The sequence below is a fragment of the Pleurodeles waltl genome, chromosome 8 (assembly GCF_031143425.1).
Source record: "Pleurodeles waltl isolate 20211129_DDA chromosome 8, aPleWal1.hap1.20221129, whole genome shotgun sequence".
In the NCBI taxonomy this organism is placed as follows: domain Eukaryota; kingdom Metazoa; phylum Chordata; class Amphibia; order Caudata; family Salamandridae; genus Pleurodeles; species Pleurodeles waltl.
In genome coordinates this window covers 168,463,768-168,607,946 of record NC_090447.1, presented here as the reverse complement: position 1 = coordinate 168,607,946, position 144,179 = coordinate 168,463,768, and positions in this window count along the sequence as shown.

Sequence of the window (144,179 nt, the reverse complement as noted above, 5' to 3'; positions counted from 1 at the left end):
GAAGCATGAGAAGTTGGCCAGTGCCCTGCGGGAGAGAGGGAAGACTCCAGCCACCAAAGCCGCTCCCAGGGGTCCCAGTGGGAGTGTGGAGTCAGCTGTGACACCTTCCAAGGTGGGGAAGGGCCACAAGAAACCTGGCGAGTCTGGGAAGAGCAGCACGGCGGAGAAGACAGCCATCATCCCCGCTGCCCAGGAGGCCACTGCCAGCACCAGCCCAGCTGCCCAGGAAGCCACCGCCAGCACCAGCCCAGCTGCCCAGGAGGCCTCCGCCAGCACCAGCCCAGCTGCCCAGGAGGCCACCGCCAGCACCAGCCCAGCTGCCCAGGAGGCCACCGCCAGCACCAGCCCAGCTGCCCAGGAGGCCACCGCCAGCACCAGCCCAGCTGCCCAGGAGGCCACCACCAGCACCAGCCCAGCTGCCCAGGAGGCCACCGCCAGCACCAGCCCAGCTGCCCAGGAGGCCACCGCCAGCACCAGCCCAGCTGCCCAGGAGGCCACCGCCAGCAAAATCCCTGTTGGGCCATGAAGGACCACCAGCAAAAGCCCCGTTGGGCCATGGAGGACCGCCAGCAGCTGAGACTCTGCAATGGAGACCGCTATTTCAAGCACCGCTGCACAGGGCACCGCCGTCTCAAGCACCACTGCACAGGGCACCACCATCTCAAGCACCGCTGAACAGGGCACCGCCGTCTCAAGCACTGCTGCACAGGGCACCGCCGTCTCAAGCACCGCTGCACAGGACATTGCCGTCTCAAGCACCGCTGAACAGGGCACCGCCATCTCAAGCACCGCTGGCCCATGAGCAGCAAGGGCACTGACGCAACTGAGTCCGTCACAGGGTGAATGATGCACTCGGGGCACCATGCCCCCTCCAGAACCAGTGGAGAGATACATCCACAACCTCTGTCATTAGCAGGATGACGCACTCTGGGCACCATGCCCCCTCCAGAACCAGTGGAGAGAAGCCCCCTCCAGAACCAGTGGAGAGATACATCCACGACCTCTGTCCTTAGCAGGATGAAGCACTCTGGGCACCATGCCCCCTCCAGAACCAGTGGAGAGATACATCCACGACCTCTGTCCTTAGCAGGATGAAGCACTCCTGGCACCATGCCCCCTCCAGAACCAGTGGAGAGAAGCCCCCTCCAGAACCAGTGGAGAGATACATCCACGACCTCTGTCCTTAGCAGGATGAAGCACTCTGGGCACCATGCCCCCTCCAGAACCAGTGGAGAGATACATCCACGACCTCTGTCCTTAGCAGGATGAAGCACTCTGGGCACCATGCCCCCTCCACAACCAGTGGAGAGATACATCCACGACCTCTGTCCTTAGCAGGATGAAGCACTCTGAGCACCATGCCCCCTCCAGAACCAGTGGAGAAGGCATCCACTTGAGAGACTGTGGCTTTGCACTCCCCAGGATTGAACAGTGGGCAAACCACCCACTGTAGAGACTTGAGAGACTGTGGCTTTGCACTCCCCTGAATGGAACAGTGGGCAGCCCACCCACTGTAGAGACTTGAGAGACTGTGGCTTTGCACTTCCCAGGATTGAACAGTGGGCAACCCACCCACTGTAGAGACTTGAGAGACTGTGGCTTTGCACTCCCCAGGATTGAACAGTGGGCAGCCCACCCACTGTAGAGACTTGAGAGACTGTGGCTTTGCACTCCCCAGGATTGAACAGTGGGCATGTGGCCCCCTCGTGGATTTTTCATTGTGCACTCAAGCGGCTGAGGTGCCCTCCTTTCCCTCCCCCTGAGGTGCCTGTTTAGTTGCTGTCTGATGCCCCTGCAGTGTTCTCTCCGTCATGGTCGGGGATCTTGTGTGGGCCTCGCCCATACCGTGTGGTCCCGGTGTTCCACGGACTTTCTTAGAACACTACCTGGACTACTATGCTTGGTATATATTATGTACATGGTGTATATATCTATTTCTGCCTACATGCTTTTAATATATTACAATGGTTACACTAATTTTCTATTATCTTTGCATTCTTCCGGGGGGTTTGGGGGGTGTAACTGTGATGTATTGATACGCATTAGTGTGTGTGTTGTAGTGGGTGAGGGTGTGGGTGGGGGTGTTGTGTGTGTGTGTCCCTGTTTTTTGCCTCCCCACTCCCCTGTATCGTAGGTGCAGTACTCACCGTGGTCTTCGCCGCCGGCGTTCGTGCTCCTGGTAGAGGAGCAGGAAGACTATCGCAGGGAGAATTTGGAATTCCAGTTCCATGGTGTCCTCGTTCCTCGTGGGGTGTGTAGAGGTGAGCGTTTTCCCTTCGAAATTCCTGTTTCCGCCGTGTTTTTATCCACGGTGAATCCACCCCGGAAAAGGTGGCAGATTGGCCTGTCATAATAGTGTGGGCTGTCCATTGTCTCCCGCCTGTCTGTTGGCGGTGACCGCCGCGCTGTTTGTTTGTACCGCCGTGGCGGTCGGAGTGTTAAAATGCCTGTCTTTGTTGGCAGTTTCCACCACGGACGTAATTGCAATTTTTTTACCGCCGGCCTGCTGGCGGTTTTACCGCCGCTTTAACACCGTCCGCCAGGGTTGTAATGACCACCTATGTCCCTTGTAGCAGTGCACTCCTCAAATGCATTTAATGATAAATAAACTAATTATGTTCATTGGAGCTGTCAGGTACAGCACCGTGACTGAACGCTGCAGACAGGTCATGGAGTCGTGGCAGAGGTGTACTAAGGAGAGTTTCCAACGGCAAAGAACATCTTTTTACATCGAGGTGTTGGGATTAGTGATAGTCAGAGCAGAACAAGGTATGAGAATGGCAGACCAAAAGAGAACGAGGGGGAGAAACCGAGGGGGCTCTAACGATGTAGAAGAAATAGACAGGCTACATTAAAGATTGTATTTGAAAGGTTCACCTGTCACTTAATTTCAAAGAAAATCCTAATTTGTGTGCAAAAGGAGTCTGCACACAAACAGGAATTTTGGGCTGTGCGTTATTCATTGAACATGGTAATTACCACACTCCCGCAGTTTTCCACAGCAACGTGTCACCTGAGTGACACTGTCCACGAAAATCGCTGATCATGTAATTATGGTTGTGTTAATTACTAAAGGAGCATGGTATGTCTCAATCAAGGCCCTTATGATTCAAGTACTGTGCATGAGCTGCACATACTGCATAGGTGAAACTACCATATGCAAGTAAGAAGAAAGTGAACTTGAAATACTGAAAACACGTGATGCAACATCCATCAGAGAATTGGCACAGTAGTGAGCACAGCGAACAGACACAGCCTGTGCTGGACCTCAAAAGACAAGATCTCAGCTGCTTTGTGTTACATAGTGTGATAATGAGCAACTCACCAGGTTGATCTTTAAGATGTATTTAGAAGTGTAATAGTAAGAGTGAAGTCTGCAGGATATGGGTGCTATCAGAGGCACCAGATTGTCAGATGTGTGTATAATTCTTCTGCTTTTGTGTTGCCGTTTATATTGCCATTTTTGGCATCTATTCTGTTATAGCCTCATCTGTCCTGAGCCTTTGTGTTTTTCTGCGCTTCATCGTTTAGCGCGTCTCTGCCCCCGTACCCCCGTATATCTTTTGTTTACTGTTCCCCCTGCCGCTGCCTCCCCTGCGGCCCGCACCCTCGCACACCCATTGTCCCTCCCTCCCACCTCCCAGCTGCTCCACCCTCCCACCCCACCCTCTTAATGGCGGCCGCTGTGCGGAACCCCGTGTAATTCCCTGACCGGGTTCTGGCCAGGAGTTCACTTGGCTCCACCAGCCTGCCCCCGTGCCCCTGATACTGATGACTGCTGCCTGGACAGCAGTTTGAGGCCCTCCTCCACCCGCAGACACCCGCCTGTGCCTCATCCCTGGTGCCTAGTGGTAGGCATTCCCTGGTTTTATCGCGTAAGTAATCCTTCTGTGTTTCTGTAATTTGTATCACCGTTTATATTGCCGCTTTTAGCGTCTATTCTGTTATAGCCTCATCTGTCCTGTCCCTTTGTGTTTTGCTGCGCTTCAATCAATCATTCAATCAATCACTGCATTTGTAAAGCGCGCTACATACCCATGAGGGACTCAAGGCGCTGGGGAGGGGGGGTGCCACTGGTCGAAGAGCCAGGTCTTGAGGAGTCTTCTGAAGGCCAGCAGGTCCTGGGTCTGTCGTAGGATGGTGGTGAGAGTGTTCCAGGTCTTGGCGGCGAGGTAGGAGAGGGATCTGCCGCCGGCGGTGGTTTCTCGGATGCGGGGGACTGTGGCGAGGGCGAGGTTGGCTGAGCGGAGGCTTCGGGTGGGGGTGTGGAAGCTGAGTCGGTTTTTGAGGTAGGTGGGTCCGGTGTTGTGCAGTGATTTGTGTGCGTGGATCAGGAGCTTGAAGGTGATCCTTTTGTTGACAGGGAGCAAGTGCAGGCATCTCAGGTGGAGTGTGATGTGGCTGCGGCGGGGGACATCGAGGATGAGTCGGGCCAAGGCGTTCTGGATGCGTTGGAGTCTTCTCAGGAGCTTGTTTGTAGTTCCTGAGAAGAGGGCGTTCCCGTAGTCGAGTCTGTTGGTGATAAGGGTCTGGGTAACGGTTTTTCTCGTGTCGAGGGGGATCCATTTGAAGATCCTGCGGAGCATACGGAGGGTGTTGAAGCAGGACGCGGAGACGGCGTTGACTTGCCTGGTCATGGAGAGAGTGGAGTCGAGGATGACCCCCAGGTTGCGTGCATGGTCCGTGGGTTCCGGGGCTGTGCCTTGTGACGTGGGCCACCAAGAGTCGTCCCAGGCTGATGGGGTGGGTCCGAGAATGAGGACCTCCGTCTTGTCTGAGTTCAGCTTCGGTCTGCTGTCCTTCATCCAGTCGGCTACAGCCTTCATTCCTCGGTGGAGGTTAGCTTTGGCGGTGTGGGGATCTTCGGTGAGGGATATGATCAGCTGGGTGTCGTCGGCGTAGGAGATGATGTTGAGGTTGTGTTGTCGTGCGACGTGGGAGAGGGGGGCCATGTAGATATTGAACAGTGTCTGGCTGAGGGAGGATCCCTGTGGGATGCCGCAGATGATCTCAGTGGTTTTGGAGCGGAAGAGTGGGAGGCGGACGCTCTGGGTTCTGCCGGAGAGGAAGGATGTGATCCAGGCCAGGGCCTTCTCTTGGATACCAGCGTCATGGAGGTGTGTTGATAGGGTGCGGTGGCAGACCGTGTCAAAGGCTGCTGATAGGTCCAGGAGGATGAGGGTGGCTGTTTCTCCTTTGTCCATCAGGGTCCGGATGTCGTCAGTGGCGGCGATGAGGGCGGTCTCGGTGATGTGGTTACTGCGAAAACCGGATTGGGAAGGGTCCAGGATGTTGTTGACTTTGAGGTAGCGGGTCAGCTGTTTGTTGACAATCTTCTCAGTCACTTTTGCCGGGAAAGGGAGCAGGGAGATGGGCCGGAAGTTCTTGAGGTCCTTGGGGTCCGCCTTGGGCTTCTTCAGAAGGGCGTTGATCTCTACTTGCTTCCAGCTTTCTGGGAAGGTTGCTGTTTCGAAGGAACAGTTGATTGTTTTCCGGAGGTGGGGCACGATGGCTGCGCTGGCTTTGTTGAAGACGTGGTGAGGGCAGGCGTCCGATGGGGATCCGGAGTGGATGGAGTTCATGGTTTTGATGGTGTCTTTGTCGCTGACGCTGGACCAGACGGTCAGGCGACTGGTGCATGTGGTAGTTGCAGGGGTGGTGGACTCGGTTTTGGGTGCGGGGGGGTCGGGGTTGAAGCTGTCGTGGATGTCGGTGATCTTGTGGTGGAAGAAGGTGGCCAGGGAGTCGCACAGGTCTTGAGATGGCGGGATATCATTGGTGATGGAGCTGGGGTTGGAGAGTTCTTTCACGATGCTGAAGAGCTCTTTGGTGTTGTGTGCGTTGTTGTCTAGGCGGTCCTTGAAGGCGGTCTTCTTGGCGGTCCTGATGAGTTGGGGTGTCTGCGGGTGGCGCTCTTGAGGGCTGTGTGGTTGTCTGGTGTTCGGTCATGGAGCCATTTCTTCTCCAGCTTCCGACAGGTGTGCTTGGAGATCCGGAGGTCCTCGTTGAACCAAGCGGCTTTCTTGTTGGTGTGGTTGGTTGTAGAGGTCTTGAGAGGGGCGAGGGTGTTGGCGCAGTCGTTGATCCACTGTGTGAGGTTGGTCGCGGCGGTGTCTGGGTCGGTGGGGTCGGTGGGTGGTCTCAGGGCGAGGGCGGTAGTCAGTTGGTCCTCGGTGACCTTGCCCCAGCAGCGGCGTGGTATCTGTTGGGTGCGGTGGTGTGTGGTGGGTTTTCTGAAGGTGAAGTGGACGCATCTGTGGTCGGTCCAGTGTGGTTCGGTGCTGTGGTTGAAGGAGATGTGGGGGCTTGTGGAGAAGATGGGGTCGAGCGTGTGTACAGCGGCGTGAGTAGGTGTCGTTACGAGCTGTTTGAGTCCGAGGTTGGCGAGGTTGTCGATCAGGGCGGTGGAGTTGGCGTCGTTGTTGTTCTCGAGGTGGAAGTTCAGGTCTCCGAGGAGGATGTAGTCCGTCGAAGCGAGGGCGTGGGTGCTGATGAGGTCGGCGATGGTGTCACTGAACTGTGGGCGGGGTCTGGGAGGTCTGTAGAGGATAGTTCCTCTGAGGGTGGTGTTGGGGTCGGTGTGGATCTGGAAGTGCATGTCCTCGGCGTCGGTGAGGATGTCATCGGTGTTCGTTGAGATTTTGATGGAGTCTTTGTGGATGATGGTGATTCCTCCTCCCACTCCGTTGGTGCGGTCTCTGCTGGAGATCTTGTAGCCCTGTGGAATGGCTATGGCGATGTCTGGTGCTGAGGTGGCGTTCAGCCAGGTCTCCGTCAGGAAGGCGACATCGGGGCGGTGGAGTCTAGGAGGTCCCAAAGTTCGATGGCGTGCTTGCGAGCGGAGGGGGTGTTAAGGAGGATGCAGCGGAGGTGGTTGGGTTCTCTGGCTGGTGGTGTGGAGGGTTGGATGCTGGTGAATCTGCAGTTCCGGCAGGTGAAAGGCCCCACGGTGCGTTTCGGGGTGGCCCGATAGCAGGGGTGGTCTCGTCTGGTGTTGAGTGCGTGGAGGGTGCTTGCGTCATAGTGCAGTCTGGCGTTGCGGGGTGCGGGTTCCAGGGGTTCTGGTGCTGGGTGCGATCCAGGCGCTCCATATGAGGGCAGAGGGAGGGAGGAGCAGCTGAGAGGTGGGAGCGAAGAGGCCAATGGGAGTGAAAGGGGCGGGGAAAAACCCGGGGAAAAAACAGCGGGAAAAGACGGCGGGAGAGGGACAACAGAGCACAGGGGTACAGAAAGCAAAACACAGGGGCACAGAATGAAAAAACAAAGTGGCACAGAAGCCAAGCGCAGGGGTACAGAAAAAAATGGAGCAAGTAGTCAAGCGGCAAAGCGGCAACGGAGGTTCAACCCACAGGGGGCTGCGTGGAAGATGGGGGGAGCGACCTGCCTGGTGACAGGGTCAAAGGTCACTCTCTACCACCGCTTCGCGGCCTCCATATGAGGGCAGAGGGAGGGAGGAGAAGCTGGGAGGTGGGAGCGGGCGGCCAATGGGAGTGAAGGGGGTGGGGCAGCAGGGGCTCAGCGGCGAGGGAAAAACCTGAGGAAAAACCCAGGGAAAAAATGGTGGAAAAAGACTGCGGGAGAGGGACAGCGGAGCACAGGGGTACAGAAAGCAAAACACAGGGGCACAGAATGAAAAAAACAAAGTGGCACAGAAGCCAAGCGCAGGGGTACAGAAAAAAAGGGAGCAAGTAGTCAGGCGGCAAAGCGGCAACCGAGGTTCAACCCACAGGGGGCTGCGTGGCGGCAGATGGGGGGAGCGACCCGCCTGGTGACAGGGTCAAAGGTCTCTTCATTGCTTAGCGTGTCTCTGCCCCCGTGCCCCCTCTGTATATCTTTCGTTTTGCCTGTTTTTCACCACCCGTTTTTGCTACCGGCTCCGGCCAGTTACTGTTCCCCCTGCAGCTGCCTCCCCTGCAGCCCCACCCCTGTTGCACACCCATTGGCCCTCCCTCCCAGCTGCTCCACCCTCCCACCCCACCCTCTTAATGGCGGTCGCTGCGCGGCCACTCGACATAATCAACAGCTCTTTTGACACCGCCACCTTCCCAGACTCCTGGAAGCACGCATAATTCACTGCACTCCTGAAATGCCCAAAGCAAACCCTGATGACTTCACCAACTACCGCCCAATTTCGCTCCTCCCCTTCCCCGCCAAGGTCGCTGAAAAAATAGTGAACACCCGCCTGTCTCACTTCCTGGAGGAAAGCAACACACTCAACGCCTCCCAGTCTGGATTCCGCAAGAGCCACAGCACTGAGACCACTCTCATCGCATGTATTGATGACATCAGAACGACAAGGGCAAGACTGTCGCACTCATCCTCCTGGACCTCTCAGTGGCCTTCGACACTATCTGCCACCAAATACTCCGCACACGCCTCCACAATGCAGGTATTCGACACAAGGCCCTAGACTGGCTGACCTCCTTCCTCACCGAAAGAACCCAGAAAGTCCGCCTCCCTCCCTTCCACTCCATAGCCATGAAAATCATCTGCGGATTCCCCCAAGGGTCCTCCCTCACCCCCACCCTTTTCAACATTTACATGGCCCCGCTCGCCAACATCCTCCGACCACACGGAATCACCATCATATCCGACGCATACGACACCCAGCTCATTATCTCCCTCACCCAAAAACCTACCACTGCCAAAACCAACCTCCACGCTGGACTCCTTGCACCACCAAATGGATGACAGCAAACCACCTCAAGCTAAACTCCAACAAAACCGAAATCATCATCTTCGGCCCCAACAAAACTATATGGGACGACTCCTGGTGGCCCACCGCCCTAGGTTCCCCACCAACGCCCTCAAATCACGCATGCAACCTTGACATCATCCTGGACCCTTCCCTCTCCATGACCCAGCAAATCAATGCCATCACCTCCTCCTGTTTCAACACCCTCCGCATACTGCGAAAAACCTTCAAATGGATTCCCATAGAGACAAGAAAGACCGTCACCCATGCACTCATCAGCAGCAGGCTAGACTATGGAAACGGCCTCTACGCCGGCACCACACTCAACCTCAAATGAAAACTCCAGAGTATCCAGAACACAGCCTCCCGCCTCATCCTGGACCTCCCACGCCATGAACACATCTCCTCACACCGCAGATCCCTTCACTGGCTTCTGATTGACAAGAGGATCACCTTCAAAATCCTCATCCACCCACACAAATCCCTCCACAACACTGGACCAACCTACCTCAACGAAAGAGTGAACTTCCACACTTCAACTCGCCACCTCCGCTCTGCCGATCTCGCACTCACCACAGTCCCCCACATCCAACGCGCCACCACCGGAGGCAGATCCTTCTCCTACCTCGCCCCCAAGGCCTGGAATTCCCTCCTCACCAACCTCTGCAAGACTCAGAACCTCCTGCTCTTCAGAAAAAACCTCAAGACGTGGCTTTTCGAACAGTAATCAGCCTCCCCTCCCCTCCCCCTCCTCCCTGCCCCACCCTCCTCCCCCAGTGCCTTGAGACCCTTACGGGTGAGTAGCGCACTCTATACATTTTTTGATTGATTGACCCGAATACCGCTGTAGGGACATACAAATCCAGGGTAGAATGAGGGATAGGCAGTCTGAGTGCTGAACCTGTACATTCTCCGAATAACGAGCGGCAGCTATGCTATCTGAAGTCTAACACTGTAAAATCTGTGTAATGCGAGGGGCAGTTCTGCTGCCTATAACCAAACCCTGAATGGTCTTTAAGAGATAGCTCTATTGTGTGAGGCTTACACCTATAACGCTTTTGAGAGCTGACCACGATAGTATAGTTTCTTCTGTATCAGAGCCTTCATCACATTATAACATGACAAGACTCGCTGACACTCATTTTAGAAATGTAATCAGAAGGTAGAACCACCCATGTTTGAGTTGAAACTGACACTGCCACACGTTCACAGGCGCACAGGTCTGTCCAAATCACATAAAGTTAAACACTTGCCCATTTTGATAGCACGTATTTTATTGACTTCCAAATAACGAAATGTTGAGCCATCGGTCGTTGAGTTCATGTTTGGGGAGGAGATTCTGACAAACTTGGTTAGCAAATTTTGTAAAGACCTACACATCGACCAGAATGTCTTATAAAAACAATAACTTTGCATTTTACTGTATTTTTTTTGTGGCATGGGTACTCTGATTCAAACGCGTCTACTGTCAGACGGGCAGTAATGATTCCACAAGATTGTTAGACTGCAAAGTGAATCAATTATTTTAAGCGCTTCACGTTTTTCATTAAAAGCTATTTTACCTTCCACAGCCGCGGGATGTACATGTCTGTAATGCATTACTGTAGTACTTTCTTCTGCTACGTATTTTAGGTATATTTGTAATTTGTATTACACTAGGCAGCTGAATAAAAAAAAAAACATTATTAGATACCTTTATGGGTTTTGACAACTGACAACTATAGTTATCTGTTGAGTATACTTTGCTTCCAATACATTAGATATAGCTAGAGTGTGTTTTAAGTCAGTCCCTTACTCAAGACTCAATAGTTTATCCCACTTTCATGCTCTTGATTTCTTCCCTTTTGCTCTATTTGTCATGACCATGAGCATTTCAATCTCACAATATTTGAATGGTCAGCATACCATGCCACTGATGACATCAGACCTTTTGCTGCTGTGCATATGAGGGACTTTTTATCTTCCCCTCTCCATGCCCCTCCCACTGTCTTTTTCCAACATCCTACCTTCCATAACTCAAGCCAGTGTCCTCCCCTGATCACTAATTGTTTTCACCACCGTGCTATTCATGGGTGGCCATTTTAAAATGTTTTTAACAATTTCAAGATGACCACCCATGCAGCTGCATGCAGAGATTTTTAATTGGCTTTATTTTTAATTTTTTCAAATCTCTAGGATGACCCTCTGGATCTGCGTGCATCCATTATTTGGTGCATTTTGATTCCTTTTTTAGAAATCCAGTTTGATGATGGCTGTGGCCAAAGCATGAGTATTAGACTGGACAGCCTTTAGGGTGGTCATGCCCCACTTTTTGCCTGTCCTCCTCCACTTTTCTGGCGCTGCTGTTGCTGGTTTCAGGACTCTTCACACTTAGCCACTGCTTTCCAGTGCTAAAGTGCATATGCTCTCTCCCCTAAACATGGTAACATTGGTTCCTATCTCACAGGCATATTTAATTTACCTGTAAATCCCTGGTAAAGTGCATTACCTGTGCTCAGGAGCCTTCAGCACTGATTGTGCCACCCACATAAGTAGCCCCTTAACCATGTCTCAGGCCTGCCATTGCAAGGCCTATGTGAGCAGTTTCACTGCCACTTCTTTAAAACTAGTTTCCAAGCCTTAAACTCCCCTTTTTCTACATATGACACCCCTAAGGTATGCCCTAGGTAACCCATAGGGAAGGGTGCTATGTAGGTAAAAGGCAGGACATGTACTTGTGTGTTTTACATATACTGGTAGTGAAAAACTGATAAATTTGTTTTCCACTGCTGTGAGGCCTGCTCCTCTCATAGACTAGCATTAGAAATGTCCTCATATACTCTTCAGTGGTAGATCCCGATCTGGAAGGAGTAGCCATGTCTTGTTTGATATTGCCAGACTGGTAATAGAAAATCCTGCTTACTGGTGACATTGGATTTAATATAACTATTTTAGAAATGCCACTTTTAGACAGTGGGCATTTCTCTGCATTTACTGCCATCTGTGCCTTACAGCCTGTCTCCAGTCCACGTCTGATCTGTGCTGGTTGACAGCTCCCCTTGTGCATGCCACCCAGACAACCACATACACAGGACACACAGGTGGTCATTTCAACCCTGGTGGACCAAAGACCGCCATGGCTGCGGTGGTGGTCTCACCGCCGACGGGCCGGCGGTAAAGACCGCCACATTACGAGTGTGGCAGTTTGGCCTCTGTCAAAACCGCCACATCCCCACTAGTACCGCAAGCATCTCCGACCCGGCTGTCCACTGAAGACCGCAGCCGGTACTAGGAGTCGCCTGGCCACCAGGGTTTCCGACGCGGTAGCACCTCCATAAAAACCCTGCCGGAAAGGCTGTTGGCAACAGGAAATTACTTTCCTGTTGCTGGCAGATGACTCCCCCAATGCCTCCTTCCAACACAGCACCCCCTCCCCCAGCCCCATCCAACACAGCAACCCTCACCCCACCCTTCTAACACAGCACCCCACTCCCCGACCCCTCCTTCCAACAGCACCATCCTCCACGCATACACGCACACACACACACGCACCCTGCATACATGCATTCACCAACACACATACATACACGCATTCATCAACACGCATACATACATGCATTCATCAACATGCATACATACACGCATTCACCAACACGCATTCACCAATACGCCTACATACACACATTCACTCGCACTAACAGACATGCATTCACTCAAACATACCAACACGCACCCACTTCAAAAATCACACATGCATACACACACATGCATATACACGTACTTTCACACACACATAAACACTCACACACACATACACACTTACATCCACACACGCATACACAACAGCTCTCACCCTCCCACCCCCCTCCCCTGTTGAACGATCATCTTACCTTGTCCGGCGAGGATGTTGTCTGCCAGAGAACAGAAACAGGTGCTTCCACCGCCGGCAGCACCCTCCCATCAGGACACCGCCATGCCGTATTATTGCTCTTAATACCGTGGGCAGAGTCCTTGTGGCGTGGCTATAATGACTGTGGAACCTCCTCTGCGCCGCCAACCGCCAGCACGACTGCTGAAGGATTTCTGCCCAATTTGTGGTGGAAATCCTTCAGTACTTGTAATATGGCGGTCGGAAGACAGCCAGCACTGGCGGACTTCTGAACCCCGCGGCTTTGGTGGTCTGTGTACAAGACCACAGAAGTCAGAATCAGTCACATATGCATACTGAATTGGGTCTTCCTGGACAGGAAGGTTGGAGGGGCTCGCACTTACATTTTAAAAGCCAGTGGATTTCCCTCACACAAAGGACTGATAACCACCCACAGGGATCCTGGTAGACAGGGCTGGGCTGAAAAGGGACTTGTGCACTTTAAAACCACTCTTTGAAGTTTCCCCCACTTCAAATACATTTTTGGGTATATAAACTGGGTCTCTGCCCCCACCAAATCAGACACTTCTGGATCTACACCTGAGCTCTGTCAGAGGAGCTGCCTGGCTGCCCAAAGGACTCATATGGATTGTTTTGCTGAGAAGAACTGCTGCACAGCTTGTTGCCCTGCTGCCCTGCTGGCCTCTGACTTTGCTGGAATGACTCTGTCTTCCCCAAAAGTGCTCTCCAAGGGCTTGGATTGAGCTTGCTTACTGTTTTGAAGTCTCAGGGACAGCAAAGACTTCACCAACTAGCTTTTAGCTAGATATCTGCCTTCAGCGACACCAGGAATAACTTCAGAGATGCCAGGAATGACTTCAGTGACACCAGCACCGATGCAGAGGCCTATTCCCACTCCGTGGACATCGCTGCACACAATGACCTCTGCCTGCAACGGAATTCTGACATTCATGCGACACTGCTGACATCACGCAGGGTCATTGTTACACTGTGAAGTCGATAAATCCTGTCTTGACCACTGGATCCATCGACCTTGCCAGGTCACAAGAAACTGACGCATTGCCACCGATGCCGCAACAGCTCCCCCTACAACCAGACAGAACCAACGCCTCGCCTCCCTCTGCCTCACAGTGCAGAGCTGACACCTCATCTCCCGGACGCTATAAGGGACTAACACCGCACCAGCCCCAATGATACCTCATCTCCATCACTCCGTGCAACATCTTTGTTTCTTCGTTTTCAAAGCATACTGTACCTGGGGGTTTGTGCAACTCCGTGACCGGTGCCTGTGGCATCGGCTTATTGGGAACAACTCCGTCAACAGGGTCGTGATAGCCCTGGCTATTGTGTTTCTAACTGCTTTAGGGTCGTTTATTCTTAAAAATATCATAACTTTTCTTGTGTACATTGGATTTTAATTGTTTTGACATTATTTTATTTAGACAATTATTATCTATTTTTCTAAACCTGTGTGTGGATTTTTGTGGTGTTTTCACTGTGTTACTTTATGATTTCTTGCACAAATACTTTACACATTGCCTTCTAAGTTAATCCTGACTGATCAGTGCCAAGCTACCAGAAGGTGGACACAGCATAATTTGGATAGTGTGGTGACTTACCCTGACAAGGATTGTGGTCTGTATTTGGACAAAGGTGTATACCTCTGCCACCTAGAGACCCCATCTCTAACAGTGAGTATTCACGGTGGCCAGCTAGGATAAGACGAATAGCATTGCAACATCCAACAGGTTCTTAGCTGAGCCCTAATGGCTTTGCCAGTGCTTATTTATTATTATTTAACTTTCATAACTCATACACCTTATATTGTTATGTTTGTCAGCATTTTCTGGACCGCCTAATTAATTTGCAAAACTTTTTTTATGGCTAACACTAGGTAAGATCTCAATTGAATGTTAACATTTTAGAGGAAACTGGTAATGTGGAGCATATATAAAGTAAATGGAGTTTATTGTCCGAACCACAGTACAATAACATCTGATCTGTTCTTTTTCTCTTCTGAATGTTTCTTTTTAATTACATGCCAATGCTACTGAGCACCTGTATCAAATCAATGGCGGTCCTTTATTAGAGCTGGGGCGTTGACCCAGTTTTTGTTTCTTTAGCATGTAATTCGCCTGAACTTTCACTGTTGGAACAGATGCCAAGGGTCTTAAACAACGAGTGAGATTTAATTAAGCGCTGTCATCCGGGCTTTCTTAACAGAGCTCTCTGTGTGCCGAATAATGCACTCGGTGTGAAATGCTAGTTCCAACTGTTCTTATTACCCTTTTACAATTTATGAAAAACAAAGATATTAATCAAGCAGCAGAATCACTATCTGTCTATTTTCTAATAAAAATTGAAGAACCTTGTTGAAACGGTGTCCTTGCTGTATGCGGCTTTGCTTAAAGTGTGTGTGGCTCTACTGATCCCCCGAGTCCATGCACAGGTTTAGTATGTGTCTCTCATTTTGCATAGATGTCTAGGTTTTACGTGTACGTTTTATTTTATCCAGGGAGATGACAGTCTGCAATTTATCTCAAAGGAGAATTGACATCATCCCCTATGTCTGCAGATTTGCACATGCTACACGTGGCACCACTGTAACCTTCTGTTGTGTTTTAGGCCAGAAGTGTAACAAAATTGGTTGCAAATTGCTCGCCGATGACGTATGCACTAATAGGTCACATTTCCAAGTGTCCAGTCGCAGGGGATAGCAGAATTACTTGCCTAATAGGTATAACTCAGGAAGCACGCTATTTGCAATCCCTGTGATGGGCTACAAGCACAGAGGGGGTGACCTGCAAGAAACAGCAGACCAACGTCCCCGGATTTGCATTGTCAAAAGGGCATTTGTTTTTTAGGGTCGAGAACACAAGCACTCTAGCCTGTTGTAATCTCTCTATGGGCTTTTAACCACACCCACTCTTGCTATTCATTCTTTGTTGTGCTTGTCTTAAATGCTTAATTTTTTTTGGTGCATTTTGTGAAATGTCCCTCCTTTGTGTGCTTTGTTCCCTCCCCAGGCGTTTTAACTAAGTGAACATTTCTGCTAGCCATCACACTGCATCACCCGTCCTGTTACAGTGTGTGATGGCCCCTCCTCTGGTTTTGGTTTGCCTTTCATCACAGCCACAATCCTTTCTAGACATTCACGCAGTGAGGCAAGATCTCTCGTGCTCACGCTCACTGCGGCAGTGGTGCCTTGAATCGGCTTGCTTCTGATGACTGTTTTACTTTTCATTTTCAATTTATGTGGCAAGAAAAGTCCAGTTAGGAATTTACAACCCATTGCATTGCAAATGCTTGTTTAAAACAGCTGCGTTCTTGAACAGAGATGGCTTTTCTTAAAAAAATTATGTTTGGGAATAGATTGGGGAGCAGGCAGTGATCCTACTGGGCACTGTCTGCAGCCCCTGAGATTGACTTACATGATTTCCCAAGACGAGTATGGTACAGCTTCACCTTTGAAAATCCGTTACCACCTTCTTTGAGAAGTCAATAATTTTTAAATGGTTTGTGTCCATAATTGCAGTCATATACTGTTGATATGCACCAATCAAGTTCGCAGTTAGGGGGTGATGCCCCTTTCATGCTCTCTTATAGGTGTGAGTCACAGTTGGTCAGTGAACCTATTTTGCTAATCAGAAATGCATTTCTAACATGCAAAGTGGGTTTAGTCCATAGCAACGTAGCAAAAAGCCATATGATTTTGCGAATTGCACAGTGTAAGACTGCATGTATTTGCTTGCATATCTGACTCTTAGTTCCCCAGCAGAATCAAAGGAAATATTAGCCAAGTTGGACTGCTCCACTGATGTGTCTGAGGAAGTTTATTTGCTTCCTCCTTTTTATTATATTCCTAAAAATGTTAATGTGCACATCTGCGGGCAGTAATCTTTCATTCGGCTTACTTAAGGTGGGATTGGTCTGCTGATGTGGCCTTTCTTTCTGGTATATTCATTTACAAATAACATTCATTAAGCTGTCTTCAACTGTGATCAGTCTTTCATCCCTGTACATTTGGTTTTAGGAGCATTTTCATTATTCTTCATTTATTTTTTATTAAAAGTAGGGGTGGGCGGGGCATGTGGAATCGCTTGATGTGCCTTTCCGTGCTACGTTTATCATATTCAAGACCACCATGCATGTTCTTGTGTTGAAAACATAGCATGAAAGGCACCAAGTGGTTTGCATGTGGGCAATCATTTTTTTTTCTCTCTCTCTTTGTGCATCGTGCTGGGCCTAACATTAATCCACCCTTAATCTTTTGAACCCACCCTTTTCTAAATTGTCCACCCCACAGTTTCCTTTATTTCATCAGTGAGTGTCTTTGTGTTTGTGTGTTTTACATTTATGTCATTTTTTTGTGTGTTTTTGTGACTTTTTTTAATACTTAATTTTTTTGCTTCCCTTTGCTTCTTTATTTTATCCTTTTTCCTTCCTTCTGTTCTTCCTCTTTCTTTTTTCTGCCTAGCACCACGGCAGGGATGGCAGAGGGAGTGGTGAAACCTGTGTACTTGCTAGCCTGACCCTTTTTTACAGAGGAGGAGGCAGCAGCAGTTGTGTTCTTTGTGCAGCATCACCTCCCCTCCATGCTGGGAGCAGGTGGCAAGACTGGGAGCAGTTACGCACCTCAGGAGCATTGACTTTTGTGGGAGAGGCTGCACCGGTGTGTGCATTGCAACAGTGGGGTCTAGCACACCCTGCAGCAGTTGACGCATTGTTGGGCGGACATACTGGATCGCGAGCAGCACCTGTTCGACCTACTTGGCATCGAGGTGTTGGGGCTCGGTGAGTAAATAGTTATTTATTTGTTGCGTGTGTTCCACAATGCTAATTCTGACTCTCAGAGGTAAGTGAAGTTTACATTACAATGAATATTATGTGATCCAGTTTGAGCTAGGCAAGAGCTCAGTCAGTGATTCCTAATTGAACTGATTGGCACACGTTTGGGCTGAGATTATTTAAGAAGCCAAAGTGACTGAGACTCCTCCTTTCACTAACAATAAGACAGTGGTAGTAGTAGTAAGTAATATCACTGAGTTAGCATTCTCTTCTCTGTGCCTTTATTTGTGTACTTTATGCAGTCCCTCCTGGCCCATTAAAGGTGGTTGAGAAGCAAAGATCATTTCTTGCAATATGAATGTATGAGTGGTGACTACATGTAGTTTAGGTTTAGGAAATTTGGAGTAGGGTTTAGGTGTAGAAAAATATTAGGTCAACTTGAATCAATACTAGTATTATAGGCGAACTGATTTAGAAAAGTACACTGTTACTGTGTTTGCCTTTGTCTGTCAAAATATTTTTGGGGAGTGCACCACTAATCAATTTTTTATCTTCTTTATTTCTAACCTCAGCACATGAGGGGAAGAAGAGGGAATTATCTCAGGTGGGTCAGATCTGCAGGCCCCAGAAAGTCTTTCTGTTATATTACTTCCCTAACTTTCACCTCTCCTAATTTAGAATATTCTTTCTTCTTTTTTTACTGTAACTGTCTACCTTTTTTTTTAGCAAACGTTTTAGTTCCATTTAAGGTTTGGTAAATTGTTATCCCTTTGGTTTTCTATTTTTCACTTGTACCTGACTCCCACCTGTCTGTAATAATTTGTAACTTTATTCTGCTTTGTTACTAAGCTTAGCTTTCCCTTCTCCCCTAAGATATCTTGCTGGCTGATACTGTTAGACTAAGAGGACAGATTTTTAGGACAGGTACTCTACTGAGAAAATTGAGAACCAAAGTCAGCTTTTCTACGCAGTGTTTGAAGGTTTTCTTTTCCTTGCTCATGCTCAAACAGTAAAACAAATGGGTGGCCATTGTCATGGTGCTCCCTCCCCATTTTGTGTGTATGTATTATTCAACAATGGTATACCATACCAGCACTTTCCAAGAAAGACCTCACCAAATCACCACAGGTCCTCCTAGATTGACCAAATATTTCAGCCCGCTGTTACACTTCAATAGTTAGCTTTGTCCCTCCATTATAAAACTTTTGTGACTGACTTGACTATCTGCGTTTTCTAACATAGTTAACCAACAAAATTCCTAGAGTGAATGATAGAAGATATTGGGGGTCATTACAACATTGGCGGTAAAAGCCGCTTACCGCCGTGCAGAAGACCGCCAATACACCGCCGCGGAATTATGCCACAGCGATTATGACCCACATCTCGGAATCTGCCGAAATTCAGACACCCACACAAGTCCGCCACACCAAAGGTCAGTGATAAACTGGCGAAACAAATCCTCCACGTCACGCCAACAGAAACACGCCCATGCTATTACGACCCACGAATCCACGCGGCGGTCTTTCAACCACGGTATTCCGTTGGCGGTACACACCGCCGCGCTCAAAATACACACACATCTCCAAAACACCGCCACATTAGAGAATTCAAAATACACACACCTGATACACATACAAACACCACTCCCACACACCCAACACAATATAAAACACACACCCACATCACCCACAAACCCCTACGACCAAAAATTATAGACGAAGGCGAGAGAGAGAGCACAGCATCGACAACCCCACCACACAGAGGCACACAACACCATCACCCACACTACATCCACGCACAAAACACCACACACCACTACACATCACCACACTCATCACCACATACACCACCCCACACATCACCTACACCACCCCATGGCACGCCAAAGACACCCCAGGTTTTCGGGGGAGGAGCTCAGGGTCATGGTGGAGGAAATCGTACGGGTAGAGCCACAGCTATTTGGCTCACAGGTGCAGCACACCTCCATTGCTAGGAAGATTGAGCTATGGAGAAGAATAGTCAACAGGGTCAACGCAGTGGGACAGCACCCAAGAAATCGGGAGGACATCAGGAAGAGGTGGAACGACCTACGGGGGAAGGTGCGTTCCGTGGTCTCCAGGCACAACATCGCGGTTCAGCGGACTGGCGGCGGACCCCCACCTCCTCCCCCACAACTAACAACATGGGAGGAGCAGGTCTTCACCATTATGCATCCAGAGGGCTTTGGAGGAGTCGGTGGAGGAATGGACACTGGTAAGTCAAATCTTAACTATCATATCCTCCACCCTACCTGCATGCTATCACACACCCCCACCCTCACCCCCTCCCCTATCACTCCAACTCCTCACTAATGTACTAATAACACAAACCAGCCATCCCAACACCAAGCCCTGCATGACACAACAAAGCATGGACACCCATCACTAAAGCATGCCCACTGCACATACCCATAACACCCCCTAACCATCATCACACAAGCCCCCACACAGGAATGCTAGCACTGGGGTACACGGTCACCCACCCATTGCACACCATGAAACACTCAGATGCACTAATCATGCCTTTCCACCCCTGCAGGACCACTACCTAACGTCACCAGACAGGAGGGTCCAGACATCTCTACCCCACCCACAGAAGAGGCCCATAGTGATGACAGCAGCTCTGGCCAACTGGATCCAGATGACCAGCCGGGACCATCGTGGGCCTCGGGACAGTCGGTTCCCCTCGCACAGGCACAGCCCAACACTGACCTTCCACCCTCTGGAAACACCAGTACAGCACCCACCCAGCGGGCCCATACCTCCGTCCCCAGGACACGTCAATCAGCTGTGTGTCCACCACTACAGGGAACCCAGGATAACCCACCACCCCAACAACAACAGGGACCTGGGGGCAGTGGTAGTGGGCACACGGTCCAGGGGACGGAGGCACAGGAACACAGGGGAACTGGGAGGGCTGCTGTGCGACAGGGGGCAGACAGGCCAATGGAACCAACTCTCCACGAGGCCCTCTCCTCCATCATGGAAGCATACCACCACTCCCAGGAGACGATGGCTACGGTCCTGGCCAAGTTTCAGGAGACCCAGCGCCTGCAGGAGGAACAGTATTTGGGGTTCAGGGAGGAACTCAGAACCATCAGCTCCACCCTGGGCACCATCGTAGGGGTGCTGAAGGACATACAGAACACCATGAGGGACACCATGGCACTCCAAGGGGCCCCTGACACTAGCATGGACGATGAACTGCCCACCACCTCCGCCGGTGCTAGTGGACAGGACGCCCCGCTACAGGACCACCACACCAGCACCCCACCCCCTGCAGATGGAGAACCACCGCAAGCGGTCCCTGAGATCCAGGAACTGGACAGACACGATGGCAACACCCCCGCCAAGAAATGAGACCACCCTGATTGTCATCCCACTGTCCCACTTTGTAACCCTGTCCATATTGGAACTGCCCCAGCTCCACTTCCTATGCCCATATGGGCAATGCACCTGTGAGACTAATAGACTGGACTCTGCCATGGACATTCCTCCACCATCACCCATCACCATTTTACCACCCCCTCCAATAAGTAGCACTTCAATAAACACCCTTGCACAAAAATCTCTGGAGTCAGTCTGTGATTTTGAAAAAGTGTATTAGCTATGACAATGACAAAATCCGTTCGTAAATGTAATGTCAACATACCTATGTCACACATCACAAGTCCATGAAGGATGTAAGCAGATGACACACGTTGGTAACCACACCTGTGAAACCGTAATGGAAATGTACAACTCAGTTACCAAATACTGCTTGAAATTGACAGACAGGATAGAGGTAAAAGTGTGAAAGTAAATGTATTAGTAAAGAAAGTGTTCTCACCTGTGTGTCACTGGAAATATTGCTGTATGACTGAGTCCCTGTTGTCAATGTCTTCTTCCTCTGCTTCCTCCTCATCACTGTCCACAGGCTCCACAGCTGCCACAACACCATCATCTGGACCATCCTCCTGCAGAAAAGGCACCTGGCGTGGCAAAGCAAGATTGTGAAGCATAGAGCAGGCGATGATGATCTGGCACACCTTCCTTTGTGAGTAGAATAGGGAACCACCTGTCATATGGAGGCACCTGAACCTGGCCTTCAGGAGGCCGAAGATGCGTTCGATCACCCTCCTAGTCCACCCATGGGCCTCATTGTAGCGTTCCTCTGCCCTGGTCCTCGGATTCCTCACTGGGGTCAATAGCCATGACACGTTGGGGTAACCAGAGTCCCCTAATAGCCACACCCGGTGCCTCTGGAGTTGACCCATCACATAAGGGATGCTGCTATTCTGCAGGATGTAGGCGTCATGCACTGAGCCAGGGAACATAGCATTTACCTGCGAGATGTACTGGTCTGCCAAACATACCATCTGTACATTCATGGAATGATAACTCTTCCGGTTCCTGTACACCTGTTCACTCCTGTTGGGGGGGGACCAGAGCTACATGGGTCCCATCAATGGCACCTATGATGTTAGGGATATGTCCCAGGGAATAGAAGTCACCTTTAACAGTAGCCAAATCCTCCACCTGAGGGAAAACGATGTAGCTCCTCATGTGTTTCAGCAGGGCAGACAACACTCTGGACAACACGTTGGAAAACATAGGCTGGGACATCCCTGATGCCATGGCCACTGTTGGTTGAAATGACCCACTTGCTAGGAAATGGAGCACTGATAGCACCTGCACTTGAGGGGGGATTCCTGTGGGATGGCGGATTGGAGACATAAGGTCTGGCTCCAACTGGGTACACAGTTCCTGGATTGTGGCACGGTCAAACCTGTAGGTGATGATTAAATGTCGCTCCTCCATTGTCAGTAGGTCCACCAGCGGTCGGTACACTGGAGGATTCTGCCATCTCCTCACATGTCCCAGCTGACGGTGCCTAGGAAGGACAACAGCGACCACAGAGTCAAGCAACTCAGAGGTATGTACCCACAGCTACACAGAACACGAAACAAAATCCAAAAAGTTGTCTGTATGTGTGTTGAGTCCGGGCCTAGGATGAAGCCATGTGGGCCCCTGAAATGGCAGATGCCTGACCTCTAAACTGGGACAATGGGATGTGAGGTAACAGCGCTGGCGTTGTACACCGTCGCAGTAGGTGGTCGAAGACCGCGGCGCAATGCTGCATTGGTTTACATTGGACCCTATGAGTCCCAGGAGCCAATGACGAAATGCGCCAGCGGTGATGATACGCACCGCCACGGAAGTCACCGCCGCGGACGTGACCGCCGTTTTTATATGTGTTCAATCACTCGATACCTGATCTTCGACAGGAGAGGACCTATACTGCAAGTGCTGCTGTGACCTGGGTCTGGAAGAGACAATGGCACGTGCGTCTGGGGAAAGGGCCCCTGCCTTCACTGCACAGGAGTTGGAGAAGCTCGTCGACGGGGTCCTCCTCCAGTACACGCTACTCTACGGTCCTCCAGACCAACAGGTGAGTACATAGGGTGCAAGTTGTATGGGCTATGCCTGGGTTGAGAGGGCTGGATGTAAGAAGGAAGGGGGCAGAGTTCTGCGAGCATGAAGGACTGTGAATGCATGTGCCACATGGCAAGGGTAGGGATGTGGGCCACTCACTTCGACGGTGCAGTTGGTAATGACTTCTCTTCTTCCCCTGTACATGTCATGTAGGTCAGCGCCCACCAGAAGAAGGATATTTGGCGTGCCATCGCCTAGGACGTCCGGACCCTGGGGGTCCACCAGAGACGGAGCACCCACTGCCGTAAAAGATGGGAGGACATTCGCCGCTGGAGCAAGAAGATGGCGGAGACTCAGCCTGGGGATGACCTCCCAACGTGGGAGGGGTGCCCATTGCACCATGACCCCCCTGATGTTCCGGATCCTGGCGGTGGCCTACCCTGAGTTGGATGGGCACATGAGGGCATCACAGCAGACACAAGGGGGTGAGTAAACTCTCATTCTGCTGACTTTGTGCGCAGTGGAGGGTTCTGGGTGGGGGAGGAGGGCTGTGGGTTTCCCTAGGCCAGGGCGAGTTCCGTAGGCAAGGCCCCTCCATAATGCAGGCCATGTGGCACTCCACCCCACCTCTGTAGAGTGCCAAGTACAGGTACACATGCCCCTGTGTCATCTAAGTGTGCAGATGTCCACCATAGCCATGTAGACCATATCCCAGGAACTGCATCTGTAGAGCCCAACAGCACGGCGTAGTGCAGGGGGCTGCTGTGTCTGTATTGTCCGCCAACGGTAGCGGTAAGCCATGCACTCAACCTGTCTTTCTTCTGTTTTCCCCCTTTTTGTGCTCTCCCTGTTCTTTTGTGCATCAGCATCATCAGGCGGAGGTACAGTGGCACCGGAGCACGAGGGGGCTGCATCCCACATGGCCATGGAGGGCCACACCACGGACTCAGAATACACCAGCAGGACGGAGGGCGAGGGGAGCTTCACGGCGGTCACCGGATCAGCAACCAGTGACACAGACTCGTCCTCCGATGGGAGCTCCCTTGTGGTGGTGGCAACATCTGTGCCCCCCACTTCTACAGGTACAGCCGCCACCCCCCCTACCAGCACTGCCCTCCCAGCAGCCCCTCAGCCTTCGCCCCGTGCCCGCTCACCCAGGAAGGTGAGCTTCACCTTCGCCCCAGGCACCTCAGCCCCTGCCCCTGTCACCTCTGCTGCCCTCAGTGAGGAGTCCATTGACCTCCTCAGGTCACTCACTGTTGGGCAGTCTACCATTGTGAATGCCATCCAGGGTGTAGAAAGGGAGTTGCAACACACTAATGCATTCCTGGAGGGCATTCATTCTGGTCAGGCTGCCCTTCATCGAACCCTGCAATCTCTGGCCTCAGCACTGATGGCAGCCATTGTCCCTGTGTCTAGCCTCCCCCCTCCAACTTCCTCCACCCAGACCCAATCCCCTGTGCCTCTGCCTATCCCAAGCACACCATCAGACCAGCCTGCACATGTCAACACACAAGGGCAGCTCAGGTAAACATAGGCACCACACATCCCACAGGCACTCACACAAGCATCACCCACAGACAGACACAGCAACTTCCACTGCCTCCACTGTGTCCCCCTCCTCATCGTCTCCCTCCTCCCTCCCAGTGTCGTCTACACTCTCACCTGCATGCACTACCACTACAGCCACTAGGACTCGCACCAGAACACCCACCACCACACCCCGCTCACCTGCACTCACCACCCCCACTACCATTTACCAGTCCCCTGTGTCCTCTCCCAGTGTGTCTGTGACGCCCCCTCCCAAAGTACACAAACGCGGGCACACATACACCCAACATCCATCCACCTCACGACAGCCTCCAGAACATGCACCTGCACCCAAATCATCAAATGTTACACCTCCTACAACCACCTCCTCTTCCTCCACTCCCAGACCCGCTCCAGCTACCCGTCCCAGTGTTCGCAGAAACTTTTCCTGAGCAACGTTGACCTCTTTCCCACCACCCCCCTCCAATTCATAGGTCCCGTATTAGCACCTCAGCCAAAAAATCTCCGGTACCAGTGGTGCCTGTTGGAGGTATGTGGAGTGCACCGGCCACCAGGGCAGCCAGTGTGACACGAAGCCAAAGCACAGCCAGTCCCCCCCCTGTGAAGCACCAGAAGTTGGACAGTGCCCGACGGGAGAGGGGGAAGACTCCTGCCGGCAAAGCCGCTCACAAGGGTCCCAGGGGGAGTGTCGAGTCAGCTGTGACTCCTCCCAATGTGGGGAAGGGGCAGAAGAAAGTGCCAAAGTCTGGGAAGAACAGCACGGGGGAGAAGGCCGCCATCATCCCCGCTGCCCAGGACGCCACCGCCAGCCCCATCGTCACTGGTCAGGAGACCACCGCCAGAGTCAGTGCCCAGGAGGGCAGCCCAATCGTCACTGGTCAGGAGACCACCGCAAGAGTCAGTGCCCAGGAGGGCAGCCCAATCGTCACTTGTCAGGAGACCACCGCCAGAGTCAGTGCCCAGGAGGGCAGTCCAATCATCACTGGTCAGGAGACCACCGCCAGAGTCAGTGGCCAGGAGGGCCCCGGCAGCCACAGCCCCGCTGGGCAATGAGGGACCACCATGGCAAACACCGCTGAACAGGTCAGAAACTGCTAAGTCAAGCACCGCTGAACAGGGCAAAGACCGCCATGGCATGCACCGCTGAACAGGTCAGAAACTGCTAAGTCAAGCACCGCTGAACAGGGCAAAGACCGCCATGGCAAGCACCACTGAACAGGGCAAGCATCGCAAAATCAAGCACCGGTAGCCCATGTGCGGCAGGGGCAGTGAAGGAACTGGGACCGTCACGGGGAGAGTGATGCACTCTGGGCACCAGTCCCCCTCCAGAACCAGTGGAGAACAGCATCCACTACCTCAGTCCTTAACAGGATGAAGTACTCTGGGCACCAGTCCCCCTCCAGAACCAGTGGAGACTGTTATCCACTTGAGAGACTGTGGCTTTGCACTCCCCAGGATGGTACAGTGGGCAAACCACCCACTGAAAAGACTTGAGAGACTGTGGCTTTGCACTCCCCAGGATGGTACAGTGGGCAAACCACCCACTGCAAAGACTTGTGAGACTGTGGCTTTGCACTCCCCAGGATGGTACAGTGGGCAAACCACCCACTGCAAAGACTTGTGAGACTGTGGCTTTGCACTCCCCAGGATGGTACAGTGGGCAAACCACCTACTGAAAAGACTTGAGAGACTGTGGCTTTGCACTCCCCAGGATGGTGCAGTAGGCAAACCACCCACTGAAAAGACTTGAGAGACTGTGGCTTTGCACTCCCCAGGATAAGGCAATGGGCAAACCACCCACTGAAAAGACTTGTGAGGCTGTGGCTTTGCACTCCCCAGGATGGTACAGTGGGCAAACCACCCACTGAAAAGACTTGAGAGACTGTGGCTTTACACTCCCCAGGATAAGGCAGTGGGCAAACCACCCACTGAAAAGACTTGTGAGACTGTGGCTTTGCACTCCCCAGGATAAAGCAGTGGGCATGGAGCCCCGTCATGGATCTGGCATGGTGCTGTCATCCAGCTAAGGTGCCTCCCTTCCCTTCCCCCTGAGGTGCGTGTTGTATTTCTATCTGATGCCCCAGCAGTATTCTCTCAGTTTCTGGACAGGTATCGTGTGTGGGCCTCGCCCATGCATTTTGGGCCCAGTGGTCCACGGACATTGTATGGTGCATACCTGCACTACTAATCGTGATGTATAATTTTTTGAATGTGTATATACATCTGTATATATTAGCTTACTGTATTTTGATACATTACAATGGTTGAACTCATTTCCTTTTATCTTTGCATTCTTCCGGGGGGGTTGGGGGTTGTTACTGTGATGTTTGAAAATGCATTGGTGTGTGTGTTGTAGTGTGCGAGGGTCGGGGTGGGAGTGGGGGTGGGGGTGTCGCGTGTGTGTCCCTGACTTTTGCCTCCCCCCCCATGTCGTAGGTGCAGTACTCACCGTTGTCTTCGGCGCTGGCGTTGCTGATGATCGTAGAGGAGTGGGAAGACTATCGCAGGGAGTATTTGGAGTTCTGGCTCCATGGTGGCCTCCTTCCTCATGGAGTGTGTTAAGGTGAGCGTTTTCCCATTGAAATGGCTGTTTCTGCCGAGTTTTTATCCACGGTGAATCCGCCCCGGAAAAGGTGGCGGATTGGCCTGTTGTAATACTGTGGGCAGTACTTTGTCTTCCGCCTTTCTGTTGGCGGTGACCGCCGCGCTGTTTGTCTGTGCCGCCGTTGCGGTCGGAGTGTTAAAGTGGCTGTCTTTGTTGTCGGTTTCCGCCACGGTCATAATTCCCTTTTTTCTTTTCGCCGGCCTGTTTGCGGTATTACCGGCGCTTTAACACCGTCCGCCAGGGTTGTAATGACCCCCATAGTGTAGTGTTCTATTGCAGGTATATATTGTAGAATTAGTTCTTAAAAAATAACAAGGGGAGGCATATCTGGCATCTAAAATGTGTTACCTTTTTTTCAAGTCACACCAACCACCACTGTAGGGGCCAGTGGCACCAGTGCACTGGACATGGCAGTGGCTGGAGGGATAGAACCGGTGGCAAAAGGGACGGGCGCTGGTAAGTCATATTGCTTGCTTATTGGGAATTATTAGCATACATACTCACTGCAAGGACATTGCTTGTGAACCCCTTGCTTTAGCAGCTACAGCAGGGGTTGAGTTCTAAATGGCCTCTTCTATCTGCAACTTAGCAGACAAAAGCTCATAATATACACGCATTACAAATGAGGGGTTGATGGAAGAGGGAACAAAGGATGGACGGATAAAAGAAAGGATGGATGAAATGGTATATGAGTGAAAGGATGTTTGGGTGGGTAAACAAAGTTATAGATGGGTGATAGGAGATGCATGGGTGGGTGAAAGGATGGATGAAAGTATATATGGGTGAAAGTATGCCTCAGTGGGTGAAGAGTCAATGGGTAAAAGGATGGCCAGGTGAGTTACAAAATGAATGGATGGTAATGAGCTATGCGTGGGTAAGTGGATGGATGGGTGGAAGGATGGTGGAAAGGGTGGGTACTAGATAGGTGAGTGTTTGAATAGAAAGCTAGATATATGGATGGTCTGGATTGGTGAAAAACTGGATGAGCGAGAATGTAAAGCTTAAATGGTGGATATCAAAGGGTGAATAGAACAATAAAAAGATGAAGGGATAATTGCTGGGATCAAGAAATTAGGAAACTCTTCTGGAGAGGGGCATGTCGGTTCAATTTGCTTGGCTATCAAAGCTTTCGTTCAAAGTTGGGGGTATTTTAATTTTATGTCTATTCCCTTAACTCACTGTAGTTGTTAAGCAAGGCAGATATGTATCCTCCCACCCATCATCATACCTCCCTGCCCATTAGTCACCCATACTAGTGTGACATATCTGTAGAGTGGTTCCATTCAGCAGTACAATAGTGTTGTCTGTGCAATGTGCATATGCTTCAGTTAATGCAGCGTTTACAAAGTTGTCAATGAATTGAAAACAAGGTGTGTTTCCCTTCCCTCTCAATGCCCACTCTGTCACCTCCCAATACTTCAGCCTTTTATTCTTTCCAGAGATCTGCCCTGAATCATAGCCACCCACAAAAAAAAAAAAAAATCCCTTTTTGGCATGTGACACATTTATGTCCAGGTGATTTTGTATGTCATTGCTTCCATAACTGATTCATAACAGTTCACATTTTACCCTTTCAACATTCCTCAACTACAGTGAGGCATGTGTGGGTAAACAAATGGCCCTTTGACTCGTAATCAGCCATGTCAAATTCCAGTGGCCATAGGGGACAAGAAATGTACTGCTACTGTGCCACCCTACTTTATAAACAATTGTTTGCACAGGGCACTTTTTACAATTGGTCATATTCCTTTTTTTTTCTTGCTACTGCTTCTGCTTGTGGACACCTTCCTACACACGAGGAGACAGCAGCCTGGCTGAGGCAGCAGAGGCTGGAGGCCACCCGCACAGAATTCCAGCAGCTGGTGGCTCATCAGAAGGAGAAGAATGAGGCCCAGGCAGCAGCCAACATACCAGCTGATCTGAGCTCCTACAACCAGCTTGCAAAGCCTCTAGCCTCCCAGCAGCAACAATACCATCAGCAGCACTGCCAGCTGCAGCACCCTGTCCACGTCCCACTACTGCTGTACCCCCTTCGTGCCCGGACTGCATATTCCAGCACCACGTCCTCCGACACTTTGCATGCTTGGACCTCTGGGTGGCACAGATAGAGGCAACTCTCAATGATCTCTAGACCCACATGGAGAACACCCTCTTTTAAAAGTTTACTATTTTGTACTGAGTAGTCATACAAAGTTTTTTTTTTCCAATTATTTTTGGGGTGGAATGTGCACGTTGTGGGTGGAGAGGGTGGGAAAGGGAGTTGGGACTGAGGTTTTTCTCTTTGGACATTTTATTTGGACTTTTTTTGGACTTTAGACTTCGTTTTGTTGGACTTTGGGTAGGAATGAGGCAATTTGTTTGGGGTGAGCGATGGACCTGGAATGGGTGGAAAGAGTGGGTTTTATAATTGTAAATAATAAAAGGGGAAACATGTATTTAACTTTATTCATGCCTCAAATATTTATTTTGGTATTTTAGTTTGCACTGCTTTCTTTTAGCGTAGCCTGCTTTTTAAATCTGCTAAAAAATGTGTAGTCTGTTAGTTATATACTTGCTCTACTGCCCTCTGTAACTATATTGACCACTAGGGGGTGATGGCCATTGCCTATTTGGCCTACAAAAAACTAGATACACACAAACTTCAGTAGAAATTAATTAATAACTAAACAAGTTAACTTCACTCATAGTTCTCTTACCTTAATAGATGAAGCAAGGTCTGCTACCTCTCACTGCAGGGTTTTCCCAAGGTGGCATCTTATGGTGGTAGTAGTATCAGGCTAACATGCTAACAGGAAAAATATCACAAGCAAGGTGCCACTCTTACCTATGCAAACTCCAACTGTAGGTTTAATAAAAGGGTTATCAATCACTCTGAACTATATTGAAAGAAAACAGAGAGTTAGTGGGTTATGTTATATCATAAGTTTAGAAAGATCAGACTACCACAATGACAGTGTGGTTGATGACAAACAACAATGAAGACCTGCTATGATTAAAAACTAGCAATATCAACTTCTTCTGAGCAGTGGAGAGCTAGTATTTAATGAAAACTAAACTTAGGAAATGAAATACTAGAGTCAGGAGAAGTTGGCTCAGAGTCAGGAGTGGTGGGTACAAGGTGATGCATTTTTGCACCACACAAGACGAAGCCTGAATGGTGATGTTGAGGAATGGTGCATAGTACATGGGACCAATGTGGGCTATTTCTCAGGTAATAGAAGATCATGCAGTGAGTTGTTGTTGCTTTCACTACATCCACCCCAGCAAGTGTATGACCCATTTATGGTGTAAAACTAAGTCACACTTCAATAAAAAATCACACAGCCCATGGAAGAGGTTTGATAAATGGATGGGAAGGGGAGTTTGGGGAAATGTGTGACAAAGAAAAATGGTGCACAACAGTATTCATCAGGGCACTGATCAGCACACCACCATCAATCTGTTGTAGAATAAAATGAAAGAAAGAATATGACAGTTCAGTTAAATGCATTGCAAACAGTTATTTAGCCCTAGAAGACCAAAGATAGTATATCTCTAAATGTTTTCTCTTCTAGGTTTAAATAATACAAATAATGGAGGAGTGAAGCTCAGATTCAAAAATTGTTATTAGTAAAAGAATAATAATAGTGTATTGCCAAAGTGGGCTGTGCATCTGCATTCTTCTCACAATGTCCATCGCCCATGGTGCCTGGCTGAACCTGTTTGGATTGTAATCTGGAGTGTTGAGCTTTCACCAAGTTTTCTTTTGAGCAGGAGAAGAGAAGGCCTGCATATTGAAAAAAAGAAATTTTATTGTAGAGTCAAGAAGAAGAACAGAAGGAAGCAAGTTAAGCTTCATGAGGTGTCAGAGTGTACTAAGAAGACTCAGAGGCAGAGCAGGAACATAAAGAGGGGTTTCACGTTTGATCCAGCAATGCAGCAAACACACACTCAGCAGCACTTCCTAAATCAACACACCTCTCTCCAGTCTACAGAGCTCAGTGAGTACTAGGCTTCAGAGTATTCATAATCATCATGGTTTCTCTTTGATGGTGATAACTTTCTTCTTCTAGCTGTTGAGGTAGTCCCGTCCTGAGTCCTTCGATCGTCTTCCACCTCCAGATTCCGAGTAACTTGTCCCTCTCCCAATTCAAGCGAGATAGACCTATGTAGTGCATGTCTGTTGAAGAACAAATAGAGAAACAGAATTGGAATATTTTGTGTAGATTTGTGTTTGTTACCTAAAGTGACTGGTCTGGCTTTTGAAGAACCAAAAAAAAGGAATTGGGTTGTTAAGTTTGAATGGCCAATCACCTTCATGGAAAATGATCATGCATCAGTCTCCAAACATGGCAAATCATCATTACAAATTTGTTGAATATCCTCTCTCACTGTCTGCCACCACATACACCATTAATCATCACTCATAATCATTCAATATATCATTATACAATGGTGCAATAGTTAGTAGTTACCTCTTCCAATCGAAGTCCGGTGGAGATACAAAATTGCATCTCCTCTTTGATGGTAGCAACACATTGGAATTTGACACTGGCACTGGCAGTCATTTAATCAATGCTCTTCTGGGGCAGCCCTGCTCGGTGATGCAAAAAAAGGACAGGCAATGGCATGCGAGGAAGGTAGGCATTGTCTTCAAAGTCCTGACTGGAATGTGGAGGCTTCTTTATTGTACACTGCTCCAAATCCACTCCCACCGTATATGTGACAAAAAACATTGTGGAACAGCGCAAATCTGACACAAACATAATGTTCCACTAGATACTTTTTTGTTGCAAAGAAAGAAGTTCAACAAGAAATCATTAAAAAGTTCTGGCAAACTCAGTCTTCAAAGTGGAGTTTGTCATCCAACTCAGGTGGTTCACCCAGAAGTTGGTCAGTTAACACACTTGATTCTGTCCAATCATCCTCCTCCTCCTGTGGTGTTTTAGGAACAGTCAAATCAAGTGGAATGGAATGTTGGTTCTTTTTGGTCATGGTCGATCTCTCCACGTTTTGAGGTGAGAGACTGATCATTCTCACTAAAACAACTGAGCTAGTAACACTGAACACAGGTTCAGTAGACACACTGGGTACAGGACAAGCCAGATTATTGCCAGCCTGCTGGACTCTGACCATTGTTGGATCTTCCCATGCCGATACACCTATGGGTTTTAATCCACATATACCTCTTTTAGGTCATCCAGATAACTCCTGGACTATCCTCTGAATGGTCATTCATGCTGCCACTTGCTCGACCTCTTTTGCCTTTGCCTCTGCACTGGACTTAAGATCTGCCACTTGAAACCAAGTCAGTGCAGAGATTGGGTCCAATGTGAACCAAGTTGTAGAACACTTGCATGGCAAATGGAGTATAATGCAAGGTTCTCCTCCTGTTTGCTAATTGTAAAAAAAGTCACAAACTGGGTAGAAGTGCTTTTTTAATGGACCACCACCAATGCCTGAAGAAGAACCAGCGGTAGGTGGGTGTGGCATTGATTGCCTCTCTGCAGTGCACACTTCTACTGAGGTAGGAGTTGATACAGGTCTCAGCTGGGGATTTACAAATATGGGAGCTAGCAAGACTACTGTCAAACTCCTATCTGTTTGCAGGTGTGAAATTGTGGTGACGATAATATCCTTTCTCCCAAGTAACCAAACCCACTCCAAAACAATAGTTTTTGGCCTGGCTCCTCGGGATGAAGGGATGAACGCTCTGAACACCAGGCTGTCACATGTTACTCCAAACTCGCCGGCTCTTGTGTGCATCTATAAAAATAAATAACAATACAAATATCACCTATATTCTTGTGGAAGACAAAACAAATATGTGAGTATAGTTGATTTACCAAATTCTCTTCTCCCTTTGTTCGGTAAGTAACAAATGTCTTTTGCTGGCTCTTGTCCCTGAATCTCCAAGCGAAACTTATAAGGTGAGTGTATGACTACTCAGTACAAAATAGTAAATTTATGTTGAGAGAGGTGACTTTGCGTACATAATATACTCAGCATGAGGGAACCAACTAATGTTCAGAAATCCAGAGAGCTCTTCCATAATGTTTTTGACTTTAGTTCACTCAAATCAAACAGTATTGGCAATGTGACAAATTCAGTTTGATGTGTACTATATAAACACTGTCCATCAGTTTAGTATTACTTCATACCCTTTTATTATTCTGATAATAGAAGTTCTCATAGTCCATAACACAAATGAATTCAAAAAATCATATACACAAACAACCCCTTTAAGTTCTTCAGTGTTCATAGGTTATGAACTCAAGATAGTTCTATAAATTCATTTAATCAGTTCCAGAAACAAATAAGGACACTGGTGACTCCCAATAAATATGCAACAGTTTCTATCATGGGTAAATAGTCTTTGTTTATGCAAATAGGAGAAAAAATAAATCCACTGACCAACAGCATTTTATATAATCTCAAAGTTCAAATATGGTGCTGTACTCGTGATTCCCAAAGAAGAAATGACAATAAAGGATATCCTAAAGTTCAGATTAAAGCATAGATTTAAGAGAGCCTAGCGCCATTTAGCGACACATTAGCACCATTTTTTTATGCCAATGTTGTGCTGGATGACCAAAAACACTGCACCATATTTACAAAGGGGTGCAATGCTTGCATTGCGCCACTTTGTAACACCTTGCACCACATTATGCCTGCACAGGCATAATGTATGCAAGGGCATTCCCCCGTTAGGAGGGTCGAAAAAATGGCACAAAGAAATCAAAGAAATTACTTTGCTCATTTTTATCTGCCTGTTGTTTTAATGCCTCCTCAGAGCAGGTGTTAAAAGGAGGCTCCCATTTTTTTCATCGGTCCTCTGGGTACTTTGCAGGATTAGCGTCAAACATTTTGACGCTAGCTCCTTAACTACCGCCATGGTGAGCCATATGTTAAATACGGCGCACGCATGGTGGCGCTGGGAGGTGCTAAAGGGGGGAAGAAAAATGGGGCTGCACTTGGTGCAGTGCCACTTTTCATAAATCTGCCCCTAAAACTCCAAAGGCACGTTACCCAAGAGAAAATTGAGTGGTTTCACAACTGCCACAGCCTAGAGGAGCCCAATGTGAGAGCAGCAGGAAAAGCACTCCGTGATGTCAGCCAACAACTCTAGGATCACAGAAGGAATTAATGTGGAATGACGTGTTCACATAGGTAAGTACAGGGTGTGAACTCAGATAATGAGCAGAGCACGTGGTGCAACTCACAGCTTCCTTAAAGTGCTTGCTCCCTGGGAACGCCGCTGACACAGGGCACCCAACAGATACCTCCCTTGGAGCAGGATGAATAGTAATGTCGGACTCCTCTGTGCCAGCTCCCAAAATGACTTGCTCTTCATTGTCATCTTCCTCATCATCCCCTTCCATCAATTTAAGACTTTCAGAAAATGTTCTGTTCCCTTGCCTCTCCTGGCATCTCCCAGACTCTGTCAGGGTCCACTCCATCTCCCTATTATCATCAGAAATGGTGCTTGGAGAAGATGGTAAAGTAGTACTCTTCCTTTTCCTTCCTGGAGATTTGGAAGCCAATCATTCTAAAAGAGGGGGTTCTTGCGCGACGGGAAGCTCGATCTCCTGTTCTGCTGCAACTTCGGGAAGATCTACTATTACTAGCTGCAGCTGCTGTCCACTTTGCTCTGTTTCCTGAAATGATTGGGTACTAGTTTGCGAAAGGTACAAATCCAAAATTAACATCACAGCTCATCGGCGTTGCCATGATTGCACTGACTGCCTCACGTACAGACATGGTCTTGGGCTTAGGTTGGGGTGGTGCTGTTGATGTGGGAGTGCTGCTCCCAGGTTCCTCTCCGGATGGTGGTATGGCAGGCTCAGGTCTCCCGAAAAAGGTTACGGTTGGCATACCACTGGTGGAAAGCTGCTTCTTCTCAATGACTACTTTCTTGGAAGCAAATTTCTTTGGAACCATCTTAAAGCTTTCAGTTGGCAGTGGCACTAAACTGCACAAGCAGAAGAGATTGGAGGACCAAAGTCACTGTACATGCCTTCTGTTTGGTAGTACTGTGAGTGATGTCTGTTCTTCTCTTGTGTACCTAAAAGCAACCGGGTAGTTAGTGAAATGTGGCATAGTTGCAGGTTCACATAGTACAGACACATGAAACATTAGCGTGATAGGTTGCTTATGTAATAAATAACAATCTTTCCAAACACTGAGTGAAATCGCATGACCACACAATAAAATTTCATTTCAAATCAGGCAACACAACATACAGATATAGCACTTTTCTTTATCTTCTTCTATTCTAAAGGAAACACCTGTGGTAAGTCCATGGGTAAATGGAATAATGGTTAAAAACCTGTGACAGGCAAGGTGGCCTAGGGGAAATGAAATAATCACTAAAAGCATGAATGACGCTTCTTGAGTGTCTACACTGCACCTCAGCCAGGGTGTTAAGGAGGAAATGGAATCATACTTAAAAAAAACTGAATGCTCTAGCGCAGCTCTACACCTATGGTGGATGAAAGGAAGTTAAAAACATTTTTAAAAAGTTTTTTAAAAAACGAAAATAAAACTATAAAAAATAAATAAATAAAATAAAGAAATGATATAACAAAATAGAATAATGATTTGAAAATCAAATTTTTTAAAGATTGATCAATAACTACCAATGTTTTTATGGGAGGATGAAAAGAAAGATTCTTAATTGTAAGACAAAGAGGTGCAAAATTCAAAATTCAAAAAAGCATGTAATAATATAACTACTGTTCATCAAAATCATATTCTTACTTAGTATACATATATTACAATGATCCCCAAGCTAATTATCAAACTGGTATCACATCCATCCATGCAAGCCTATGGCAAAGGCACACTGGCTGGATTAACAAAATGGCTGACAGCCACAATGTCAAACAACAACAGCAGGCAAGGGGGCTTGGGGAAAATAGAACACATGCAAGCCTATAGCAAAGGCACACTGGCTGGCTGCACAAAAAAGAAACTGTGTGTTTTTAGCAATCTAGCCGAATTGATGGAACATACACTTAAAAGACCAATACTTTAAATTAATTGCGGCTAACTTTTGTAGTCAACGACCTGCTGGGGTGTGGTCTGATGTCTCAATGTTCCTTAAAATTAGGACCTCTTAGCCACTTTTCGTGGTCGCCCCTACCCCACCTAATGACACCATGGTGGCGCTGTTTTTTCAATACAGCGCCCCATGGCGGTCTTTAGGAGAATAGGTTCAACATTTTTGATGCTTTTGTAGCGCTTTGCTGAACTAGCATTAAAAATGTTGACGCTATTGCAGCAAAGCAAAGAGAGGCCCATTGATTAAAATGGGTGTGTCATTAACACCTGCTCTGAGCAGGTGTTAAAAATGACAGAAAAATATGGTACTGTGAAATATTGTAAATTTCACTGCACCATTTTTTTTGGGCCTCCCTGTGTTGGAACATCCCCATTGTATACATTATGCCTGGCGCAGGCATATTGTGGTGCAAGGGTTTACAAAGTGGCATTGTGCCACTTTGTAAATATGGCGTTGGAAAAAGGCCTCCTTAACAGCGCCTTAGTGTAAATAAAAAAATGTTAGGGCAGCACAAGGTAGCGCAAGGTAGTGCTACGGGCTTGCAGATATGCCCCTTAATGTAGGTCATCATGCCACTATTTTTGTATATATCAATGCAGCTGTACCAAGTCCCATTTACTCATCTGGTGACACTTCTAGATTTCTCTATTCTGCACAATATATTACCAACCTAATTGTTACACACCTATTACATAAACATGTCTATTAAATTTCCAAGTTCTGTCTCTTCCTGATCTTGCTGGCATACCCAACTCCCTCAAATCCGCTTCTTATGAAGAAGATGTCTTACTATCATCCTTCATCAAAGCTCTCTCAAGGATTGCTCTCTTACCCCTACTTACAATTGTCAATGACTCCCACCCTCAAGGCTTGTAACCCGGAGGCTCTCAAGGCAAACCAGATCCTCCTGCTCCTAAAAAAACAGACACTAAGCCCTGATGACCTCGCTAACTACTAACCCATCACTCATCTATGGTTCAAAGTCAAGATCATCTCCAAATTCACATCAATGCTAACCATCTCCTGCATGACTACCAATCTTGCGTGAGCTTATACTGCAGCATGGAGATCATAACCTTACACATTGTAGACAATGCCATCTTCACCACAGATGAACATGACCCCTGACTCCATTTATTTCTAGACCTCTAAGATTCCATTGACACATTTGACCATCCCACCCTAATATGAACCCTGGAGATTTGAATGGGATTTACCGACAATGTTCTATATTGGTTTTCCTCTTAGCTTTCCAACCAACACTAGTTTCTTCATATGGGCACCTTCAGGTCACTAAAGATCCCTATCTCATGTAGATTACACCAGGACTTCATACTGTCTCCTGTCATCTTCAATCTTTTTATAAAACCATTTGGTGTTCTTCTCACAGATACATGAATCAAGGTTCTCCTACAGGCAAAAAATACACATCTCCACTTGAACCTTTCCTCTAATTCACACACTGAATGCCTCAAACACTGTGTGCACATCTTCCAGACATGGATGTCCTGCACCTCCTTGAATCTCAACCAACCCAGGATAGAATTCCTGTTATCAGCTAAGACCAACAAGACACAGTACAATCCTGGCCCAATGACATGAACTTTGACAGCATCGAACCCCCAACTTTTGCTGAATGTCGGGTCACTTGGATTCACTTTGGACACCAACCTCACCGTCAAGGAACACATTGCCAAAAAAACAAAGTCAGTTTGGTACTAGCTCTCTCTTCAAAAGAAAGTCAAACCCTTTTTTTCATGCAGCAGCTTCACAATTACTGTTCAAGCCCTGGTACTCTCTCATCTGGATGGTAGGGATGCCAATCAGACTCCACATTGGCACCCCTAAGGCACATTCTACAGGCCACAGCATGCCTCACTCAGGGATAAATGAAATATGATCACAACAACTCCGTCCTGATAGAACAACATTGGCTCTGCTATTACTTGTTGAATTTATACTTGTCATTGCCCATGTACAGTTCTCTGCATCCTTTAAGCTAGGTTTTCTCTATACACATACCAGATAGACAATATATAGATCAAATGTATCTACAAGTCTCCTATTTTAGCACTAATAATTGCTTGCAAATCATCACTAGTTTTTAAAAAAAAAATCATTCCACTAAGATCGTGGGCATCTTGATTTCTTTTTTGTGTTAACAAATTCCATTCAGAGAAGGCCACCACAACCAAGACCATGAATGTGTTGAAAATAAAAAAAATGGGAACCTGGCAGAAATGTTGATGCTTGGCCCCCTGCCATTTACTTTGGTCAATTGAGAGTTGTTTTTGACATGTCTGGAGTCTATGTTTTATTTGTCTGACGTAACAATTTCAAACTCACAACTATTTGTTATCTTTAGCTATGCCTCAGCTGAGTGGTCAAGTGTATGGATTGATTGCTGATGCACTGAAGGGTATGTAATAAAGTTCTTCCATCTTTCTAGAGAAAAGTGTGGACCACTATTTAAGCTATAATGTGTAAGTGCATCACTGTGCAGTATATCATATTGTATAGGGTTAAGAGAAGGACAACCATGGGAGCCATCAGTACAGTTGCTTTTCAAGGAGTTTGCTGATACACTACTGTTTTAGTGTTCTTCATGGAGAAAGCAGACACACCTGCCAACATCCTGGAAGAATTAAATATCAAGGGCAATGAATGGCAATCCTGGAAAATCCAGGATCTCAGCACTCGACATGTTGCCACTGATAATGGCAGCAGGATTGTCAGAGCCATGGCAGATGGTGGAAACATTAAAGTGCTGTGTTTAGCACACTACACCAATCTGTTTACTCTGGAAAGATAGAAGTCCGCAACAAACTGGCTATCCTTCAAGGATATGCACCCATTTTACCCATTCCCACTGAGCCTGTAAACATCCTCATGCAGAAGGTTGTGACTCCTTGGAACTCCATCTCATACATACTGAAACATCTGTATGAGCAGTACAAATCTATTATTGATTATGTGCTACTAAGGAGAGGTCCTGCATCTGCCACAGTCATGTTGCCAGCAAATGGGGGCTACCAGAGTGTCTGACCAAAGTGCTTTACCCCTTTATGTTTTTGACTGGGAAAGTTAGTAATGAAGATGATACATGAGCCAATCCGTTTCGTTATTTATTTAAAATGAGGTTCTATTTATGTTGCAGCAGTTGATACATAGATCTTCACATTGTCTTTGAGCATCATATTAAATCCTTCGTTCACAAAGGCAGGATCTACTCTCAAATAGTCCTAATTTCTTTATCTATTACAAAGCTTATAAATGTAAAAAAAACAACGACAACAATTCAGGTTATGTTTCTGTCTGATATTATGAGTTGTATATTTCTTTTTATTGTAGGAATCAAAAAAGCTTGTTACTTTTTTTCTTAGGTATATTAGAGTGTATATTAGGCGGCAGTTGTCTAGTGTCTTATTTTTCTGTTAGGGATAGGGTATTACGAATCTGAGACAGGTATTTGTCAACTTTTACCTGTGCTTTTACACGTGCCTAACTGTTTGCTCATTCTAATCTTAACTTAGCTTTATCATTCTATTGGAGATAAATAACTGGGCCCATACTAGAATAGTCTGAAGAATACATCTGTGTCATTATAATTGATCAAGGGTACAAACAAGGGCTTTCCACTTGTATTCCCTATTCAGTGCTGGGCTCATCTATTCATAAGAGCTGGATCACCAAGAAAACATTTGAACTTGGAGATAAAAGACTGCAGCACCTAGGGCAAAGAGTAACTCAAGTGACCTCTTCACCAACTTGTGCAGAGAACAGATGTAGCTCCAGCAGATTTCACACTGGGGCACCTGCCTCAAGTAAAAAAGAACACCTTTCTAAGTCATACCCTGAGCTACACCAGCAACAAAAACAGGAACATTATTTTCAAATTCAAGAGCTGCAATTAATACCTATGCCAACAGACACGATTATACAGAAGTACTAAGATGACATTTCATTCCGAAAAACTATGAGGCTTCACAAGACAAAACAATGGGAGAGGAGGAGAAGGAATTGTCAGATATTGCGATGAACATGCAGAGGAAGCCACTGAATATGAAAATGAACTGTAGATATTTGACTAACAACACAATGGGTCCTATTCACGAAAAATAGTTGCTTCTTCATGTGGATGCAGCTGCAAAACATTTTGGAATACTCCCTTTCTGATTGGAATCAGCATGGAAGTCTGTGCCTGGTACAGGTTTCCATGGGGATCCCATTGCAATTCTTGTGATTCCTAACTTTTGCTTCTATTCCCTGTACAGAGTTCGCTGTGACAGAGAACCTGAACAGGGTGCATGGATTCCCTCATGCCAATGCATTTTTTTTCTATGAGGCATACATTTTCATTTTTTTCGTATAGAAAGCCCTTGCCTCACACCCTCACCAATTGTTCAGGTTATTATTCTCTTTCCCTGTCTAGAAGGCAAGTAACACCAGGCTTGTGCTGGAGTAAGTTTCTGAATATTTCCAGGGTGGGAAGTGATCAGATCATAGTTCAGCTGTTGAGATCTCCACACTTGTTGTGGATATCTCTGTCCCTATTAATAGATTTAAGTGTGCGAGGAATACCTTTGTGAAACTCTTGCAGGAACACAAAAGTTGCATGTTGGGCCTGATTATGAGACCAGCGGTCTTCAGACCGTCAGTCCTGCGGTGACCGTCAGGACTGCCACTGTTGTGGTGGTCCAAGTGCCACGTTTAAGCCTGTCCGCCAAACTCCCGACAGGGTGACAGCCACCCTCGTTGTGACCACTCTGCTGGACTTTTTAGGAGTTTCCCACTAGGTCAGCAGGTGGACTGCCTGCAAGCCTAGTGAGAAACAGGCTACAGCATTGTCTCTGGTTTGTTATCGAGCTGGCGGCAATGCTGTAATCTTCAGGATGCACCAACACCCTCACAATATTCACTGTCTGCAAGGCAGACAGTGAACATTGTGAGGGTGCTGGGCAAGGGGGCCCATGCACTGCCCATGCCAAGTGCATCGACAGTGCAGGAGCCCCCCTGTGGCTTTTCACTGCAATGTTATCATCATGAAAAGGGCAGCGGAGAACGAGGTCGTAATCCGCAGGGTAGCGCTGCATGCATCGCTACCCTGGAGGATTACAATCTCTGCTATCGCGAGGCCGTCGGAATCATGGAGCCTGGAAGTGCCAGCGGAACCCTGGTCTTAATGTGGCGGTCAGACACCACAACAGCGGCGGTCCAGACCACCACAACAGTGGCGGTCCTGATTGCCACCGTAGGGCTGGCGGTCTGAAGACCACCAGCCTTATAATCAGGCCCTGAGATTCTCATTTGAATCCTCAGGGCAAGATATGATGAAGATCAGGTGCACCAGTAGGTTATAGGAATGAAGGTATTACAGAACTTTGTAAGTAAGATTCAGGTCAATGAAGGGGACTTAACAATCTGGGGGAAAGGGAGATAGTGTTCTTATTGCATATCATCTCACGTGATATGGGTGGCACACCTAAATTAGGGGTCTATACAGTATATGCAGCAATTATGTTGATAATGATTTATCTTTAACATCACTGTTTTTCTGTGTTAAGTCCATAGGCAGAAAGCAGAAAGCAACCCAATGAGTGATAGCATATCTTTACAATTTACTCCTAACAGAGTAAGTTAATGGTCATTTAGTTTTGTTATTTTCTGTTTTATATTTCATCTTGTGGTGCACAGTATTAATTGCGTCTAGTATACTCTTTGAATTGTGCACACTTTAAAATACTCGTTATAAGTATCCTGATCTAATTTTGTTACCATCCCCTTTGGAGATTCTGAAAGACTGGAAATTAGGTACTCAGTAAGTGTTGCGAATTCCATAAAGCTTTCCCTGGTACAAAATGAAGTGAGCATTATTTTAGTACGTTTTCTGCTCGAGTCCATATCACATCCATTGTTTTTGCAACGGGAAAACACGGTGTAATTTATGTTTGTGATGATTGCGTAATTAGGAATGGACAAAACCGACCTTTTTCCAGTTGTAGAAGAAGGATGAAGGCACGTCTGAGCCACAAAACATTTTCTGTGTTTCTAAATACAAATGCACAATAAACAACTCACACGCAATCTGCTTCACATGCCCCTTCCTCTATGGAGGAAGGAGCATTATCCTCAGGTGTTGCACAGCTCTGCACAATCACAAAAGGTCTGGTGTTCCTACATGTGGGTAAAAAAACTGGGCCTGTTTCAATGGTTGCAATATCTTGACACCATAATCGTACAGCTTGGACAGGGACTGCAGGCACAAATTCAGCCCATCTCTGACCAACCCCCTCGATTCAATGTTGGGAGCATAGACGTCTCCTCACGTCTGGCTTACAGACTCCCATGGTTCCTGGTACCCTCAATGACCATTAACCCACTCAAACCCCCTCTCCTATTTACCATCTACTCAAAGCAGGTGGCAAGTAGGAGTAGATTATCCCCAGAATGAAGACTCAACATTTAGATTCGGACCTGGTAATTTTGGGTCAGCATTTTGTTCCCCAATTTAGGGGGAAAAGGCTTGCAATAGCTGGATGTAGGAGCAAGGACGTTATCCTGAAACGGGTATTCCTGTACCTACCGAAGACTCACACATAATCATGGCACAAGTATTAAGTAAGGACATTTCCAGGTACTCTTTATTGTTAAAAAAACATAAAGAAGTAAAAAGAAATATAAGCTAAAGAAACGTTGTTCATTTAGTTTTCTCACTCTTTGAAATGGGCCAAAGTGAATTAAAGTGACATTTATCCTGGCAAAATCCATTTACTCCTTTCCCTATTGGGCAGGTGGGCAAAATGGTGCCAAATAACATTTGCTCCATGTACGCATTTGTGCACAGTGTAGGTAAAATGGCTTTTTGTTATGATGTGGTGGACTCCTCACCCCAGCAGGCAACCATCCCTGTGATGGCATCCAATCCTAGTGCATTGCAGTTTACGACCTACCTCATAAATATTCATAAGGTACGTTGAATTGCACCCCATTGTGATAGAGAAGTTTGTGAAATGGTCTATTTGTTCTTAGGTTGACTTGCAACATTCGTTTCCATTTGCAAAAAACGGTGCACAATTTGCATTTAGACATTGTGTACATTATGCCTCTAAAATGTTTACTAACGCATATTTAACAACTTATTCACTGCAACTGGCCTGTGATTTCTTTCCATCAAGTTCATTTCAAGGGAAGTGAATGGTGTAGGACCTTTAACACGGAACGCCAAACCGTTGTGCTAATTTTCGTGCAATCAGGTTCCTGCCAAAGTTGTTCAGCTGTCATTGCCTTATTTCAGCTACTGTGCAGCCTTCTGTGTGCCACAAAACAAGCCGATTACACATACGTCGTGTCTTCAGAACCTTCAGCCTACTTAATCAATAATTACTTCTGCAGAAAGTAATCAGCTTGGGCGATTTACCAGACACCATTAATAATGGCGGACTTGATGTGAACTGCATTGCAATCACTGCTGCTTGAAAGCCATTTCAGCTCTTGCAGAGGTACAAGGGTTTTTGTAGTTGAAGATAAGATTTACAAAGTACTGAATGCTATATCTAAAGCACTAAATCTTTTTTTTTACCCAGAATATTTCTGATTTTTAGCACGATGCCCAATGGAAAACGGACTCTGAAAAATGGGGTGGCATGAGGAAGAGAGTTTAAAGTGTTGATGTAATACATAACTTTGCCATTATATTAACCTTATAGAAGAACCCAAAATGACAAACAGCTTTTTTTAAAGTGTGACCTTTGCATACATTTGACAGCTTGGCTTAGACATTGAGATCGATTTCTGATAATATGCATGATTTGTTGTGTGTGAAAACTAGGACAAATGTAATGAGAAAAAAAGGGAAGACTGTGCAGGAAAAGCAACAATTGCATTCAAAACAAATCTACAGATCACTCCTTTAAAATTAATGGAAAATAGTAAAGGTTTTAAAATGTCTATTTCCTAAAGAGTTTGAAAAAGATAGCTTTGGTGTCTTAATATAATTAGAACACTGGAATGTTGGGGTCTCCATTGCAGACAATGGAGTGCTCTGGGCTTTTACTGGCTGGTAAATGCCCGGTGCCCCAACATTCAAATGTTCTCTTTGTTCACAGCAACAGCTGTGAACAAAGACTAAAACCCCCTCGGGCTCCGTCAGGACTTTGTTTTGTTTATTAGAACATTTTGCCCTCTAGTGGCAGAATGTTCTAATAGCCATAGAGCCTGCTACAGCGGGCTTAGTGGCCTTGTAAAACGCTGGAGCAGGCCTTTAAGCGCCAGTAGAGCCCCTTACGGCGAGCTCTAAGGATAAAGTGTACACAGCTGGTTTTGCGATGCTTAATCCATATATGATCACTGCACATCTAGTGTGAAAAGCCCTAAGCTGGGTCTAGGAATCAAGAGAAGCCAGTGGCGAACACTGGTGGATACCATATTTTCAGAAGTTGGTCCTTTTCAAAGATTTCAGGTCCTGGCTGAGAAAAAATGTAAACAACTCAGAGGGAAGATGTTAAAGGATGTGTCAAATGAGGACACAAGAAAGTGTATAGGACTGATGGACAAATCAATAGGCACACTACAGTCAGAGAGAGACTTTGAGGTCACTCAACAAAGTTGGGCCTGCATGTTGTTAATTGAGTCACTAAAGCTACTTGAAGCCACAAATGTCCATATTGTGTGCCACACAACTGCAAATTAAGTTTTACATAGCCAGTGTCGATCTAAGCACTTCCTGATGTTTCTTTTGGGATAATTCCAAATTAATCACTCGTTTTGGAAATTTTCATAGATGCCCCCCCACATTTGGTGCAGAAGCAAAGACAACTGGAGATTTTTATCATGTTGACAGCAAGCAGAGACCAGTGGACTGACTATGATGTCTTAAAGGTACAATCTAGGTTTGGTACTGATAATTAACCTTATCTAACTCCTACGTAAATTCCCACAGTCCAGACACCTTTTCAAAGGTATAATTTATTTTGTGCCCAGAGAAAGCGACATATGGCATGGGAAAATAGTAAGGAGCCTTTCCGTGATAAGTATTGAGCACCAAATCTAATGTGCCTGATTGCTGAGATAGGTCATTTCTAAGTATACTAAGAAGCTCTACATTATGGTGTTTTATGTTATTCCACACGTCCCTAATTTGTATGACTCATCTGACCCAGCCAACCTGAACTAGTCTGCTCATATTTATGAATCTGCAAGAACCCAAATGGAATCAAACATTCACAAGTTAGTTCATCTTCATAAGGTTTGGAAAAATGCAAAAGATGAGTTGAAGAACATCGTTCTAGTAATAAATATGAATAGATGATAGTTCAAAGCATAACCTCCCCTGGTACGTAAGGCAGATGCTATTAATGTTCACCATGTATATTCATTGGGGTCCTGGCTCCCGCCTGTCCTAAGAATGAAACAATCAGCCAGTCCATCACCAAATGTTTAGCAATTTCTTTGCCAGATCACTTGTAACTAGGACAAGAGTGGCCCATATTTCAGATGAGAGCAAACCGGTCTATCCAAGAGCTCTCTTCTGTTGATCCTGGAACATCTCACGGTTAAGTACCAAGATCAAGGTACAAATCTTCTAAGTGGAGCCCCTTAACACAGATGTCCACCAAATTACTAATCACAATTCAACAACTACCAGCGATGGGTGTAAATATTATCCAGCAGACTGACCACTGTATACCCAACATAGGAAGTCTCAGATTGAATATGTATGCTTTCTTGAATATAATGCTACTGGGGAGTTAAATATATACTCATCAAGGGAAACAATAATTTTACTTGAAGTACTGTAAGGCCCTATGTGCATCACGCTCTTCTGGTATGCAGTGATTTTAACTTTTCTCCACTTCAGTAGTCAATAGAAAAAGTAAGCAGTGGTGAAGAGACTGTCTGGGTTATTGCAGACCTTGCAGTGTCCCGAGTCGTAGCTTCAAACATGGAAGACACTTTTCGTTACTAACTTTAAATTTTGGCCTGCAATTTCTAACTGGTCTAATATCTTCAGAAACTCTAGATAACAAAACCTTTAGGCTTGGGAATATGGTCAACCTAAATGTCTAGATATGTTTTAATGAGGATGTTAGAAATTGGGTTTTTCGTTTGGCAGTCAGGTTACCCTCTGTCCAAGCAAGAGCCCTCACTCTAGTCAGGGTAAGTCACACACAATCCAAAATTATCCTGTGCCCACCCTCTGGTAGCTTGGCACGAGCAGTCAGGCTTAACTTAGAAGGCAATGTGTAAAGTATTTGTGCAATAAATCATACAATAACGCCATATAGCACCACAAAAATACACCACACAGTGTTTGGAAAAATATAGAATATTTATCTGGATAATTGTAGGTCAAAACGAATGAAGATGCAATGTGAAATTGTAGAGATATCACTGAAAAGTGATATTAAGGTGGTCATTACGACCCTGGCGGATTACTTCCGCCAGGGCCGCGGGACGCGGTGGCACCGCCGACAGGCCGGCGGTGCCCCGCGGGGCATTCTGACCGCGGCGGCTTAGCCGCGGTCAGAGACGGGATTCCGACTCCCCCTCCCGCCATCTAGTTCCTGGCGGTTCTCCCGCCGGGAACCGGATGGCGGGAGGGGGAGTCGTGGGGCCCCTGGGGGCCCCTGCAGTGCCCATGCCAACGGCATGGGCACTGCAGGGGCCCCCGTAAGAGGGCCCCAAAATGTATTTCACTGTCTGCCTTGCAGACAGTGAAATACGCGACGGGTGGAACAGCACCCGTCGCACCTTCCCACTCCGCCGGCTCTATTACGAGCCGGCATCCTCGTGGGAAGGGAGTTTTTCCCTGGGCTGGTGGGCGGTCTTTTGGAGACCGCCCGCCAGCCCAGGGAAAAACTCATAATACCCTCCGCGGTCTTCTGACCGCGGAGCGGTATTATGGAGGGCGGAATTCTGGCGGGCGGCGGAGAATCGTAATCAGGCCCTAAGTGTCTTAAGTCTTTAAAAAGCAAACAAAGTCTCTTTCAAGCACAAAGTACCTGGTGTACAGTGGAAAATCTCTGCAAAGGGCCGCAGAAGAAGAGATACTTGGAAAAATGGTGTGTGCGTCGATTTCTCCCCTGCACACACGGACTTGCGTCGTTATTTTCCACGCGGGGAAGTCGGGCATCGTTTTCCGGTGTGCGGACAGTCTCTTTCTGTGGTTCGCGGGATTACCAGATGTCCTGGGGTCTGTGCGAGGATTCTTCGGCTTGTTTTCCGGCTGCGCGTCGTTCCGGGAGGCTATGCGTGGAATTTTCATTCTCACGGCAGGCGTCATGTCGATTTCCCCTCTGGAAGTCGGGCGGCGTTGTCCTTGCGAGGCCGTGCGTCGAAGTTCCGGTCGCCCCGAAGGCGTTGCGTCGATCCGTGTCGGTATGCGGCGATTTTCACGCCGCGGAGCAAGCAATGCGTCGAAATTTTCGTCGCACGAAGAGTCCAAATGAAAATGAAAAGTCTTTTTGGTCCTGAGACTTCAGGGAACAGGAGGCAAGCTCTATCCAAGCCCTTGGAGAGCACTTTTACAGCCAGACAAGAGTTCAGCAAGGCAGCAGGCCAACAGCAAGGCAGCAGTTCTTTGTAGAAAGCAGACAGGTGAGTCCTTTGAGCTGCCAGGCAGTTCTTCTTGGCAGGATGCAGGTTCTGGTTCAGGTTTCTTCTCCAGCAAGTGTCTGAGGTGGTAGGGCAGAGGCCCTGTTTTATACCCAAATGGGCCTTTGAAGTGGGGGAGACTTCAAAGAGTGGCTTAGAAATGCACCAGGTCCCATTTCAGTTCAATCCTGTCTGCCAGGGTCCAAGTAGGGGGTGTGGCAGTCCTTTGTGTCAGAGCAGGCCCTCCACCCTCCCAGCCCAGGAAGACCCATTCCAAATGCAGATGTATGCAAGTGAGGCTGAGTACCCTGTGTTTGGGGTGTGTCTGAGTGAATGCACAAGGAGCTGTCAACTAAACCTAGCCAGACATGGATTGTAAGGCACAGAAAGATTTAAGTACAGAGAAATGCTCACTTTCTAAAAGTGTCATTTCTAAAATAGTAATATTAAATCCAACTTCACCAGTCAGCAGGATTTTGTATTACCATTCTGGCCATACTAAATATGACCTTCCTACTCCCTTCAGATCAGCAGCTGCTACTTCACCAATGTATGAGGGCAGCCCCAATGTTAGCCTATGAAGGGAGCAGGCCTCTCAGTAGTGTAAAAACGAATTTAGGAGTTTTACACTACCAGGACATGTAAACTACACAGGGACATGTCCTGCCTTTTACCCACACAGCACCCTGCTCTAGGGGTTACCTAGGGCACACATTAGAGATGACTTATGTGTAGAAAAAGGGGAGCTTTAGGCTTGGCAAGTACTTTTAAATGCCAAGTCGAAGTGGCAGTGAAACTGCACACACAGGCCTTGCCATGGCAGGCCTGGGACAAGGTAAGGGGCTACTTGAGTGGGTGGCACAACCAGTGCTGCAGGCCCACTAGTAGCTATTAATGTACAGGCCCTAGGCACATACAGTGCCCATTACTAGGGACTTATAAGTATATTAAATAGTCCAATTGTGTTATGATCCAAAGTGATCATGTTTAAAGGGAGATAGCATATGCACTTTACACTGGTTAGCAGTGGTAAAGTGCGCAGAGTCTAAAAGCCAGCAAAAACAGAGTCCAAAAAGTGGAGGGAGGCAGGCAAAAAGTTAGAGGTGACCACCCTAATGCTTGTCAGGTCTAACAGAGGAAAACTGGCAACTACTAATGGATTTGAATGTTGATGTATGACCAGAATCCCTCAAGGAGCTACATTTGCGTAAGATCTGTCATCTTTACGCTGCACATAAATAGGATGGCCAAGCCACATCTCAGAATCTGCTTTGTCCAGCAATAGAAGAACAGTGAAGTGGAGATTAGAAAATTATGCTAGAATGTCTCTGCTTTCAATGGGTTACTTAGCAGGGGAATTAGCAGGGGATTAGATGGTATACTGGGCTGTGGGACGAAGGACCAGTCTTACGTCATTTTTAGCAAATACTTTATAAGGCATCACACTATCAGGCCCCATTAAAACCCACTAGACGTGAACTTTCCAACAAACACAGTATTAACAATACCTAAACCTGATTTGATGCAGTGTTGACAAAGAAAATGCAAGCATTCTCAAGTGCTAGTGTCACAGCAGTGTTGCACAGCCAATGAAGTAATCTTTAATAAGCTAAGAAATGCTAAATTAAGCTAGTAGGAAGAAACTAGACTTTAACAAAGGGGACATGATGAAACAAAGAAAACTATTAATGATAAATGATGCAAAGACATTTTGGGAAAATGTATCTCACTAATATTATGGCACTAGAAACAATCATGAGTGCCATAAATGGGTTTGCCATTTCAAGCTGCTTTATGGAGACCACAGGGAGCTCTCTTGTGAGACCTTGGTGACCAGGTAAACACCAATAAAGGTAGAATGCAACTCCCTCCTGGAACCTGCTCTATACCCAAATGCGTCTTAGGTGGTGAATTCTTTTTGTGGTTCTCATTCAAATGTAATTTTCAAGCTGTTCCATACACACAGCATGAAAGCTGATGCTCTTAAAGCTTGGAGCAGTTGGACTCACTCCAAACGGTACTCTAAAATATGGGCACAATGGAAAATGCAATCTCTGCATCAGCTTTGCCGAAGCAGTATTCAGGGACAGGCAAAAGAGCAAGCCTTTCATATAAACATCTTCACCTAGAACAACAGAACCTGGCCCGCACCCCTCACTTCTACCATCTACCCCATGGTAGTGAGCTTGAAGGACTGATAAGAAACCCTTTGCTACCAAAATCTTAACTGAGTTTTTAAAGGAAGACAGGCCTCCATCCTTGCTGACTCCATTGCCTTCATCTCCACCATCCAACCACAGGAATCCTGGCAATACACTTATACTGTCTGGAGGAATCTGTCTTCATCCTCCATCTTGTGGCATGCTAACGTAGGAGCATCCAAAATGGATACCATTGGCCCCAGTACTCAGATTCACACAACACACAGAGTCTTAGTACTATTCTTGCAAATATATACACTCAATAAGCACACAGAATGTCAGTACTAGTGTCTGGGTTTCACATAATGGCAAAGCTTTAAACAATAGGAGTCAGTTGGTTTGCCTCTCCTTGAATCAGAGAAAAAGGTCTGATGACATTTATGTTTTGCAAACAAATGGTATGATTCCAGAAGTCCAAACCTCACTATAAGGCACCCTTGATGGGCCCCTCCATGCCCAAGAACAGGCTTGCATTACCAGGGAAAGTTAGAGGCTTGTTTAGTGAGACACCAGGACCAAATAAAAATTATTTTCAAAAGCTGTCAGGTACTTAAAGTAGGAATACACACTCATGTACCATGCAAGGGATATTCCTGCACCATTATGGTTGAATTATGCTGATATAAATCAATGGTTTAATGCTTACACTGGATGAAAAGAGAGATATACTGTTACAGAGTACTGTTACCTGGCACTCTTAATTGGTATATAGCTTACATTGAATATACTGGGATAGCAGACGGAGATAAAGAGAGGATATTGTTACCTTCACCTCATGGTGAGGTGTGGAAGGAACAAACATCTTGTTTCAATTGTTGATTGTTTCAAATGTTGATTCCTCTGAAATTTATGGTGGGCTTATGTTTGGTGGAAAGGCTTTGTGTGGCATTTCTCTGGTCACGTGTTTAAAAGAATCATAGATGCCAGAGGGATGCATTATTCTACATGTGTTTACTTGGTAATTTGCCAGCAAACAGATTGTAACAACCATATAGTACTTGCTTTGAACACCTATTGCTGCATTTCTAAGCAGTTACATCGTTGACCCTTATTGAGAGCAACAGTTTCACAAACTTTAATTTGGATCTCCTTTCATTGTCGGGTCCAGAAGAAGCATAGCTTGGATTTGCAAACTAGAACAGCATTTGTGGGTAATGTGAAGCAAACCAAATTAAAGATCATGTTTTGTTTTCATGTCTTATACTGGAGCTTGCATGAGTTCAACTGTGAACCTCTTTAACCACTGATATATGCAATAATGACAATTACTATGAATTGAATATAAAATATGTTTTGAAAATGTGCCTTGCAATATCAATATATTATAAAATTCTGCGTAGGTTGAAACCTATGTGTTATAAGGGATTTGATGAATTATTGTCATCTACGGGTCTCATACTTTTAGCTAACTACTTGAACATTAATTTTAAAAAGTGCAAACTCTAAAATTCCTTATAAACAATTTATTTATTTATTTAAATACATTCGGTCCAAAAAAGTTTGGACCATTTAGAATTACAAAAAGAAAAAGAACAATCTTACATAATCATATAAAATCCGTTGGAATCGCGATAGCTCATCATAATTCATAGTAACAATCATTCAGAATACTGTGAAAATCTAGTAATCAACTAACATATAAAATATTTCAGTAAAATCCTTACAGCTAAGATTAAAATCAAACTTAAAATACGGCAAATTGCAAGTTTTGACATAAAAAACGTCTCTGAGAGCTTGTGCGATCTCAATTTACTCCTGCAAAGGGCCACGGATTCTTACTAAAATACAGGAAAAAAGTGTCACATACGAAGTAATAGTTTCAAAATAATGACAGGGTATATGGCACGTTTTAAAAATACGAAGAGAAACAAAGGAATATAAATCTTGTTAAAATCTCCCTCTGTAAATAAAAAAGGGCACGGCCTAGAGCTCTAAGGGCCCTTCACAGAAATATGCTTGCGACGGATACACCAAGCCTCCGATAAAAATTTGGTAACTGAGGAAGCTACCAGTGTAGATGTTTCATATTTGCATATTCTGATGGCATTGGCTCTGTCCAACAATAATAAGTTTTTACAAAGGGGGATAATCCACTTTCCTCGAGGACTCTTATATAGAGGACAGAAGAACAGAATATGCTCAGTCGTTTCTTTATAATGAAGGCAAGATATACATCTGTCAGTTGAGGGGTCTCTGGATGACCAGTGGGCCGGATGATTATTAATAGGCAGGGAACCATATCTGAGCTGTAGATAGAGGGCACGAACATAAGGTGGCATAGGGAGGTTCATAAAAGTCTCGGGCCAGGGTTCGTGTTTGAATTGGAGGAATTCTGTTGTTAACCTGCCCATCCCGTTTTGGCGCAGTAGATCTTCAGTGGCTTTTTCCCAGTATCTTCTTTTGACAAATTGTTTCACATTATTGGGAATCAATTCCGGGTGTTCCCAGTAATGGGAGAGACCTATTTTAACCCAGGCAGATTTCATCTCCTGCAACCATTGAATTTTGATGGGGCCTTGAGGAGTGGCTATAAGTTCCCTCACCGCCGCCCTGTATGGTTCAAGTTCGGCAGTTTTCCAGAGTCGGATCCAATATGAAAGCGATCTCAGGGCTGCTATGGTTTTGATGCTGTTTAATCCTAAATCGAGCCTGAGAGGAAACATTGGGGTACCTACCCCTAACCGAGAGACCTGTCTGAGGAAGTTGTTTTGTTTTGTTTGTAAAATATCCAATCTTCTATGTAATCCCCAGAGTTCCGCTCCATACAGGGCCGCCGCACGGATTTGGGCGTTATAGATCTCGGCAATTGTGATCAAAGGGGAACTTGGTGCCTTTCTGGACCTACGTACTAGGGCCCCACCTCTTTGGCTTAAGATAAGTGCACCTTTATCAATGGCTGCCTCCCATTTTCCTGTGGTCGATAATCTAATTTCCAAATAGTCAAACTCTTCCACTTTCTCAAGTGGGACTGAATTCATTTCAATTCTGGCACATGGTTGTTTTCTTGGAGTGCTGTATATCATAAGTTTCGTCTTTTTAACATTAACGTCGAGCCCAAAATCCTTACAGAAAACACAAAATTGGTTAACCAAACTTTGGATCCCCATGGTTGATTTGGCTAGCAAGATTGTATCGTCCGCATACAATAAACAGGGGATTTTTACCCCAGCCAATTTGGGCGAGTCATTTGTGCAATTCTCCAGATAACGGATACAGTTGTTAATATAAAGCAAAAAAAGAGTAGGAGCCAGAACGCACCCCTGCCGGACATCTCTGTTGATAGCCACAGGATCTGTTAGCTCACCCTCCTTGCCACATCTAATTAAAGCATAGGTGTTGTCATGAAGTCGGGTGATAAGGTTCAAAAGACCTGAAGGGACCCCCATATTAGAGAGTGTCGACCATAGCATGTTCCTGGGGATCAGATCAAACGCAGCTCTCAGGTCTATGAAGACCACATACAGATTCCCCCCCACCCCCCAAGTCCACATTCTTCCATTTAATTACCAGGAATCTCAAGACTTGATCAATGGTGCTCACAGCAGGTCTAAACCCTGCTTGTAGATTAGATAAGGCATTAGATTCCAAGATCCATTCGTCGAGGTGGCACAGAAGATGTTTAGCATACATTTTTTTTTAAATGATCCAAGAGACTGATCAGGCGATAGTTAGCTGGAATATTGGGGCTACCTTTTTTGAAGATGGGAACTATCTTAGCCCATTTCCATGAGTAAGGGATAGGGGCTCCTGCTGCGATTGCATTGCAGATTCGATTTAAATAAGGAGCCCATATATTAGGTCTTGTCTTGTATAAGTCGCCCGGAATCTTGTCAGGACCTGGAGCCTTTCCCCAATTTAATGAGTCTATGGCGGTGCTTGTTTCAGCTAAGGTGAATATGATTGGGGTAGCATCTTGGATTATTGGGGTGTCAAGAGGCCTGAAAGATGCCTCAGGTGGACCTGCGTATAATTGGCCAAAATGCTCGACCCAGGTTGTGGAGAGAATTGATGTGCCAGGTACAGAGGCGGGGTCTCCACAGTTTTCTGCTATTAATTTCCAAAACCTGGAGGTATCTTTTGATTTAGCAGATTCCAAAACAGCAGCCCATCTAGCCTCTTCCCAGTTTCTGCGTGCCTTGGTGCATACGATCTTATAATCTTTTCTAGTTGTTCTTATGGATTCAACTTGGCCAGTTTTTAAAGCTTTCAATAAAGTGAGCTGTGCTTCCCTACATGAATTGGTAAACCACTGTGCCCGGCACTTTTTCTTGGGGTTGCTGGTGATCTCTTTTGTAAAAAGATGTTTTAGGGAATCAAACAGTTTGCTGTGGGCTGCTAAAAGCCTATCACCCTCATCGTCTTCTTTATAATGGAGCATGCACTCCATTTGGTTGGCTAGCAGATTGTATATTGAAGAAAGATGCTCGGGGATGTGGTAACAGACTCCCATTTTAAATTGCATCTATTATTTGATAGAGCTAGCTGTTGGGCATAAGCCTTAGAGTGGGGTATCTCAAGTAAAGGGAATAGGCCTCTAGTCAACAGAATCAGTGGATCGTGGTCACTCTCTACATGCTCTTGTACTCTTATATCAGCCATATGGCCCCACAGTCGGATATCGAGGAGTATATAATCAATCTGGCTTCTAGACCCTCCTTGTTTGAAAGTGGGATGCAGATTTATGTCAGAGCAGGAGCGACCATTGCAGGCTCGAAGGCCATATGTTAATGTAATATCAGCCATTAAACGAGCTGTTTTGTTCAGTCTCTGCCTTTTATTAGAGACTAGCTGTGGAATCCCCCAGTAGGCATCCTCTTCTTGATATGTCTTTTGAACCAGGGGGTTGGGCTCAAATGTGACGGTGAAGTCCCCTCCAATCAGAATAAAATGAGATAAATTATTTTTAAGTAAGCTATCCAGTAGAGATATAGCATCGTAATCTACGAGGCTGCCCTCACTCCTGTTGTAAATGTTGATTATTAGTAAGGATCTCTCCTCGGAGATTGTTAACAATAGGGCCTGTAAATCAGGGCAGCCCGTATCTATTGCAACAGCTTTACATCTGAGAGAACTACTTAACCATGTGAGTAGCCCTCCCGAAGGTCTCCCGGAGGGGGACCCTCGAGCTGGAACCCAATAGCTTCTAAAGCCTAATCTGTGTTTGGGACCCATCACCCAAGTTTCTTGGAATAGACATAGTAGATGTTCATCAATAAATTGACCCCATTCCGAATTTTGAAATTTGCTTTCCAGCCCTGCAATATTCCAGCTGAGAACTTTAGCGAGATCATTAGATTTGGTGTATCTAACTTCCTTAGGGAGGTGTTTCATGCTAAGGGCAGTACAGCCGGGGGACATACTATTCCCCGCTGACATATGGTTGCCTATATCTGTGTTGTCCTGTGTGGTGTGCACTTCGCAAAGTGGTGAACCCAATGAATTCAAATCTGGTGGGGTATCTAAGCAATAGAGCCCTGGATCCCTAGAAATGGTTGTAGAAAAAAGAGCCCCCTCCTTATTAGCTGAATGAAAAATGTTTTTAAAAATCCCCGATTATCAGGGTCCGTCAGAGACGATGAGATTGCTAAAATAGGAACATCGAGGACAGTATGATTAGTGTGCTCGGAGACAAGAATGTTGGGATCCTCTCCCCCTGGACCATCACATAGTAAATCTATCTCCGAAAGCGACAGCGCTGGATGTCTGGGGCCAAGGTCAAGGCTAGACCGTATCTCAGTGTCAAAGGAAACTTTACGTAACAATAGAGGTTGCCTGTTCATGGATGGCCGTGCGGGTGGATACAACGCTTGTAGTCTACATAGAGAGACCATGCCTGCTGAAGGATATGGTCTATCTGCATTTAACACAAGCTGCCGTACAAGAACAGGGGAGTTGAAATTGATGACAATACAATCCCCTGTACTGATCTTTTCTAGAGAACCCACCCACCCAACCCTTCTCACCATCAAAATTGAGGATGTCATAGAAAATGCAAACCCCACGTTGGCATGCAGCCAATGGATAACCTTATTTTTGAGCTCAGCGAAGGATTCCGAGGGTTTGGTTTTAAGTACAGGCACATCAGAAATAACCAAAACATATGGGCATGGGGGAAGTTGCAGTGCTCTTATTCCAGTTGGGCCGATGGTCTGGGTCCTCTGCAAGGAGCCAGAGGGAACATGGTCACCAGTGGAATTAGAGGTACCAATACTAGGCACTGAGTTTGGCGGAAAGGATATCCTGTCTAGAGGATGGACTGGAGCCATCAGCGGAGAAATACTTGGAGTATTTGGAGCTCTAGCAGAACTGATTTTATCTTGATTTATAGAGGGAAAGTGGCTCTTACTCATTGGGGCAGGTCGTCTGTTAACACTAACCTGCTCCTGAATAGGATAAGAATGGTACGAATGAGGTATAGTATCTATAGTAGGGGGGAATACTGGCTTCTGTGACTTAATAAAAGCTTCTAATTTCTCCTCTATTATTTGAAGGCGGGTTGAAATTGGAAGAAGCAACTTAGAGATCTCTTCTCTTATGAGAACCCTAAGAGACCCATTTGACTGTTGGTCGATGGTGAGAAGCGGGAAGGATGGACCCATGACCTTGTAATGACAGGCTCCCTGCGTTTCCTCTTGCCCTTGGGATTGGGAACAACGGTGATTGTGGGCTCTCTCTTGGAAGAGCTCCTGGTTGACGGAATCAGGGATGCCGGTGAAATGGGGTCATGTGGCGTTTCACCCTGAGACTCCTGGAGGATGCCTACAGGGGAAAGGGAGAGGGTGGTCGGTAAAGGTAGAGATCCTGTATGCTAGGTGGACTGTATGGGAAGGACGTCGTGGGCTACAATATCTGGAGAAGATGGAACAACTAAACGGCGCTGCACCAGAACAATAAACAATTATATGTATGCAAAGCCATAATTCGCATCAGACAACATCTAAAAATCCTTTAATTCATGATAAAGTAAGAACAAAAATAAGTTCAGGCCCCTACGTATAGGTTAAGCTTAATCACATACAAAAAAATAAGCTACATACACTTCAATGTCTCACACCAAAAACACCCTATACACAGCTAAGACATGCAATAACACATGATCTTGAATAACAAAGTGAAGAAATCAAAGAACCACACTTTTACTATGATGCACACCACAAAACTATATTTCACTCCTACAAAGGTTTGCCCACTAGTTTGCAGTACAGACACACCTTCTGATCTCGGATAGAGAGAACTGACTATTTATAACAACACCACATACAAAATAATCACCAACATTTGTCCACAAGCACAACCGTAAAAGACCCTCTGTGGGCATACCTGCCACCGCATGGACATTCCCCTACACTGAAGTGCTCCGTAAGTGGTGTCCATTTGCTAAATAAAACCCGAGCAACATGACATAACACCAGTTTGCTACTGCCAAAGCAAATAGGTTTGAACTGATGACTGAGTGAGTATATAGATGCACACACACACCCACATGTTCTTTCATCTACAGAGCTCAGTCACCTCTTCATTCATACATCCTATTATATTCTGCATCTACCCACACCACCACACACACAGTAGTGGAGTTCCTCATCTGTTGTAAAAAAAAGAGCTTCTTTTTGAATGGTCACCCTCCAAATTTTTGGGCTATTGCTGATAGTTTCTCGACTCAGAAGTGCAAAGGGCCCTGCTGACCAGGCCCCAGTGCATGAGCTCTGACCCTTCAAAGTGTATACGCAATTGGCTGGCCCTGATTGGCCTATTTCACTTATCTGTACTCCCTAGTATGTGGTACTTTTGGTGGAAGTATGACATCATCCAGGAGGATGGACAGAGGGATATGGCCACAGATGGCCCAGCTGCAAAGTGGGTAATGTCTCTGAGAGTCAAATATAAGTCACATTTTACATTGCCCACTCATTTGTGTTAGAAGACAGGCTGGCATATTTTCCAGAGGAGGACAATGTGTTGCAGAATTAGTTTTCCAGGAGAGGAGGCTATGTAGACTATGTTAATTGTTGTGTGGTTATTTTTAGCTTCATTTTATGGGCACATTATTTTAGCCATAGGCCTGCAGTCTGTGCCCTTTAGCCTAGTAGTGATTCATTTAATTAATTTTATTTTCTGAGCAGAAGCTTCATTCTGTGGTGATGTTTTATTTCTTTTATCTAATAAGCTTTTAGCCCAGAAACTGTTTTCATTCTTTTAGTTTGACACTGTTGATCTGTGCTTGGCTCCTGAAGTGAACACACATGTGGAAACTTCACCTACACCTTATTGCCAGAACCAGGATCTCCCCACTCAGTCCCATCTTTCTTTCTTGCAGTTCCTCTGAGTAAGAGGTAGGGCTATGGGTTGATCCACATCATCAACATGAGGCACGAAGACTTCTATGGTAGGTCCAAATAATCTTTGCCAGGCCACATCGTGGAGCATAATGTAAGTCCACGTTGCTTGACAGAAGGACACCAACATCTTGGATTTGGGCAGAGAGATTCACTGTGGGATTCTTTTGGTTCCAATCCCACAATGATGTAAAGCTGGATAGGATCAATGCACTGGAACAGTAGCCCCATTGGCTAGTGAGTCCTCCCTACAAACGACCTCGAAACTGGCATAAAAGGGGCACCCCTGTCCTGAAGCCTCTGAACATGACTGGACTCAGAAAGAACAGAAGAAGGGGTGCACCTGCTGAATGTGTGGACCTCAGGAAGAAAGGCTGTACCAAAGAAGACTGCACCCGTTGCACCTACTGAGCCAAGACAGGACTTTAGAAGGAGAAGGGTTGTTCCTGATAGTGAACACATGAATAGAGTTCACAAGGGCTGGACCTGCTCTCCCTTATGCCAGGGACCAATGGGTGGACTCCAAGGGCTAGTTGGCTAGCCTCCTGGTAAGCTTTAGGGGCACAAAAACTAAAGGAACCCTGCACTTGCAAATTGCCAAGATGACCATTTTGCCCTGGACTTGTCTGGCACTCTGCTGTTGCAACAGACAGATAAAGTTATAGCACCCCAGAGGTCATTCTCCAAGCCAGGCTTCCATCACAGTCAGCCTTAAAGTTTGACTTTTCCTCAGACTCTCGAGTTCGGGGTTCATTGACTACATCAAAGAGAGAAAAGCAGTGATTTACAAGCTTTATGAAACATTTCCAACTTTTCGAGTGAAAAGCAGTGATTTAAGAAACTCTACAAAATGCACAACTCTGGTTCCCTACCTATGATTTTTGTCATTGTAGGAGAATTTTGTGGATTTATAATTTTGTGCATCATTAACAATGTATGTTATGCATTTTTACGCACAATTCTTCATACATGGACTGAATTAATATGATTGCATATAAAGCTTACTAGTATGTACAAGGATGAAAATCTTACAAAAATCATAACTGTGGTTTCCTTTATCTGATTTTTGTCATTTTGTCTATTTGAAGATGAACTATCCTCTATTTTTATAAATTGGAGTGGTTTTTTTTTTAAGTTGTATTTCTTACAATTGACTGTTTTGGTACTGAAAAATGGTTTATACTTGTTACAACTGTCTGCTCTGTGCCATAGCTACCCAGGATTTGATTGAAAAGAAAACTCACTAGCCATCATACGAAATAGTGACATTATGACATGGGGCCACATGTACGAAGTCTTTTGCATGTCGCAAAAAGTTAATTGGGCTGTTTGCGACGTGCAAAATGCACTTTCCCATGTACCAACCCATTTTTGTGATTCAGTAAACTATTTACTGAAACGCAAAAAGGGATTGCGACTCACAATTAGGGAGGGGTGTTCCCTTCCTAATTGTGACTCGCAGTCCCATGTATGATTGTTTTGTGACCATGAATGCGGTCGCAAAACAATTGCAGTTAGCACCAGTGTCACACTGGTGCTAACCCATTCGTAAACAGGAAGCAGTCCTCATGGGACCCCTTCCCCTTTGTGAATTCAGTGAAAACATTTTTACAGAGCAGGCAGGACCGCCATTCCCAAGGGGGTAGCAAATTGCCACCTACCTCATGAATAATAATGAGGTGGGCATTTGCGATCCCCTTGCGAATCGCTAATAGTGTATTTGACACTATACAACATTCGGTTTTGCGACTCGCAAATTGTGAGTCGCTCTGACTCGAAATTTGCAAGTCGCAAAACCAAATGTTGGTACATGTGGCCCTTTGTGAGGTCTTACAACCAAGTCAGTTTTTCATACATATACATACCGTCTTTTTGGCAGTGTTTCTCACATAAAGTCAAGTCCAGGAGAACACTATACTGGACATTCCTGAATTGTGAACACTGTTGAAGACAGTGGTGCATAAGCATGGCATTGTGTACAGAGCTGGAGCTCCTCTGCTCAAGAAGTGGTGCTGTGTAAAATAGGGACCTGCTGTGAAGGTGCTGAACTCATTTGCATCAGGAGTGACATATACGTTAGGCTCCCATTTGTACATGCATGGATGTTTAGGTGCTTTGGCAAGGTTAATTTACACATTATATATGTTTTATTTAATTTTTGTTCATGTGGAAAATATTTGGCATACTGGAGATTCCACTTCCTCCTTCATCACACATCCAAAAATTTTGGTGGTGCCCCCCATTTCCCATTCTGGATATAGATTTAATCTTACCTTTAAAAAGTTTACATTTCTGACTATATCCAGTTTGAGAAATAGGTCATCTAAACGATTATAAAGGCCCACAATCTCATATATTTGTGGGGTAGCCCATGGGAGCAGATTCACTTTTATGTCAATTACAAGTATAAATTTGCATTCGTAATTCAGGACAACGAAGACCTACATTGGACGTATGTCAAATGTGCAGAAACGGGCTTCTGGGCCCTACGTTGTTATGAGAGGAAGTAAGACATGCATGGAATGAGGATCACATAATGAGAAAGAGGTCCGCATAATGTTAGGAGTACATCTAGCCAGCAGCTGGGGACAGGTACAAAACGTGGTAATTGCTAAGGTGTAAGTCCCACAACAACCAATTACAGGGGATTTTAATCACTAACGATTTCTTAAACCTACTCTTACTTTGCGGTTTGGTAACACGGAACGAGTCTAAAAGTTTTCTCTTGTAAAATGTTTCGGCAGTGTTTCAGTGATGGAGCTAAGGGAACTGAAAACAGTTAAAAATAAAGAATCTATAGAAGTACCAAATACCAAAACTAATATAGTACAAATAAGCGTGTGTTTAGGGACAGCGATTTTTATGGAAAATGGAAAATAGAGACAGTAGAAAAATAGTGCTGAAAGAGATAATACATCTTTATCCTTTTATTAAGCTAAGTATTGGTTACATATAAAAAATGCCAGAGTATCCAGAAAAAAGGAGTTGTTTTGATGAAGACATTTCCAAATAATTTACTTAACCTTCAAATTTAAAATGGAAAAATATGAGCCACGAACATTAACTTTAAATAGGCATCTCCTGCAGAGGACATCAGTATCCCAGCAGGGCAGTTTAAAACGTGTATGCTGGAATTCAGGTATTCTATTGAAGGTCACAAAGTTTGGATCTTCTTTATGGCAGTGATTTACCCATCGACTGTTTCCGGACACTGTCCAGCAGAGATTTTGAATAGTCCTTATCTCCAACAACACAGTCAGCAATTCTGAATTTAAATAGTACCACCTTGTAGCAGAGAGCACAAGCCATCACATCTATCAAGAGCATCATGCTGTTTCCTTAACCTCTTCGGCCTCAAGGCTACGTGGTGAACTTCAGGACTTTAAGATAAGCAAGAAATGTTCTGGTACTCAAGATTCAGTCTAGCTGGTTCTCTGGGCACAGATCACAGGCCTCTCCATCACTTCAGAAGGTAAAGTGTGTTCTATGAAGTGCCATGAAAGTTAGAGGACTCAAGCTTTGTAGCCTGAAAGTTAACCAATTATAAGGTTGCAGCAGGTTGCAGTACCATGCATTAAGCTTAATAAATGAAATTTGCATTCAGTCCACTAAACCCTCCCTTTCTGTTCCTGTGATAACTTGGAGTGACAAGAAGCACTTCTTGTCGTTACCTCTTCATGACACTTCTATAGATTCTCTAAGGATTTCAAGGGTTAAGGGATTCCCTCACACTGTACCAGGGTCCCCTTCCTGAATGCCCCTGAGAAACAAAAGGTTGTCTCATCTGTTTAACCAGCTAAATGGTTATGCCTGGCATGGACATCAAATTCACCAAAATTTCAGTGGCAGCGTACAGGGGAGCGTGACAACATGTGCCCTTTGACCTCCACTTTCATTCACAGACACAAACTTACACATACACACAAATTAACACTTATGCACACACACAATTTCACTCATGAGCAAGCACACAACATACATTTAAATACATTTTTTACTTATCACAGCTGCCATGGAAGGGCATATTTAAGCTAATTATACCACATTTTTATAATACTAATAGTGAATAGTATGTTATAATTCATATGGTATTATTTACTATTAGTTTAATAAAGGTTGTCAGAAAACCAACGGATTTCAAAAAGGACGACCTACCACTGTGTTCCTTGCACTGAATTTGTCATCTCTGAGGGCAGGGGTCGCAAAGACATTGCCAGGGGTCTCAAAGGGCAAGCTAATGGCGTCCATATTGCTAGGTTGTGGGCACCAATCACAATTTAGTATTTACCTTTCTTAGGAAGGACGCGTATTTTATAATTTAGCGGCAACCATACTTCTGTACATAGGGCCAGATGTAGCAAAACGGCAATTTGCGACTTGCAAATTGCGAGTCCCTGCGACTCGCAATTTGCAAGTCGCAAATTGCTATGCAGTACGGTGTCTCAGACACCGACTGCGACTCGCTATGGGGTCGCAATGACCCACCTCATGAATATTCATGAGGTGGGTCGCAAATTGTGGCCCCATAGCGAGTATAGGCACTCGCAAACATGGAGGCCTGCTGTCGTCAGCAGACCTCCATGTTCGTGACTGCTTGAACAATAAAGCAGTTTTTTTTTTTTTAAGTGTAGCCCGTTTTCCTTACAGGAAAACAAGCTGCACTTAAAAAAAAAACGAAACCTTTAGTTTCGGAATTTTTTCAGGGCAGGGAGTGGTCCCTTGGACCACTCCCTGCCCTGAAAAAATATTTGTGGGTCCAGTCACAAACTGGAAGGGGTCCCATGGGGACCCCTTCCAATTTGCGAGTGGGTTACCATCCACTTGAAGTGGATGGTATCTGCGATGCCATTTGCGACCGCGTACGCGGTCGCAAATGGTATTGCATCCCACTGCGAGTCGCAAATAGGAAGGGAACACCCCTTCCTATTTGCGAGTCGGAAATGCATTTTGCGAGTCGGTTCCGACTCGCAAAATGTATTTCTGCATAGGAAACTGCGTTTTGCGACTCGCAAACGGCAAATTTTGCCGTTTGCGAGTCGCAAACAGTTTCCTACATCTGGCCCATAATGCTGTATATTGAAAGGGGGCTGGCTTTATCCGTAGATAACATTTTATCTTCTTACATCAAAATACGATTTAGATCAACACTTTCTAAATTAATGTTGGGTTAATTTTTATAGTGGCATATTGGCTACATTGTGTCAGTTGTGCCACTGATTTGAAGTTGAGAATTAGGGGTTCTAGTTCAAAAAGATTTACTTTATTGTCCGTTTCCTTATTCGTTTATGGCGTAGTTCTGGTAAAAGCAGACTTTTGATAATAGGACACAGCAGAACAGAGAGAAAGTAGGTCAGTCTGATGTAGTGTCTTTTAACACTAATCTTTGTTTTAAAATTACTGGGGACCATTTTCTGATGGCTTTCATTAAAACACACTGATGTTATCAAATTGTAGGCTCATGCAGCAAGTATTTGGAATTCAACACAGAGAAAAGGGGAGCCAGGTGGTGTTAAGGCCTCTGTAGAATTATAAATTTGGGCAAAGAAAAGGCAAAATGCTGGTGATGGGATGAAAGCTGAAACTCAAGGACGGGGAGATGATAGACATAAATAAAGGGGAAAGAGGAACAATGGCAAGGAAAGAAAAAGTAGTTGTACATCCTGGTTCTGTATTAAGGACATGATATAGAGTCCCAGATTGATCAAAAAGTGCAGAATGCAAAGCTGCATGGGAATCTTCAGTGCTTAACATAGAGGATTTAACTATATTTTTGTGTGGTATTGCACAATATCTATCATCAAATGGGATGTACAGCGAACCACCTTCTCTCCACGATTTGGTTCTATCCTCACTTTTTAGAATCCATGTAGATACAAAACTATTGAAATCCTACACTTTTGGTTTCAGCATAAGTTAGAAATGGGGTCTCTGGTTGGCAGTCAGTTCGCACTCTGTCCAAGCAGGGACACTCACTCTAGTCAGGGCAATTGATATACACACTTAAATAACCCCTGCTCGCCACATTGGTAGCTTGGCACAAGCAGTCAGGCTTATCTCAAAGGCAATGTAAAGTATATGTACCAACACACACAGTAATAAAGAGAAAACTCTAGCAAATGGACACCACACCAGTTTAGAAAAATAGGCAAAATGTATCCAAATCAAACAAGACCAGAACAGCAAAGATCCAACATACATAAGTCAAGTTATGACTTTTTTAAAGTAAAAAGAGTCTTAATCCAGAGAAAACAATGGAAACATTGTTTTTACACAAAGCACCTGGTTTCCCCGAAAAAAAGCCTCACGTTCAAGCGTGCATTAGAAAAGTCAGCGATGCCTCGGACCCTTACTCTCAAGTGAGGCCATGCATCCTTTATTCTCTAGTCTGGTACGGGATGCATTGTTTTTCTCTCTAGCAAGAGAGCGATGCATCGATTTCTGGACAGGGCACCTCGGAGATTGCATTGTGTGATGGCAGGCAAAGCCCACTCAGGTGCCCATTCAGGTGTAAGAGACCACTCCTTCCTCCTCTGTAGCCCAGATGTCTCATCAGTATTCGCAGGCTACACCGCACCTCCCTTTGTGTCACTGTCTAGAGGGGATTCACAAACAGCCCAACTGTCAGTCTGACCCAGACAGGGAATACACAGGCAGGCAGCCACAGAATGGTTTAAGCAATCAAATGCCCACTTTCTAAAAGTGGCATTTTAAAACAGACAATTAAAAAAACAACTTTACCAAAAGATGTATCTTTAAATTGTGAGCTCAGAAACCCCAAACTCCACATCTCTATCTGCTCTCAAAAGTAAACTGCACTTTAAAGATGTTCAAAGGCAACCCCCATGTTAGCCTATGAGAGAGCTAGGCGTTGCAACAGTGAAACCCAAATTTGGCAGTATTTAACTGTTAGAACATGTAAAACACATCAGGACACGTCCCACCTTTAACATACACTGCACCCTGCCCATGGGGCTAGTTAGGACCTACCTTTGGGGTGCCATACATGTATAAAAGGGAAGGTTGGGCATGGCAAATGGGTGCTCTTGCCAGGTTGAATTAGGAGGTTAAGGCTGCACACAGACACTGAAGTGGCAGGTCTGAGGCATGTTTACAGGGCTACTTATGTGGTCAGCACAATCAGTGCTGCAGGCCCACTAGTACCATTTGATTTACAGGCCCTGTGGACCTCTAGTGCACTTTACTAGGGACTTACTATTAAATCAAATATGCCAATCATGGAAAAGACAATCACACATATAATTTACACAGGGAACACTTGTACTTTAGCACTGGTCAGCAGTGGTAAAGTGCCCAAAGTACCAAAAACAGCATAATCATAGTCCAGAACATAGGCAAAACATGGGGATCAGAGGCAAAAGAGACAGGGGAGACTATGCCAACGATGCCAAGTCTTCAGAGATGCAGGGGAATATATATCTGGATCCACCTTCTCATGTGGCTTGTTTCTGGACAAAGAGCTAGAGGAGAAACATGCACTCTTTACCATCAATTACTTGAATAAACAGAAACACGTTTTCTGAAAGCTCTCCAGGGGCCGTATTACACAGAGTGCCCCGGGGATGCAATGGCCATTTGCACCTGCTTTGCACACCCCTTAGGCACTTTGGTACTACAGAAGAGGCTGTAGACACCTCTACAATATCAAAGTACCCCAGGGAGCCTTGCGTAGCCCCTTCTGTAATGCAGAGAGTAGTGGTGCACATTTAGTGCCGGCCCTTTCATTTGAGGGTATTCTCTCATTTGTATGGAGGCGCTGCCCCATGAAAATGAGGAAAGTTCTTTGCCTGTGCCTTTAGAAGGCAGCACTCTGGAGGGATGAAAAGGCATCCCATGGACCCTCAAGATTTCCCCTTGGAGGTGGGTGCAGTGTCTCACTGCACACGCCTGCAAGGGGATCTCTAATCCTTCTGCAAAGTGAGAGCAGGTTACCGCCTGCACAGAGAAACACAGCGCAGCTTTTAAACAGCTGCCCCATATTTCTCTTGAGTACATTGCCCTGGTGGCAGCACACATTCGCAGCTGCCAAGAGAGCAGTGCATTCTGTCTAATAGGGTGCACTTTCCCTGTTTGCACCTGGCGCACCTGCTTTAAGGTGTGCTCTGGGACAAACAGGGAAAGGGTGCCCTAAAGCTAATTTGGCCCTGGTCCACGAATAAACTGGGAACATGTCTCCCATCTCTCTAATGTTCAAATAAAATATATAAAATATATAGTTTTGCTATGCATCCAGTAGTCCTTGTGGTGATAGTTTTAACACAGGTTAGTGTCTGAAATCTGTACTTTTGTCACAACTTACTAATAGGGTCAAACATTACAACAGTGTCTATACAAGCAACCATGCAAAAAGAACAGATGCTGGACAGAATTGCGAACAAATCAAACATTCACCCTCAGTCACAGGTCTGGGCCTAAATCCATAGTTCTTTTGCCTGCCACACCATTCCAGTTTTGATCCAGCCCCATGCTAATCAGTGTTGACCTTTCTCCTCATGGGTACAGTCCAGCCAGAACTGCCAGGCCAGGTCCTCCCTGGACTGGAAAAATGCATCCTGGAACCAGTTTCGGAGTATTGACATTCGGTAAAGGATGTTGATTGTGTATTTTTATGTTTTACAAATATAAGTTTTGATACAAAGATCAATTTTGTTAAACATTTTTAGAAATCCTTATATATAATGGGGAACATAGGGTAGATGTATTCTGCCTTGAAGAGATGCACAGTATGCCTCTTTTTTTAACAAAATAAAAACGAGGCTTCACCTGCAAGCTTGTGTTAATTGATTTTCCCCCTCAGTAGATCCATTGGCTACTTTCATTCAAACTGTTGAGACACCAAAGCTTTGACTTTCCATGCCCTCACAAATGGTTGTCTGACCTGCTAGCCACCCAAGCAATTTGGCCATGACTACTTCTCCAAATTTGCTATGTCATAGCACACTCCTAATTTAGAAACCATTAAATAGCTCCTCAAGAATTCCTGTCTCAACTCATTATCTTCTTCTTTCTCACACCTTCCTACACCCAAAAAAACTTTAGAAAAGATAAATTTTCCATGAAAAGTAAGATTACTAAAAATAAACAGACACCTTAGAGGGCTATGATATACCATACTTTAACAATGTAAATAGATTCTACAACAGTGTCTCAATACATGACAAGGAAAGGGGGCCGTGGAGGACTGAATGCACATAACTGCAGGTATAGAAAAGAGCTATTTTTAAAGGTTTCATTGAACTATTTCTCAGATTCTTGGAGAGTATGTATTGTGATTAGAACGTATATATTGCGCAATCTGCGATTAGAATGCAACATCATGCCTTTTGGGAGTCCAAGGTATGACTTAACAATCTTTTCTCTTGACCAGAGTGTGATTCAGTTTTATGGAGGTGTGTGGTCAGTACAGTGAAAATATCATCTCTAATGAGTTATAAATTATTCTTGTGAATCTAGAGGCCTCAACTAAATTGCTTAAATATGTTCTTGGCTGGTCGGGAGCACACTTCCTAGAAAAAAAATACATGTGCTTTAAGTACTTCTAGATTCATTGGTAGCAATTAATTCTATATTTTAGTTATGCCGGGTGAGTATTCAGAGTTCTACCTTAAAGTGTGTATCTGTGCTGTTGTAAGGTGAGATTTTGAGTCTTGTTGGCAAGTGATAAAGTGAGCATGTTGACATCTATGTATATATGACATAGCTCAGGTCTTTTTGATGTATGTACAGAGTGCTATCCAATGTGTTCTAAGTGAGTTTGTATTATTGTTGAGTAAGGTAGTACATCTGCGAAAACTATTTAAGGTATGTCTTGGAGTATGCATGTTTCTGTGTGTGTGTGTGTATGTGTGTGTGTGTGTGTGTGTAAGTGTGCTATGTTCTACTGTTGGACGAAACTGTGGATTATCTCTTGGAAACAGTCAGAGCTAAAATAGGTCAATTAGCAACCTTTACCCTGTTGGTTGGCTCTGAATATTATCAAGGGCACAAAAAACACAACATACACGAAAAAACTTCTGAACAAGGTTGACCGTGACTGCTGCTGCACAAAAAAGGTCCACCGACGTTGTAATCTGTTTTCGATGCATAACACAGATCGTAATCACAGCTCCCTATCAGATTGTCTAATCTGAGATTTCCCACAATGGATGGGATCAAATGAAATTTTAGCTGTAAACATATGATAAAAGCTGAAAATTCAGTGGTTTGTTTCTTCCAGGAATTCTTAAAAAGATTCCTGGCAGGCGTAAATGAATTAAAACCGTTGGTTTCACCACTATGAATGTGAGAAAAGTGAAACAGTAAATTCTACGCAAGAGGTAGTAAGTGGGGGTTGCACGGAATGATTTGCATTGCAAGTTTGTGAATGTGACAAAGCATATATTTGTGGTCATACACACATTCTGATAACACCCCTCAAGAGCATGAAATGGTTGGAAATTTACTCCAAGAGCTGGAATACTATTCCTGCCAGACTGGAAAGAGAATGGATCTCTCAAATTTGATGTGGGTGCGGAAGAAACTCTTTCTCCAACTCCCCATGCTTAACTCTGTGCTAGGTGCATCTTCTCACATGGGGAGTGGCACCCCGTGTAAGATGATCCCCAGTAGCATGCCAGAAAAACTCACATAAGCACAGCTTTTACTGGAAAAGTTTCTGAAGTGTCAAAAATGTAGAAGTACATCTAGGCAGACCTGTAAGACTCTGGATATACTTTGCAGTTTCTATTTTCGTCAGTCAAGCCCAGTGTGTTGCAAGCCCTGCACTTATCAAAACCTCAGCATACTTCTGAACAGTAAGAGCAGGGCAATGAGCCTGTCTCCTCAGACAGAATGAGAATAAAGAGTTCCTGCTGCAATGCAGAAGGCAGCGGTTTCCTTGCTATAATTAGGTGTATATTTAGAGGGTACGAAACCATGATGTATTACTCTAAGAGCATTACAGATCTTTCAAATGCTACTAAATGAAATCTGAAATATAATGAGAGGGAATGTAGAAGCTTTATTGCCTGAAAAGTGAACAATGTCATAATTTGTTTTTGAACAAAACACTAAAGAGCAGCACCCATTCAGGGTTCAGATGAAAGGTGATATTTCGAGCATTGAAAAAATAAGGCTGAATGAGGCTTTTGTAGCAAAACATTTTATGTAGTACAATAAGTCTACTCATAGTGTTATCCATTATGCGGTTTTCTGAAATTCAGACTTTCTTAAGTTTTTTTCAGAGAAGGATGAGATCAGCAAGCATTTTGAAACATTAAATGATTATTTATTAGTGCTTAACCTCTTAGTTGCTGGGCCATCCCCCCGTGCTGAGCCCTTTTTTGGCTCTTTGGGGTAGTTTGTGCTTAGGCCTTCTTAACTTTTTGTCCACATAAGCTATCCATTCCAAATTTGTGTCCTTTTGTATCCAACATCCTAGGGATTCTAAAGGTACCCAGAGTTTGTGGTTTCTCCTGGTGGAAAAATACAGCAAACATTTTGTTTTTTTCAAAACAATTGGAAAAAAGGGCTGCCGATGAAGGCCTGTGGTTTTTTCTCTGAAAATGGCATCAACAAAGGGTTTACGGTGCTAAAATCACGAACTTCACAGCTTTCAGGAACATGCACGCTTGAATCAGAAAACCACATTTTTCAACACAATTTTGGCATTTTACTGAGACATACCCCATTTTTACTATTTTTTGTGCTTTCAGCCTCCTTCCAGTTAGTGACAGAAATGGGTGTGAAACCAATGCTGGATCCCGGAAAGCTAAATATTTTTGAAAAATAAACAAAATTCAGAATTAAGCAAGGGGTCATTTGTGTAGATCCTACAAGGTTTTCCTAAGAAAATAACAGCTGAAATAAAAAAATATTGAAATTGAGCTGAAAACAACAGCCATTTTTCTTCATGTTTTACTCTGTAACTTTTTTCCTGCGATGTCAGATTTTTAAAAACAATATACTGTTACGTCTGCTGGACTCTTTTGGTTGCAGGGATATATAGGGCTTGTAGGTACATCAAGAACCCTAGGTACCCAGGGCAAATAAAGGAGCTGCACCTTGCAATAGGTTTTCATTCTCTACCTGGTATTCAGCAATGAATTTGCTGGAATATAAAGAGTGAAAAATAGGTATCAAGAAAACCTTTGTATTTCCAAAATGGGCACAAGATAAGGTGTTCAACAGAATTGGCTATTTGCACATCTCTGAATAACGACACTGTCTTACATTTGGAAGGAAAAAATGCAGAGAAAGACAAGGAGCAATAACACTTGTTCTTCTATTCTGTGTTCCCCCAAGTCTCCAGATAAAAATTGTACCTCACATGTGTGGGTAGGCCTAATGCCCACGGCAGGAAATGCAACATGGACACATCATATTTTTACATTGAAATCTGACGTGTTTTATGGAAATTGCCTAGCTGAGGATTTTGGCCTCTAGCTCAGCCGGCACCTGGGGAAATGTTAGAAATGGGGTCTTTGGTTGACTTTCAGGTTACCCCCTGTTTAAGCAAGGACCCTCACTCTAGTCAGGTTAAAAGGGAATCACCCTCAGCTAACCCCTGCTTACCCTCTTGGTAGTTTGGCACGAGCAGTAGGCTTAACTTCAGAGTGCTAGGTGCAAAGTATTTGTACCAACACACATAGTAACTTAATGAAAACACTACCAAATTACACAACTCAGGTTTAAACAAATATATATATATTTATCTAGCCAAAACAAGACCAAAACGACAAAAATCCACAATACACAAGTCAATTTATTAATTAAAAAGCAAAAAGAGTCTTTATGTAGTTTAAAACACACACTAACACTGTTAGCGTGAAAATGTACCTTGGGTGCGTCAAAAATAGCCCAGCACGGGTGAGTGTGCGTCAAAAAGGGCTTGCGATGTATCGATTTCACTCACAAGCGAGACCTTGCGTTGCTTCTCCTTTTGTCGGTTCGGGGCGTGTCGTTTCTTCTCTCTGCTGGAGAGCGATGTGTCGATCTGGTCAGCACTCTCGGGACCGGGCAGGCCTTGCATTGTTTTTACACGCCCAGCGGTGCTTGTGTCGGAAATTCAGCCTCACGATGAGCCAAAAACCACGCAGCGTGAGTTTCGATCTCCGAGTCTCTGTCTGCGATGCTGCGCATCATTTCTCCAGCTCCGTGCATCGATTCTTCAGTCGCGTTTCCGACGAGCATCAATTTTCAGCCACGGAGCCGGCGGCGTGTCATTTCTTCAGCTGCAGATGAGAGTTGCATCGATCTTTTCCCCGCACGGTGCTCTGTGCGTGGATTTCCTCCTCTTAGGCTGCCAGCCTCTCCTTTCTTGGTCCCAGGAACTGGATGGGCACCACAGGGCAGAGTAGGAGTCTTTCCAGACACTCCAGGTGCTGGCAGAGAGAAGTCTTTGCTGTCCCTGAGACTTCAAACAACAGGAGGCAAGCTCTAAATCAAGCCTGTGGAGAGTTCTTCTCAAGATGGAAGGCACACAAAGTCCAGTCTTCGCCCTCTTTCTCTGGCAGAAGCAGCAACTGCTGGAAAGCTCCAGAAAGCACAGTCACAGGCAGGGCAGCTTTTCTTCCTCAGCTCTTCAGCTCTTCTCCAGGCAGAGGTTCCTCTTGTTTCCAGAAGTGTTCTAAAGTCTGTAGTTTTGGGTGCCCTTCTTACACCCAATTTCTCCTTTGAAGTGGGCCTACTTCAAAGCAAAGTCTCTTTTGAATGTGAAATTCTGCCTTGCCCAGGCTAGGCCCCAGACCCTCACCTGGGGGTTGGAGACTGCATTGTGTGAGGGCAGGCACAGCCCTTTCAGGTGTGAGTGACCATTCCTCCCCTCTCTCCTAACACAGATGGCACATCGGGATATGCAGCCTACACCCCAGCTCCTTTTGTGTCACTATCTAGTGTGAGGTGCAACCAGCCCAACTGTCAAACTGACCCAGACAGGGAATCCACAAACAGGCAGAGTCACAGAAATGGTATAAGCAAGAAAATGCTCACTTTCTAAAAGTGGCATTTTCAAACACACAATCTTAAAATCAACTCTACTAAAAGATGTATTTTTAAATTGTGAGCTCGGAGACCCCAAACTCCACAAGTCCATCCGCTCCAAAAGGGAATCTACACTTTAATCAGATTTAAAGGTAGCCCCCATGTTAACCTAATAGAGGGACAGGCCTTGCAACAGTGAAAAACGAATTTAGCAATATTTCACTGTTAGGACATATAAAACACATTACTATATGTCCTACCTTAACCATGCACTGCACCCTGCCCTTGGGGCTACCTAGGGCCTACTTTAGGGGTGTCTGACATGTCAGAAAAGGGAAGGTCTAGGCATGGCAAGTGGGTACACTTGCCAAGTCGAATTTACAGTTAAAACTGCACACACAGACACTGCAGTGGCAGGTCTGATACATGATTGCAGAGCTACTTATGTGGGTGGCACAACCAGTGCTGCAGGCCCTCTAGTAGCATTTGATTTACAGGCCCTGGTCACCTACAGTGCACTGTACTAGGGACTTACTAATAAATCAAATATGCCAATCAGGGAAAAAAGCCAATTACATACACATTTTGGAAAGGACCACTTGCACTTTAGCACTGGTTAGCAGTGGTAAAGTGCCCAGAGTAACAAAAACAACAAAATCAGATTCCAGCACACATCAACAACCTGGAAAACAGAGCAAAAAGTTGAGGGAGACCACGCCAAGGATGAAAAGTCTAACAGGAAACCTACCAAACCTGTGCATTTCTGAAAACTAGACACCTAGGTGAATCCAGGTTCTGTTACCCAGAATCCTTTGAAACCTCAAAATTGGGCAAAAAAAACACTTTTTCCTCACATTTCGGTGATAGAAAGTTCTGAAATCTGAGAGTAGCCACTAATTTCCTTCCACCCAGCATTCCCTGTAGTCTCCCAATAGAAATGGTACCTCACTTGTGTGGGTAGGCCTAGTGCCCGAGATGGGGAAATGCCCCAAAATACAACATGGACACATTGCATTTTCCCAAAGAAAACTGACCTGTTTTTTGCTAAGTGTCTAGCTGTGGATTTTGGCCTTAATCAAAAACTTGTGGTCAAATAGTAGGGAAAAATATAATTCTTAGTCTCAAACAATGAAACTATAAATCAATCATTGCAATTTAATTACAAAAATTTTAGTTCCTTATTTAACCCCAACATAAAGATAGACAAAGAACAATATAAAACATATAATACATGTAAATCCACTTATGAACAATACACATGAAAAACATGAGAAAATCTGGTCCTTCATACAGCTCCTTAATTCAAAGCCATGTGGTTATCTTAGCTGTTTACACCATGAGTCCACATCTAAGAGATGATTGCATTGTCTAACACATCTCTGTACACTCCTTATTTACATCCATTATTTCAAAAGAGATGTGTTCCAGTTTCCTTCTAGGACATGTTTTATATTCCTTGGAATCTCTCTTATTAAGCAAAAGGTCGATGTGTTTCGGCCCTTTCGACTACGGGCCTCATCAGGATGCAGAGAGAGAAGCACCTAATAAATACAAACAATGTACATTACTAGACTGAAGCAACTACCCGCAAAGACCCTCCACCGTGAGAAAATCTATTTAAAAATTAAAAAGTTAAAAAACATCTAAAAACCGCTCAATGGTGTCCCTGAGAGCTGACCTTGTTAGTGCCTTTGTGGTTAGCATGCTCAAATAAATGTCCTCATTAAATATAACCTGTAGGAAGTTGGGTCTGTACATACTATCTCAAAGTGAGAGATAGTATGCACAGAGTCCAAGAGTTCCCCTTAGAGGTTGATAGTGGCAATAATACATAATACTAATGCTCTATTTATGGTAGTGTGGTCGAGCAGTAGGCTTATCAGAGGGTAGTGTTAAGCATTTGTTGTACACACACAGGCAATAAATGAGAACACACACTCAAAGACTTAACTCCAGGCCAATAGGTTTTTATATTGAAAAATATTCTTTTCTTAATTTATTTTAGAACAACAAAATTCAGAATTCAAGTAAGTACATAAATTGTAAGGTACTTGGCAAAGGTAAATATGGAACTTTGAATTAAAACAGTAATGTACACAGTTTTGGCAAAAATGGCAATAAGCTATTTTAAAAGTGGACACAGTGCAAAAATCAACAGTTCCTGGGGGAGGTCAGTAATGGTTAGTTTTTCAGGTAAGTAAAGCACTTACATGTTCGGCCTCCGGGGCATAGGCAGCCCACTGTTGGGGGTTCAACACAGGACTGGTCAGGTGCAGAGGTCAAAGTAGGGCCCAAACAGCATAGACGCTTATGGAGACCAGGGGTGCTCCGGTTCCAGTCTGCTAGCAGGTGGGTCACAAACAGGCACACAAAATACACCCTCAGCAGCACAGAGGTGGCAGGGTGCAGTGTGTGAAGTAGGTGTCGGGTTTTGCGTTGAAAGCAATGGAGGGACTCGGGGGTCACTCTGGCGATGCAGGCAGGGCACAGGGAGGCTTCTCGTGCCAGCCACTGACTGGGCAAGGATGAAGGCCACCTGCTGGTCACTCCTGCACTGGTAGTTGGCCTGGAGGCTGCGGGTGCAGTGCTTCTTTCAGGCGTCGGGTTCTTGGTTACCGGGAAGTAACGGTCACGGGGAGCCTCTTGATTCTCTCTGCAGGCGTCACTGTGGGGGTGCAGGGAAGTCGTCTCAGGGTGTCTACATCGTGGGAGTCACATAAGGGGCCACTCTGCAGTGGTGGTTCTTCTTGGACATGAGCTGGACATGAGCTGTGAGGCAGTATGCATGTGGTGAGTGAGGGGTCCTCAGGTGCAGCCCTTAGAGACCTTCCTTGGCCAAAAGGCCCTTGGTACCAGGGGTACCATTTACAAGGGACTTATCTGTGTGCCAGGGTTGTGCCAATTGTGGAGACAAAGGTACAGTTTAGGGAAAGAACATTGGTGCTGGGGCCTGGTTAGCAGGGTCCCAGCACACTTTCAATCATAACTAGCATCAACAAAGGAAAAAAGTTAGGGGGTAACCATGCCATCAGAGGCATTATCCTACACAACCACCCTCTTTTTTATGCTTGACATCTTGTAAAAATATTTAGTATAGAATGGAAACACTAGTTAAACTACTATCCAAGTGTTTGAGAGCCATTTTGTATATCTGTATTCATTGTAACTTGACCAAACCAAACACCAGCCTCTCGTTCCTGGAAGTGAATTAAATAAAATACTAAGTTTAAAGATGGGATTTCTTATGTATAACCTTGTAAATATCCGTCCTATTGGACCGGGGACTTACTTATATTTCTGCCTAAGCACCGCGCTAGTAAACCTTTCAGTTTTGCACACAAGTATCTAGCGCGCGGCCTCTAAGTGTTGCCAAACTGGGTTTCCGTTCTGTTACGTGACTTAGGGCCAAATATACGAACACATTTTCCCATAGACACAATGGCCCAAATGTAAAACCAAAACCCAAAATATTCAAAAGTCCTCTTGCTTGCCATTGGGATAAGATCTTTTAGTGTGCAGGGGGAGAGCTCAAAGACTGTTAATCCCTTCATTTGGGAAGGGGCATAACCATGCCCATACGGGTTGGTAGCTACCACCCCATTATTTTTTATTTTTGTTTAATTCCCTGGCATCAAGTAGGCTTTATGCCCCCCCCCCCCGGGGAGTGGATCGGGGGTAATTTGCCCATCTGCCCACCGGTGGGAAGAACAAATCTTTGCCCATTTATTTAATAAAATAGGCAGACATGCCCCCTTGGGGTCAGAAATGGCCAACAGTAATGTGCCCTAATGGGGAGCGACCCTTGCCCAAGGGACTGCCCCTGCAAATAAAAAGAAACACACCAATTCCTGGTGCCTAAGTGGTTTCTGACACCCCTGGGGGCAGATCAGCCTAATAAAAATAGGCAATTTGCACCCAAGGGGGCAGAAATGACCTAAAATAAATTTGACCCCCAAAGGGAGCAACCCTTGCCTAAGAGGTTGCTCTCCTTCCGTGAAATTGATGCAAAAAACATAAATCCCTGGTGTCTAGTGGTTTCTGGCCCCCTTGGGGTCAGATTGGCCTAAGACCAATAGGCCGATCTTCCCCCCAAGGTGGGCAGAAATGGCCTAAAATAAAATTGCCCTTCAGGGCAGCGACACTTGCCTAAGGGGTCGCTCCTCATCTGTAAAAAATAAAAATCCCTGGTGCCAAGTGGTTTCTGCTCCCCGTAGGGGCAGATCAGCCAAATTAAAATAGGCCGATATGCCCCCGAGGGGGGCAGAAATGGCTTAAAATAAATTGGTCCCCAGAGGACCAGCCGTTGTCTAAAGGATCACTCACCTTTCATGAAATTGTTGCAAACAAAAATCCCTGGTGCCTAGTGGATTCTGCCCCCCTAGGGGCAGGTCAGCCTAATAAAAACAGGCCAATATGCCCCCAAGGGGAGCAGAAATGGCCTAAAATAAATTTGCCCCCTTAGGGGAGCAATCCCTTGCCTAAGGGGTAGTTTCTCTTCCATAAAAAAAAATCCCTGGTGCCTAGTGGTTTCTGCCCCCCTTGGAGGCAGATTGGCCCAATTAAAATAGGCCACTCTGCCCCCAAGGGGAGCAGAAATGGCCTAATATAAATTTGCCCTCCAGGGGAGCGACCCTTGCCTAAGGGGTTGCTCTACTTCTGTGAAATTGGCGCAAAAAGAAAAATCCTTGGTGTCTTGTGGTTTCTGCCCCCAAAGAAAAATAGGCCGACCTGCCCCTAAGGTGGGCAGAAATGGCCTAAAATAAAATTGTCCCTTAGGGCAGCTACCCTTGCCTAAGGGGTCGCTCCTCAAATGTAAAAAATTAAAAATAAAAAATCCCTGGTGCCAAGTGGTTTCTGCCCCCCTGTGGGGGCAGATCGGCCTAATTAAAATAGGCTGATATGCCCCTATGAGGGGCAGAAATGGATTAAAATAAAATTGCCCCCAAGAGGAGCAGGATTTGCACAAAGGATCGCTCACATTTTGTGAAATTGTCGCAAAAAAAAACCCTGGTGCCTACTGGTTTCTGCCCCTCTTGGGGGCAGATCGGCCTAATAAAAATAGGCCAATCTGCCCCCGATTGGTCCTCTGGGGTGTGACCCTTGCCTACTGTCAATATGTCAATAACAAAAAAAACCAAATCCTGGTGTCTAGTGGGCATTCTTGCAGCTCTATCGCTATGCTAAGATTTCAAATAAAGGAATTTGAACATTACACTGTGGCTCACGTCTTGTAATGGATCTTGAAAGGAAAACTGAATTAATCATAGTCCACAGATACATCAGTATTTAACTTTGGGACTATCATGCACGTTCCCTCCATGTGAGTTTATTTATTTGGAAAAGAAGGATTTGTGAGCATTTGAACCAAGTGGGGTTGAGTGCACTTCAACTACTCGGGATTACTACACACCATTTATCTAAGGCCTTCACTGATCAGCTCTGTAGATGTTAGCTCAAGGAACCATAAGTTGTGGCCCAAGGTAGTTATAACTCACTCCTTCACTATGAACTGCTAATTACCCCATATATTACAACACTCATCACATCTTTGATAACATCATTGATAATATCAACGTAACACTTGCAGTAAAATTATTGAAGAGAAAACTGTGCATGGCAGTGGTGCAAGTTATTGTTACCTTAGGGCACGACTTATAGTAACTTGAGTTCACCATACTTATACTACTGAATTTCAATGGTTTTTGTGTGGCTCCCATGCTTGTTTTTAACAAAGCCATCGGTTGGGCCAGGTCCCGGGGGCATGACAATATAAACAAGAATTAAAAGAGGGGGCACATAGGGCCCCCTCCTGTGGCTCTTATGAGCCTTGGGAACCACCATCCCCCTAGGGATATATACTTATAAAGGAAGGGGGTGCACAGGCCCCCCCTACATTGGGCTTTTTGAGCACTGGGGACCACCACCTCCCTGGAACTTTAATTAAAAAAGGAGGGAGCCGTGTGGACCCCCTCCTGGGCTTCAGTGTGCCTTGGGGACCTCCATCTCACCAGGGTCAAACAACAACAAAAAATAGTCAAGCCCATGTAACCCACAGTCTTGGTAAAGAAAACAAAAGGGGGCAGGGTAGAAATACCCTGGAACCTAGCCTTGGTCCTGGGGTCCCAGTGGGTCCCTGCCAGGACAAAAAAGCATATTTTTTTAAATGTTGCCTCAAAAATTGCAGCAGATTTGTGACTCGTATGCAAATTTATTTTTAAGAAACAAGCGCAGACTCCCATGCTTGTTTTCAGTTTTGACCCTAAGTGGGCCATGTCCCGGGGGCATGAGGGTGTTTTAAAAAAGGAGGGGGTAATGGAGGCCCTCTCCTAGGGCTCTTTTGAGCCTGGGGACCACAATCTCCTTGGGGTTTATTAAAAATAAAATAAAAAAAAGAGGGGGCTTCTCGGACCCCCTGCTGGGGTTTAATATTCCCCAATGACCACCACATCCCCTCTATTGATCCTCATTAACTATGATGCAGGGGCCCGTGTGGACCCCTGGGCTCCAGGGACCACACCTCCTATGGGCCAATCCATAATTAAAATTGGGAGGGCCCCCCTTCTGGGACATATACTGCCGCATGGACCATCACCTCCCTAAATCGGCCTGTGCCACTTAAAGGAGGGAAGCTGTGCTGCCCTCCTCCTTGATCAATTAAAGGGCTGGATCCTGCTATCTCCTGAGGTGCCCACGCTCAAGAGATAATTGTTTGCTTTAGCTTGGCGGGAACAGTGATAGCTCCCACCAAGTGAGAGCAAACACCAACTCCACTTCCAGTCAACAGGAACTGTCAAACTGCTCACACTCGCTGGGAGTGGAGTTTTCATCTGTCTCCCACAAATTACAGCACTCATGACATCTTTGATAACATCATTGATAATATCAATGTAATATTTGTAGTAACATTTTTGATGAAAAATTGTGCATGGTGGTGAAAAGGTTTAGGAGGGACCAAAGCACGTTGCGTTGGCATGTTCAAATGTGTTTGAGCTTCTTTTCCATGAGGGGGAAGGCATAGTGCCCAGCCTATCAAGGTGTGCTGCATCATCACAAAATGTGTTAATCAATTCAAAAAATACTAAAACAAAAGAAGGATAAATTATACATTTGCATTGATCATGGTTATTAAATGGGGTTAAAGGAACGTACTGGTCATCTCCACAGCCAAGTGGCTAAATTACTTCATAAGGTCACATGAGGGGGGATTTGTGTGCAATATATATATATATAGATATATATATATTTAATATGTATTCACTTTAAAAAAACAAAGGTTACAGGGACGTTATAGTTATGTTCTGCATTTATGCACACAGAACCATAGAAATTCAGCAGTTATAGCTAGAGTTATTTCAAGTAACCATAACTCATGCCCTAAGGTAACTATAAGTTGTGTCCAGGCCATGCACAGATATCTCATCAATAATTTCACTGCAAATTTGACATTGATATTATCAATGATGTTATAGTAGATGTCATCAGTGATGTGCTATCTGTGGTAATTAGCAGTGCATGGTGAGGGCGTGAGTTATATTTACCTTAGGGCATGAGTTATAGTTAATTTGAATTAATTACCATATACTAATCCAACCACCGCCAGGCACAGCAGTAGGCCTGTCTGGGTGTGAGAATTGGGTCTGTGAGTTGGTGCATGACTGGGTGTTGAGTCACTGAGTGGGTCTGTAATTAGGTACATGAGTGTCTGTGTGTGTCTGTGAATACGTGTGTGAGTGAGTGGGTCTGTGAGTGGGTGTGTGAGTGTCTGAGAGGGTTTGTGAGTGGGTGCATGAGTCACTGAGTGGGTCTGTGAGTGGGTGTGTGAGAGTCTGAGAGTCTTTGTGGTTCTGTGAGTAGGTGCGTGAGTGTCTGAGTGGATCTATGAGTCAATCAGTCAATCAATCAGGAATTTGTAAAGAGCACTACTCCCCCCTGAGGGTCTCAAGGTGCAGAGGTGGGGGAGTGGGGAAGTGCTGCCAGGCCTTGAGAGGTCTCCTGAAGGAAAGGAGGTCTTTGGTATGACACATGTGGGTGGGAAGGGTGTTGCACGTCTTTGCGGCAAGGTGTGAGAATGATCTGGCGCCAGTTGTAGTTCTGCAGATGCGTGGGACGGTAGCGAGGGCGAGGTCGGCGGAGAGGAGATGCCGGGTCAGGGTGTAGAAGGAGAGCCGTCTGCTGAGGTATTCTGGTCCTGTGTTGTGCAGTGCTTTGTGAGCGTGAGTGAGGAGTTTGAAGTTGATTCTCTGGTTGACTGGGAGCCAGTGCAGGTCTCTCAGATGGCCTGTGATGTGGCAGTGGAGGGGGATGTCCAGGATGAGGCATGCGGAGGCGTTCTGGATGCATTGTTGCCTCTTCGGGAGTTTGGCCGTGCTTCCTGCGTAGAGGGCTTTGCCTTAGTCCAATTTGCTGCGTACGAGGGCTTGAGAGACTGTTCTTCTTGTTTCGGTGGGGGTCCATTTGTAGATCTTTTGGAGCATGCAGAGGGTGTTGTATTAGTGTGTGAATGTGTTAGTGTCTGAATGAGTCTGTGAATGTATTTTTTAAAAACTTTTTGATGATATTTGAGAATTCATCACAATGTGACACGTGGGGGGACGCACTGACATTCACGATGAATTTGTGAATATTGTGCATGGACAAAAAACTGTATTGTGAAACATTAAACACATCAGGGAGCCCTCAAAGACCCCTATATTCCAGCCATGGGATCAGAGTACCTCTGCCCTGACCTCTTATAGTACTTGTGATTTTAATTTTGAGCACTGGGGAGTATTTTCCATTATCCAAAATTACAGGCACAATTTTCTGCTCAGGTTGCAACCAGTCAGTCACAGCATTCCTGTTGGCACACGCATTTCCAAATTTTCCAAGTTAATCACAAAAATGTTGCAAAGGAACCGCATGCCAAGTACCCTTCAATCAGCACCAAAAATATAGGCAAGTCTAAAAATGCTTTTCCCATGCAAACATGGTCCTAACTCTAACTACCTACTGGCGGCCACCAGTAGGTAATAAATATATATATCAAGGCTACACCCATAACACGTTGTCACGTAGGCTCTCATTATTCAAATGAGACTACTGGATGTTGAGCTGCAGGATCACCTGCGGTGTGGGAGACTGCGTATGACAGGTGCTCCAACTGGTAGTGCCTCATCTCTACCCAAATGCAGGGATGACTGGGCAGCCGAGTGCATGACATAATTGATTTTTCAGGGAAACCGTGGTCACTCAGGTCTCATCCGTTTCTCTCAGTTACATTAGTCTCACATACACCATGACAAACTGAGCCAATGTAGGTTTCAATAATGCTTTAATAAAGCAACTGCATCTTAGATAGCAAAGCATGGACTGCAATAACCAGGATGACACAGCATGACAAGATTAAAATTGTGGCAAGGAGAGTAATGCATAGAAATAACGCTACCATATTGTCACTAGAGGTAATGGACTAATTCCTACCTAGGCTATAACTGAGCACAGCGTGTTAAGCTATAATTCTGCCCTTCAGGTTCCCCTGGGAAGTCATCATCCTCCATACCTGAGCAAAGGCCTAAAGTCTGCATAAGCAGCTGTAGCGGAGCATTCAGCAAACAGCATACAGTTGTGGTTCTCTGGCTGGAATCTCCCTCTAACGTGTAAGGGAAAAGGAAGTGTTTTTATAATAAAACAGCTTATGTTCTCCCTACGTAAGGGTGTGTGTTTTCTATGAATGTCAGAGACAAAACTTTATACCACGTTCACTGGCAACCTATCTTATTGCAGCCTTGGAAGAAGCACAGTGTGAGCAAGAATGCCTTGTTTGAGAACAGAGTGCTGCCCTAGGCAAAAACAGTTAGATAGAAATAAATAAAACATGACCGTAAAAGTGGCTACTGTAACAATAATAAAGCAAAGCCAAATAAAATATACCAAGGTTAAAGTTCACAGCGGCAGGCCTAGTATGTTAAAATAACGTGCATGGAGTAATAAATAAAATGGCTACACAACAACGTTGGGAGGGAAGCCTTTTCTCCTGAGTAAAATATGTGCAGCAATCCAAAGGTGCCCTGGTCTTCCTTGTATGCCATTGTATGAGAGGAGCTTTGTTTAGTATATATATATATATATACAGAGCTTTTTTTGGTTTGCTAATCAATTTGATCCCATTTGTCAAATCTTCACAAAACTTTCCAAAAGTTCATCCACCTCAGCATCAAAATTTTCAGGGTGATCCTTCAAGCAGAGGCTGACAAAAAAAGGGGTTTCCAAGAAGTACAATCCCCAGGCATTTTCTATAGATTGTTTAGATATGGCTACAAACAAAAACTGCTGAACGAATTTACACAAAATTTTTCAGAATACTAGATTTTGGTCTTCAGATTGTGCTTTTTGTGATTTGGTGTAAATCTGTTCAGTAGTTTTGAGAAATTAAGGGTTAAAAAAATAATTGTATATTTGGACAGTTAGGTGCGCGAGAGTCCCGCAGGCCTCCTGCGAAAGCACTAATTAAAAATTGAGCCCGTTTTTCCCATGAGTTCACGTTCTTGCGGAGCAAGACAGTTTGGTGAGTTTAACAAGAGCGAGCACTCTTATTGGCAGGCTGTTTGAATGTTAGAAATGAATGGTGGCCATTACTGTTTCCTGTGAAAATTTGAGTTGTTGTAGAAATTATTCAAAGAAAGCTATGTAAAGTGGAATCAGAAAGGCATGCTGTCCCCCTAAGCTCAGATATGAGATGTCTAAGAGAAAACTACTGTGAAGAAAATAAATGTATATTGCTTTTAACAGGATTCTTTACAGGACTGTGTAGAGTAGAAAGGGATAAATGGGTTCTGAATGCACTCCATTAGTAGGAATGCATATTGTGGTAATTGTTTTTGAGAGGACTTGTGGAAGAGATAAGTATTGTGATGAGTAGATGGTTAATTCCTATTATCCAAAAAAGCTACATTCTCTCAAGACTCTCTCAGGATCATGAACAGTAGAAAGGAGTTGGTGATCTTTGAATAGACAGTAGTACACACACTTGTTTCTGTGGGAAGGAGTATTAATGGAGATGGTGGTGGTCAAAGTGTACTACTTACACCAATCAGCTTTGTAATAGTTGTGATTAGGCTGTAGTCTCTTCCCACACCCTACTATATACACCAATTATTAAAGAGAGTGGTGTTAGCAGAGAGAAGAGTCCCTTTCCACTCACTATTACTTACATCTGTCATCTGAGAGAGAGGACTCAGTGGAGAGGCCAGTCTATCTCCACACACCCTTATAGCACTCCCATCATCTGATAGAGAGGTGTGAAAGGAGAGGCCAGTCCATGCACACACCTTACTAAGCTTAACTGTCATCCAAGAAAGAGGTCTGACAGGAGAGGCCAGTCAATGTACAGATCCTAATATGCATGCATGTCATCAGAGAGAGAGGTCTGATAGTAGAGACCAGTCTCTACCCACTCACTTCTATGCAAACCCATCATCTGAGAGAGAGATCTGAAAGGGCAAGCATATCATACTCTACACACTACTATGCATAACCATCTCTTGAGGCAAAGGTATGAAAGGAAAGACAAGCCTATCCCTGAGAGAGAGATCTAACAGTAGAGACCAGTCCATGTATATACTCTAATATGCACATCTGTCATCTGAGAGAGAGGTCTGACAGGAAAGGGTAGTCCCTCTCCAATCACTAATATGCACACTTGTCATCTGAGAAAGAGCTCTCAGCAGAGAGGCCAGTTTCTCTCCACACACCCTACTACACACCCAACATCTAAAAGAGAAGTCTGAAATGAGAAGCCAGTCTATGCACGTTCCTTACTATGCTAATCTGTTATCTGAGCGAGAGGTCTGATAGGGGAGGCCAGTCAGTGTACATGCCCTAATATATACACCCATCATCTGAGAGAGAGGTCTGACAAGAGAGGTAGTCAATGTACACACCCTACTCTCCACAGGTGTCGTGTGAGACAGAGGTCTGACAAAAATGGTCAGTGCATGTACACACCCTAATACATACAACTGTCATCTCAGAGAGAAGACTTAGTGGAGAGGCAGCCACTTTCTACACACACTAACATGCACACCTGCCATTTGAGAGAGAAGTCTTGAAGAAGACGGTAGTCCATGTACATACTTTGCTCTGAACATATATCATCTGAGAGAGAGAGGTCTGACAGGTGAGGCCAGTCCATGCACCCACCCTAGTATGCACACCTGTCATCTCAGAGATATGTCTCAGGAGAGAGAGCAGTGTCTCTTAAAACACCTTACTATGTACAACTGTTATCTGAGAGAGAGGTGTGGAAGGAGAGACCACTGCATGTACACACTCTACTACATCTGTGTTTCTATGTTATTAAAGACATTTGTCACTCCAGAGAGACATGTTCGAGCTCATGAGATTCTCACAGGGTACAGAAAAATACATGGTTACCACACTCACAAGAGTCTTGTGGGATGGTAAAAAAAAAAAAGTACTGTGGATAGAGAAAATCCTAGGGTGAGGTTTCAGTGCAGAGTGTTGTGTGTGTTCAGACTATAGTACTGATACGTTATTGTGCACAGCTATTATCCATGAAATATATGTCATATGTTTGAGCTCACGAGCCTCTTGTGAGAGTTAGGAAAATATATGAGTTGGAGAAGGCATTTGGGTGCTCCTGTTCACACAAGACTCTTGTGGGTATCATTATTTCAAAAGAAGAGGGAGTTGTAACATGAAAGTATCCCATTATGTAAGAATAAGGGGGCTCTAAAAAGAGCTGTTATGTTTATAGTGTGGAGTGTTTAGGTACACATAGAAAGGGATGCATTTCCTGATGGTATTGAGGAAGATCCTGTTCCAATCTGCAGTGAAAAGCACTCCATCTCTCTTATAGACACTTGGCCTATCAAACTGCATGTTTTAATATATAAAGCCCATGCCATGGTCATGAATAAATGAAGAAACTATTTTATTGAAACTTCTCAATCTTAGGATAAATCTCTTTTGACTGTTTCCCCTTCTGCTTTTGACATATATTAGAATATACAAAAGTTTGATGAAAGGTCAATTGAGAAAAGGTCTCCATTATTTAGATTTCAAGCAAAACATACCATGCATACAAACCATAGTGCAAGGGTGCCTGCATTGCAGGGAATGAGTGTTTATGTGCAGGAAGGTATTCCTTCCTGCACATAAACAATCAATAATTATGATTTGCTTCTCCTATGTATGCTGCACCATGCAGCACAAATAGGAGTAGCAAATCATCATTATTTAATATAGCACACATTGGAAAAGCAAAAACGAGGAGAAATAAAATAATTTATCCTCATTGTGCCACTCTAGTGCCACCCCTGGGGTGGGGTTAGTGTTTGGCTTGGCTCAGGTATACAAATCCGGGTCAGAGTCAAAATGCAATGGGTGTTGCAGTGGAACACCCACAGAAATACCCATTGCATGCCCCTTTCACGCAAAGTGATGCGTGTAAAGGGGTTATATTTACAAAGTGACGTTAAGCCATTAAGACCCACAAAGTGGCTTAATGCCACTTTGTAAATGTAGGGCGGGACATTGCGCCATCTGAAAGTCTGTAAAAGTGGCATTCAGGTGGCACAATGCCCTTGTAAATGATGGCCTTTTTTCTTCAAGTTGATATGTGAAGGTCAAAGCAATAGTTTAGTTAGTTTAAGTCTGGCATCAACAGGAAAACATGTGTTGAGACTTTTTCCTGAAATTGAGTATCTTGCTCAGTTTGTCCCAGAAAGTACTGAGCTTCTCAAAACAAATATGATGGACATTTATTATCCTAACTGAAGTATTCATGTAGAAAACACATATTTGTTTGAAGTACTGCAGTACTATACATATGGAAACAATGTAGATGAGAACATTGACCAAGGAAAGTTTGCAGTTTCTAGCTGTAAAAGATGTTTAGTGAGAAATGCCAACCATGTTTCATTGACCATTGTAAACTGAGATCACAAACATGAAGATGTTTTCAATGCAGTCACAGAAAGCATCCAATGTGAATTGTTTGTTACATATCAGAAAATGTTACATGATAAAATCAAACAGGAAGAACCAATTGCTATAAAGTTGCAAAGGACAGCTCACAAGACAACTGGAGCTCAGGGCCTAATAGTCAATACTCCCTTGGACAGCTTATCATTGAAAATGAGGCATCCATAGCTATGAATTATTTGGGTCAAGTGAGGAGTGAGAGTATTGATTGAGAAAGTTTGATTGCACAAGTAAATAAAGAACAGCTGAATATTTTCAACAAATAACAAAATCTGTAGAGCATCGACTGCTACATGATGATTCTGAATGTAATTGCAAAACATTAGAGTCTACACTTCTCTACGTTAGTGGTCAGGCAGGTACAGTGAAAAGTTTACTAATTAAAGTGCTCATTGCATTTGTTCAGAAAAAAGTAGCTCTGATCTTATGCTAGCTGCACACAACATTAAGGGAATCACATTGCACAGACTACTTATGTTGCCTGTGTACTATGACAACAAACTAGAAAATATAGGGCCTTATTACGACCTTGACGGAGGGGTTTCCTCCATCACGAATGTGATGGATATCACGTCCGCTGTATTATGATCCCATTCTATTCAATGGAGATCCTAATACTGCAGACGGGATATTGGTCACATTTGTGCTGGAGGAAAGCCCTCCGTCAAGGTCGTAATAAGGACCATAAGGTGTTTGTCTTGTGGTGTCCAGAGTTCTCAACAAATTGAAAGTTCTGATTATTGGTGAAGTTAGCATGCCATCTATCCCTATGCTAGCTTTCATTCATGTGACGATACAAGAGGTCCTCAGAACTGACTCTGATGTTCTGTTCTGAGGTAAACATGTCACATATTCTGGTGACCTTTTAGAATTGACTCCAGTCAAAATCAATCAGTTTTTTTAAAACTTGCACATGAATAAAGTAAAAAGTCATTAGGCGGTATTGGAAATGTTAAATTTCCAGTACACTGAGTTAACAAAAAATATGAGACAGGCATCAGATCTACAGTATTGGAAAATATTAAAAGACATTAGAATTGGTATAATTAGTCAAGAAGCTAAAAAGCTATTGCTTTTCGTAAGGTAATGTCTCTATTCTCACATAAGAAATCACCAGTTTCTACAATGCAACACATGGTGAAAGCTCAGAAATAGATTGTGTGCCTAATGCCAACATTGGATTAGTGTGAGCACAATTTAACTTAGAAATGCTTCATTTGGAGAAAGAAGAAGTAATGACTTTTAATAGTAAAGGCAAAATGGATCATCAAGGATTAAATTTACCAATATATCAATCAGTGGTAAAGAAACTGGAATCTTTAGAGAAATCAGTTTCACAAACCACTGGTTTAGAGAAAGCTCTAAACCGCTGTAAAAATTGCAGAATCATTTTGTAATGAAATGTGAACATGGAGGAGGGATTAGTGAATGGTACAATGGGGAATAGAATAGACTTCATTACATATTGCACCAAAACAAAGTATACATCACCTTAAGGAAGGAAAGAGAATGGATGGTACACTGCCAGATTTCTCCTGGTAAAATATTTCTATGTGAAAAGATAACAGTTTCATCTGTGCTTAGCCTATGATGTCACCATTCACAAATCTCAAGGATTAAGGGCCTAATTATGAGTTTGACTGATGGGATAACCCATGCGCAAACTCCCACCAGTGTGGCTGCTGCCGTAGTGGCGACCACCTTGCCGGACCTATTAGGAGTTACCTGTTAGGCTGACGGGCAGAAACTGAGGTTTCTGCCCATTAGCCTAGCGGGAAACAGGTGGCAGCATTGTCTCTGGCTTGAAATTTAGCCGGCTTCAATGCTGTTGTCCGCAGAGTGCACCAGCTCCCTCACAATGTTCATTGTCTGCAGATCAGATAGTGAACTTTGTGAGTGTGTGGCAGGGGGACACCTGCACTACCCATGCCAAGTGCATGGGCAGTGCAGGAGCCCCCCTGTGGCCCCATGAACCTATTCTCCATCAGCCTTTTCATGGTGGTGAAACCGACATGAAAAGGCTGGCGGAGAATGAGGTTGTAATTTGCAGGGTGGCACTGCATGCAGCGCAACCTTGGCGGATTGTGACCTACACTCGCCACCAACCCATCAGGATCATAGATTCTGGTGGAGATGGCAGAACCCTGGTCATCTGACTGCCATGGTGGTGGTTGGACCACCATAGCAGCAGAAGTCCTGACTGCCACCGCAAGGCCATGGTCTCAAGACCGCCAGCCTTGTAATAAGGCCCTTAGTTTGGATGCAGCAATGATAAATATAGGTTACACTGGCTTTAAAGAATGAATGTCTTCTGTTCCTTCATCATGGGTAAGGACATTGTCAGGTTGTACCATCTTGATTTTGATGAGAGCAGGGTAAATGCTGACTCATTGTGCGTGATAGACTGCAATCGCTTCCGCAAGATCTATGCTTCTCATCTGAGATTCTATCCCATTGATGACAGGCATCCTCCTTACAGAAAGCAAAACACTTCTGAGATTGTAGATTTCACAAATGTTTCAAGAGAAACTGAAGTATCTATAAAGAGTTTAAAAAAAGATAACAACTAATGAAGACAGTAATGTAATGTTTTCCATTTTCTAATAATTCTGAAGTTTCATATCACTGTATTATAGCAGTTAATGTTTTATTCCACCTACAGCTGGTAGCTGAAAACATTCTTGAACAAAAAAAGAAAGCTTTATGTCAAGCTTTGACCACTTTTTTTTTAAATTTACTGCACACTAAAAACACAGATGTAATTCTACTGCATTTACATGGGATATGTTTGAGCGCTATAATGGTGGCACACAGTTCAGTTAAAAACGTACAAGGCACATAAAAATGTCCAATGTCAGTTCTAAATGTTTTAGAAAATAAGGGAATTCTGATTATGATTTTGTTGCAACAAACTATTCATGAAACCATGAATGTGTACTTTGTCACTATTCTGACAGAACGGACATTCTATCTGATTGATTTATGTACCTGATTACAAGTCAGTGTCATTTGAAAAACTGTACAGAACAACTCCTGTCAGGATTGCATAGTAGAACTGTTGTCTACATTGGTTGTCAAGCCCTGTTAAAAATATCTCATTCTTGTGCTACGAAGATGCAGGGCTGATGGTAGCAAAATCAATACTGATATCACGAACTTTGAAGCTGGTCAGGTATCAATTCATAACAAAAGATACACTTCTATGGCTATTGTTTTCCATCATGAGCGCTCAGTCAGCTCTGGTCACTACACAGTCTACTTCAAAAGTTCACCTGGCTTAACTGAATGTGATGGTGCTTCTCTTATAGTAAAGCAGAGATTACTCTGAAAACTTCCAAATTCCTATCCTGTATTTCTACAGCCAAATTTCTAGATCGAACAATATTTACAAACATGTATGTAGATATAAATAGGCAGATAACATAATTAAAGTTTATTTTATTGTTGTTATGTGGCCTACCAAGGATAAAGACTATGGCCCTCATTACAACCCTGGCGGTCAGTGTTAAAGTGGCGGTAAGACCGCCAACAGGCCGGCAGTAAAAAAAAAATGGAATTATGACCGTGGCGGAAACCGCCAACATAGACAGCCACTTTAACACTCCGACCGTCACGGCGGTACAAACAAACAGCATGGTGGTCACTGCCAACAGACAGGCGGAAGACAATGTACCACCCACACCATCATGAGAGGCCAATCCGCCACCTTTTCTGGGGCGGATTCAAAGCGAACAAAAACACGGCAGAATGAGGACTTGGAAGGGAAAATGCTCACCTCTACACATCCCACGAGGAACCAGGACGCCATGGAGCCGGAACTCCAAATTCTACCTGCCATTCTCTTCCTGCTCCTTTACCAGGAGCACGACCGACGGCGGCGACCACCACGGTGAGTACTGCACCTACGACACAGGGGAGGGGAGGGAAAAGAGAGTGACACACACACACAACACGCAACACGCAAACCCCCCACCCCCACCCCCACCCTCACCCACAACAACATACACACAAATAAATGTTGAAACATTACATTTACACCCCCCAACCCTCCCGGAAGAACTCAAGGACAAAAGGAAATGATTTGAACGATTGTAATGAGTAAAAAATTGATTAATCAAAAAAATAAATAAATATATATATACCCTATTAACAAATATGTACACCAAGATTTCAAGTCCATGTACTGCACCTACATAGTCCGTGGACCACTGGGCCCAAAATGCATGGGCGAGGCCCACACAAGATACCCGATCCAAATGGAGAGAACACTGCTGGGGTATCAGATTGAAATAAAACAGGCACCTCAGGGGGAAGGGAAGAGGGGGCACCTCAGCCGGATGAGTGCACAATGCCAGCTCCACGAGGGGGCTCCATGCCCATTGAGGTATCCTGGGGAGTGCAAAGCCACAGTCTCTCAAGTCTCTCCAGTGGGTGGTTTGCCCACTGCTTTATCCTGGAGAGTGCAAAGCCACAGTCTCTCAAGTCTCTCCAGTGGGTGGTTTTCCTACTGCTTTATCCTGGGGAGTGCAAAGCCACAGCCTTTCAAGTCTCTCCAGTGGTGGTTTGCCCACTGCTGCATCCTGGGGAGTGCAAAGCCACAGTCTCTCAAGTCCCTCCAGTGGGTGGTTTTCCCACTGCTTTCTCCTGGGGAGTGCAAAGCCACAGTCTCTCAAGTCTCTCCAGTTGGTGGTTTGCCCACTGCTTTATCCTGGGGAGTGCAAAGCCACAGTCTCTCAAGTATCTCCAGTTGGTGGTTTGCCCACTGCTTTATCCTGGGGAGTGCAAAGCCACAGTCTCTCAAGTCTCTCCAGTGGGTGGTTTGCCCACTGCTTTATCCTGGGGAGTGCAAAGCCACAGTCTCTCAATACCCTCCAGTGGGTGGTTTGCCCACTGCTTTATCCTGGGGAGTGCAAAGCCACAGTCTCTCAAGTCTCTCCAGTGGGTGGTTTGCCCACTGCTTTATCCTGGGGAGTGCAAAGGCACAGTCTCTCAAGTGGATAACAGTCTCCACTGGTTCTGGAGAGGGCTTTGTGCCCAGAGTGCTTCATCCTGCCAAGGACAGAGGTAGTGGATGTCATTCTCCACTGGTTCTGGATGGGGCTTTGTGCCCAGAGTGCTTCATCCTGCCAAGGACAGAGGTAGTGGATGTCATTCTCCACTGACGGTGGGCCAACATGGAAGCTGTCCAGGCCCCTGGAACTGACCACCAGCCACGTGAGATTGGCCACTGGGGATGGCTGCGATGTCTGCGGTGGTGCTACTGGCACAGGATGTGGCATGGCTGCTGGCAGTGCTGGCGGCGGCCTCAGTGGCGGCGGTGCTTGCGGCGCTCATTGGGCAGCGGTGCTGGTGGGTGGCACAGTGAGCGTGTTGCTGGCGGCGGTGTCCTTGGTGACGGTGCTGGTGGGTGTCTCAGTGAGCGTGCTGCTGAGGGCGGTGTCCTGGGCAGCGGTACTGGTGGGTGGCTCAGTGAGCGTGCTGCTGGCGGCGGTGTCCTGGGCAGCAGTGCTGGTGGGTGGCTCAGTGAGCGTGTTGCTGGCGGCGGTGTCCTTGGTGACGGTGCTGGTGGGTGTCTCAGTGAGCGTGCTGCTGAGGGCGGTGTCCTGGGCAGCGGTACTGGTGGGTGGCTCAGTGAGCGTGCTGCTGGCGGCGGTGTCCTGGGCAGCAGTGCTGGTGGGTGGCTCAGTGAGCGTGCTGCTGGAGGCGGTGTCCTGGGCAGCAGTGCCCGTGGCGGCGGTGCATGTGGCGGTGCCGGTGGCGGTCTTGTCCGCCGTGCAGGTTGGCGGCGATTTCCCTTTCTTCCTCTGGCCCTTCCCCACCTTGGATGGTGGTGCAACTGTCTTGCCACTCACAATTGTAGTCCTGGGAGAGCCCTTGGTGGCAGGTGTTTTGGCCTTCTCCCTCCAGGCTGTGGCCAACTCTTTTTTTTTTTGGAGGTGGGGGAATGTCCTTGGCCTGGCTCCTTGGCACACTGGCTGCCCTGCGGCTTGGCACACTCCAGAAGCTGGTTACTGCTGGCACCACTGATCCCGGTGATGTGGTGGCTGAGGTGCTGGATTGAGACCTGGACAGGTGGGCGCTAGGGGACGAAAGGGATGAGGGAGGTGTAGGGAAGAGGTCAAGGTTTGACAGGAAATGTTTTTTAGACACACTGGGACGGGTAGATGGAGGGGGTTTGGGAGTGGAGGAAGAGGTAGTGGTTGTAGGAGGTGTACGTTTGTTGACTTTGGGTGAAGGTGCATGGGCTGGAGGCTGTCGTGAGGTGGATGGCTGTTGGGTGGGTGTGTGACTGCGTTTGTGTAGTTTGGGAGGAGGGCTCACAGACACACTGGGAGAGGACACAGGGGATGTGTGAATGGTAGTGGGGTGGTGACTGCACGTGAGTGGTGTGTGGTGATGGGCGTGCTGGTGATGGCTGAAGATGTAGTGCATGCAGGTGTGAGTGGAGACGTGACAGGGAGGGAAGAGGGAGACGTGGAAGAGGGGGACACAGTGGAGGCAGTGGATGTTGGCATGTGTGCATGGGTATGATGCTTGTGTGAGTGCCTGTGGGATGAGTGGTGCTCATGTTTGCCAGAGCTACCCTTGTGTGTTGAGGTGTGTGCATGCTGGTCTGATGGTGTGCTTGGGATAGGCTGAGATACTGGTGATTGGGTCTGGGTGGAGGAAGTTGGAGGGGGGAGGCTGGACACAGGGACAATGGCTGCTATCAGTGCTGAGGCCAGAGTTTGAAAAGCTCGCTGTTGGGCTGCCTGACCAGAATGAATGCCCTCCAGGTATGCATTTGTCTGTTGCAACTGCCTCTGTACACCCTGGATGGCATTCAGAATGGTAGACTGCCCAACAGTGAGGGATCTGAGGAGGTCAATGGCCTTCTCACTGAGGGCAGCAGGGCTGACAGGGGCAGGGCCTGAGGTGCCTGGGGCGAAGGAGATGCCCACCCTCCTGGGTGAGCGGCCACGGGACACATGCTGAGGGGCTGCTGGGAGGGTGGTGCTGGTAGGGGGGGTGGCAGCTGTACCTGTAGATGCAGTGGGCACAGAGGAGCCATCAGAGGATGAGTCGGTGTCGCTCATCTCAGCTCCTGTTTCCGCCGTGGAGCTCCCATCGCCCTCCGTCCCACTGGTGAATTCGGAGTCCGTAGTCTCGACCTCCGGGGCCATGTGGGATGCAGCTCCCTCCTGCTCCGATGGCACTGCTCCTCCGCCTGATTATGCTAATACACACAAGAACAGGGAGACCACAAAAAGGGGGGAGGGAGAAAGTAGAAAGACATGTTCAGTGCATGCAATATCGCTACCGTTGGCAACACTACAGGCACAGCAGCCCTCTGCACTATGGCATGCACTTAGAGTTCCCTAATTAATCACAGGGCCATGGGGTACAAGGCCTATGCCCGATTGCTGCACACACGGAAGTCACAGGAGCCTGACTAGGGGTAGATGGCTCTTACCACTGGTGGGGATGGGGTGCCACTGAGCCTGCCTCACAAAGGGTCCTTGCCTGCAAAACTCGCCCTGGCCTAGGGTAACCCACTGCCCACCTCCCCCGCCCAGACACCTCCCATGCACGCTGAATCAGCTGAATGAGACTGTACTCACCCCCTTGTGGCTGCTGTGATGCCCTCAAGCGCCCATCCAACTCCGGAGATGCCACCGCCAGGATCCGGAACATCAGGGGGGTCATGGTGGGATGGGCACCCCTCCCACGTTGGGAGGCCATCCCCAGCTGGGACTCCGCAATCTTCTTGCTCCAGCGGCGAATATCCTCCCATCTTTTACGGCAGTGGGTGCTCCGTCTGTGGTGGACCTCCAGGGTCTGGACTTCCTTGGCGATGGCTCGCCAAAATCCTTCTTCTGGTGGGCGCTGACCTAGAGGGTTAGTACAGGGCAAAAGGAGAAAATATAACTGTCTGAACCGTCACAGTCATTGACCCACGTTCCCACCCTTGCCCTGACGCACATACACTCACCGTTGTTTCATGAACGCCTCATTCCCCCCCCATCTCCCATCCACAGCACTCCAAACAGGCATTGCCCATACCGCATGCTCACAGTGTACTCACCTGTTTGTCTGGAGGACCGTAGAGTAGCGTGTACTGGGGGGAGGACCCCATCCACTAGTTTGTCCAACTCCTCCGAAGTGAAGGCAGGGGCCCTTTCCCCATACACTGTAGCCATTGTCGCTTCCAGACTGAGGTCACAGTAGCACTTGCTGTGTAGGTCCTCTCCTGTCGAAGTTCAGGTATCAAGTGAGTTAACAGACAGAAAATGGCGGTCAAGTCCGAGGCGGTGAGAACCGTCACCGCCGGTGTACATCGTCACTGGCTCCTGGGACCCATAGGGTCCAATGTTAACAAATGCAGGATTGCGCTGCGGTCTTCGACCGCCTACCGCGACGGTGTACAAAGCCAGCGCAGTTAACTCATATCCCATTGTCCCACCTTACAGGTCAGACAGCCGCCATTTCAGGGGGCCACATGGCATTAATTTTAAATGCGTCACACATATCTAGGCCTTGCATACACACTAAGACAGGCACATGGTGTATTGACAAATGTGTAGAATAAAGTTGTGTTTTCGTACCTCAGTGTTGGCTGACCCTCTGCTCGCTGTTCTCATCCATAGAGCACGTCCGCTGGGGCAGGTGAGGAGATGGCGGCATCCTACGGTGTACAGACCGCTGGTGGACCTGACGACAATGGAAGAGCGACATGTAATTGTCGCCTACAGACTTGGCCGTGCCACAATCCATGAACTGTGTGCCCAGTTGGAGTCAGACCTGATGTCAGCTATCTGCCATCCCACAGGTATCCCCCCCTCTAGTGCAGGTCCTGTCAGTACTCCATTTCCTGGCAAGTGGGTCTTTTCAAACAACAGTGGCCATAGCATCAGGGATGTCCCAGCCCTTGTTCTCCAACGTGTTGTCCAGAGTGTTGTCTGCCCTGCTGAAACACATGCGCAGCTACATCATTTTCCCTCAGGTGGAGGATTTGCCTACAGTGAAAGGTGACTTCTATGCTTTGGGACATATCCCCAACATCATAGGTGCCATTGATGGGACACATGTGGCCTTGGTCCCCCCCGCAGGAGTGAACAGGTGTACAGAAACCGGAAGAGTTACCATTCTATGAATGTGCAGATGATGTGTTTGGCTGACCAGTACATCTCCCATGTGAATGCCAAGTTTCCTGGCTCAGTGCATGACACTTACATTCTGAGGAATAGCAGCATTCCTTATGTGATGGGGCAACTCCAGAGGCACCGTGTGTGGCTATTAGGTGAGGACAAGGACCCTATACAGTGTGAATATTTGTCTGGGGTTGTCCCTAAGGGTTAGTGTGTGTCTAACAGTTGTCCCTCGACATTTGCAGGTGACTCTGGCTACCCCAACCTGTCATGGCTACTGACCCCAGTGAGGAATCCCAGGACAAGGGCAGAGGAACGCTACAATGAGGCACATGGGCGAACTAGGAGGGTTATAGAGCTGACCTTCGGCCTCCTGAAGGCCAGGTTCAGGTGCCTCCATATGACAGGTGGTTCCCTATTCTACTCACCAAAGAAGGTGTGCCAGATCATCGTGGCCTGCTGTATGCTGCACAACTTGGCTTTGCAACGACAGGTGCCTTTTCTGCAGGAGGATGGTCCTGAAGGAGGTGTTGTGGCAGCTGTGGGGCCTGTGGACAGTGAAGAAGAGGAGGCAGAAGAAGAGGACATAGACAACAGAAACACCGTGATTCACCAATACTTCCAGTGAGACACAGGTAAGAAGACATCACTGCCTCCTACATCTGATACACTTGTTCTACCTCTCATCTGTCTGTCACTTTCACCCAGTGCATGGACCCTGATTTGTCACTTTCCCTTTCGATTTCACAGATGTGGGTCCCAATGTGTGACCTCTGCTATGTTTCCTCATGGACTAGAGCTGTGTGACATAGGTATGTTGACAATACAATGGACATTGCTATATCCCTCAATTATTGCAAATATACAACTGTGAAAGCACAGACTGACTCGAGATTGTTTTGTGATTTAAAGGTGTTTATTTAAGTGCTAAATAGTGGGGGGGTGTTGTAAAGTGGTCAGGGGTGATGGTGGAGGAATGTCCATGGCAGAGTCCAGTCTATTAGTCTCACAAGTGCATTGTCCAAAGGGGCTTAGGAAGTGGAGCTGGGGCAGTATAAGGATGGACAGGGTGACAAAGTGGGACAGAAGGATGGCAATCAGGGTGGTCTCATTTCTTGGTGGGGGTCTTGGCATTGTTCTTTGTCTTTGTCCTGGATCTCAGGGACTGCTTGCAGGGTGGGTCAACATCTGCACGGGGTGGGGTGCTGGTGTCGTGGTCCTGTGGTGGTGCCTCCTGTCCACTTGCGCCGGCGGAGGTGGTGGGCAGTTCATCGTCCAGGCTAGTGTCAGGGGCCCCTTGTTGTGCCACAGTGTCCCTCCTGGTGTTCACGAGTCCCTTCAGTACCCCTACAATGGTACCCAGGGTTCTATTGATGGATTTGAGTTCCTCCCTGAACCCCAAATACTGTTCCTCCTGCAGCCACTGTGTCTCCTGAAACTTGGCCAGTACCGTTGCCATCGTCTCCTGGGAATGATGGTAGGCTCCCGTGATGTTGGAGAGGACCTCGTGGAGAGTGAGTTCCCTGGGCCTGTCCTCCCCCTGTTGCACTGCAGCCCTCCCAGTTCCCCTGTGTTTCTGGGCCTCTGTCCCCTGAACCGTGTGCCCACTACCACTGCCCCCAGGTCCCTGCTGTTCTTGGGTTTGTGGGTTAGCCTGGGTTCCCTGTAGTGGTGGACACACTGTTTCTTGACGTGTCCTGGGACAGAGGTATGGGCCCGCTGGGTGGGTGCTGTGCTGGTGTTTCCTGAGGGGGGAGGCTCTGTGGTGGCTTGTGCCAGTGTGAGGGGAACCGACTGTCCCGAGGCCCCAGATGGGCTGGGCTGGTCATCTAGATCCAGTTGGACAGAGCTGCTGTCATCACTGTGGGCCTCTTCTGTGGGTGGAGTGGACATGTCTGGAACCTTCTGTCCGGTGACGTTGGGTAGGGGTCCTTCAGTGGTGTAAAGGCATGATTATTGCATCAGTGTGTGCCATGGTGTGCAATGGGTGGGTGACCCTGTACCCCAGTGATGGCATTCCTGTGTAGGACCTTGTGTGATAATTATTTAGGGGTCTGTGTGGGTATGTGTAGTGGACATGCATTGATGATGGGTGCCCATGCTTTGTTGTTGCATGCAGGGCTTGGTGTTGGGATGTGTGGTTTGTGATAGTGGGACATATGTGAGGAGTTGGAGTGATGGGGTGAGGGCGAGGGTGGGGGTGTGTGATAGCATGCGGGTAGGGTGGGGAATGTAATAGTTAAGATTTGACTTACCAGAGTCCATTCCTCCAGCTACTCCTGCGAGGCCCTCAGGATTCAGTATAGCCAAGACCTGCTCCTCCCATGTTGTTAGTTGTGGGGGAGGAGGTGGGGGTCTGCTGCCAGTCCTCTGAACCGCAATGTGGTGTCTTGAGACCACGGAACACACCTTCACCCGTCGGTCGTTCCACCTTTTACTGATGTCATCCCGTGTTCTTGGGTGCTGTCCCACTGCGTTGACCCTGTCCACGATTCTGCGCCATAGCTCCATCTTCCTAGCTATGGTGGTGTGCTGCACCTTTGATCCGAATAGCTGTGGCTCTGCCTGGATGATTTCCTCCACCATGACCCTGAGCTCCTCCTCAGAAAACCTGGGGTGTCTTTGCAGTGCCATGTGGTGTTGTGGGTTATGTGTGAGGTGGTGTGTGTTGTGATGAGTGGGGTGATGTTTAGGGGTGTGTGGTGTTTTGTGCGTGGATGTGTATGTATGATGGTGTTGTGTGCCTCTGTATGCTGGTGTTGTCTTTGCTGTGCTGTCTCTCTGGCCTTCATCAACGTTTTTGGTAGTAAGGATTTGTGGGTGATGTGGATGGGTGTTTTATATTGTATTGGGTGTGTGGGAGTGGTGTGTGTATGTGTATAAAGTGTGGGTATTTGGAATTGTCCAATGTGGTAGTGTTTTGTAAGAGTGGGTGTATTTTAAGCGCGGCGGTGGGTACTGCCAATGGTTTACCGCGGTTAAAAGACTGCCAGGTGGATTCGTGGGTCGTGATAGTGTGGGCGTATTCCTGTTGGCGTGACGGTGGAGGGTTTGTTATCACCAGTTTATCACTGACCTTTGGTGTGGCGGACTTGTGTGGGTGTCTAGATTTTGGCGGATCCAAACTGTGGGTCGTAATAGCAGTGGCGGAATTCCGTGGCTGCGGCGGTGTGGTGGCGGTCTTCTGCACGGCGGTAAGTGGGATTCACCGCCAATGTTGTAATGAGGGCCTATATGATTATTTAACTTTTTCTAATATTAATAAAAGGTCTTAAAACAAACAAATAAGTATCAAAGTGTGCTATGTATCGTCTCATGCACATAAACCACACAGTATGTTTTCATAAATCTAAGAGATTCATTTTTCCCTACAGTTATATAATGGATTGCATTTCATTACACTAAACACACTGTTAGTATTCTGGTGTACATATATTAGTCATACTACATCAGGATATATTCAGGCCCATATTTATACTTTTTTAGCACCGCATTTGCGTCGTTTTTTGACGCACAATCGGCGCAAACTTACAAAATACAATTGTATTTTGTAAGTTTGCGCCGTTTTTGCGTCAAAAAACGGCGCAAATGCAGCGCTAAAAAAATATAAATACGGGCCTCAGTGTAAATGCAAATCCCATAATAAAGTGTAAGATCCGCAAGAGGCTCATGAGAGCAAACTAGGAAACACTGCTCCCTTGGACTGCAAGGAATGGCCTCCCTGGCCTCCGTGGCTTTCGCGAGTGCTCGCAATCTTTTGTAAAAGGGTCACAAGAGCTGCTGAATATGGTGGGGTTCTCTTGCTCTAACGAGAGGCTTGTGAGTGACTTTAAAAACAAAAAAAGAAGGGCAACAGGACAAAACAATATTTATGATAAAACCAGAGTGTAGCTCTGGAAAGACATGTTTTAGTTAACAGGTTATAGACTCTCCTATGTGTAATGGCACCTTACAAATAGCTTGCTGGTATCGTGCATCCATATGAGAGCTATAAGAACTGAGCAAATACACAGTTACTATTGAAATATTGAATATTTATCTTTTTCATACACACACAGATTTTACAAACATTTTGCAAATTATAGTCCAAACCCTGTTATGTTACAACAAAAAACCTTCTTTTGCAAAATTCTATGACATCATTTATGACAACACTGAAGAAATCTCAAACAACATTACTGATGGCATCACTGGTGGCATCTCAAATGACATCATTGATCAATTTTGAAGGGCACAGCTTATCTCTAAAGTTAGCCATAGAAACCAGACTACCCAATTCACAATATGATTATGTGTGAATTTACCATGTTTTCAGTGTGCCAATCAGTGATTTTTCCGCTCTCATGTGTGCCCTTTGAGTGACATGTTATCCCAAATTGGATCATTCCCTCAAGCAGAACAAGTGCATCCACATTTATCAGTATTTTCTCAGAAACGTAATCCATGACATGTCTCATAGGAATTGAACTAATAAAAGGATTTGTCCCTAACAAGTCAGGTTGACTGCATGTGGCCTACCAGCAACAATTGCCTAAACATATCTTGCCATGATCATCTACCAAGCTCTCAATCCTCTTCCTTGTAGGCCACTAGACAAAGCATTGTTCTGGTGTCATTGACAAATGTGTCATACATAAAATAATAAATGCTTACATATTTTCATGCTTTAGAGATGTTGCCAGTACGAAAGCACAAACATACGAAACTGACACAATTAAGAAGAATCACATGTTTTTAATATGCCAGAGAAATACTTAATTTAACCTCTTATTGTTCTGTGTCTGATGTGAGTAGTTCATTCTGTTCACATTTATCCATTTTATTCTGTTAATTTTAAAAACGCATCTGTAAGGGGAAAAAACTACAAACACCAAAATACAAAACTACTGATCACAAAGCCAATCTGCTTGTCTGAAAATTTCAGTTAGACGCCCACCAGATCTATTTAATCTGCCCTTGTACAAGGCATTTTTAAATGTGAATTGGTACTGTCTAATCTGAACATCATCATGATCATCATAATAATGATGATCATCATCAGCAATCAGTGTTTATTTTAGAAAATCACTTGTAAAATATAAGTACTTGAAATTGAGATCAAATTGTCATATATTTAAGAATAAGGTGTTCTATCAAAAATAGATGAAAAAATAAAAATAATTACCTAATTGAAAATAATTTTATAATCTACCAACATTCAATTAATTGAGAGCATTATGTTTCTTACACAGATTTCACACAAAATATACACAATTAGAAAATTCAAAACCATCAACTTGAGTGATGAGTTGATTTACATAACTGTAGGGCAATCTTATACAGCCTGACAGCCAAGTTCCTTGACCAGGGTAAGAAATACTTCTTTCTGTAATTCCTATATATGAGGAATAAGAACAAAAAATGACCTACAAACTGCTGGTCTGTTTGCTGGACTGTCTGCCTGGAACCCTTTGTTGAGAGAGGACTCCAATTCCCATAGTGCTGCTCCGCAGAGAGGAGGAGCATTAGCCCGTTAAAGGGCATACACTTGCCCAGTAGCCCGGGAAACAGCTAGACTGCAAGCCTGGAACCCTTCGTTGGCAGAGGACTTCAATCCTCATAGTGTTGTCCTGTAGGGAGGAGGAGCGTGAGCACTTTTATGTACATCGGTCTTGCAGTGTGGGAGTGTGTGTGAACAATATGAATGTTGCCTATATTGATTTAAACTCTCCGCAAGTTAATTTGAGGAATTATATCATCAAATCCTTTGCACAGCTAGAGAAATTGATAAAAGGTTTTCTTATGAAAATGCCAGATAGGGTTAAAGCTTTGGATGCAAAAATTTCACTTCAATCACAAGTTTATCAGCAGTCTGCTCCTCACGCCTGTGTGACTAGGTTGAGAATCCATGGGCTAACATAAGGTGCTGAATTCAAGAGGATTATTTCTAACAACTTTCAGCTTGTTGGAGTAAACAAGTGAGACATTCCTTTTTATTGCAACCTGTGGCCCACTGGGAAAGAATCATATGAAATAATAAATCATTCCCAACTAACCCCTTGTACCGACAGAAGAAACCACACAAGGAATAATTTTCATCTGTAGCTGCCCCTTGATTGTACTCCTTTGTTATTGTGTTAGAAGGCATACGTACTTTAGCCAATGGAAAGAGGAAAGATGGACTTGATTTACAAAAAAGGTGGTTAAACGGTTGAAAAATAACTCTGGGTTCCCTTGTGATTTATTTGGAGACATCCTTTCAGCAAAGCGGATAGGATGGATAGATCATTTTCCCAAACTACCCAAAGGGGACTAAGTGGTTATAAATTTCAATAAACTATTAGTAATAAGAAATATTTTGCAATGAACAACCTACCTAGTGAATTTTCCAGGTAGAGTTTGGGCCTATCACTTAGGTTACATTTATAGGCCATACCCCCAACTCCCTAAATATGTATCGATCCTGCACTGAACCAGTTGAGGAACAGAACTAATCAGACCATACATAGTGATGACACAAGGAGCCAATTTACCTTTCCTAATAACTTAGAAGAGACTGAGTTACTTTCAACTTCAGATCATCCTTGTTGGGGTATCATTGTCACACTGTATCTAAAATAGAACTAAAAGCTCTATATGATGAATTTGTCACTAACTCTAACTTGGAAGAGGCACTTTGGCAGAGAAATCTTAGATTGCTTTCATGGAGTTTCACTGGAGTCCACTTCAAATTATCCAATTGAGATTGGCTGAACGTTCTAAAAGATTACGATCTAATATTATGTCAAGAAATAAGGATGAAATACAATTTTTGTATTGAAGGTGATCATACTTTTTGTAACCCAGCAATTCTATCAGTAGTGGGCAGGGTGAAGGTGGGGAGGGGTATCTTCTTTAGTTTCGGTTAAACATTCACTCATGAAAAGCCAAACTGTAATACCTGGTTTCAGGTTTTATATTTGTCAGTTCCAGGTCATTTTGACATTTTGATTTTAATTTTCCACTAAAATACCTTTGATCAAATGTCAACTGAAGCAATTGTTTGTACTCATAGCATCAATAAAGTAAGACACACACTCAAAATAATAACTCAAGACCAATTAACAAAAAATATTTCAGACTTTTATACAAATTTTAAGACCAAGATCATCAAATCGGGTAAGTACTTTTTAAGTTATGAAATTTTAAATTTTAGAATATTGTCTCAGTTCTGTGCATAGTTACGCACATACGGAATCAAAGGAGAAGTACTTTAATAATGCATATAAAATCAGGCAATGTGTTTACCAATGTCTCCTTTTGCAGAAAGGTCAAGGTCATCAGTGGGGCATGAGGACCAGCTGGATAAGTTTGGGCAGCTCCCGGTTTCAGCAGGAGCAACTGCAGAAAGTTGTTGGAGAGCTGGTACAAGGCCATTGCGAGGAACCACTTGGAAAAGCACTGCACAGGTGGACTTTAAGATGAGTCTTATGGGTTCCTTTGGAGCATTGAGGTCACAAGGGGTAGGGGACCCTTAGAACTCATCTGGATCGTTGGTGTAGGGCACAGGGCAGCTAGGTGCAGAGCAAACTGGTGAGCCAGGAGGTGTGCCCAAAAGTGCTCTTGGAAGCAGGAGGCAAATCAATTTTGAGAGTCACTTGCAGGTCAGCAGGGACACTCTGGTGGGAGGTCCTGGTGTTTTCTGAAGTCCCTCGACTGGGGATCCATCTAGTTCTTTTTCAGTCCAGAGTGGACTGTCCTTCTGGGTGTCTCATGTGTAGTTACCAGTACCTGGGGCTATTGCACGGCTTCGGCTACTGGAGGTCACAGTGCCGCCAATCTTGGCACACTGGTAGGTTTTATCCTCACGGTCTGTCAGGTTAAATCTGTTTTGGCAGTGGCATCTCATTCCTTGGTCTGCAGCTGGTCAGTGAACTGAACTTCACTCGTCCTTTGGTCTTAGTTGCAGGAGAGTGATGCCTTCACTCTGAAGCGAGATCTTCAGTAATTTTCAGAAGTGTGGAAGTACTCTGGGGGTTTGTAGAGTGCATCTGATAGCTCAGCAGCGATTGTTGAGCCCTGGGTGCGGCATGCAGGGTTTGGTGACTTTTCCTTGGTGCAGCAGGACTTCAGTTCTCGAGCCTTGGGTTTTCCTTGTTGCTGGTATTCTTGTGTACTTGGAATCTGAATCTCTGGTCTAGAAGTATCCACTAAAAACTGTATTTAGTGGACATTTGGGGGAGTACCTAGTAATGACCAATGGGTCATCTATCTTAGGGTGGCTAGACCCACTATGTCACCACTTCCTGTGGGGAGAGGTCACTTCCCCACACCTGATTGGCTAGTTTGCTTCCATGCACGATTAAGGAAAATGAAATGGAGGGGTCACCTCACATTCAACACCTTAGGGGTTGTGCAAGCTGGGGCTGATCACTCCTCCTGTCCTTTGTGTGTTCTCCCACTGTTGCTCACACCAAAAATGGGGGTTTGCAACAGAGGCAGCCCTCTGCTGCTATAAGCAGTCTTGGGGGTCGAGTTTCTAGCCCTTTGAAGCTCTCTAGCAGGGCAGTGCACATTCCTGAGGAGGGAGGTGTGACACCTCCACCCAGGTAGGGCTTTGTTCTGGGACCCAGCGAGCAGGAGCTCTTACCCCAGGGTTCTAAAATCTTGTCTGGTGGTTACAGGCTTGTTGTGACCAGTCAGCAATCATGCCAGTGTTAGTTAGCTTTGCAGGAATCACCTCCAAGTTGGCCCCTTGGTATATTTTGCAATAAATCCAATAATGGTGCCAGTTTGTTTTTATCATCCTGAGTTGTTTGATACCAAACAACCCAGGGTTCAGAATGGCCATCATGTAGCTGTGAACTCATACTGACCAGTGTCCAGCATGTGCATATAAAATGGCTGCTCTGTTCAATTACTATGTCCTAGGTTCGGCAAGGACACAGAAAGGACATATTGCTCATGCAACTATGCCCTCACATACAGAATCGTGCACCCTGCCTTAGGGATAGAAGGCCTGCCAGAGGGGTGACATACTTATATTGCATGCAGTGTGCAGTGGACAGGGCACACAGGCTGTGTGCCATGTCGAGTTTGCAGTTCAGGATTGCACCAGGTCACTCAGCCTGCATTGGCAGTGCTGGGTGCATCTGAGTGCCTGGCCCTTGATGGTGGCGCAATCTGTGCTGCTGCCCTTAGGGACCTAAGTACCCTGGGTACCTAAGGACCATTCACTAGGGACTTATAATGGAAGCTAAATGTGTTGCCAATTGTTTCAATGCATCGCAACAGTTTTAGGAAAGAGATCTGGCCCAGGGAACCTGGTTAGCAGGGACCCTGGGCATGAACAACTTTGTACCTACATCAAATACTAGGCAAAAAGTGGGGGCTAACCATGACAAAAAAGGCCTTTTCTCACAGACTGGCATAGTGTTTGTGAATATGTCATTAAAGCTTTGTACGCTTTTATGCCTCAGTGGTACTTGTTTTGACAATACGTTTTGAATTCATACATTTGCTTGTTGGTTGACTGATTTGACACGGTTCGTTGAGGTTAGTGTGGTGTGACAGAAAGGTTTCCCAATGGGAGATTTTTATTTTACTAGAGTCCCCTGAAAGTTATTATGCTGTTGTTAATTATAATTAAGTGTTCTATTATTCAGGAAAATGTATAGAGAATCAATTATTTTTGTAATCGTTTACATTTGAAACTTGTTTTTATATTTTATTTTGACTATATCTTGATTTTATTTTGTTTTACGATGCACTAGGGGTAATACTTGCTTTAATGACTTTTAAAATGCTATATTTTAAAATAATTTTCAATAACTTTGTTTCCTATTGCACTAGACACTTTAAACTGCCCTGTACTTGTTTCTGAGTAAGTTCTCTCTGGTATTGATATTGGGAGGGCGATCTTATCGCATACACAGGCATGATTTGAGTTAGCTGTTAGGGCACTAACAAATTTATATTTGCAATATATAATAGTAATTACAAGAGGAAATAACATGAGAATAGGAGTAGCTGCTGAGTATGAGGTATTCTCTACTGTGCTTTAAAAAACGTGTTTTCAGTTTCGGGTAATGATTGAGACTCATAGTGCCCCCTAATCTCCTCACACAAGAAGGCTGCAATGGTGCTTGTAATTTATACAAAAGGTAGTTCAGGAAGAACCCTTTTGAGCTGACCAACTCAAGCTGTTGCTGGAGTAATCTGCGAGCAGCAAGGGACCCATAGAGAAAGACCACACAAAGCCATGCTCTCCAGTGCCAAAACATTTAATTGAAAGGACTACTTTAACCTCATTACGAATTCAAACTCCAATTGCAGAAAAATGCACGCTTCTTCAAAATGCAGTGGGCTAGTCCAAACATAACCTTTTGGAATCCGGAAAGCTAATGCCTGAAGGGGTCCGTACAAAGTCCATTTGTGTATGTTCTGTGATGTGTGGTAGTCTGACAAACGGTTTTACGAGGTCGCTAAAGCTGGCTTTGTCACAAGACACTTCGAGATACCTGAGGCTGGTTTACGGAGTCATTTAAGGTGTATGTGAACTAGAACTCTTACAGAAATCTTTTGCATACTATTACATGCATTTGTGAATTGAGCTCGAAGCCTCTAAAATGTGTATACAATGGGATTACCCAAGAAATATTCTTATACAAATAGAATAGACTATGCCTTCTTCACTTTTGCTAACTCGGAGTTTGATGTACTGGGCCGATTCACAAATGCATGTAAGAGTGCTTAAAAGAGCACACTTGGAGGTCACGTTCCTCCACAATGCGAATCACCCATGTAGTCTTTAATAATCTGTAGTGAAAATATCCTGCTCACTGATTAATGTTAGGTGAAGGCAGAATAACGTGCTTATTCAATGTATTTATTTTTAAACAAACAAGTTGAATGTTTCCATATAATTGGGTAAGGATGCACACTCAGTCACAGTTGTATTATTTTCTAAGCATACGTTTGGCACCTACTTTTTAATCTGTAATTTTACTTTCTGCTTTAACATTGTAAAATGTTAATTTGTCAAAATCATGTATACTTTGATTTTATCCCTCTGGCATGCTGTGGGCTTTGAAAGTTACAGCTATATGGACAAATAGCACTCAAAACAGCCAATCAATTTGGAGATTTCCCCATTCTATTCTCTGAAGTTCTATAAATGAAAATACATTTTGAATGAATATATTAACACGGTTTAGCTGTCATGTGGTACCCGGTAATGCATGTCAAGCTGTTCCAGTCCTGACTTTTTTAACTATTCTTGTGGTTCTGTATTTCCAGTTATGGGTTTAAGTTTAATTAAATGTTCACATATCCAAAATGATTCTACCTAAAAGGTGATGATGCTCAGGGTGGATGATGGTGTAGACATGGCAGCCACTTGGCAGGAAAGTCTTTTGATGTTGCTCAGTGATTGTCACAGCGGTATCCTAAACTCCTTAATGTGCGCTGATATAATTGTGCCTCTAACGGATGATAGCGCGTCCAGCCCTTATAATTTACTTATACTTGGACACGCTGGAGGTCGGTGAACCTTTAACTGAGTTGGGCTCTCCTTATCCTAGAATAGTCGGGTCAATCAAATCAATAATCGATAACCATTGTAGTCAATACCCAACACTCAATTACTAGATCAAAATAACACATTAGGAATCAATAACAGTTGGTATTTTGACGCACCATGACCTTTCAGTCATGAATAATCACACCAGTTTATAAAAAATTTATGAGTTTATTTCCCTATATTAACAAAGCTAACACAATATATATGAGACTCAAAATCAAATGATATATGTATACGAACATTACTAGCTGTCCATAACGGCGGAAGAAACGGAATCTACGCAAAATCTGGATTATAATGCACTCGGTTATAGCAATGCAAATCACTAATATAAGCAACTGAATTTGACTAATTTCATACATCGGTCAGCATAACAAGTTTTCAATTCAACGTGGTGCATCAAGTGAATACCTCGACTAACCTCTAATTAGCATTGGCATGTGGGGCTTCATGCAAAACGAATTTAGTCAACACAAATTTAGAAAACTTCTAGCTTGGGCCCTATCAAAATAGCAGTTGGTACCTAAAAGGAAAAACACAATGCATAATACAATTATCCTTTCATAATTACCAAATACAATCAGCATTCAAGAAAGTCTTCGTCCTTCAGGTACCGGTTCGGTCAGCATGAGGCAGATTTCAAGGGGGGCAAAGTTAAGGGCATGTTTCCTTGCGGCAGCAAGGAGAATGGGGCAAAGTTACTGCATAGGCAAGACAGGGCAGGTTTAGAGTTAAAGTCTCTAGGGTGAGAATTCTTAAAGTCTCTTTGTCTGGAATAGAGAAAAGGGCATCAAGATGTCGTCTAAGATGGCGTCTGGCATTTGGCTTCAAAATTGGCATCAAGGAAAATGGCTGACTTTTCTTTGTCCGGTGGGTTTAAGTAAGAAACATTCCAAATTCTTCAGGGTCTTCCATTGGAGGGTTCATAGGGTGGCTTCAATTTGACCAATGAATAGTGTCTTTCTCCTAGTTCTCATTTTTGCATACATTGTCCTTGGAGCCTTGGAACACAAGTTGCAACAAAGTTTGCCAATTAATTTTATCTTAGTGCCTTTATTGTCTGCACCTGCAGGAGCTGACCTTGCATCAAAGAGGATAAAACCAGCCTAGCACGAAACCTTGAGATAAGTGTATTAGTCATCTCTACTGGAAAAATACAACCTTAAAGTAAAATAATGTCTTTGTTAATACAAGTGAAAACCACGCAGTTAAATTTGAGACCAGGCAACTAGGCCAAAGCCTCTGCTAAATTTAAGCTAAGCATAAAACCGTTTCAACAAGAAAATCACAGAATACATTTGCAATTATGACGGATTACTACATTTGTCAATTCTTCATGATTAATTAAGCCCATTTATAATGATGGCGAACTACCCCGTGGGCAGAATTTCCCACGTACATTAATTTTCTTTGGTAAAATCACACTACCTTAAACGATTTTGTTACATGATATATGAATATATGTTGGTCCTTCTTTTTCTGCGTCATCAATCCCTCCTCTGATGACTAATTATGTCATCACATCAAATCTTCCACCACAAATTTTATTTCATTAAAATTCTGTTTTAGTAATTTGGCACTTCAGTCAATTCCCTCTTTCTTTTGGTTCCCTTTGATTTTTCTCTGTATATTTCTACTATTTTATTTTCTATTTTCTCTTCTTTTCTCCTTTTGTTTCTTGTTTTCAATATTTTAAAAGCTTTCCATATTCCCCAAGTACCTAATAAACAAATTAATACTATTAATATTCCTTTTACCATTTTCAGTAACAAGCCATTCCAAATGTTGCTAAGCCAATTTCCCACAGAAGCAAATCCTTTTCCAACCTTCTCCCATACTCCTGGTTCTTTCAATTCCTTCAAATCTGTACTTTTGTTAGTTAAATTTGTAAGCATTTTCCTAATTTGCCCGCTGTTGTCCGCAATATAGGAACAACAGTGACGTGCACCAAGCATTTTGCAAACGCCGCCATCCTTTGCTAAAAGAATGTCTAAAGCAAGCCGATTTTGAAGAGTCATAGCTCTTTCGGCAGCAAGTTCAGTATCCATCAGGATTATAGCTCCTGAGAATTTTGTCAACATGTTATCCACGATAGTAGACAACTTTCGTAATTTAATTGAATTCAATATGACTCCTACTGAAGGAATCATCGCTCCAAATATATCTCCTACCACACCAGAAGCTGTCTCCCTTTTCTGAACATGATGTGATTCAGACAGCTTTGGAAAATTCTTTATGTCGTCCAGTTGATAAATCTTTGGAAACACTATTCCCAAACAACATCTCACATACCATCCTTTTGGAAGACGATAATAGGCGTTAAGTCCACAAATATAATATACCCCTGGAATAACTGGGTCTTGTCCATTCAGCATGAACGTCCACTTAGTTTGAACCAAAAACGTATGTTTACATTCACTCGTTCCCACAAAGATTGTGTCATAATATGATTTAGGTCTATGTACACAGAGCCTCCCTACGTGTATTGCATCTAAAGCTAGTTTCCCTTGTGTCTTTATCGAAGCAAAAGCATAGTTATCTACCGATGTCCTTTTGTGTAATTCCCTTTCTAATTTCTCCTTCCCCACTTTCCTCCTATCGTCAGTGTGATCTAAAATCTTTTCTCCATCGGTGAAAGCAAGCATGTAAGGTTTTCTCTGTAAGCGTAAGCTGTGTGAAAAGGTGACAATGGCTCAAAGAAACCCCTAACTAACTTTATATAACAATCTCTTGCTATTTTACTCAGGTACTCAATTATGGGGATGTATGCAAATACAACATCATGATTGGAATAAAAGTAGTGAATATACTCCTGGCCATAAAATCTGGTCATTAATAAACTACATGAAATTCCATACGTAAGAAGCATACTATGATATGTCACTCCTTCTATTACTGAGGTAGGTATTTGTGTGCACACATAACAATCTTTCGCATCCATTGTCTCAACATACTCATTCAGCAAGCGATAGAAGACGTTTGAGGAGAGTTCCTTCTTGTCATGTAAATATTTCTCGCCTTGTTCGAGTTTCTTTAGAGGAGTTAGTTCAGTAGTAGGTTTAGAAGTAGAAGCATCATTCGCGTCTCTCTCATTCTCTCCATGCATTCCAAAAACTATTGCTATAATGATTAGTACACATGCAGTTATTATACCTATACACATGTATTTACAACACTTCATTTTATGTCCCTTTGTAGTACTGCTTGACATGATCTATATAGAATCAGAAAGTTGAAGACACTTTATCAAATCCGATTTTGCAGATATATACAAAGCTGAACGAGTTCAATGTTCACACGGTTTTCTTTAGCAGCTTAGTCTCTTATCGGATTAGCAGCTTTGTCTCAAGACCGGTTTCAAAGTCAATCAGGTTAGCAATGTCTTATCCAGTTCAAAAGTCAATCAGGTTGTCAATGTCTTATTCGGTAATGTTCATGGAATTTCACTTTTCAGGTACCAAAGTGTTGTTCTGCTTCTTCGTTCTCAAGACTGAGAGATAGGAATTCGTCTGACCAATTGTTAGTGGCTATGTATGCCCACTCCGGACCAGAATATCTTCTGCTCGGTATTCTTTTCCTTTTCAATTTTGCATCTCCTTTGATTCTCTCTCGCTAGTGCCTTGTTCCTTGGCTGGGTCTTTCTCTTCACTTGGTGTTGTTATTGCGACAGACACTTCTTTTCTTTTCTCTTTCAACTTTGGCCCTTCACTTTCGTTTAATAATTCTTTAGTCCTTAATTTCACTGGAGATATGCTTTGTCTCTGTTTCGCACTGTTTTCACCTGATGGACCTGCAACCCGTTCTGGAAGAGTTTGAACAATTTCACTCTGTCCTGTCTTGTCTTCTCCCCCTAGGAGGTCAATCAGGCTTTCTTTTTCCTTTCCTGTATCGTCTGCTTCTGGGAAAGCCCTCCTCTGATCAGGCTCTCCTGCTCCTTCACCTGTCGCAGGCTCTTTGTCACCTTCGGGATCTTCGTCACTTCCTGAGGCTTCTCCTCGGTTCTCCTCAAATGGATAAGCTGTTTCTTCCTCAGAAAATATTTCCACTTCCTCTATTTCTGCTTGTTTGCCTCCAGGTTCTCTTTGTCCTGTCTCGGTGCCTGGTACTCTCTTGTCAGTCACTGGTGATTTCAGCGTTTCAACTTCCTCTTCTGTGGGGCACATCACCCTTTTCGTGTGACTGACGTGAATCCAGGGAACTCCTGCACACTTCACAGCGGTGGTAGTTGTCAGAATCACTTGGAAAGGTCCTTTTCCAACGGGGTTCCAGACACGACCTCCTCACGTGTTTCTTTATCACGACCCAGTCACCTGCTTTCAGGGCGTGTCCTGGACCTTGGATCGGTGGCAAGGTGGTTGCCTCCACCTGGTTAGAAAAAGAGCGCACCACATCAGCTACACCTTTGCAGTAGTCCAACACCATATCATCGGTAATATTTACAAGTGCATTCGCAGGAACTGCTGGAAGCCTCATGGCTCTGCCCATGAGGATCTCATGCGGTGACAGTCCAGTTTTTCTATCAGGGGTGTTTCTCATTGACATTAACACCAAGGGCAATGCGTCAGGCCATTTCAAGTTTGTTGATGCACATATTTTCGCCATCCTCGATTTCAATGTGCCCTTTATTTGCTCCACTAATCCTGATGCTTCAGGGCGGTAGCTACAATGCAATTTTTGCTCAATGCTCAGTGCTGCACACAGTAATTTTATTACTTCGGTATTGAAGTGACTTCCCCTATCTGATTCTAAAGAGATCGGGAATCCGAAACGTGGTATTAATTCTCTCAAGAGTAGTTTTGCAACTGTAAGGCTGTCATTTCTACATGTGGGGTATGCTTCAATCCAGTGACTAAAAATACACACAATCACCAACACATATTTCAAGCCTCCATGCACAGGCTTCTCAATAAAGTCCATTTGCATCCTGCTGAATGGGCCACCTGCTCTTCCAATGTGGCTCAAATTTACTACTGTTCCCTTCCCTGCATTCATTTGTTGGCAAATGATGCAACGATGGCAAACTGATTCAGCAACGGAATTTGGGATTGAACCAATCAATTTTGAATAGTCTAATCATGGCATCCCTTCCAAGGTGGGCTTGTCCATGATACAACCTGGCCAATTGCGTTAAAAGACTGTCTGGCAGAACCAATCTCCCTTCACTTGAAACCCACAAATCATCTGGCTTCTTTATGCATTGTAATTTGCTCCATGAGAGTTTCTCATCCTTACTAAAATTATTTTGTAGGAATTTCAATTCTTCGATTGTATCTACAACCGTTAGAGCAAAGGCTTCACTTGGTTCAAGTTCTGGCTCATTTATCAGGTTCCATTAGTCTCTGAGCAATATACAGTTCAATGCGCAAAACCTTGCGACTTGATCTGCATATCCATTTCCCAAAGAAACATAGGGCCTCATTCCGACCCTGGCGGTACAAGACCGCCAGGGCCGGGGGCAACAGAAGCACCACCAACAGGCTGGCGGTGCTTCATTGCCCATTCTGACCGCGGCATTAAAGCCGCGGTCAGAAAAGGGAATCCGGCGGTTTCCCGCTGGATTTCCCCTGCTTGGGCAGAACCTCCATGGCAGCGTTGCAAGCAGCGCCGCCATGGAGATTCCGACCCCCTTCCCGCCATCCTGTTCCTGGCAGTTTTTACCGCCAGGAACAGGATGGCGGGAACGGGTGTCGTGGGGCCCCTGGGGGCCCCTGCACTGCCCATGCCACTGGCATGGGCAGTGCAGGGGCCCCCCAACAGGGGCCCAGAGAGATTTTCACTGTCTGCATAGCAGACAGTGAAAATCGCGACGGTGCAACTGCACCCGTCGCACCCCTGCAACACCGCCGGCTCCATTCGGAGCCGGCTTCAATGTTGCAGGGGCTTTCCCGCTGGGCCGGCGGGCGCTCCCTTGGCGGGCGCCCGCCGGCCCAGCGGGAAAGTCAGAATGGCCTCCGCGGTCTTCTCACAGCGGAGCGGCTATTTGGCGGTTCCCGCCAGGCAGGGTCAGAATGAACCTCATAGTCTTGTGATTTCGAGTGTGCACTGCATTTTACCACTGCTACTTCTCCTGGTAACTGGATGGCATGTAACAATTCTCTTATTCTTTCACAATTTTTTTACTGGTGATCCTGAAGAGGTCTGTGACCACAATTGTCCAAAGTCATGCACTATTCCAAATCCGTACTGACTGTCAGTGTAAATGGTGACTTTCATTAATGCGGAAAGTTGGCAAGCTCTAGTAAGGGCTACCAGTTCCGCTACCTGTGCAGAGCAAACTCCTTGAAGCCAAGATGCTTCCAGAACACCTGTTATTGCACATACAGCATATTCTGCTTTCAATATTCCTAGTGCATCTCTTAAACATGAACCATCAACAAAAATAACTTGATCGTTTTCTTCCAATCGGGTGTCTTTGATATCAGGTCTTGGTTTTGAACAAAATTCCGTCACCTGAAGACAGTCGTGCTCGATGTCTTCAGCGTTCTCAATTTCGACATTTTCACTGGGAAACAAGGTTGCTGGATTCAACGTAGTGCACCTTTTCAGCTGCATATTAGGTGATCCCAGAATTATTGTCTCGTACCTTGTAAGCCTAGCACCGGTCATGTGCTGTGTTCGGGAACGTGTCAAAAGTATCTCGACTGAGTGAGGGACCATGACTGTTAAAGGATGTCCCATCACTATTCCTTCACTCTGATTTAGGCTGATACCAACTGCTGCTACGGCACACAAGCACCCTGGCAGTGCTGCTGCGACCGGATCCAAAGTAGCTGAAAAATATGCTACTGGTCTGTTTACGCCACCATGGGCTTGAGTCAAGACAGACAAGGAACATGCATCACGTTCATGACAAAACAATGTAAAAGGCTTTGTGTAATCAGGCATACATAAAGCTGGAGCTCTGCACATGCATTCCTTTAATTCAATAAAAGCATCCATTTCAGCTCCATTCCACACTCTCTCATCCAACGCATCTTTCTGGGTCAGTTTCAGTAAAGGTTTTGCTAGAGTTAAGAAATTGGGAATCCATTGGCGACAGTAGCTCACCATTCCCAAAAACTTTCTCACCTCTCTCTTCGGCTTTGGTGGACTCCTTTGAAGTACGCTTGTTATTCTCTCTTTCATAATTCTTCTCGACCCTTTCTCTATCTGGTGACCCAAATATTTTACTTTATTCTGGCAGAACTGTAATTTTGAAGGGGACACTTTGGGGGTCATTCTGACCCCGGCGGTCATGGACCGCCGGGACCGGGGTCGGCGGTAGCACCGCCAACAGGCTGGTGGTGCTCCGCCGGGCATTCTGACCGCGGCGGTACAGCCGCGGCCAGAAACGGAAAGTCGGCGGTGTACCGCCGACTTTCCGCTGCCCATGTGAATCCGCCATGGCGACGCAGCTTGCTGCGCCGCTATGGGGATTCCGACCCCCTCACCGCCATCCTGTTCCTGGCGGTTCCGCCCGCCAGGAACAGGATGGCGGTGAGGGGTGTCGTGGGCCCCTGGGGGCCCCTGCAGTGCCCATGCCAATGGCATGGGCACTGCAGGGGCCCCCGTAAGAGGGCCCCACTTTGTATTTCAGTGTCTGCTTTGCAAACACTGAAATACGCGACGGGTGCCACTGCACATCCTCCACTCCGCCGGCTCCATTCGGAGCCGGCATCCTCATGGAGGGGTGTTTCCCACTGGGCTGGCGGGTGGCCTTTTGGCGGTCGCCCGCCAGCCCAGTGGGAAACCCAGAATACCCACGGCGGTCTTTTGACCGCGCAGCGGTATTCTGGCTCCGGCCGCCCGCCTGGGTCAGAATGACCCCCAATGTGTCCGTTCCTACCCAAATGGTTCCATAAGGCAATGGTGTCCACCATACAGTCATTTTCTGTCTTGGATGCGATCAGCAAATCGTCACTGTACTGTACCAAGGTTGATTCAAATGGTAATTCCAATGATTCCAAATCTTTCTTTAGAATCTGATTGAAAATTGATGGTGACTCCGAAAACCCTTGAGGAATTCGACACCAACTGTAGACTCTGTCCAAGAATTTGAAGCAAAAGAGAAATTGGCTGTCCTCATGAAGAGGCAAAGAAAAGAATGCTTGTGACAAGTTGGTGACTGAGAACCACTCTGCATCACAGGGAATTTGAAACATTATCACAGCTGGATTTGGTACTACGGGACAACATTTGACTATTATGTCATTTATTTTCCTCAAATCTTGAACAATTCGGACCTTCCCACTCGGTTTTATGAGTCCCATGATTGGTGAATTACATGGACTACTTAGCAGTTCTTTCAGTACTCCCTGTTTCACAAACTCATCAATGAGTTGGGCGACTTTCATGAGGGTGTCTTGCGACATGTGGTATTGTGGTGTCTGGGGAAAATTTACATTAGGTTTTACAGTCACTTTCACTGGTTTTACTGCTTTGACCAATCCTACTTCTTTCCCTGTCATATCCCACACTTCCTTTTCAACTGTTTCCTGTAACTCAGCAGGAATATCTGCTTCAGTGAGCATTGGATAAAGAGTAATCAGGGGATACTCTTCATCGACAGTTTCCACTTCGTCCCCTCCTAAACTGTCCTCTTCTTTCTCATCACTGTTTGTCTGAATTTTAATTCCATCATTTGAGCACATAATCGAACATCCCAATTTGCACAACAAATCTCTCCCTAACAATGATATTGGGCTCGAGTCACACACCACAAATTTATGTGACCCTTGATAGTTACCAATCCTGACTTGCACTGGATCTGTAATTGGGTTTGTCAAATACCTATTTGCTACTCCCACTACTTGAACCGTTCTCCCTGAAAGTGGCAAATTTGGTACTTCGATGCTTCTGACTGTAGAGCGTGTAGCTCCGGTGTCAACCAAGAACGAAACGCGGCGACCCATAACTCTTCCTTCCACATACGGACCCTTTTGATCAACTTCCAAAGATGCTGCAAGCATACAATTTCCCTCCTCATCTGAACTTTCACTCTCCCACGCATCGTTCATTCCATTCTAACTGTGTAACGGGAATTGGTGTACTGTGTCATTTTGATTCATTCCTTGACCCGTGACCTGTTGAGGAAGCATTACTTGTTGCTGATTCATTGGTGCTAAGGGTATTTGCATTTGCTGATTAGGTACCATAGGAAACTGCTATTGCATTGGCTGCAACTGTGCTATTTGTACACGGGCCATTTGCACCTGCTGTGGTTGTACGGGTTGTAAACCCTGCATCTGATTTGCATTATTTTAAAAATTTGGATTTGGACCTCTCAATTTCGGTCCTCTCATATTCTGAAATGCCTTGACATCACTGTTTTGCTGACCTACACCTTCCTGCACCAACATTGGGCACTGCCGTTTCCAATGCCCGACGATTCCGCACGTGTGACATGGCATTACCTTCTTCATTGCCTGTATACCATTAGGAATCATAACAGTATTTAAATCAGGACCATTATTCACAAAACCTCCTCGGCCTCTGCCTCTCATCTGTGGCTGAAACATAGCATTTCCCTGCTGTTGCTGCTACGGCAATTGTTGTTGAAAACTTTGCAAACCTTGTAAACCTGTCTGAGCTGCTCTAAACTGCATCACCATCACTTTTTCCTTCAACTTTTTCCGCTTCGTCTCAATCTCATCACTGCAGTATTTTGCATAATTCAACACTTCATCGATCGATTTTGACTGCCAACAAATCAAATGCATTTAAATCATCTGACTGGTTTCGGGTCTCAGCCCTTCCACAAATCTGAACACAAAATGGAGCATGTCCTTTGCCTCAATCGTTTCCGTACCACTATAATTTTTAAATGCTTTCAACAATCTCTCATAGTATGCATGTACCGACTCTTTAACCTCTTGTGCTGTTCTGTCAATCCTCTGCCAATCCACGTTTTTCGACGCAACCTTTGTTTTCAAGTGCTCAATCACCTTATGGTATAAACTCATTACCGTAGGTGATGGTGCACCTGTGTCCCTATCTCTTTCTGGTTCAGTTGTTGGCCAACCTACAGCCCTTTTACAATCTTCCCACAAATCTGCCGGAACCACAATTTCAAATAAAGTATTCAGGTCTTCCCAAAGACATTTTGCGAGTTTCACAAATCTATCTGTTTGTTGATACCATTTGATAGGTTTCTCTCTTAATTTAGGGAAATCATCCGTAAAGGATTGAATATCGCACCTGTGCCACGGTACATGTACAAGTTTTCCCCCTGCTGTTTCTCTCATTGGCAACATGGTTATCAGATGATTATTCTGTTGTGCTTTCTCATTCCGATCTGGGGTACTTTCTTTCTTCTTATCCTTTGTCTTAACCCACCTGCTTTCCCACTTGTCTAGACATCTCCAAACCTGCGCGCTTTGCAGTATCTCTTTAAGGTGTGTTTTCATTCCTGCAGATCTCATGTGTTCAAAATCTTTTGTCTCAAAGTCCAACCTGTAACTTCTGCTCAAGTGTTTGGTCGTACCTATGTCGACTTTGTTTCTGTCTGCAATTTCTTGTAACTTCTTATGTATGTTGCTTACTTCTCTTGTAATTCTAGGGCATATGTATCTCAGCTCTTCTTCTGTGTATGATTCTAACCTGTTCAGACCCATCGTTCCCTCTACTAGTTCATCTGCTTCCATGCCCAATCTTATTTTATTCAAATATTCTTCTCCCTTCCCGCTGGGTGTACTCTGTGGGGAGTTCAGGCTGTTCAACCATTGTGTCAACTGTTGCGCGTTCAGTCCCATCAAGGTAGCACTTACATCGACTGCCATTGATAGTTTCTGTAACGTTTCTGTTTTTGAAGTTAGCGGTACTATTTGTGGTGGACCTGACCTTACCACAGTTGACGGAGCACAAGCTGGAATTGGACTGAATTCCAACAAGGACCCAGATCTATTTAGCAGTGTACCTACCAGAGTCGTTTCTTGGGTATTTTCTATGCATCTCCTTCCTGCCTCATTTTGTGTCATTACCCCTTGGTCGCATACATTTGGGTTTGCCTGTATATACAATGGCACTGGCGGACCTACAGTGATAGGCAGAGATATTGCATCTGGATTCTGTCTGTTCCCCAAATTCTGTGGCATGTTAATCCCCACATTATGGTTCATCATTGCCGGCATACCTAACTGGTTTTCTGCTATTTGAGTGTACCTCGGCACTTCTTGTATTTGTTTTTGAGGCATCAAAATTTGTGTTGATTCGGCTTGAATCAATGTCGGTCTTTGATAATTCTGTCCTCCCTGTGCCATTAAATCAGAAGTCATTCCCAGATTATGCTCATCACAATAGCGCCTTTGAACCTGCAGCTGATAATCATTGACAGGTTTCAATTTAGGCACATCAGGATATATCCTCTGAACTTGTGGTATTTGTGATGTAAAAGGCATATCGGAACTGCTCTGCCTCTGTGATATTCTCAAATTCAGTGTCACATTACCTTGTATTGGTTCCGGAGGGGCAGTACTAGTGCTTGAGCCATTTTCGCTTTCCACATATGGTGGCGGGCGATCGTTTAGCAATTGCATAATGAACTCCTCATCGTCTGACTCGTCTGACCTTTTCAAATTTCTGTTGTTTTCTCTATCTCTGGACTGACTCCTGTTTGTTTTATAGGTAGCTTTCCTTCCTTCAGTCTCTGCCTCGTCAGTAATTGCTGGAAACAATTTAATTCCCAGCAATACGTCTGATCTCCAAACCTTTTGAGTACTATCCCATCTAGCATCCGCTAGAGTCTTTTCTACTTTTCTCACTCTTGTCTCAAATTTCTTTTGTTGGTGGTTTCTAGCCATTAGCTCCCAAATTGCTAGTGCTTCAAATTGTGCTGGTCTTGGAGGTACTTTCATGTCATATAGTGCGAATCTTAGATTCTCCAAAACTCTCAAATTAAACGACCCATGGATAGGGAACGCTACACTTCCATGCTTTTCTGTTAATTTGCACCATTGCTTTAGCCAAAGACTTGGTGCGACACCCTTTTCTTCAATCACGATGTAAGCTGGTGTACCCTCAGGCGGTGTTTCTTCTCCTACATTTGCTTTAATATATACATCTCCCCTCAAGGCACTCTGAAATGCTTTGAATAATGTCATCTTTCCGTCTTTTGCTTTTCTAAAATATGTAATCAATAAGTGACTTTAATTCCCGGAATACTCTTCGCTTGCCTTTCCCCACCAATTGCGCTTCACGGACTGCGTCCAATCCGTGCGTGACCCTTCTCACCAACCAACCTATCCCAGCACGGCTCCTAGTGACGTCACACTCACACACTGCGGCTGACAAAGTCCCGCGGCTTGTCCTCCTTCATTCAGCTTCACTCAAAACTAATTTCTGCAATATATCGCGAGCACTAACCAAAAAGAAGTAAACAAATCTGTCGGTTTACTACAGGAAGGGTAATACAATCGCTTCAGAAACCTTAGGGATTTTTCACTAGCCTCAGCAGTTATTCCATCTTTCTCAGTTTCCCGCTTTCGCAAGTAAAGTTTGACCCGCAAACTTTACTCTCAACTGATCAATGAACTATTCTAGTGCACCTTAGAATTCGTCAAATCTCAAAGTCGAAAATTTTCTTTCATTCCTCAATACTCATACTAACTTGTTGACCACACCCGATCAACCTATTAAACCGAACAGATCACAACATCAAACAAGTGTCTCATACACTTTTCAACATACTCCGGAGTCTCTTGACCTTGCAGGGCCCGTCTCAACATCAACAACCACGTGGACAATTTTTCCTGCACAAAGCACTACACACATGTGAAGTTCGATGACTTCCCTACTCTCACACTTTGGAGTAACACTCCTCTAAAATCTTTTAATTGGAGTTCTTAACCCCCTAAAATCCTCACAAACTTCTCAATTAATCTGCGGCAATAAGCTGTGCAAGCGCAAAACGCTAACTTCTCTCATACCGTCACTAGAAACGCCGGAAACATTCTCAAACCTCCCTTTCCTCCATTCGCAAGCTCCGAGATTCCGGGAAAGTCATTGGGAATTTAGGGCATCATCATCTCTCTAACTTGTTTTATCAAAGAAAATTCTAACTTAACTCCGTCTATTGTTCGGATGGGGTCCCAAAGGGCGAAACCATCAATCTCTGCTACCATCTACTGATAGCGCGTCCAGCCCTTCTAATTTACTTATACTTGGACACGCTGGAGGTCGGTGAACCTTTAACCGCGTTGGGCTCTCCTCATCCTAGAATAGTCGGGTCAATCAAATCAATAATCGATAACCATTGTAGTCAATACCCAACACTCAATTACTAGATCAAAATAACACATTAGGAATCAATAACAGTTGGTATTTTGATGCACCATGACCTTTCAGTCATGAATAATCACACCAGTTTATTAAAAATTAATGAGTTTATTTCCCTATATTAACAAAGCTAACACAATATATATGAGTCTCAAAATCAAATGATATATGTATACGAACATTATTAGCTGTCCATAACGGCGGAAGAAACGCAATCTACGCAAAATCTGGATTATAATGCACGCGGTTATAGCAATGCAAATCACTAATATAAGCAACTGAATTTGACTAATTTCATAAATCGGTCAGCATAACAAGATTTCAATTCAACTTGGTGCATCAAGTGAATACCTCGACTAACCTCTAATTAGCATTGGCATGTGGGGCTTCATGCAAAACGAATTTAGTCAACACAAATTTAGAAATAGCAGTTGGTACCTAAAAGGAAAAACACAATGCATAATACAATTATCCTTTCATAATTACCAAATACAATCAGCATTCAAGAAAGTCTTCGTCCTTCAGGTACCGGTTCGGTCAGCATGGGGCAGATTTCAAGGGGGGCAAAGTTAAGGGCAAGTTTCCTTGCGGCAGCAAGGAGAATGGGGCAAAGTTACTGCATAGGCAAGACAGGGCAGGTTTAGAGTTAAAGTCTCTAGGGTGAGAATTCTTAAAGTTCTCTATTCCAGAGAAAGAGAATTCTTAAAGTCTCTTTCTCTGGAATAGAGAAAAGGGCATCAAGATGTCGTCTAAGATGGCGTCTGGCATTTGGCTTCAAAATTGGCATCAAGGAAAATGGCTGACTTCTCGTTGTCCGGTGGGTTTAAGTAAGAAACATTCCAAATTCTTCAGGGACTTCCATTGGAGGGTTCATAGGGTGGCTTTAATTTGACCAATGAATAGTGTCTTTCTCCTAGTTCTAATTTTTGCATACATTGTCCTTGGAGCCTTGGAACACAAGTTGCAACAAAGTTTGCCAATTAATTTTATCTTAGTGCCTTTATTGTCTGCACCTGCATTAGCTGACCTTGCATCAAAGAGGATGAAACCAGCCTAGCAGGAAACCTTGAGATAAGTGTATTAGTCATCTCTACTGGAAAAATACAACCTTAAAGTAAAATAATGTCTTTGTTAATACAAGTGAAACTATGCAGTTAAATTTGAGACCAGGCAAGTAGGCCAAAGCCTCTGCTAGATTTAAGCTAAGCATAAAACATTTTCAACAAGAAAATCATAGAATACATTTGCAATTATGACAGATTACTACATTTGTCAATTCTTCATGATTAATTAAGCCCGTTTATAATGATGGCGAACTACCCCGTGGGCAGAATTTCCCACGTACATTAATTTTCTTTGGTAAAATCACACTACCTTATACGATTTTGTTACATGATATATGAATATATGTTGGTCCTTCTTTTTCTGCGTCATCACGGAGAAAGCCATAGCAAGTGGTAGAGGAACAGTCAACAGATTTTTGAGAAAGCCAGGAGAGTCCGGGGGTGTTGGGTGTCACTGCCACCATCCGTGAGAGAAACCAAAAGAAACCAGAGGGGGGAGGACATATTACTGAACAGTGTCTGGGTCTTAGATTGTTTCCTCACAGGTTATCTGCACCAAACCCTAAAAGTAATGATAACTGACAGAGCTCTAGACAACAGAAGAAATTAAGAATTCCATTTTAAGACAACTGTTGTTGATAATTCTGGTAAAACATGTACAGTACGAGTGAAGCTCCTGTTTGACAAAATACTGATTACACGTTCTTGGCATTCCTTAAATAAAAGGAATTGTGAGCACAATTAAGTGAAATTACAGAACAAGAAGAGGGTAAAAAGAGAATAAAGTTGTAATCTGTCCGTCTTCTTTCAATACTACAACTTGTATCAGAAACAGGAACAGAAAACAGGACAGGAAAAAGGAGAAGACAATAATTAAAGACTGGAGTGAGAAGTGTAGAGAAATATTGTTTTGACATGTGAAGGAGAGAAGAGGAAATAGAAAAACACTCAAACAAATTGTGTCAAAGAAGGAGAGAGTTGAATACTGAACTACTGACTCCATCCTATGAAGTAACAGATTCTTTCAGAAAATAAAGAGACTACAGTGAGGCCTGAAGAGAGCTCGAGGAACTAAAAAGTTGGAAGGGTAACATGCTACACTGAAGGAAGCATGCAGTAGATCCGTTTGAGGCAGGCTGGATATGGGCAGTGCAAAAGCACATCAATGGGGAGGATAACATAGATGAAAAGGATTGCTAGATAAAGCCCATAAGGCTCTGGTTATCTTCTATCTTATACTTGGTCCTCTGCTATTTGCTTACTGACTAGTTTCATTGAGAGTTGAAGCTCAAATTTTCACGGGCCAGTCAAACATAATTGTCCACATCTCTACTTGGTTTGCAATTGAAAGTTTAAAACAGCAGTTAGAAGGACATATTACTGAGATTTTGGTGTCTTTGTTGTTAGTGCGAAAACATTGGACATATTGGGGCTGAATTATGGAAAGTGGCGATGCACCAATTGCAGCGCCCTTTTCCCTGCACCCCTTAGCACCCACCTACTGCCACCATGTGTGTGCCGTATGCAAAATACAGCGCACAATGGTGCAGGGTAGGGGGCAGTTGCGTCATTTTTCATGATGTTATTGATGTACACTGCAGGAGTAGCACCAAAAATCTCTTAGATAACCTTGTACCATTTTTTCGGCCCCCCTAACGGGGGAATGCCCCTTTTTCATACATTATGGCCCTCATTATGAACATGGCAGTCCGTTCACCACCTGCCAAAAGAGGAGCAGCCTGGACCGCCAAACAATGAACCAAACGAAACACATGCATCCCGTGCACCACCCACCGCCAGGAAAGGAGTCCCGCTGACGATGGCAGACTCCGCCCACAGGTCCTCGGAAAGGCCCAACCCGCCCATCAAATTATGAACTACCATTCCGCCACAAGTTCTGGGGCTGTAACCACCCCACACAAAGCCAGGCAGAAAAGAAACAAAAAGAAGGAAACACTCACCGGAGTTCCATAAAACGTGCAGCGGCAGCCATGGACAGAGAGCTGCAGATCATGCCAGGGGTGGGCTGCGGTGTGGAAGGAGCGGAAAGGGCAAGGAGGTGGGCACGTTTTGGGACAAGACAGGGTGGGCCAGTGGGTTCAAACAGGTCTGCACAGGAGAGGAAATGTTTTTTTTGGAGCATTTGGGGTGGGCGTGGGTGAGGACCTGGGAGTGGAGGAAGAAGGAGTTGATGTATGGGGTGTAGGTGTGTGTGTAGTGGGTGCAGGTGACTGCTCAGTATGATGTGGTGTGGTGGATGTCTGATGGGTGGGTGTCTTGGTGCGTTTGAGTGTTTTGGGAGGTGGGGGGGTGGACACAGTGGGAGAAGACAGACAGCTAGTGTGGATGTATGTTGGGTGGGTGTCTGCAACTCGGGTGAGTGTGCTGCATGTCAACTACAGTGGCAGTGGTGAATGCAGGTGTGGTGTATGGGGTGCATGTATGGCTGTCTGCTATTGTGGTGAGTGCAAGAAGAAGAGCAGTAACAGTGAGTGAAGGTGCAGTGCATGAGGGTGTGGCTATAGAGGGGACAGACAGGGAGGCGGAAGAGGAGGGAACACTGGGGGAAGTGGACGTTGTTGTGTGTGCAGGTGTCTGTTGCCTCTGTGAATGCTTGTGGTGGGAGGTGTGGTGCTTGTGTTTGGAAGTGTGCTTCTTGTGTGTTGATGTGCCTGTAAGTGGGTCTGATTGTGTGCTTTGGACAGGTGAAGGGAGTGGGATGCTGGAAGGGGTAGAGGAGGTTGGAGGGAGAAGGAATAGCCAGGGAAACTGGCTGCCGTCCAAGAGGAGGCCAGAGACTGAAAAGATCTCTGTAGGGCAGACACGGCACCGTGAATGCCATCCAGATAAGCATTGGTCTGCTGCACCTCAGAAGCCAGGCCCTGAATGGCAGTGACAATGGTTGTCTGCCCTACAGAGATGGTTCTCAGGAGGTCAATAGCCTCCTCTGTGAGGGCAGCAGGGCTGACTGGGGCAGGGGAGGAGACGCCCACCTTCCTGGGTGGGCGGGCACGTTCAACTCAGTGGGGAGCAGAAGAGAGGGCGCTGATGGTATGGGGGTGGCGGAAGATGTTACGGTAGTGGTGTGTGCACTAGGGTCCACAACCACCGGAGGACCCCCATCAGAGGAGGTCTCAGAGTCACTACGTCCTGTAGTAGTAGCCTCCCCCGTGGAAGTCCCCTCGCTCTCCCACCCACTGGTCCCCTGGGCGTTCGTAGTCTCTGCCTCGGAGGATCCGTGGGCCGCTGCCTCCCCACTTGCTGGTGCCTTAGCTCCCTCGCCTGATGTTTATGCTGTACCAGACAAACACAAGAGAACAGGGATGGGGAGACAAAACAGGAGAGACACTTGTAAGTAGCTGAATGCTGATACACAATGGCCAGACATACACCTACCCAGCAGACACACCCAACAGGCAGCACCGTGCACTAGGCCCATGGCCATGGCTCTGACTACTGAGCAGTACACTGACCTACATCCATATCCTGAAATTATATTGGAGCTCAGGTAGGTGAAACCTGACAGGGACACCCCTACACCCTTTGGGGAGCAGACAGTATCTGGACACCAGTCAAAATCCCTGCTCTAAGCACCATGAGCCCTATCGCACACACCCTCATCCTTCCAGGCTGAAGTATGGGCTGTGAGTACTCACCCCCTTGTGACTGCTGGGCAGCCTTCAAGCACCCATCCAGGTCTGGGTATGCCACCACCAGGATCCTTCGCATGAGGGGGGTCAGTGCCCGACGGGCACCCCTTCCACATTGGGAGGACTTCCCCAGCTGGGCCTCAGTGATCTTCCACACCCAGCTCCGCAGGTCCACCCACCTCTTTCGACAGTGGGTGCTCTGCCGGTTGTAGACCCCAGGGTCCATACCTCCTGGGCGATGACATGCCAATGTGCCCTCTTCTGGTGGGTGCTGACCTAGTAGGGTGACACTGAAATTGAATTGCAACAGCTGGCAGATTGTTAGACATAGGACAGACAGTACTCTCAGACATGCAGGACAGTGGCACGCAGCATTCCATGCACCAAGCCCCATCCTGGCTCACAGGAGCAAACATCTGTGCAATCCACTCCATCCATCACTCACATAGTGCCCCCCAAACCCGGACTCACCTGTACCTCTGGCCGTCCGTAGAGTCTGCAGTACAGGGGCAGGACCCCTCCCACCTGTTTCTCCAGTTCTTCCTGGGTGAAGGCCGGGGCCCTTTCCCCTGCACCACGTGGAACATCCATAGCCAGAGGCAGGCCACTGCAGTACACAGAGTGGAGTACTTGTCCGCACAGGATCAGGGAGTCATGTGATCAAACGATGATGAACACGCGTACGTTCCGCAGCGGTATGCATCGTCACCCCCAGTGGCGATCATGATACGCCAGGATTTCCCATTGGCATCCATGTAATCCAATGAGGGTGCGAACAGCGGTCAACACTGCCGTACGCTGTGACGTCAACTGCTAGCGGTATTAGGTCACTTCCACAACGAAGGGGCAGAACTACAGTGGGCAGACATTTTGCCATCACCTGCGCATCTTGAAATTCAAAATACTCACAATGCTGGCCCTACTAGCCATATGAAGCACCTAGGCCTCTATCCATTGAGTATATAATCACACATGAGTTACTCCATTCCCTCCTAGTGATGTACATGTACATCTGTCAGGTTGCAGTTATTGTACAGACACTACTAGGAAGAATGCAGTGCATGTATGTAGCAAATATGCCAGTGTATGTGTGCACATCACTCCTTTTTCTTACCCCTCATAGGTACCGACCCTTGTGGCGAGGAAGGGCACCATCAGTGTACAGACCACTTGTGGATTTGGGGACCATGGTGGAGCGTCAGATCATATTCACCTACAGACTCACACGTGCAACTATTCAGGACCTATGTGCATTAATGGATCCTGCACTGACTCACAGAAATCGTAATCAGCATGCCATTCCAACTGAGGTGCAGGTGCTCTCCGCAGTCCATTTCCTGGCCACAGGCTCTTTTCAAGTGACAGTGGGCATGGGTGCTGGTTTCTCACAGCCAATGTTCAGCCAGGTATTGACAAGATTTCTGAATGCATTTGCACAACATCTGCAATTCTATGTGCGATTCCCCCAAAGTGCTGACCTCCCTGCCATCAAGTCTAACTTCTATGCCTTTGCAAACATTCCCCATGTCATAGGTGCCATCGATGGCACACACATAGCTATCATCCCCCAAAGAGTGAGTGAACAGGTGTACAGAAACAGGAAGAACTTTCACTCCATGAACATCCAATTGGTACGTACTGCAGATCAGTACATATCCCATGTGATTGCCATGTTTCCGGGTTCTGTCCATGATTCATTTATTTTGAGGAACAGTAGTGTGCCACAGTAGATGGAACAGCTACAAGACGACAGAGGGTGGATCATAGGTAAGTTTGCCTGTCACTAACTGACACATTGCAGAAAACCAGCCTGTCTGACTAAGGACATTCCAATGAAGACTCTGTATTGACCATTTCTCTAAGTGATTCTGGCTATCCAAACTTGCGTTGGCTCCTGACACCAGTGAGGAATCCCAGGAGGGAGGCAGAGAAGAAATTCAATGAGGCCCATGGACGTACTAGGAGGGTGATAGAGCGTACTATAGGTCTCCTGAAGGCTAGATTCTGGTGTCTACATATCTCTGGGGGTTCCCTGGCCTATGGGACTGATAAGGTGTGTAGAATAGTGGTGGCCTGCTGCATGCTGCACAACGTGGCAGTGAGACATTCAATCCCCCTTTTGGAGGTGGAGGGTGCTATAGGTCCTGATCAGTTACCTCAGAGAGGTTACCTCAGAGAGGTGAGGAGAGTGATGGTGAGGATGAGGAAGGTGAAGATGTCAATTCCAGGAACCAACTGATACAAATCTACTTCCAATAACTGTGTGGGACTTCAGCCTGTATATGTGGTTAGTAACTGATACTGTAAGAGTGCCATGTCATCTAGCGGTAATTAGTCATGATAGGCAAGACATGGACCTCTTCAGCACGGTACTGACAGACAATATATGCATTCCCACCTTGCCCATTTTGAAACACACACTACCACCGCCATGCACAAATTGACAATAAAGTTGTTCCCTGCCAGTTGCATCCATACTCCACTTTGTTCAACATTGAAGACAGGGAACAGTGTTACAGGTGAGATATGCTGTTTATTGGTGGAATACAGTGAAATGTGCTATGTACAGTGATGGAAGTCTTAATGGTTGGGTGTCCTCAAAACCGACTTGGTGGCAGGCCTGTTTGATGTCATAGGTGGGTCCTATTTGTAGTTTAGTACTTTATTTAGCCCTCAACTAAGTGTAGTTGGTGAATGGGTGGGATGCTTGATTGGCAGTAGTAGCAGTGTCAATTGTTGGCATGGGGCTTGTTCTTCGCTGGGTTTCCAGTGCCATATCTTGGCCTGAGACTACGTTTGGGCGCCTGCTGCGGAGCTTCTTGGGGTGGTATGGTTGGGCCTTGTGATTCCTGGGAGGGTATTTCCTGTGTTGTTTCAGCTGCTTGGGTCATCTGTTGCTGGTTGTCCAGGGCTGTTGTGGGGGCCTTTTGTCCGGTGTGGGAGTCTGAGTGTTTGTTGACCAACTACAGCAGTGATTTAGCAATGGTGGCCATTGTGGCATTGTGTTCTTTCCACTGCTCCATGGCCTGTTGGTGTTGTTCCAGCTGCATCCTCTGACTTTGCTCCAGGGTGGATACAATCTGTGCCAACCTGTCTTGGGTATGTTGATAGGCCCCCAATACCTCTGCAATGACGTCCTGGGCTGCTTCATCTATCCGGTACCCTACCCCCTGACCCACTGGGGCACTTGACCTTGCCCTGGCCCCCTGTGCCTGTATCCCCAGCGCAGGTCTTGACGTGCCACTAGTACTGGGGCCCTCGTCTTCCTGCATGATGGGGGTGGGAGACTGTGGCCTCTGTAGCTGTGTTCCACCTGTTTGTGACTTGGGTCCACTGGTGGGGGTACACTGCCCCTGGCCTCCTGGGCTTGACTGGGTGTTAGGGGTGACAGTGTTTTCCTGGGTGGGGCTGCTGTATGGTGAGCATCCAGGGCTGTGTGAGGGGCCTACCTGCTCATCAGTGTCCAGGGATCCTTCACCGGTGTCCTGTGATGTGCCTCTGTCTCCCTGGAGTGTTGTGGCACTCCTTGTCCCCTCCATTAGGGTTGCATGGGTGGTGGTGCCTGTTGGGGGACATAGAAATGTATGTTACATATGCATGAGGGTTTGAGGTGTACTAAACTGTGTAATTTTGTGCTGGCGTGCTTTTCAGTGGCCTTCCAGGGTGCCTTTGTGAGGTGGGCAATGCATTTAGTGGCAGTGGTGGGGTTACATTGTGGTGGGGGTTATTATTCCATTGTGGGTACGTGCAGGGGTTGGTGGCAGTGCACAGCGGGAGTGATGTGGGCCTGGTAGTGAGTTGTGGGTGATGCAGGGTGGTGGATGTGGTGGGTAATGGCTGGGTGGGGTGTGGGTCTAGGTGGGTGTGGTTGGGTGGTGCATGCATTACAGGTATGGTGTATACTGGGTAATTGTAGATGACTTCTCCGAGTCCATTCCTCCAGTGAGTCCAGTGAGTCCCTCTGGGTGCAGGATGGCACCTCCCAGTCTGTGTAGTCGGGGGTGTTGGCGGCGGTCCTCCCCCAGTCTTCTGCACTGCGATGTGGTGCCTGGATGCCATGGCCTGGACCTTCCCCCGCAGGTCGTTCCATCTCTTGCGGATGTCGTCCCTGGTGCGTGGATGGTGTCCCACTGCATTCACCCTGTTGACAATGGTCTGCCACAGCTCCATTTTCCGGGTGATGGGTGTGTGCTGCACCTCGGACCCGAATATTTGTGGTTCCACTTTTAGGATGTTGTCCACCATGGTCCTTAGCTCCCTTTCAGTGAAGCGTGGATTTTTGGGGAGGGACATGTTGAGGGTGGTGGATGGCGTCGGGACTGGGGACGGGGTTTGGGTGCTCCTGTGTGGGTCGATATGCGTGTCCTGTCTGCTGGCATTCTCTGTCTGGCTCTGGTGCTCTCCGTCTTCTGGTCCTGGTTTCATTGCAAGGGATTGTGGGGTGTGTCTTGGGGTGTTTTATGGTGTTCTGGATGTGTGTCAGGTGTTTGGGTGCTAAGCCTAGCCAATGTGTGCACTGGCATCTGTTGGGCCCACTTGCCGCCCATGGCGGTCGCAGCGCCAATGGTCGTCCGGCCTCCACTGTCCGCCGAGGTGATTTGTGCATCATTATTTGGAGGGCGGGATGTGGGTGTGCTTGGTGATGGCAGGGTGGGGTGGGCCGGGATTCCCACCAACAGAGTCCTGGCGGGGAGTGGTGGTCTGGGAATTTTTGGCGGGGTTGGGTTTTTCGATCATTATATGGTGGGTTTCCATTCACCACCACCGGCGGGATTCTGTTCACCACCGCCACGGCTGTCGGCGGTCTTTCCCGCCATGTTCATAATGACCACCTATGTCTGGTGCAGGCATAATGTAGCGCAAAGGGTTACAAAGTGGCGCAGTGCATGCATTAAGCCACTTTGCAATATAGCGCTAAGATTTTGGCTTTGTTGGGCCACCTTAGTGTAAAACAAATGACACTAATGTGGCGCAAGTGGCGTTAGGGGCTTATAAATATGCCCCATTGAATTTTCAGCTGCATGATCCAACATTGTGGATCTTAGCTATCTAGATATATTAAATTTAGGCTGTCCTCTTCACCCTTATGACAGCTTGATTGTGTGTCATTCTGCATTGCATTCTATATCACAGCCCTGTGTGAGGGAGAGTAAAATGTCTTGTTAGCAACGAGGAAGAGAACAATGTTGGCTGGAATCCCTTAATCAGTAAGTTGTAGCTAAAATCCGTAATTAGCTTTTGCTCATATACTGCCTGACTGAAAGTAAGAGCTAACCTTAGTTGTTGTGTTTTTGGAACTAAGCAGTTGTCATGAACCATTAATAAATGTAGGGACTCCTGAGCTAAAACGTCCTGCTAATTCTCTTCCACATCACCCTATGGATAGGTGAGATGTTAATGCGAGTGGATCTAGATATTTCATTTTTTGTTTCTTGCAGAAAACTATGCTCTTTTGTATGGAGGAGAAAGTATGCTTTGGGATTCAGCAGAAGTACCGTTTCTTTAGTCCGGGACACTTCACCTTTAGGTGCTGGCTCAGGACTGATTGATGGAGGGGACTACTTTTGGAATTGATCAAGCTGTGCTAGGTGACTGAAAACTGAATCTAATATGTCATCTGATAAACTGAGCATTATGAGTGATTTATGGATGGAGCCCAGGCTGTTCCATGGCTTGATTATTTTCTGGTGTCTGCAGCAGGTGACAAAGCTAACAAGCATTTGCAATGCAACGGGTCTGGCGTTTGCTCAAGTTAGAGCTATTAATGTTTTAAACTCCTAACCGGACTTTTCTTGGCAAATGAACTGAAGAATATAACAGTTTCACTTAAGCGAGCCCACAGCCACCATGAAGCATGACGGAGACACACAAAAGGAATCAGAACTTCGCTCGCAGTGTAACGTATGGGCAAAATTGCAATTATCCAAGGTAGTGGCAAAAGTGCAATTGTCCATGTAACTGGCAAAAATGCAAATAGCCATGTAACCGGCAAAGGTGCAATTAGCCATGTAACACGGTCGATATCATGCAAAGGCCTTTACTACTGCCCAGCAAGATCACGCTGCCTGCGATATAAAGAGAAAAAGTAGTCCAGAGGCCATATGGAAAACATGGAGCCTCGTATGTTTTCAGTAGTTGCTGGTGCTCTTGAGGAGGGCTAAACACCAGAAAAGGCATTGCATATGCATGACTTCCACTAAAGAAATGAAGAAAATTGTAAAAGGCAAGCCCACCAACCTACCAAACTCATGGGCTTGGACATGGGCGCGGTTACAAGCCCGTAGAGAGATAACAACAGGGACAGAGTGCTTTGCGCTCGACCCTAAAAAGGTATGAAAGATTCAGGTTAGATGTAGGCAAAGGAACCAGTTCACCTGCATTGAAACCGGTGTCTGTAAAAGCTAATTGGACGCAGAAGCTGACCATCTCACATCCACAACTGATTGAATCAGACTGCAGACTAAAAGCAGCCATGCACTGAAGCACCTACATCAAATAATGGCTGACAATGTAGATTAAAGTACATTGAAGATTAAATTATTTGCATTGCTAACGCAGTTGATTGTGGTTAGGGTCAGTAAAATTTGCTCTGATAAAATAACTCAATATATTGATTTTATTTAATGCAACAAATGTAAGAATTAAACTGTGACACCTTCGGATCATTTGCTTTCACCTTAAATGACTGCATCTGTACCTATTTGTATTATTTGTGTTAGGTTAAAAGTGCTTGAAATGGGTGAAACTTTTTTTTTTTTTAAGTATTTTACTGTTTTATCCTAAAATTGTTTTTTTGATGCTATTTTAGAGAGTCACTTATTTGAATGCCAGTTATTTGAATGACATTTATGTTAAGTTATATATTGATATTTAAACGGGTGGCGTATATACCCTTATCGCTTAGTAACTTTGTAGTGCTGGTTTTAGGGTCGAGCGCACAAGTTGTAATCTCTCTTTGGGCTTTGAACCACTCCCATGCCACGCCTGTTACTTTCATTGGTTTGTGGGCTTGCCGCTTGATTTCATTCGTGAAATGCATGCATACGTCATGCCTTTTCCGGTGTTTAGTCCTCCTCGAGCGCACCGGCCAACTACTGAAAACAGACGAGGCTCCATGTTTTCAGCATGGTTTCCAGACTACTTTATCTTTTTATTTTCCAGGCTGGGTTTTTACATAGCGCGACCATGCTCTGTTTTCAATTTCTGCGCTCTTTTTTTTCTTGTAATTTGTGTGGCAAGAAAAGTCCGGTTAGGAGTTTACAACACTAATAGCTCTAATTCGACCAAATGCGAGAGCCGTTGCCTTGCAAATGCTTGTTGTCATTGGCATTGGTCACAGTTGTGTATGTATTTGCATCACGGGTTTTTATGTGACATTATATTTATTATTTTAATTCTGATTCTAAGCATTAAACTTCAATTCATTTTGCCTGTGAAATTTGTGCTGTCATTAATTAGATTTAAACTCTTGACAATACCACTGAGGGAGAATGTTTCTTTTCTTTTTACTTCATAAGTACTGATCTAGTTGTAACTACACTGAATTACTGTCATGCTTGCACATTGGGATCTTTACAAATGTTAAAACATTATATGCCCTAAACAGGTAAACATACATCTGATCAAATGCAGTCAAGAATAATAAAAAAAAAATGTAAGTATGCATCTAAAATATTAATATTGAAATGTGATAACATTTTATATGTTAATTAAATCGGACATTGTGGTCATGAAGCAAAACCTTTAGATATCTCCTGCAATAGACTTCTAATGGCAATTCTTTTAGCAGCAAGGAAATACAAAACTTGTTGAGAAACTGAGAAATAGGGAGAAACACAATCAAATAATGTAGAGGAGAAGAATAGAGATGTAAACATGGCAGCGACAATATGACAAGATATTAGACATCTGATCCCATTCAAAAGAAGGAAGCCACTTGGGAGCTGAGTTTTTGATTTTTGTTGTCCTAAGGGCTGCCAGTACAGACCAGTCGAGGGAGGTTAAATGGAGGAATCTACCAGTGGCTATAATACGCTTGTGCTCAGGGCACACTGGACGACTAGGAGAGACTAGTACTAAATAACTGCTGCTGCAGTGTATGGTGTGTGTGGAATGCTGCTCTTGCCAGCAGTACTCTAAGTGGGAACATATGTGGTGTGGAGGCAGTTGATGGTGGTAGCACATCATATTCTCTGTGTCAAAATGCCAAAGGGTCTTTATCTGACTTCTTCTAATGGGCCAACTATCTTGGATGAATACAAATGTCTCAACTAGATAAAAAAAAGTAAAATCCAGCAATCTGCTAGTTCTGCTTGAAATGTACCCACACACATGAAGCACAGTATACAACCTAGAAATGCAATAAATCAATCAGTTGAAAGGTACATGTTGGAAATTAGGTTACTGATTGATGAGAGGGGATCCTACTCAATCAGGAACCACAGTCTCTTTCAGGGTGAAACACAAGAAAACTTCAAATTTACCTATGCTTAACCCTCTGGTAGCTTGGCAAAAAAGCAGTCAGGCTCAACTTAGAGGAAATGTATGCAAAATTTATGAAACACTTAAAAAAATATTAAAGTGTAAACACAACATAAGAAAAAATCAACTCCTATTTGGAAAAATAGAGTAAAATAAATATTTTTACACTAAAAGAATAAAATTCCAATCATTAGACCCACAGATAAGCACATTTGAAAAGTTTCAGGTATGTAAAGTGCCTAAAAGCATAAAGTGTTCTCGCGACTATCTGGTCGTGGCGAGACTGGGTGTAAGTCACAAGTTATGGCTGACCTCGATCAAGTGCAGGCCGAACACAGGGACCAGGTTAGTCCTACTGAAGCAGTTATCTTCAAAGTCCATCGTAAGGAGTTCCAGTGGTTGTAGAAGGGGCTGCAAGGAGCAGGGAGAGTGCCGCAGAGGGTCATCGATGTAGGGTCAAGAGCAGACCAGGCACCACGGACTGACATCGCAGTAGCACGAAAAACCTGTCAGGTGTCATGAGCTTCTCACTTACAATAATTGGTGAGCTGTTGATGCTGTAGCTAGAAGTGAAGATCTTGTGCTGCTGGGCATCATTGGTAGACATTGTGGCACAAAGAGTCTGGTTTGCCAGAACTTTGCGTTGGTGGGTGACATGGGTGGCAAGATCTTGGCATGAACACACCTGTTCATGTTCATGAAGAACCCAAAAATTCAGGAGAGCTCAACCAATGCTACACCAATGGGCCAGTACCTTAAAGGCACCACTTAAGGGTCAGGAACTCAGTCCAGCAAAGGCCAGCAGGGCTCAGGCAGGTCCAGTTGCAGGTCCAGTAGCAGGTCCAGGTAGAAGGTCAGCTGGACAGCTGCAGAGAGCCTCTGGAGATTGTTATGTCCCTGTACCTCAAAACAGAAGGGTGGCTGGCTGACCCTTGGAATGAAGCACGGCAGCAGACAGCAAAGCAGCATATCAGCCATTTTTTCTGTAGCATCCACTTGTCAGGAGTGTACTGAAAAGGGACCAACATTTATATCTAGTGCCCACATTGAAGTAGGAGAAGGATCTGGAGATTTCTATTTGAAGTCCTTGATGTTCCCATCATCTCCCTGCTCTGGCTTCAAGCTGGCTGCATGAACAATGCAGTGGTGACAAGTCATTTTTGTGTAGGTAGTTCACAGCCTCTACAGTTGCAAGTGGGGCTGTGCCCAGCTCCACCCCATCCAGGCAACCTAGTCCCTCTATTGTGTGACTGTCAGGTAGGAATAAGTAAAGTTCAGCTGTCAACTACACCCTAGGCATGCAACAGAGGAACAAGCTACAGGTACCTAATAGTTAGGGCAGGAAATTGCCAACTTTCTGAAAGTCAACGTAGATAGACACCACCTAACCATGAATTGTATGTATAGTTTGTGTAGATCACGTAATAATGCAGCACCTCTTACCAACTTTATTATTTCAGGGACTCTATTTACCTCAAACTATTTGTCAAGACGTGTCCCCCTACTGTATTACTTTAGCACTCTCATTGTGTTAGTTTGTGCGGACAAATGATACATACCAGAGAGGTTACTTTTGTGGTGAAAATTGCATTTGTCAAATAATGTGGCAAATACATTAAAAATAAGTACTTCAAATTTCTTAGAGGTTAAAATAGATCTTAATAATTATCCAACATATAAATACATATATATGCATGTGTTATAACTATGACAGCTCAAGTCGCTCAGAACCCTCTACCAGCCCCATGCAACACCAAACAGGACATTCCCCTTTTTTAGCAAGAGGCCGAGGAAGAGCTCAAGGAAGGAACAGAGAAAGAAAATGGTTCAACCGAACCAACAAAGTTAATCACTATCAATAATCTCTCCAGTACAGAAGTAAATCAAGAGCAAAAAGGACTTTTGAGTGAAGGTTTATCCTTTGTCCTTAAACAAAACCAGACTTTATCTAAACCTGAATGGAAGTCCTCCAATTATTTTGCAAAATACGGTTAAAAGTCTGCTTTTTGGATCAAAGCAATCCAAAAGAAAGGAATTTTTCTGGATTCAAGAATCCTTCAAATTTGTACACACCGACAAGTATACCCATGGAACTACTAGCATTCAAAAAACTGCACTAAAAGACATTGACACAATTGAAAGGAACAGGAAATTTACAAAGTACAACTTGTCCGAGGAAAAACACAAAGCTCTCCTGAGACTTAAAACCAACGAGGACATCATTATAAAATCATTGGACAAAGGGGGTGCCATAGTCCTTATTGACAGGGAGAAATACAGACAGGAAATCATGAGGCAATTACAAAATGAAGGGCACTATTAGAAGGTATCTGAAGACCCCAGCCCTATGATTACCAGAAACATTGTGGAATTTCTAAATGAAGGGAAACAGAAAGGATGGGTGTCAACTGAAGAAGAAAAATGCCTTGTCAACTAAAGAAGAGAAATAGCTGTACAACAAATATCCACGGACAACCACATTGTACATTCTCCCCAAGAATCATAAAGACCCATTGAATCCCTAGGGGAAACCCATAGCCTTAGGGATAAAGTTGATTTAAATACATCGATGTGGTCCTTAATCCCTTACAGAAGATAAGCCTAGCTACCTAAGAGATACAATGAGCATTATAAATACACTGGAAGGCAGGCAATTTGATGAAACAACAGACAATTTCATCACCTTGCACAGAAAAGCACCTTGGATGCAATGGAATTTTTCCTCAACAAAAGGCAGCACCCACATGAGGTCCTTCTCGAATACATTCTGGAGCTACCTAAAATTTATCTCAAATTCAAGTTTTTTTCCAATTAAATAAGCAGTTCTATGGAGAAGTAAAGGGAACTGAGATGGGATGTCCCTTCGCACCTGAGATGGTGATAATGTTTATGGCCGTGTACGAAGAGAAATGGATTTATACTAATAATTTTTTCAGAGAATATATCCACAACTGGAAAAGATATATCAATGACATACTGATGTATTGGAGGTGCCCAAGTGAAGAAATTGAAGAATTCCCTAACTGGTTATATACTAGAAGTCAGGAAATCACATTTTCTAAGACATATAATAACGAGGAGATACGTTTCCTAGACATCACTGTAACACATGAAAATAATCAAGTGTATACTTTCCTATTTACAAAAGAAACTGACAGAAATACTTTCTGCATTATTTAAGCTTCCATCAAAGAAAACTAAAAGATAATCTACCCTATAGGCAATTCCTTAGGCTAAGAAGGAATCGCTAAACGAGAGAGCACTACATTAGGAATGCAGAGATTCTACTTTCAAAACTAGTGCAACACAATTACCTCAAGAAACATTTAAAACGCTCAATGAAATGCACTTGGTACACTTCCCATGAGAGAATATTAGAACAAGGTGTAAAACCTCTCGAATAGCATGTGTAACAGCCTTCTCAAGGGGTACTACCTTGGCGAAAGCCTCCATGCGTTGGACACTTATTAATATGTCATAAGATGTATTGTTACCTGTACAAAATTGGAAGTTTTTTTTTTAATGTATTTGCCACATTGTTTGATAAATACAATTTTACTATAAAAAGCAACCTTTGTAGTATGTATCTTTTGTGCACACAAACTAACACAATCAGAGTTCTAAAGTAATACAATGGAGGTTGTTGGACCTGGCCCTTTTTGCAGGGTCATCCCCAATCTTTTTGCCTCCTGCCAGCAATTTCTTATGACCTGTTTTTGTTGACTTTAGAACTCTGAGCACTTTACCACTGCTAACTAGTGCTAAAGTGCATATGCTCTCCGTGTAAATTGTATTATTGATTGGATTTCCATAATTGGCATATTTGATTTACTGGTAAGTCCCTAGTATAGTGCACTAAAGGTGCCCAGGAACTGTAAATCAAAAACTACTAGTGGGCCTGCAGCACTGGTTGTGCCACCCACATGAGTAGCCCTGTAATCATGTCTCAGACCTGCCAATGCAGTGTCTGTGTGTGCAGTTTCAAACTGCCAATTCTACTTGGCAAGTGTACCCACTTGCCAGACCTAAACCTTAGCTTTTCCTATATGTAAGACACCCCTAAGGTAGGCCCTAGGTAGCCCCATGGGCAGGGTGCAGTGTATGTATAAAGTAGGATATACTTTATTGTGTTTTATATGTCCTAACAGTGAAATAATTCCAAATTGGGTTTTCAATGTTGCAAGGCCGATCCCTCTCATAGGTTATCACTGGGACTGACATTAAATATGATTAAAGCGTAGATTCCCTTTGGGAGCGGATAGACATGTGGAGTTTGGGGTCTCTGAGCTCACAATTTAAAAATACATCTTTTATTAAAATTGATTTTAAAAATGTGTGTTTGAAAATGCCACTTTTAGAAAGTGGGCATTTTCTTGCTTAAACCATTCTGTGACTCTGCCTGTTTGTGGACTCCCTGTCTGGGTCAGTTTGACAGTTGGGCTGTTTGCACCTCTCTCTAGACAGCAACACAAAGGGAGCTGGGGTGCAGCCTGCATATCCTGATGAGCCATCTGTGCTAGAATGGAGGGGAGGAGTGGTCACTCACACCTGAAAGAGCTGTGCCTGTCCTCACACAATGCAGTCTCTAACCCCCCGAGTGAGTGTCTGGGGCCTGGCCTAGGCAAGGCAGGATTTCACAAACAAGAGAGACTTACCTTTGAAATAAGCCTACTTCAAAGGCCAAAATGGGTATAAGAAGGGCACCCAAGACCACAGACTTTAGATCACTTCTGGAAATCAAGAGGAACCTCTGCCTGGAGAAGAGCTGAAGAGCTGAGGCGAAGTGCTGCCCTGCCTGTGACTGTGCTTTGTGGAGCTATCCTGCAGTTGCTGCTTCTGCCGGGTAAAAGGGAACAAAGACTGGACTTTGTTGTGCATTCCTGCTTGTGAAGAAATCTCCAAGGACTTGCCCGAGCTTGGCTCCTGTTGCTGAAGACTTAGGGCCTTCAAAGACTTCTCCTGCCAACACCTGGACTCTCTGCTGAGACTCCTGCCCTGCCAAGTGGTGCCTTATTCAGTTCCTGGGACCATGACAGGTGAAGCTTGCAGACCAAGATTGAAAACCCATGGACAGACTGCCGTATGAGGAAATTTCCTACGTAACCTCCAAAACGCGGCTGAAGAAACAACATGCCACTAGATTTGTGGCTGAAATTGATGCTCCACCTGCAGCGCGGCTGGAAGATCAATGCACGCGGCTGGAGAAACGATGCACCACACCGCTAATGGAGGCTGGTAACATCGCAAACCAGACAGCGTGGTTTTGCTGATACCGCGCGGCAGGCTTTTCAATGCAAACCTTGCTGGGCATGGAAAAATGGCACAACATCTGCCCGGACCCGAATGCTTGCCTGGATTGATGCATCGCTCTCCTGCGAAGAAGAAAAACGACGCACACCGATCTGACCGGAGAAGGAGAAACGACACACGGTCTTGCTTGCGGGTGATAACCTGACGCATCGCTAACCTTTTTCGATGCACACTCACCCGTGCGTGTTATTTGGACGCTACCCAGGTACTTTTCAACGCTAACAGTGTTTTTACTGTTTACAAAAGGATTTAAGACTCTTTTGCTTTTAAAATTTGTGTATGTTGGATTTTTGTCAGGTTGGTCTTGTTTTGTTTAGATAAATATTTCCTATTGTTCTAAACCTGTGTTGTGTCATTTTGAAGTGTTTTCACTGAGTTACTGTGTGTGTTGGTACAAATACTTTACACCTAGACTCTGAAGTTAAGCCTGCCTGCTCGTGCCAAGCTACCAAGGGGGCGAGCGGGGGTTAGCTGAGGGTTATTCTCCTTTACCCTGACTAGAGTGAGGGACCTTGCTTGGACACGGGGTAACCTGACTGCCAACCAAAGACCCCATTTCCTACAGAGGTATACTTCTTAACAAATAGTTTGAGGCAAATAGAGTCATGAAATAACATCCTGACTCTATTGAATCTTTATGTCTCCCCACTAGCTAAGCTCATAAGATTCTTTGGATTGCAGGCTCTTTCGTATGCTGATGACATGCAAATCATTGTGTCAATCACCAAAAATACGGAGGCCATTTCCACTAATTTTAGAAACTGCATGCCGGCAGTATCTATGTGGACGGGTAAAAACTATCTCAGACTGAATGGAGATAAGACAAATGACTTGATCTTTGGTGGCCAGCCATACATTTGGAATAACTCCTGGTGGCCCGAAAAGTTGGACACTTTACCCTCACCAAGGGACTCAACAAAAAACCTGGGAGTGCTTGTCGACTTCAAATTATCATTTGATTTTCAGGTCAATCGGACAGTCTCACCTGTCTCTGGATTATCAGAACTCTCAGGAAAGTGGTCCTTTACATTCCTGACATTCCTATCAGAGTGTGTAATCAAGTTGTGCTAGTATTGCTGTCATGTAGGGTGGATTACCGCAACACGCATTATATGGAGATTATTAAGACTGCAGTAGCCAAGTTACAACTGATTGAAAATGTGGCAGTTGGGCTGATTCTTGATGTTGCTAAATATCAGTCAATCTCAGGAGTTTTTTAAAGCCTTATGTATCATTCACAAGGCACTGCGTAATACTGGACCCGCTGGAGTTAGGTCCATGTTTCAATGGTACACTCCCCGCAGACAGCAACAGTCTTCTAGCCATAATCTGGTGACTGTTCCTAAATTTCAGAAGGCAAGATGGGGAGGAAGAGCCTTTTCGTTGGTGGCAGCTATGTATTGGAATTCACTTTCCTGTTTCATCACAAGCCTTCAGACCCATGCCCATTTTCATAAGGCCATAAAACCCCAGCTTTTCACTCTTTAAAGGAAGATTCCAAGACTACTTACTCTGTTTTTTCTCTGGTTGAATTCCCTCTATTAGGACTAACCTTTACGACCACCTTGATGCCTTCCGGCTATTGTTTGCTCTTGACAAATCCCTTTCATTTCATAATAATGATGGTAAGAGGTGTGGTATAATTATCCCTTACTAGTAGTAACCTAGCTTTGTGAATACTGAAAAGTACTAAAGTTAGACTTTTGGTCTACGTTACACTTCAGGTCTAAACAAGGGGTAGGCAGTGAGCTCAGCTCTGCTGGCTGAGCTAATGGAGTTTTTGGCACTGGAGTTCAGTCAAAAACTCTGCTAGGCCTGACAGCAGCTCACTGTATGCGCACTGCAGCCCAGTTATGGGCAACACAGCACAAGCACAGATGGCCTGCACTTCCGTTGTGTGGCCCATAACTGGGCTGCATTGAGCACTCACCCGACATGGCATGGAGCAGCTAGCCAGCAGCCCAGCCCAGCAGCTCCAGATACAGGGTCAGGAGGCAGAGAGCCAGCCAGCCCACTGGCAACAAGGACCCCTCAGGAATGAGGACCCAGTAGAGACTCCGTTTTTTTTTTCACTGTGCACACTGGTGTACAAAAGACCGGAAATGGCAGCTTTCGCTCCCTACAGCCCTGACCTGAATTCAGGCCAAGCCGTAGACAGTGAAAGCTATTATTTCAGGCCTCTTGTGCACTGTATTGCCCTGTGTGCACTGACTGCAAACAGGGCAGGCCGATGCACAAGAGGCCTGAAATAGCAGCTTTCATTGCCTAAGGCCCTGTCCTGAATGCCCTCGATCTTGGAAGCGCTAAACAGGGCTGGGCTTAACCAGGCCTGACCCTGGTTAGCGCTTCCGAGATCGGTCTCATTCAGGTCCAATCCGCAGCTCACGAAACTCCGCCTCAGGGGAATTCCACAGAGTTATTATCCATCTCCGCAGAATTTGGTACTCCATCAGGTCTGCCCACCACTAGTTCAAACTTAGACTTTTACTCTAACTTTGCCTTTGTGAATTGGCCCCCATGTTTCTATCACAAACCATTGTTAAGTTACTAACTCCATAAAGGACATGGTAATCAGTTTGCAAAGAAAACCCTTCCTGTTAGAAATGGGGTCTTTGGTTGGCAGTCAGGTTACCCCCTGTCCAAGAAAGGACCCTCAATCTAGTCAGGGTAAATCACACACAATCCAAATCATCCTGGGCCCACCCTCTGGTAGCTTGGCACTGAGCAGTCAGGCTTAACTTAGATGGCAATGTGTAAAGTATTTGTGCAATAAATCATACAATACCACCATATAGCACCCCAACACTACACCACACAGTGTGTAGAACAATATATAATATTTATCTGATAAGATGCAGGTCAAAAGGATTAAAATACAATAAGGAGATGTTGAGATATCACTGTAAAAGTGATATAAAGGCCCTCATCCAGACCTTGGCGGGCGGCGGAGGCCGCCCGCCAAAGTCCCGCCGTCAGGTTACCGTTCCGCGCTCGAAAGACCGCGGCGGTAATTCTGACATTCCCGCTGGGCTGGCGGGCGGCCGCCTTCAGGCCGCCCGCCAGCCCAGCGGGAAAGAGGCTTCCACGATGAAGCCGGCTCGGAATCGAGCCGGCGGAGTGGAAGCTGTGCGACGGGTGCAGTTGCACCCGTCGCGTATTTCACTGTCTGCGCAGCAGACAGTGAAATACATTTAGGGGCCCTCTTACGGGGGCCCCTGCAGTGCCCATGCCAGTGGCATGGGCACTGCAGGGGCCCCCAGGGGCCCCGCGACCCCCCCTACCGCCATCCGGTTCCCGGCGGGCGGACCGCCGGGAACTGGATGGCGGTAGGGGGGGTCGGAATCCCCTCGGCGGCGCAGCAAGCTGCGCCGCCTTGGAGGATTCCAAGGGGCAGCGGAAAACCGGCGGGAGCCCGCCGGTTTTCCTGCACTGACCGCGGCCAAAGCGCCGCGGTCAGAATGCCCTGCGGGGCACCGCCGGTCTGTCGGCGGTGCTCCCGCCGACCCTGGCCCCGGCGGTCTAAGACCGCCGGGGTTAGAATCACCCCCAAAGTGTCTTAAGTCTTTGCAAAACAAATGTCTCATAAAAATAATAAAGGTCTCTTGCAAGCACAAAGTACCTGGTTCGCGTTCAAAATCTCCACAAGGGACCGCAGAGGAGGCGATGCGTGAAAAACGGGGAGGTGTGCGTCGGTTTTGCCCCTTCGCACATCGACTTGCATCATTATTTTCCACGCAGGGGAAGACTTTGCGTCGATTTCCGGCATGCAGACTTGGTTCCTCTTCGGATTGCGGGGTTTTCTGGCACCCCGGGGACTCTGCGTGGAATCCTGGGCTTGTGGAGCAAAGTCACAAGCGATGCGTCGATCCAGTGGGTGTTGCGTGGAATTTTCTCCCGCACGGCAGACGCTGCACCGATTTCCTCTCTGGGAGTCAGGCTGCGTCGTCCTGAGTCGGCTGTGCATCGATCTGGTGGGCCATGCGTCGAAGTTCCGGTCGCAACGCAGGCGCTGCAACGATCTTCTCCTTGCGAAGTCGGGCTGCCTTGTTCCAGTTCAGCGTGCATTGAATGTCTCACTGCGGGCAGGCTGTGCGTCATTTTTAGCAGGCTGCATGTCAAATTTGCTCCGCACAACCAGTCCAGTTGCAGGAGTGAAGTCTTTTTGGTCCTGAGACCTCAGGGAACAGGAGGCAAGCTCTATCCAAGCCCTTGGAGAGCAGTTCTCAGCACAGCCAGGGAGCAGCAAGGCAGCAGGGCAACAGCAAGGCAGCAGTCCTTGTCAGAAAAGCAGTCCCAGTGAATCCTTTGGGCAGCCAGGCAGTTCCTCTTGGCAGGTCTGGTTCAGGGATTCTTCACCAGCAGGTTTCTTGTCCAGAAGTGTCTGTGAGGTAGAGTGTATACCCCAAGAAGTGTTTAAAGTCTGTGGTTTTAGGTGCCCTTCTTACACCCATTTTGGTCTTTGAAGTAGGCTTACTCCATAGGAAAGTCTCACTTGTTTGTGAAATCCTGCCTTGCCCAGGCAAGGCCTCAGACACACACCAGGGGGTTGGAGTCTGCATTGTGTGAGGGCAGGCACAGCCCCTTCAGGTGCGAGGGACCACTCCTCCCCACCCTCCTAGCACAGATGGCTCATCAGAATATTCAGGCTAGACCCCAGCCCAGAGAGGTGCAAACAGCCCAACTGTCAAACTAACCCTGACAGGAAATCCACAAACAGGCAGAGTCACAAGAATGGTTTAAGCAAGAAAATGCCCACTTTCTAAGAAAGGCATTTTCAAACACACAATCCTAAAATCAACTTTACTAAAAGATGTATTTTTAAATTGTGAGTTCAGAGGTCCCAAACTCGAAAGGTCGATTTGCTCCCAAGGGGAAGCTACGCTTTAATCATGTTTAAAGGCAGCCCCCAGGTTAACCTATGAGAGAGATGGGCCTTGCAACAGTGAAAAACTAATTTGGCAGTATTTCACTGTCAGGACATATAAAACATATTAGCATATATCCTACCTGAACCATACACGGCACCCTGCCATGGGGCTACCTAGGGCCTACCTTCGGGGTGTCTTACATGTAATAAAAAGGGAAGGGTTATGCCAGGCAAGTGGGTACACTTGCCAAGTCAAATTTACAGTTTAAAACTGCATATACAGGCACTGCAGTGGCAGGTCTGAGACATGATTACAGAGCTACTTATGTGGGTGGCACAACCAGTGCTGCAGGCCCACTAGTAGCATTTAATTTACAGTCCCTGGGCACCTCTAGTGCACTTTACTAGGGTCTTACTAGTAAATCAAATATGCCAATCATGGATAAATCAATTAACAGTACAATTTAGATGGAAAGCATGTGTACTTTAGCACTGGTTAGCAGTGGTAAAGTGCTCAGAGTTCTAAAGCCAACAAAAACAGGTCAGGAAAAATAGGAGGAAGGAGGCAAAACGTTTGGGGATGACCCTGTAAAAAGGGCCAGGTCCAACACTTCCCCGTTATGAATACATTTAAAAAAATGTGTTTAGTACTGGACCATTGTTATTTTTTTTAATTCAGCCCTGTTTTCTCTTAGGGAATCAACCTTCATTAAAAAATCATGTTTACTTTGTTTAATTGTGATTACAGCAACATGGTCTGGACCCTAGTAGGCCACAATCCCTGTTATGGCATACAA